Source organism: Ursus americanus, chromosome 33, assembly GCF_024610735.1.
Source record: "Ursus americanus isolate L20-20 chromosome 33, mUrsAme1.1.p, whole genome shotgun sequence".
NCBI classification, from domain to species: domain Eukaryota; kingdom Metazoa; phylum Chordata; class Mammalia; order Carnivora; family Ursidae; genus Ursus; species Ursus americanus.
Window position 1 is genome coordinate 31,885,644 of NC_142159.1, and position 144,179 is coordinate 32,029,822.

At 43.6% G+C, this 144,179-nt stretch overlaps 2 long non-coding RNA genes across 3 annotated transcripts; both read left to right on the top strand.

Moving 5' to 3' along the window:
• Positions 1-675: 675 nt before the first annotated feature.
• LOC123796383 (uncharacterized) lies at positions 676-58,177 on the top strand. Its single transcript, XR_015722735.1, has 6 exons — positions 676-871; positions 3,018-3,487; positions 51,545-51,607; positions 57,008-57,060; positions 57,471-57,495; positions 58,104-58,177. It is a non-coding gene; the product is annotated as an uncharacterized LOC123796383 (long non-coding RNA).
• A 13,729-nt stretch (positions 58,178-71,906) lies between these two features.
• On the top strand, positions 71,907-79,896 carry LOC148107272 (uncharacterized). Of its 2 annotated transcripts, none has more exons than XR_015722739.1 (4): positions 71,907-71,982; positions 72,573-72,597; positions 77,707-77,795; positions 79,620-79,896. It is a non-coding gene; the product is annotated as an uncharacterized LOC148107272 (long non-coding RNA). The 2 variants fall into 2 exon arrangements; XR_015722740.1 differs by lacking the exon at positions 72,573-72,597 and adding an exon at positions 73,891-73,915.
• Positions 79,897-144,179: the final 64,283 nt, after the last annotated feature.

Below are 144,179 nucleotides of genomic sequence, written 5' to 3' on the forward strand. Positions count from 1 at the left end.
GTGGACATTCAAGATTTGCCTCATTTGTAAATACTATCTGGACTATGTGTTTAGAGTGAATAAGAGATTGATGTTTACAGACTTCTGTTAGATGCCTCTCCAACTAGATTATACTGCTTATCATCACCCTTAAGATGTTTTTAAGTCAACTTTTAGAGAAAAACTGATCCATTTGTTCAACACATATATATTTTTTAAATTTTTATTGAAATTCCAGTTAACATACGGTGTAATATTAGTTTCAGGTGTACAATTTAGTGAGACAACACTTATATACAACACCTGGTGCTTATCCCCAGTGCATGTCTTAATCCCCATCACCTGGGTAACCCATTCCTGCACCCTCAACACATATTTTTGAGCACTATGAAATAAACCTTAATCTCAGTGCAAGAGATACCACAGAGAACAAGATACACAAAGTTCACACTCTCATAGGGTTTATGTTCTCATGTAATACCCACGTCTGCATCACGTCTTCCTGAAAGTCGGTATTTATTTTTATTGACTGATATTATAAATATCTTTAACAAAATATATCAAGTGAATTATAATGAAAGAAAATTAACTTTTGTCACCTCATTGGTATATGATATTGATCAATGAATAAGTGAATTAATTATTTTCATCAAATATGACTGTTATTAACATAGTTCTGCTTTCATTTTCGGTTTGGAGTACGAGTCAAAATTTACATCCATGCTGGATTTTACTAAAACTATAACCTCATTTGTGGCAATTAGTTTCATGTAACATCCAGTTTCTACTAAAGGACATTCTGGAAGGTATTCTGACAAGGAGTGGAGCATTACTTGTTTTCATCTGACCGCTAATAATCAAATTCCAGCCAGTCTGCAAACTTTGGTCAAAAGTAAGTGTCACTTAATTGTCTAATAAATTATTTTCTGTGGTGTTTCTTCCCCTCATAGTTGTTTTTTTTTTTTTTCCCCACTATGAACTTTTCCCGCTTTTCAGTTTTTCCTTATCTTAGTAGTCAAGTTAGTGTTATAGGAAGGGTGTATTTCTTTTTTTTTTTTTTTTTAAAGATTTTATTTATTCATTTGACAGAGAAAGAGACAGCCAGTGAAAGAGGTAACACAAGCAGGAGGAGTGGGAGAGGAAGAAGCAGGCTCCCAGTGGAAGAGCCTGATGTGGGGCTCAATCCCAGAACACCGGGATCACGCCCCGAGCCGAAGGCCAACGCTTAACGACTGAGCCACCCAGGCGCCCCGGAAGGGTGTATTTCTTAACTGCAACCCAAAAGACTAAAAATAAGACTGATAGTGGAATTCTTAATAGAATGTTTTTTAAAAAATGGCAATTATCACTTTAAACAAAATAATTTAAAATATATAATTCTATGCCCACTGAAAATATCCTTCAAAGTAAAGGTGAAATAAAGACATGTCCACAAAATTATAGTGAAGAGAATTCACTAGTAGTAGATAGATACTAAAAGGAAGTCTTCAAGAAGAAGGAAAATACTCATAGAAATAAATACAGAAAAGAGTAAAAGTGCTAAAAAAACTAAAGAATGGAAAAACATGTTATTTCAGCAGTATCCAAAAGAAGTCTTATGTAGTTATGCCAATGTCAAATAGGGAATATTTTAAGGCAAGAAGTATCACTAGAAATAAAGAGCAAAAAAATAAATAGAAGAAAAACATTTCATAATGAAAAAGGTCAATCTACCAAGAAGATTTAATAATTCTAAAATTGTGTGCATCCAACAATATAAGTTCCAAATATATACAGAACAAAGTGGCAAAAGTAAAAGGTGGAGTGCAAAAATCCACAATGAAGAAGATTTTAACACACATTTCTCATAACTAAGTCCAAGCAGGAAAAAAATTCAATAAGCACATAGAAGATCTGTAGAAGTTATTAAGATATTTACCTAATTGATATATATGAAGTGCTGCAGAACAAAATAGATGAATGCACAGATTCTCTTGACATTCACATGAACATTTATCAAAGTGTATTGTAAAAAATTTTATATAGGCTGGAGTAAAAAGAAAATCTCAACAAATGTTAAAGTACTAGATAATTCAGAAAGTCCTTTGACCCCAATGTAGTGAAACTGGAATTCAGTCATAAAAGATGACTAGAATATGTCCTTATATTTGAAAATAAAGCTATATATTACTAAATAATCCACAGATCAAGCGTTATACAGTAAAGCTATATATTACTAAATAATCCACAGACAATATTTTGAACTGAATTACAATTTTTTAAAAATCTAGTATTGCCTGCAGAGGCAGGCAAAATTGTTTAGACAGAAGGTATTACATTAAATGTATATATACAAAAAACGAAAGGCTAAAAATGATTATTCTAAAGGAGTTAAATAATATCAAATTAATTCTAAGAAAATGGAAGAAAAACATAAAGAGCAGAAATAAAAATTTAAAAATCTATGGAACACTAAATAGTCAATAAAAGTATTAAACAGGCAAAAGTTGATTTCTCTATAAATTATAGACTAATAGATTTGATACACTCCTAATAAGATCTACTAAGAGGGGCATCTGTGTGGCTCAGTCAGTTAAGCGTCCTACTCTTAATCTGGGCTCAGGTCATGACTTGAAGCTTGTGAGATCCAGCTCCATGACAGGTCTGTGCTCAGCGTGGAGTCCGCTTGAGATTCTCTGTCTCCCTCTTCCTATGCCCCTCCCCCACCCTTACAGCTATAATCTGTGTGACTATATAGATAAAGGAAGAAATGTTTTCTCTAAACAAAACTTCGTTCAAGCTAAAAGACATCACAGACAAGCTACAAAAAAAAACAAAAAACAAAACAAAAAAAACCCAAAAACCAAAAAAACCGAAAATAGTTCAAATTATGTTCTGTTTCAAGAAAACAAAGTAAGAGATTCATCTAGGATTCAGCAGTTAGAGATTAGGAATATAATAATAAAACTATTTATGGAAATCTGTATCAAAAACTGATTTTCAACCTTTCCAGTTTCATGGCGGTCTCATAAATAGCTACCGTATTTTCATCCTTGCAGATGCGAGAATGCTCAATGCCTATCAAAAAGGAATGATGAGGCAGAACAGATGAATGAAGTAGGGAAGTCTTTTGGAAAAACAAATCAATACGAAAGACTTTCTTTAATAATAGAGTGTAAATCCAACCAGGAAGGCAGTTGTGCCAGAGCCGCCTTGGAATTCCCCCAGGAAAGACAAGGCAAGAAGGAGTCAACACTTTAGGCTCAGCCGGTTCGAATTACTCTGGTGCGTCTGGGGCCGCAGAGGTTGTCTCTAGTTCCCTGAAACCCATTCAGGGCAGAGAAAGCACTGGGCTCCGCATCTTCAGCTCTGCACTCGCACCTGCATCAGGGAGCAGCTGTGGCTCCGCCTCCTTCCGGTCGGAGCGTGAATAGTCGGTTGCCCACGCTGCATCACATGGCGCGCCCGCCTCGTTCGTCCCACTTCCTGTCCTGCTGTGGATGTTTCGTAGCACGTCACAGAGACAAGGGTGAGTGCAGTGTAATAAGGGATTTGGGGAGAGGGGGACCACGTTCGTGTGCTTTTGTGAACGTATATTGCTATAATGACGCTATTTTATTACTGGGTACTGCTGTGTCTCTTCCGGTGCCTCCTGTAGGCATTAAGCTTTGTCAGAGGGGCTTAGGTATAGGAAAGGGCATCGTGTCCGCGGGTTTCGGTACGCTCCATGGTTTCCGGCACCGCTGCGGTCCTGGCACGTGTGCTCCCCAGCAAGGGCACACGACCCTACGGACGTGGGAGGGAGAGCTGGGTAAGACGTAGTTGGGGCACGGACAGTGCGCTGCTTGGTGTGTATGCAAAAACGTGCTTGTGGGAAGGTTGTCGTTATCTTCAGGAATCCTCTAGCTCCGGGAAGGGCAGTCTCTTCCCGGGTCTGAAGGCTCCCAAGAGAGGTCAGAACGTCATAATATACAGAAAATAACCAAGCACAATTAATACACATACCGACTGTTGACAAGGGTGTGGAGGAACTGGAATTCTCATACACTTGGGAAGACAGTTTGGTAGTTCCTTTACAATGTAAACATTTACCTGCTTTGTGACCCAGTGATTCCACAGTTAGGGGTCTCTCTGCCCAAGGGAAGTGAAAGTGTAACTCCATACAGATATTTGTACACTCGTATGAGGTATATAGCTGGTGTATTTCGGATAGCCAGGATTTTGTAAACCATCTAAATGTATGTCAGCAGGTGAGTGAATGAACTGATGGTGGTAAAGTCATGTAATGGAATACTGTTTAACACAAAGGAGCAACAAGTGAATGTGCACGTGAATGAACAACACCATGAATGAGTCTCAGAATAATTACACTGAAAGAATCCAGTGCATGCCAAATGTCTATAATATATTTCATATCATTCTAGAATTCTTATAAATTTATGTAAAATATATGTAAAATTGTAGAAAATGCAATCTAGGATGACAGAAAAATGTTCAGTGGTTTCACGGGGATGGGGTGAGTGTTAGGGAGATGTCAATGGCAAGGGGATCATGTAACTGTTTGAGGTGATGCATTTGTTTGCTATTTTTGGTGTCAGTTTTCTGACTGCAAATTTTATTAGTTTCCTAGGGTTACTATAATAAATTACCACAAGCTGGTTGGCTTAAAGTAACAGAATTTTATGACGTCAGTTCTGGAGACTAGGAGTCCAAACTCAATGTGTTCCAGGGTCATGCTTCCTCTGAGGTGTCTACGGGAGGATCCTTCCTTGCTTCTTCCAGTCTGTAATAGTCCTGGGTGTTTCCGGCTTTGGGGCAACATCCCTGCAGTCTCTGCCTCCATCTTCATATGGCCATCTTCCCTGCATCTGTGTCTTTTTCCGAAGTTCCCACTTCTTAAAGGAAGGGAAAAATGAAGGGGGGGGGGACATCAGAGGGGAGACGAGCCATGAGAGACTATGAATTCCGGGAAACAATCTGAGGTTTTCAGAGGGGAGGGGGGTGGGGGGATAGGTTAGCCCGGTGATGGGTATTAAGGAGGGCAGGTATTGCATGGAGCACCGGGCGTGATACACAATGAATCATGGAACAGTACATCAAAAACTAATGGTGTACTGTATGGTGACTAACATAAAAAAAAACCCAAAAAACACTAGTCATATTGGAATTCCAATACGACCTCATATTAACTAATTACATCTGCAGTTACCCTATTTCCAAATAAGGTCACATCCTGAAGAAACAAATATTTCAACGTATCTTTTTAGAATTTGACCAATATATGTTTATTTACATACTCAGAACTTATCAAATTGTATTCTTCAACATGTGTGGTTAATTGTATGTCAGTTAAACCTCAATAATCTGTTCAAAGTTGCTGAAAAGAGAGTCCTATAAGCAATACACTACAGTAGGCCAAATTCTAGATCTGAATTTTTACAAAAGAAAAAAAAAACAGCATAATAAGAATAGGCTGTGTATCATATGAAGGAAATTGAAAAAAACATTCAAGACACCAGAGTCATCCCATTAGAAGTTCCCTCAGGAGAGAAGAGAATGCTGTCAGAAAGATGAAGCATCATGATTTTATCCACAGGGTGTCCATTACATGGGTGAAGTGTGGCAGGCTTACTGCTTAGAAGACATTCAGTTGAAAAGGGTCATAGGCAACACCAAGTTTTGAAAGTACAAAATAATAGCTATGTTTTCAAAGTTTAAAGGGTCCTTTAAATTTACAGAAATGTGTTTCAAATACCCACCCACAGGAAGGAAATAGGACCATTGGCATATTTAAGTATCTTTACAAATTAACATATTTGAATGTTAATTAAAATTCAAATAAATAGATTTAATAAGAAAATGTATATTTTATTTTTTTTAATTTTTTAATTTTTTTTGTCTCTGTATTCTTTTTTTTTTTTATAATGATTTTTTATTATATTATGTTAGTCACCATACAGTACATCCCCGGTTTTCGATGCAAGGCTCGATGATTCATTAGTTGTGTATAACACCCAGTGCACCATGCAATATGTGCCCTCCTTACTACCCATCACCGACCTATCCCATAGAAAATGTATATTTTAAAATAAAAGAGATTTAAGCACGGTGGCCATTGAAATAATTTTCATATAAATTTCTGAATACATTTTAGAAATTGGCAGAGTGAAATTTAAAATAGCTTTTATTTGATTCGAAAATTGTATTTTAACTTTTAGTAGGGTACATTCGAAGACTAAAATATATTATTGAATATGACTTAATTAGACAGTACCTGCAGTGATTTAGTACAATTTTTTTCTTATACTGGACATAGAAAAATAAGAGAAATCAAATATAACTTTTCTGGTATACAAACCTATTCAAAACTGCATCTAGATTCATTTTCTAGAAATACTTGAAATAGGGGAAAAATTTCTTCTGAAAATTGCTGAATTTTTTACATCATTATTAGCATTTCTGCCCATTAATAATTACCAAACCCTTTTTTCTCCCTTCAGGACCTCCTCTGTTCTAATTTTATGATGTTACTCCTAAAATCTTTGTGTATCTACTAACCTAGTTCTTGGGCTGGTAGTGAATTTATTTTCTAATTACAGGTGGCCTGGTTTAGGTCAGACAGTGATGGGTCTCCACCTGTATGTTGAGTCAGGAATGAAGTCTTATCATCCTGGTGTGCTAGCATGGAGTCCAGTGAGCTATCCAAAGATATGCTTTTTTTCCTAAATGAATTGAAGCCAAGGGGATGAGTGTCTAGCTCTCATTTGGTTGGAGGTCTAGTGTGGAACCATGCTGAGCTGATCACTGAATGAGTCTTTGTGGAACATCCTTCCATGTGCCACTTTCACTGGACAAAAATCCCCTGGGGGTTACATGAGAATAAAGTATTTTACCTTTATTAGTTTTATGAGACTAAATTTTAGATTCAGCATTATTTTCTTTTCCTAGTTCTTCTAAACTTTAGTGATCATGAAAGTCAATTTGTTCCACTTCTCATTCATTTACCAATGGAAAACAATCCTTGGGGGCCCTTTTAAGATTACATTAAATGTAATTATCTGGTTTCAAGTGAGTAAGACCCTAATTACTTTTGAAAGAAGGTGCCTGAATGATATACCTTCAACCTACATCCAATTTGTTCTACTCAGACAACCATCAAGGAAAACATTCAGTGACAGAAATACAATGTGTAGTCTAATTTGGTATGGAATGAATATTTTCTGCAAGGCTAATTACAACCTCCTGGAAAAAAAGACTAATCTCTTGTCACTGACACAGTAGGTCAATAACTATATTTACATTCCCCATTGGCACCTGCTATGTTCTCCGGTAATCAACTCACCAGTAGATAGGACACACTTACCATGCATAATGTGGTTTTAAATGTACTATTACATTTTATTTTTTTATTAAAACATTTTTAATTTAAATTCAATTAATTAACATGTAATGTATTATTTGTTTCAGGGATACAGTCTGTGATTCATCAGTCTTACATAATACCCAGTGCTCATTACAACACATACCCTCCCCAGTGTCCATCACCCATGTACTATTACCTTTTATTTATATCTATTTTTCAAAGCAAGCACATAAGTTAAACTATTTATTTTCACTCATTAGTTAAATTTAGGTACAGAGAACTCATGAATTCATCTAAACAAAACATAAATTACAACTAGCGCTAAGACTAAGCAAATTTTATTGCAGCAAATACTGCTATAAAATCTGCAGTTTAGTGTGAAACTGTGATTAATGCCCATGTTTGCCAGGTGATACCTAGGGAAGTTGTTTGGTGGGGTTGTTTGTTTTTATTGACATTGGATTTCTAGTCCTTGTCTATAAGAAATTGAAAGATTTTTATATTTCTTTTATTTTTGCTTGTTTATATTCTTTTTACTTTTTCTGGTTTAGTCTCACAGACTGATTTGGTCTTACAGCCAGCAATCATGTGTGAGTGTACGTCTGCATGATAGCAAAGGAGTGACTTTTCCTTCCTTTGAGTATTAACCTTAATGTGTCTTATTTTAGTTTTCGTTTTCCCTTGGGCAATGTTCTGAGTGCATACTTTGACGTCAACAAATTCTCTTGCAAAACTACATGTGGCTCCTTTCAAATTGAGTCTTCCCCTCCCCAGCCTCCCAAAGATAATTTCAAAAATTTGATCAGAAGTCATAACCTGGCAGCCTGTAAGCCAAATTCATTCAGTAGATGTGTTTCTATTGCAATGACTGTTGTGAGTTATATTGTTTTGTTTTTACCTCTGTAGTATTTTTTAATTGAATAACTTTTAAAAATCGGGAAATTTCATGTAACCTGGCTTTTGAAAATTGTGGGATTTGCCAACATGGAGTTCACTTTCTACAGGGAAGAAATCTTCTGGAGTCGAGTCCTTTTAGCCTTGGCAAGTACACATCAGTTTACCATAGATTTCAACAATCATGATTTTTCTTATCTTGGCTCATTTCATTCATGTATTACTTGCTTGGTCCAAGTAGCCATTTAAGAGTGTAATATGTGATTAATATGCATTCAAAGAGCATATATATTGGAGGACCATGCTTGTGCTTATGGCTACAGTTTGGCTTAGTTTCCACTAAATGACGTAGCTGCTTGACGGACAAAAGCAGTGCTCTGAGAAAGCGTCCTTTATATGGTCATAGTTTACTAAAATTCAAAGTGTTTTACCTATATAAAAATAGCTGTTTATTAAATATAAAGGCAGATATGGATAAAACATATATACATTTCCATTACAAGACAAAATGACGTTAAAGCAAGATGTGAGGGGCGCCTCACCCCGCAGTTGGTTAAGCATCTGGCTCCGGGCACATTCTCTGAGTCCTGGGATCGAGCCCCCACATCAGGCTGCATGCTCGGTGGGGAGTCTGCTTCTCCCCCTCTCCCATTGCCCCTCCTGCTCGCTCGCTCTCTGTCTCAAATAGTCTTTTAAAAAATAAAAGAAAGCAAGATTTGAAAATAAAAAGATATAAGTCTAGTTTTAACTTGCCCACTATGAGTGAAGTTTGTTTTTTCTTACTGGTTTATGAAGACAGATTTACTTTCAAGTACACCTTGGCTATATACAGCCCCGGGGCAAGTCTTGTCTCTCTCCCCTATGCAGTAGTTCTTCTGCTGTTAGCCAAGTGCCAGAACCCACCCACGGAGAGCACAGCAGTACTGGTTTTACCTCTGAATCTCAGAACTGAGACCAAGTCCTCACTGAATCTGTAGGGACTGAGCTGTGTCTCATTCTTCTCCTGTCGTCTGACTCAAAAGCTGCCCTTCAGGGTGGTAGCTGAGCCCACTAAGGTTGGCATGGCATACCAAGTCTGCCATCTTCTTGCTGTCTCTCTCTCCAGCTTCTCTTTGTGCCTTATCCCAGTGCTCCGCTCTCTTTACCCTGAATGCTCACATGAAATCTAAACCCTTCGAACCCTACATCTTCCATTGTTACGTTTCTAAGTAGCAAAGCATCAAAACACAGCTGTTTCTGGAGAAGTTTTTAATGATACTCTCTTGTATGCTTTAAACAGGATTAAACAGTGTTAAACAATTTTTTAAAATTCGGTATAATTTTTTTTTAAAGCATTTCCTACTTCATCTTTCCCATAGCGCTAAGGGATGTAGGGACACAGCTGCAATCTTCACTTGCTCCAGCTCTACCTTTGTTGTTATTGTTGGGTTTCCCCAGATGCCGCCTCCTGTCTACAGTGGCTCTCCCTACTACTTTTCATAATGAGTTGGGTTTTAGTATTCTCTGTAGGTGTCACCGATGGCCTAAGTGGCCTTGAGAAGAACTCCATGAAAGGAGAGGATGTCTGAAGTGGAGGAGAAAGGGACGCCATTGAAGTTAATCACACGTGATGGCGATTCAACCTTCCTGTAATTAGTGTTAGTTGCTAGAATGAAGCTGAGAGTAGAGAGGAAGACAAATAGTGATCCTTTCGTAAAATCACAATATAGGTAAAAATACAACTTTATTACTATCAGTACAAGGTGTATGTAGAAACATCACATAATCCCTGATACTTCGTGTAGCTGATGAAGTGAAATATGCCTGATTTCAAATCACCACTTCAGCACATGTTTTCAATATGTGTTTTCATCTAGAACTTTTATTTCTTGAAATGAGATGTCAGGGAGTGGCCAAGCAGGATGATTAGCTCAGATCATTTAAGGAGTAGACCTTGGGCAACCTTGTTAACATTTTGAAGATAATTTTTTTTAAATATAGCTTTATAATAATGTGGATTGAAATAATAGAAGCACTTCATTTTAAAAATCGAACATATCTGTACTTTAATGATTTTTCTTCAGTATTGCAAATTAAATTTTTATTTGTAGAATTTAGTAAAAGCAGAGTGGGGCATAGTACTTAAGCCTACAGTCTTATTCAAATTAAAATACCCGGATCTTTTAATTGATAATATCCCTTAGAAAGGGTGTGATCTAATTAGTAACATTGCTGTGCCTGGTTTTCTGATTTGAGAGATGGAAATGATAATAGTCATATATTAATACTAACTTAATGGAAAAAGAGGCTTTGCAGATGGGAAATACTCCTATCCATTTGACTGATGCCCTGATTTAGTTAATTCTAGGTCCTTCTTGCAATTAACAAATATTTACCAGCACGTAGGTGTTCTGGTGCTTGCTGTGGAACGTGTACTGGGTAGACCTCCCATCTCTCCTCATGTGACTGCCTGGTAGGTGGCAGGGTAGAGGAGCCCCTTATGACTGGGCTGCAAAGAGGAGTTCGTGGGGAATTTGGCGTTGACAAAGCAGTTACTAAGAATTTCTTATCTTCCAATCCCACGTCAGTTCCCACAGTTTATTGTCTCCGGTCAATATTATTTGCTGTGGATTAGGTACACGTGGCTTTTATTATTTTGCTAGTAATGTGGACATTTTCCTTCTTTACACATTGGCAAATGTACATCATGTTCTGTTTCCTGATGGCCTCAAATGTCTCCACTAATTCCTTAATGTAAAAGTCAGCAGTGGGAACAAGGCTGACCACACTACTATGTCAGGAGGAATCCTAAAATTCCTAAGAAAGAAGACATAAAGGTATTGTAGCTTATTCAAGAAGAGCGTGGGGATTGGAATTGTATTCCAGTTTGAACACAGAAGCTTCCATTGGGTGACTAGCTGGGCTTCTTTAAACAAATCAGTCAAACTTATCTATGACTGATTTTTCTTGTTCTTAGAATAAAGCAAATCTGGACAGATTGAGAGTGATGTTGGATAGGCGAGGAAAGTTAATATATGAAAAGCACCTAGCAAAACACCTGGCATACAGCACTCATCCAAGGAATGATAACAAACTTTATCATCATCAAAATCATCTTGGGGATAAAGATCAACATTACAATGACTTGCAATTTTATGCCTTTTAAGGCCTGGCTTTTCAGAGATCCTGTTACCCTGTTTCAGGTCTTTTATTTACAATATTAAAACAAGCGGTGTTTTGGGTTTTCTCTGTACGAACCAGCTTTAAAAAGTGGTAAAGAGATTGGTAGATCATAGGATGTGAAAGGGTGAGCCATCATTCTAAATGGTGTATCCACATTTCATCAAAAGAAATTGAGATGTAATGTTTTTCCTGCTTTAATCAATATAAATACCAAAGTCAATATTTGCATTCTTGAAATAGAAGCAGACAAAGGACCCTAACACTTCCCTGGTAAGGTGGCCATTAAGTTCCAGTTAGCCTGAAATAGGCCCAGATTATGTTTGTTTTCCCGGTATCCTTATTATCGGTGTCCCTTTTACTCTTAAAAGTTCAGTTTGGAAAATAGTATATAACTTACATGGTTGCAACATAAAATGGTAGACTTGTTAGGCTGTGGCAAATTTATGTAGCAAACTGAGAAAAGCACCTGACTGTCCAAATGTGATTTTTGAAATTCTGCTACCTACCTGTCTGACATGAGGACCTCCATAGTTCTCCTGGATCTAGTTGTAAACCTTTGTTATTCTGAGAACCTCCAACATAGGAGGAAGAACTGTAAACCTAAAAGGTGATGTTGTGATTGAGATCTAGTGGTTTTAGTGATTGACTAGGATTTAATGCTTTGATGGCGATCAGATTCCCATATGAAATAGTTTTTTTGTAAACCACAGTAAAGTGCTCCATGGATATCCCACTTAAAGAAAACATATGAACTTGACTCAAAAAGAAATCAAGGTTATTTTATGAACTAATAATTGCTAAAATACTTCCCATTCTGATAGCCCTACTGCTGCATTTAATTGCCAAAGTACATGTTCTTGGGAATGCATGGACAGATTTTGATTTTTTTTAATAAAAGATAATTATCCCAAAGTTACACAGAAAAGCATCTCTTTTATTTTAGACAGAGTCACAGTTTAAAAAAAAACGAGTAGTTACATTCACATTCAATGTGTATTAACTTTTTAGAGACTCTTAATATGTTTGTATTTTCTTTCTATTCCTTCTAGGCAAACTCTTACCTTCACTACCTATCCACCTGTTTTCTAGCTAGTATTTTTATTTACTACTTACAGCTCACTTACTTGATCCCAAAGAAAGATCAGATTTAATTGGGAAATTGAGCAGAAGAAATGCACTGGCTTAGAAGCAAGCAGTGGATACTAGCCAACTTTAGGTAGTTAGGTGGCCTTTCGCTTACAAAAGTTGTGGCCAAGAGGCAGGTAAACTACTCCGTAGTCATCGTCTAAGGAAGTACTGCCTAATAGGGTTCTTCTGTACTTGCAATTAACCGTCTTGCTGTGGATCGAAAGTAGAGTCCCTTTATGTCAAAGCTACACTCTGCTATGGAATGTTAAAGTGAAGTTCCATCACACTTACAGTATTAAATCCTGCACAGGATATGTCTGGGAGTGGTAGGTGCCAATCACCCACCCAGTCTACCCCACACTCCCACCCACAGGGCTGCTCTCCTGCTTTTCCCACCTAGGTTGAAAGACCTACCAGATCATACTCATGCATAAACAATGCCATATGCAATTAGTCCTCAAAACTTCCTATTTTTCTGAAATATTTGATTTTATTCTTTCTGTTGTTTAAAATCTTATCTCTGTATGTAATAATAAAAATAGAAGTAAAAGACAAGATTTTCCTGCATCTCCATTTATATGTCACTAACACTGGAAATTTGTTTCATTCAAAGCAATTCATTGTATAAAAAGGTATTTATTTGAAGTCTCTTATTTAGGGTCTTCCATATTGCTCCATGTGGGATAAATGTTCGAATTTTCCATTTTACTTTCCACATTATTATAGGGACATCAATGAAATTGAAATCTTGGTTAAAAGTACATCATTTAAGTAAATTATAGGGACAAATGAACTTTTGGGTAGAATTACACATTTTAAGTAAGTGAATACAATTTACAATTGGTACGGGCGGACTGTTTAGATAACTATATGGGAATTTTAAAATCTGATTATCTTGTTCGTGTATAAACCCAACTCCTCTCTTTTATGTTGAGAATTTTTGGTATGCTTTGACTTGCTCTGGAGATTCACATGAAGTCCTTGGACTTGAAATAATTACTTCACTTACACTAACTCACGTATACTAACTGCAAGACTACGTTGTAGTCTCTCCTGAAAGAGTTCTCTAAACCTGACAAAATGTTATTTCTCTGATTTAACTACACAGAGTTGCCTTACCGAGAAATGTGAGTATAGTTTTCTTTTTTAAAAAGGGAAAATCTTTTCTCACAAAACAGCAAAGCCATGAATCTATAGAATATCCCTTCAAAATATTACTGTTGGATATTTCTTGTATACTTTTTGGACTAAATGTATATATCAATATAAAAAGAGCATATAGGTTTAGTGTAGATACTCCCCATTTAAGTCACTCAAAAAAATAGTTTCATGTCATGAAGAACATACGTAAGGTGTTTTCAACATACATGATTAATTATGAGGCCCTGAGTCCACAGATAGTATTATCACCAGAAAACTGTAAAATCTCAGTAAAGATACAAAACCACAAATGCTTTTACGCCATCTACTTCATGAGAAGTAGCTTCTAGTTTCAGCTAGAATAAACATAGGAAAAATATTTTGACAAATACAATTCTAATTCTGGTCAAAGGGATGTAAACTACATCTCCTACATCTTAATTACAGTTGGATCCTTTAGGGTAACTACTAGATGACTTGGAGGCTGTCAGTTTCTACTGAAAATGAGAACAAAGTATCCTTGTTTGTGTCAAAGATGTGGTTTATCATTTAGAACCAGAAATAGCTTTAGAAACAATTAGGCCTGTTTTCCAATGCCTGTGCATTTGAATATTAACCATGCAAAAAGCAAAATGTTGACTATCTCAAACTCCAAAATTTAAATAGGAGATATTTTTTTCCAATAGGATAATTCATTCATCTGCATGATACCTTTTATATAAAACATACCACTAGTTAACTTATCAAGGCAAAGCTCAACTCAAATGCTATGGTGTTGGATTGGAGAAAGCTTTTTTAAAATGACAAAAAGCACAAAAATATATAAATAGCTGTGTTTAATTACATTAAAGTAAAACTGCATATAAAATTCTACAAACAAAAGATAAAACTGGAAAAAATTATAAATCCTTTAACAGTTAAGGAATTCATATTCTTAATATGTCCAGGATCCATGTGAATCAGTTGGGAAAAGACCAATGTCCAATGAAGGATTGGGAAGATGACATGCATGTGGGGAAAAAACTCATCCTCACTTATACAAATTGAAACTCAGCTATGTAACATACCTATCCTATTCCTATAGTTAAAAAAAAAAAAATTACTGACACAATGTGTCAATGGGGTGTCAGGAAAGAATGCATTCTCATGTGTTGCTGGTGGAAATATACACAATAAAATACAACAGGCAGTTTGGCAATATTTCTCAAAATTGAAATGTATAATTCATTTTGCTTAATAATTCCCCTTCTAGGAATTTATCCAATGACATACATGCTATGTAAATGACGTCTGTGCAAGATTTATTTGGAAATAAATGTCCCTGTAATAACTCTGCCCCAGTCCGAGGAGCCCACTGAGGCTCCGCGAAGTTGGGTGGCATTCCCCAGACTCCCAGGCAGGAGGTGGGCAAATCCCACTGGGCTGTGGAGGGGCAGGGTGCTCACCTTGTCACCAGCTGGTCCAGCACCTCCTGGGTGGTAGCATAAGCTCTGTATGTGGCCAGGAACATGGAGACGTAGCTGAGGTCTCCGTCTAGGAAGGCGGGCAGCAGGTGTTCTACTCGCTTCTTCAGCAGCTCTGCCCGTTGGGGCTGCACCACGCAGGTCCCATTGCTCTTCACGGTTGAGGCCTTTCTAGCCTGAGGTGGGACAGGGGAGACATGCGGTCTTCACTGCGGTCACCAGGAGGGTCGGGGGTTGGAGCCCAGAGCAAACCCCCAGGCTCTCGGTGACGTAGGCAAAGAGGTGGGACAGGAGGGCCCACAGTAGACAAAAGGAGCAAGGTGCCTGGCTGGTTCCGTGGGTTCAGGGTCCGCCTCTTGGTTTCGGCTGAGCTCCTGATGCGCGCGTCCTGAGATCGAGTCCGTCGTCAGGCTTCGCACTTAGGGCAGGGTCTGCTTGAGGATCCTGTCTCTCCCTCTGTGTCTCCAACCCCCGTCTCTGTCTCTGTCTCTATCTCTGTCTCTGTCTGTCTCTCAAAAACATAACTCGTGCAATCTCTTTAGGGAAAAAGGAGAATGGCAACAATACGGGGATGTGAGGTGGGGGGTGTGTGAATGGACGTCGGTATCTCAGGTCAGATCGTTAGCGGAGTATTGACAGCCACTCCCTGCACTAACGGCATCGTCCCTGTGATTTCTGACGATGTATGTCAGGCTTGAGAACACAGAGACTGTTTCATGGGTGGGGGTGCTCGGGATTTTAGGGCACGTAGGATGTTCCGTGCAGCGCTGTGAGTTGGCAACAGAAGGGAATCACATGAACGTCCTGCCTCTGTGAAGGGCTCAGTGGCTGCGGTAACGGATGGGCCTTCTGGAATGTTGTGCAGCACAAGGAGGCGCCTGCTCCGGACCCTGGAGGGGCCCCAGGGATGGGTTCCTTCACAACCAAAGGGCAGAGCAATAGGCATAGTACCATGAGCCCCAGGCCCCTTTGGGGAAAAGTCTCCCAGCTCAGCAGGATCTCGAGCAAGGGATGAGAGGTGGTTTAAGGTCGCTTTTCTGATATTCGTACAGATATGTGGATAGGGACTGTGCATGGGGCCAAGGCCGTTGGCAGGGCCCTGACGGCAGGTTTGGGGAGGAGATGGGGATCCAGGTTCACATGGGAGCAGGAGTCCAGGAGGGAGCCCCGAGGAGCCCAGAGGCTGGTTTCTGGGATCTGGGTCCCTTTGTGCCGCATCGGTGCCCTGGGTGCTGGGTCCCTCTGGCACCTCCACTCACCCTGAGCCAGCGCTGGACTTTGTTGGCAGTAGGGGACTCCTTCCTGTCCTTCAAGGAGGTGGGGCAGGGGATCCCATCGTTCAGCTCCTGCCCTGTCTCCTGTGTGGAGCTCTGTAAAGACAGTGCCCGGCAGCCAGGCGGGAGGCCTCGGAGGTCTGTCTGGCTGCCTTTGCTGGTCCTCAGACCCAGGGGACTCCCTTGCAGACCCACCACACCCCAGGATGCACGCAGCTCCACCATGGAGAGAAAAGTGACACAGCTCGAGGGCCTTGGATTCACTCTGGCCCTGGTGAGAGGCACCTCAGGAATCCTCTTTCCACCCTGCCCACCGTGGCATCGGTGTGACCATGAAGGCATCCCCAGGGTATCCACTGCCCTGCAACCTCCTCCAGCCCAGGGCGGGACCTCCCCCACATACCCCTCTTTCCCTGAAACTGGGGGGATGGGGCTGCCCAGGGATGGCTCGGAGAGGTGGCCTGGCCTGGCCTGGCCTAGGCCGCTCAGTATTACCTTCCGGCACCTCCTGGCAAAGGCCCTGCGGCGTCGGGGGCGCGGGTTGAGCCAGTGTCTGCAGCAGGTGAAAAGTCCCTCAGCCCGGGGTTTCTGGAAGCCAGAGCCCCGGAAAATGGGCACGCAGCAAGAGAACATCTTTCGCTATCGAATGTCTCCGGCCAAGTGAGCCTGATACGGGACCGCACTAGAATGTGGGTGCCTGGTGACCAGGGTTCCAAGTTCTGTGGGGGTCAGTTATCAGGGAAGTGACTTCACTTCCTGGGATCCCCTCCCCGAGTCCACACCTGGACTAGCACCTACACAAACAGTGCTCTGGGCTGCCGACTGCTCATCCCCTTTCTGCGTGCCATGCCACATGCGTACCCGGTGACACCAACACAACCCTCTCCACAGGCCCTAGGGAAGGTCTGGGTGCAGCCAGGGCCCCAGCTTAGAAACACCCCGGGCTCTGACACAAGTCTCCATCTTCCCTGTTTGGGACCCCGGAGAAGCCGTTGTGCCCGTCAGGGATGGTCTGTGTCTTGCCTGTGCGATAGGGATTTTTCCAGCGGACTTCTTGCGGAAGTCCACAGGCATAGGTGGGATACCATCTAAGAAATTGGGGGAGTGGTGTCCCACGTAGGGAATACCTGCCACCACATTTTCTTCCTTTCTCACCTTCTCTGAGTCTGTAGCTCCTCCGATGCCACCCACAGTCCCTATTGTGTTGTGTGTGTATCTGTGCACATGTGTGGGCCCCAATACTCGTATTGTGCAGGCCCAGAAGATGAGAGTCCCACCTAGGGGTGGATGGGAAATAGCTTTCCCAGGTCTTAGGCTTTCTAATTTCCAAGGCAAACCCTGCAGAAGGCATTGGAGCCTTGGCTTAGAGGGGCTGAGCCCACCCTTACCCCTAGACGCTGCCAGTAGTGTGTCACGAGCCATCCCTCCTTTCCTCTGGGTGTCCTGCGGGCAGGGGTGCCGTCAGTGGGTTGCCCTGGCCTGGGCTCCTCCTCAGACGGGTACGTGCTGGGATGCCTCCTGCCTGGGATGTCGATGCTTCTTCTCATCACCCCCATACCATGTCCAGGTCTACAGCCAGTTCCAAAGCACAACCTCTTCCCGAGCTCCCAGTGAGTAGCTAGGTTCAGCCACGGCCCCACCGTTAAGGACACTCGGAGAGCTGGGTTCAGGCCTGGTTCTGCCTTCTTACCAGTCTGTGATTCTGGGCAAGGCACGGACCCTGCTGGGGTCTTCCCCTTGTTGCAGAGGCTGTCTCTTACGTAACTGATTTTCTTTTATTTGAAAGATTTTCTGTGTTGGTTTGAGAGACAGAGTGTGGGGGGTGGGGAGGATAGAGGGAGAGGGGAGACAGAATCTCAAGCCGACTCTGTGCTGAGTGTGATGCGCAATGCTGGTCTTGATCCCAAGACCCTGAGTTCGTGACCTGAGTCCAGATCACGAGTCGGAGGCGTAAGCAACTGAGCCACCCAGGCGCCCTGGCAAAAGAACACTTTCGATATATTTCCAGGCAATGCAGGGAAGTGACTAGTGCAAGGGGGAAGACAAACATGAGGGACTCTGCATTTCCCTAACTTACTGCCTAAAGAGATTTCATTTCTAGTCTACGGGTCAGGAATGTAGAACACAGGCGAAGCTCAGCCATTTCCATGAGTTGGAGACAGCAAGGTGGAAGTTTGGAGAAGTCAATATGGCTGTGGTTTACAGTACAGAATACTGAGGAGAGCTGCACAGAGAAAGAGGACCTCAGAAAGCCATCTAGGATCACTTTTGAGTTGTCATAGAATTCCGCAGTAGGGCACATGTGTGAGGAACGTAGGTGGTGTGGGGAAAATAATAGCGCAGGGGAAGCAGAGAGGAAAATGTCACTAGCCTTCACACACAATCAGGAAAAGTCTGTGCTACCGGCAGCAGGCAGAGTGGAAAACCTCGTAATTCGTGGGACATTGCAAAGAGAGCTCAGAATACCAACAGAACAGTAGCAAAATACATTGAAGACTACTGTGATACCACCTAACAAACCTTTGGAAAGCTAGTCTGGAAGGATAAAATAGTTTTCCAGGAACCTCCCCATCAGAACAATCCTCAAGGATATGTGTAGAAATATAAGCCATAGTTAATATCTAACAATTAAAATTCACGATAGCTGCCTTCCAACAAAAGATTACCAGGATGCAAAGAAGGAGAAAAGTTCACCTCGTACTGAGGAGAAAGATTAAACAATAGAAACCTACCCAGAAATGAAAAAGACGATGGAAGTATTGCACATGTACATTCAAACCACTGTTAGAAAGAGGTTTTATATACGTAAGAATGTACACAAAGGATGAAGTGAAACAGAGATATAGAAAATATGAAAACAAGGAAAACCCAACTTCTGGAGCTGAACAGTAGCACGTCTAAGATGAAAAATGTAGTAGATGGCCTTTCTTTCACGTTAGACACTAAATAGCAAAAAGAGAGAGAGAGAGAGACAGAGAGAGAGAGAACGTGAATGTATGATCATTGCAGTTGTCCAGAATAGAGCAGAGAAAAGGAAGGGTGCAAACCACGCCCTGCACACAAACACTAGAGTATGTGTGAGCTTTGTAGCAATTTCACGTGGCCTGGTAGATAAGAAATTGGCTGAGGTACAGAAAAAAACTGTTTGAAGAAGTAATGTCTGATTATTATCTGAATTGTATGAACCCTCTCCACCCAGAGATTCAAGAATGCAGGAATCCAGCCAACAAAACCCCCAAACATAAAGATCATGAAAAAAACCCTCCTTATCAACCTACATCCCAATAAAATTGCTTCAGACCAATGATAAAGAAAAAATCTAAAAAGCAGATGGAGATGAGTCCATTGCGTTACCTGTCACGTCCCTAATTCTGTAGATGGTCTCTGTTTCTTTCTGGTCTGTGGTACTCTTGGAGTGTCTCTTCACTTACAGGATCCCCCTTCCTATTTCTTGCAGGGTGGTTTTGCGGCCAAATCCTTTGAGTTCCTTTCTGTCCTGGAAGCTCTTTATCTCTGCTCCTATTCGGAATGCCTCCTTGCTGGGTAAAGTATTCTTGGCTGCATGTTTTTCTCATTTAGTACCCTGACTCGATCACGCCAGCCCTTTCTGGTGTGCCAGGTCTCTGTGGATAGGTATGTGGCTAGAAGACCCTCTTGTCTCAAGCTGCTTTCAGGATTTTCTCTTTGTGTCTGAAATTGCAAACGTCACTGTATATGTTAGGGTGTTCCTCTATTCCTGTGGATTTGGGGAAGAGTCCTCTCTACCTCTTGGACTTGAATGCCCGTTTCCCTCCCAGATTGGGGAAGTTCTCAGCTACGATCTACACAGACAGATCTTCTGTCCCTCTGTGTCTTCTCCCTCGGGGCCAGAAGTAATTCCAATATTGTTTCCTTTTGTGGCATCACTGATTTTTCGATTCCCCCACCCATGGTCCATTCGTTGGCTTTCTCTCTTTTCCTCGGCTTCCTTCCTTTCCGTCAGCTTGTCTTTGGTGTCACTGACTCTGTCTTCTGCCTCATTGACCCTGGCCGTTAGAGTGTCCACATGCAATGTAGACTGCATCTCAGTTAGAGCCTTTGGAATTTGGGCCTGATTCGATTTCATTTCTGCACTCTGAGAGTCTCTCGTGTCATTTAGACTTTTTTCAAGCCCAGCTAGCAACTCTGTAATTGTCATCCTGAGTTCCAGCTCTGACATCTTACTTAAAACCGTATGCATTAGATCAGTGGCAGAGAGGGTTACCTCTGGCTCTTTCTTTTGCCGTGAATCCCTCCCTCTAGTCACTTTTCCCAGAGAAGAATGGATGGGGGAGAGAGAGATTAGGATCTCACAGGGTGGACAAAGCAGGGTGAGCCACTTGGTCCCGAGTGTCTGTTGGTCTGTGTGTTGGAAGTCACTAAATCCCAAAATGGTAAAGAAAGCCAAACTCATATATACACAGAAATCAAATTGAATATAGCGACAGGAATCCAAGAATGAAGAATATGTGTATCAAATGTCAATGTAAAAAATGAAAGTTAAGAAAAGATTGAAAAATGAAGAGTTGCTAAAAGAAAAAGAAAAAGTAGTTGGAAAGGGAAAAAAAGACAAAAAAAAAAAAAAACCGAAATGGAAAATGTTGAATGGAGAGAGAAATGAATGATGAGAAAAAGCCTCGAGCTCTAGGTGCTATTTTCCCCTAGCGCTGGAGTTTGGCCGTCCTCTTTGGTCTGTAAACTTGCTGTTCACTTGTTGTTTCACCTCGTTTTCGGGGGGCAGGGGCCTAGTGCCCTGTTTCGCAGGTGTTTTTGCCTGGACGGGGATGCACTGCCCCTTGCCAGGGGGCCCGGTGGGGCTCAGGGTCAGCGGGTTGCTCTGTGTGCCTTGCGTTCCCAGAGGGCTTTCCTCGCCTCTTGAGAGGGTGAGAATAAAAACGGCCGCCCGCATCTGTAGGCGCGGAGGTGTGATGCTGTTGTGCGCCAAGTTGTGTAGACGTCTGCGGTGCTCCCCACACCAAAGCTCCTGGGGGAAGGCGGAGGGTCACAGCATTCCTGTCCTTTGCAGGGCTCCCAGACGGAGAGCTTCTGATCAAGTGGACTCCCCGTCAAGTGACTTCGTGCGAGGAGAGGGATCTCTCCCTTCTCCTCACTTGGGTCTCGAGCAGGAAGCGTAGGCACTGCTCTCACAACAACTGAACCGGAGGGTTATCGGGAATTGGGGCTGGCAGGGGCAGGGGGTCACTGCTGGAGGAGCCTGAGGGGTGTGGAGGGGCTATGCCCAATGCCAAAGCCGCCGGTTGAGGCTCTGTCCATCCTGCAGCTTCCATGAGCACCCAGTGTGCTTTGGAAATGAGGAGGTCGTGGAATATAGGTGAGGTTCAGTGGGGTGGAACCCGGAGCCGACGACCAGGAGAGAATTCTTGAGACGTCTTTGGTGCAAAACTGGTGGTTTATGACAGGACCCGTGGCAGATAGAGCTGCTGCCCCGGCTTGTGAGGGGTGGCTGATGATAAGACTATGGGGTTGGGGGAAGGGAAGGGAAAAGGGAGGTTGAGATAATACTTGCATATGTTAAAGAAGACTCCCAAGGTACAGAGGCCTTGCCATTGTCTAGGGAAGGTGGTTTTGCCCTCTAGCAAGGCATGAACATTAAGACGGTTGGGAACTTCCTGGAGGCTGCAGATTAGAAGGACATTTCATTGTATCTACTTTCCCTTCAGGAAGCTAAGTAATTGATAGAAAGGCTTGGTTCTTGGAAAGTGCTAAGACATTGGGAGACTGAGGGAGACTTAAGTCTTGCAGGATTGTGGTGTCTATAGGTGAACTATTTCTTTGCCCTTTAGGGCAGCCGGGAGTGCCTGAGGAATGTCACGTCCACCCCATGGTGGGGGGTGGGTGTGGGGTGTCAGTTCCGGCTTTGTCCTCCTCAGCTAGCCTTCTCTTGCCTCCTCAGTAAAGGTCCCTCCTGTTCACAGAGGTTCAAGCAGTTCTCGCTGTTGCCACCTAGTGGACATATGGATGAACACATTCAGGTCATGTCTGTGACTCCCTGAGCTGAGCGGCCCTGAGAGGTTGGTTCCTTCCTGCGAGGAGAGGGCCCAAAAAGGATGGACCCGGAGCAAGCAGACAAGTGTGGCCCGGCCGACGCCCCTCTGCTGGCCTGGAAGCAGGACCCGGTTGCTCTACTTAGAAGCTGAGTTCTAGAGCAAGAGGGGCTGGAGTGGCTGGGGTGTGTCCCGGGACGGGGTCTGGATGAGGGGTGTTCCAGGACGGGGGGTGGGGGTGGGGGTGGGGTGGGGGGACAGGGCTGCTTGTGGAGAGAGGATCCATGAGGGCGGTATGGACAGGCTCTTCCGTGCTCCACGGGTCCCGCCCAGGTAGCCTGGTGGCCTCAGTGCTGGCTTGTCTTCCTCGTGATTTCAGGGTTCATCTCTAGTCTCCGGGGACCCTCCTTTCCCGAGCAAGGCTCCACGGAAAGAAAGAGAGTATAGCTAGAGGACCCTGCAGCCAATACTCCCAACAATGGGACTAGCGTGTGTTCCAGAAATTGTGCTTTTAGGAAACAGCCCTAAAGCAGAAGAGATTTACGGCACATTGTACTCTTCACTTTAAGGAGGAGACTCAAAGAATTGGAGAGGTCTCAGTTGTTGGGCAGGTGGTGCTGCTGAGTAAATGATGTGTAGCCCCTGAAAATGCAGAAGGGGACAGGAGAGGAGTAGCAGTGCCTGTCCACTGTGGGGACCTCAGGCCGAACAAGAGCCCAGCTGTGGAACCCTCCCTGCCCCACCCTGTCCCCCACACAGGCAAACCCCCTCCCCCGCTCTCACTCACCCATACACTCCGAGGGAAAGGACTGGAAGAGGGACGCCATGTGTTATGGGCTATCATGGTAGAAGGTAGAAGGAATGTGTCTTCCTTTCTTCATATTTACATCACTCTTTTGCTACCAAAACGTAATCTGGCTGAAACCTTAGAGAACTTTTAAATTACCTGATATGTTTGTAATAAAGAGGAAGATTTAATATGCAGTCTTAATATTTTTATAACATGCACATTAGAATCATTGAAACCTGGCCTATCCAGGAAAAGGAAAGATTTTGAAGGTGTCTCCTGGACCCAGAGGTTTCTGGCTCCTGGGTCACACTTACAAAAGGGAAGCCTATCCCAGATCATGAAAACATTTCATTTTGGGGCTTCACATGCGCAGTATTGTATCAGCAATATTCCTTTGTAGTGAAAAGGGTTTTTTTTTTTTTTGTTTCTGTTTTTGTTTTTCTGTGTTTGTTTGTTTTTTAAGAGAAAAAAAGCTGAAAAAAAAAATGAGTCACTCATAGGTTACGTAGCTAGATACAAAAAGGCCACACTGCCTGATCCCACACACATGAAAACCCAGAAGAAGTAACTCACAGAGGCGGAGATGAGAGGGGAGCCGTGGCTACAGGGACTGGGCTGAGGGAATGAGCAGTATCTGACGAGTGGCACGGGAGTGTCTGGGAGGGAAATATTGTAGAAGGACAGGTTGTGAAACACTGTGTACCTAATGACACCTGGAGGTACAATTTAAAAGGATCAGAGTAAAATTCCATGAAAACTCAATTTATCCTTTATTTATAGACCAGAATGTATTAAGCTATGAAATAGGTGCATGAACAATGCAAAAATTAGAAACACTGGAATGACAGGGGAGGGGAAGCCGTCCTTTGGGGATTCAGCGAGCAGGAACTGCTGCTCCGGGGCCAGGGCCGAGGCCCTATGCTCCACTGAGAGAGTTGGTAGGCGGCGCCCTTCGGCAAGCCCGATAACTGATGCTGTAGCCTGCTTGGACTCCGGGGCTGCCAAAGGTGCAGGTGGCTCTTGTAGCTGCTGACAGGGAGTCAGAGCTCTGTGTATATCCTCCGCTGGCTCTGAGAAGGCAAGTGACATCAGGGGCCCTTCAGGGACCTCCATAGTTAGTGCCGCAGCGTGCGCGGGCGCCGGGGCTGCCAAAGGTGCAGGTGGGTCTTCAAGCTCCTGACAGAGAGTCAGAGCGCTGAGTATATCCTGCCGTGGCTCTGAAATGGGAGGTGTCATCACGGGCTCTTCAGGGACCTCCATGGCTGGTGCCGGAGCCTGCTCAGGCTCCCGCGCTGTCAAAGGTGCAGGTGACTCTTCTTGCACCTGAGAGAGGGTCAGCGCCCTGAGTATATCCTCTGTTGGCTCTGATATGGGACGTGGCCTAAGGGGCTCCTCAGGGACCTCTGTAGCTGGTGCTGCTGGCTGCTCGGGTTCCGGTGCTGCCAAGGGCGGAGGTGGCTCTTGGAGCTCCTGACAGGGAGTCAGAGCTGTGAGTATGTCCTGCGCCGGCTCCGACAGGGCAGGTGGCATCAGGGGCCCTTCAGGGACCTCCAGAGCTAGTGCTGCAGCGTGCGCGGGCGCCGGGGCTGCAAAAGGTGCAGGTGACTCTTCTAGCTCCCGACAGAGTCCGAGTTGTGAGTATAGCCTCCGCTGGCTCTGACATGTCACGTGGCCTAAGGGGCTCTTGAGGGACCTCCATAGCTAGGACTGCAGCCTGCTCGGGCTCCAGGGCTGCCAAGGGCGCAGGTGGCTCTTGGAGCTTCTGACAGGGAGTCAGAGCTGTGAGTATGTCCTGCGCCGGCTCCGACAGGGCAGGTGGCATCAGGGGCCCTTCAGGGATCTCCATTGCTGGAGCTGGAGCCTGCTTGGGCTCTGGGGCTGCCATAGACGCCGGTGGCTCTTGCAGCTCATGACCGTTCGTCAGAGCTGTGAGTGTATCCTCCGCTTCCTCTGACATGGCAAGTGGCATCAGGGGCCCTTCAGGGACCTCCAGAGCTAGTGCTGCAACGTGCGCGGGTGCTGCAGCTGCGAAATGTGCAGGTGGGTCTTCAAGCTCCTGACAGAGACTCAGAGCTGCGAGTATATCCCACTGTGGCTCTGAAATGGAAGTTGTCATCACGGGCTCTTCAGGGACCTCCATGGCTGGTGCCGGAGCCTGTTTAGGCTCCCACGCTGTCAAAGGTGCAGGTGACCTTTCTAACACCTTACAGAGAGTCAGAGCTGTGAGTGTATACCCCGGTTGCTCTGACATGTCACGTGGCCTAAGGGGCTCTTCATGGACTTCTGTAGATAGGACTGGAGCCTGCTCAGGCTCTGGGGTTGCCAAAGGCGAAAAAGGCTCTTGGAGCTTCTGACATGGAGTCAGAGCTGTGAGTATATCCTCTGTTGGCTGTGACATGGGACGCGGCCTAAGGGGCTCTTCAGGGACCTCCGTAGCTGGTGCTGCAGGCTGCTCGGGCTCCGGCGCTGCCAAGGGCGGAGGTGGCTCTTGGAGCTCCTGACAGGGAGTCAGAGCAGTGAGTATGTCCTGCGCCGGCTCCAACAGAGCAGGTGGCATCAGGGGCCCTTCAGGGACTTCCATAGCTAGTGCTGGAGCCTGCTCGGGCTCCGGGCTTTCCAAAGGTGCAGGTGACTCTTCTAGCTCCCGACAGAGAGTCAGAGCTGGGAGTATATCCTGCCGTGGCTCTGACGTGGGAGGTGTCATCTCGGGCTCTTCAGGGACCTCCGTGGCTGGTGCTGGGGCCTGCTGAGGCTCCTGGCTTTCCAAGGGTGCAGGTGACTCTTGCACGTCCTCACGGTGGATCAGAGCTCTGACCACCAGCTGTGTTGGGCCCGATACGGCTGGTGATGTCCCTGACTTTTGAGTTGTTGAGCTCCAGCACCAGTGATGGGTATTTCCAGCTCAGGCTCTGAAGCTGCATCAGGCACCACAGTGGGAGCTGGGACTAGCTTTCGGGGTGCTTTCAGATCTCGTCCTGGGGCATGCTGCTGTTGTTCCAAGAAGAGAAAGTATGGTCATCATGATTGTCTTTCCATGTCCCTTCCAAATGAAGACAAGTTTGCCCACCAGTCAATATTATCTGAGACTAAGAACCCGTCCCTGGGTGGTCTCCCCAACTGTAGCCCATGGGGACAGTGATGTGAGACCACTCCTTGCTCCCAGCCAAACTGTAGTCTGTGGAGGCTTGGTCTGTGTGGCCCACTCTCTCCCCTCCACAGTCCTCCATCAGTCACCCCCAGTCCTCCTCATCCCCAGCCTCCGGCTCAGTGGGCTCGAGGTGTCGCAGCCGAGAGAGGAGGAGCCAGGCACGTTCTCCAGGTCTGAGCCTGGCACATGGAGCCCTGCGTATGTCAGTAGTGTCTTTAGGCAGGGAAATTCTGGGGCCTGGAAGAAATCTTCAGGGTAGTGGCCCAGCCAGGTGCCCAGGATGGAGGAGATGGCCCTGGGGACAGACAGGTGGGCAGAGGAGTCAGAGGACAGGGCACCTCCCACACGGATGCCCCAGGGAACCCCTGTGGGAACCTGGGCCCCTGGGTCCCCGGCTCCTGGCTGTCAGAGCCCATTCCTACTCCATGTCCACCTTTGGGCTGGCCCAAAGCCTCTGTGAGTGGGAGTCCTTGACCCCTGGTGTGACCATTTCTGTCCTCCAAGTGGAAGCTGGACGCCCTGCTCAGTCTCCCTGCCCACTTGCTTCGTGACTTCCACTGCATGTGGGCAGTGAGGGGTGGCGTGTCTGGCGTGGTCATTGCCCTCAGTGCACACTAGTGCTCTGTGACTATCCAACCAAGGAGGGAACAAAGGGACTCTGTCCCATCCCTGGCCTTCCGAGGACCCTCCCGATACCGCCCACTTCCCCTCCCGTGCCTACGTGCTGCCTCGTTCAGTAGGTGCCAGGAGAGGGTGTCCTTCTGTGGACACTAATCTCCCACTGGGTGGGGGACGTCCAGTCCCCGAGCCCTCCCTGGGTCTCCTGAGTACCTGCTGAGCACCCAGTGTCGACGTTCCACCAGATGTGTGGAAGCCATGCCCTTTGTTCTGGGTCCCAGGATTGGGGTAGAGACAGGGCTGGGAGGCGGCAGGGATGGGGAATGACTCTGTTAGGGGCTGAGGCTGCCCTCCAGCCCGCTCTGCTCTCCCACAGTGCCCATACCCCATCCAGGGCTCTCCAGGACCCCTTTCCTCTTCTGCAGAAGAAGGCCTCAGACCTGGGCCCTCTCACAGGAATGGCAGATGTGTGGGATGAGGGTCCAGCAGCCCCCAGATCACAGTCTCCTCGCTGTCCTTTCGAAGAAGGAAGGGCCCTCTGCATTAGCCAAAGCTCACTCACGTGCCCCACTGCAGAGCCCAAGGATTGTGCCTGCCAGGTTACTGTGGCCTAACCCGAAGAAAACCTAGTTCCCCTGCGGAGGGGCTACTCCCCAGGGGTCCGGCGCCGCAGCACCAGGGATTGGGGTCCCCCGAGCCCAGCGCCAGTCTCAGCCTACAGCCACGCATCCACACTGGCCCATCGGGGTGCTCCTGAGCATTCAGGGCGTGAGAATGGGCAGGGCCCACGAGCCCCCAGCGACTTTCGATGGCACCCCACGTCATTGACCATTGGGCCCATGCTCCCCCTCCCCCGCACCCTCACCTCATCCTGCCTCTCTGCTCTCCGCACAGTGGGCGGATCCTGCATGCCGGGCTGCTGGGGCCTATCCCTAACCCTAGGTTGGCCACTGAGGGGCCCCTTCCTAGGCACCTGGCAACTCAGCACCACGATTTGGGGACACGTGAGCACCAGCGCAGGACTCAGCCTGATGCCACACACCCACCCGGGTCCCTGGGGGCGCCGCCGAGCATTCAGGGCAGGAGAACGGGCGGGGCCCCAGAGCCCCCGGCAACCTTCGACGGCCCCCCCGCCTCAACCATTTGGCCCATGCTCCCCCTCCCCTGCTTCCTCACCTCGACCCACAGCTCTGCTCCCTGCACAGCCAGCGGATTGGGCCTGCCGGGCTCCTATAGCTTTACCCTAACCCTAGGTCGGGGGCCAAGGGGCTCCTCTTCTGGGGCCTGGCCTCCCAGTGCAGGGGATTGGGGCCCCCAAGCCCCAGCGCTGGACTCAGCCTGCCGCCACGCAGCCACCAGGGCCCGTCGGGGCACCCACGAGCATTCAGGATGGGAGAACCGGCAGGTCCCCCCAAGCCCCTGGCGACCTTTGATGGCCCCCCGTGCCACTACGCTTGGTCCCCCGCTCGCCCTCCCCCACGGGCTCACCTCGGCCCGCCGCTCTGCTGGCCGCACAGTCGAAGGACAGGGCCCACCAGGCTCCTGGGGCCAACGCTAACTCTACGTCAGCTGCCAAGGGGTCCCTCCCCAGGGGCCTGGCACCATAGTGCTGGGAATTGGGGACACCCGAGCCCCAGCGCCGGACTCAGTCTACTGCCACGCAGCCACCCGTGCCCCTCGGGGCACCGCTGAGCATTGAGGGCGGGAGAACTAGCATGGCCCTCTGAGCCCCCTGTGACTTTTGTTTTCTTTGTCATTTTTTTATTTTAATGTTTTTTATTATATTAGTCACCATACAGTACATCCCTGATTTCTGATGTAAAGTTAAATGATTCATTACTTGCATATAACACCCAGTGCACCATGCAATACATGTCCTCGTTACTACCCATGACCATTCTATCGCATTCCCCCAACCCCTCCCCTCTGAAGCCCTCAGTTTGTTTCCCAGAGTCCATAGTCTCTCATGCTTCATTCCCCCTTCTGATTACCTCCCGTTTCTTTATCCCTTTCTTCCCCTACCAATCTTCCTAGTTCTTATCTTCCATAGATGAGAGAAATCATATGATAATTGTCTTTCTCTGCTTGACTTTTTTCACTTAGCATTATCTCCTCCAGTGCCGTCCATGTTGCAGCAAATGTTGAGAACTCGTTCTTTCTGATAGCTGAGTAATATTCCATTGTATATATGGACCACAACTTCTTAATCCAGTCATCTGTTGAAGGGCATCTCGGTTCCTTCCATGATTTAGGTATTGTGGACAATGCTGCTATGAACATTGGGGTGCATATGGCCCTTCTCTTCGCTATGTCTGTATCATTGGGTAAATACCCAGTAGTGCAATGGCTGGGTCATAGGGTAGCTCCATTTTTAACTTTTTAAGGGACCTCCACACTGTTTTCCAGAGTGGCTGTACCAACTTGCATTCCCACCAACAATGTAGGAGAGATCCCCTTTCTCCACGTCCTCTCCAGCAATTGTTATTTCTTGCCTTGTCCATTTTTGCCATTCTAACTGGCATAAGGTGGTATCTTAGTGTGGTTTTGATTTGAATTTCCCTGAAGGCTAATGATTTTGAACATTTTTTCATGTGTCTGTTAGCCATTTGTATGTCATCATTGGAAAAGTGTCTGTTCATATCTTCTGCCCATTTTATGATTTGTTTATTTGTTTCTCACGTATTGAGTTTGAGAAGTTCTTTGTAGATCTTGGATACCAGTGTTTTATCTGTAGCATCATTTGCAAATATATTCTCCCATTCCGTGGGCTGCCTCTTAGTTTTTCTAACTGTTTCCTTGGCTGTGCAGAAGGTTTTGCTCTTGATGAAGTCCCACAAGTTCATTTTATCTTTTGTTTCTCTTGCCTTTGGAGATGTGTCATGAAAAATGTTGCTTTGGCCTATGTCGTAGAGGTTTCTGCCTATGTTCTCCTCTAGGATTTTGATGGATTCCTGTCTCACATCGAGGTCTTTCATCTATTTGGAGTTTATCTTTGTGCATGGTGTGAGAGAGTGGTCACGTTTCATTCTTTTGCATGTAGCTGTCCAATTTTCCCAGCACCATTTATTGAAGAGACTGTTTTTTCTCCACCGGATGTTTTTTTCCTGCTTTATCAAAGATTAGTTGCCCAAAGAGCTGAGGGTCCATTTCTGGGTTCTCTCTTCTATTCCATTGGTCTATGTGTCTGATTTTGTGCCAGTATCATGCTGTCTTTGTGATCACAACTTTGTAGTAGAGCTCGAAATCTGGCATTGTGATGCCCCCAGCTTTGTTTTTCCTTTTCAACAGTTCCTTGGCGATTCGGGGCCTTTTCTGCTTCCATACAAATTTAAGGACTATTTGTTCCAGTTCTTCAAAAAATGTCATTGGTATTTTGATCGGGATAACATTGAAATTGTAGATTGCTCTGGGTAGCATGGACATTTTAACTATGCTAATTCTTCCGATCCATGAGCATGGAATACTTTTCCATCTTTTTGTGTCTTCTTCAATGTCTTTCAAGAGTGATTTATAGATTCTAGAATATAGATCCTTTACGTCTCTGGTTAAGTAAATTCCAAGTTAACGTATGGTTTTTGGTGCTATTGTAAATGGGATGGATTCCCTAATTTCTCTTTCTCCGGTCTCATTATTTGTGTATAGAAATGAAACTGATTTCTGAGCATTGATTTTGTATCCCGCCACATTACTGAATTGCTCTATAACTTCTAATAGTTTGGGAGTGGATTCTTTTGGGTTTTCCATATAGAGTATCATGTCATCTGCGAAGAGAGACATTTTGACTTCTTCTTTGCCGATTTGAATACCTTTGATCCCTTTTTGTGGTCTGATTGCTGTTGCAAGGACTTCTAGTACTATGTTGAATAATAGTGGCGAGAGTGGGCATCCTTGTCGTGTTCCTGATCTTAAGGGAAAGGCTTCCAGCTCTTCCCCATTGAGAATGATATTTGCTGTAGGCTTTTCATAGATGGTTTTTATGAGATTGAGGAATGTACCCTCTTTCCCTGCACTCTGAAGGGTTTTAATCAGGAAAGGATGCTGTGTTTTGTCAAATGCTTTTTCTGCATCTATTGAGAGAATCATATGATTTTTGAATTTTTCCTTCTGGATAAAATCTATGACACTGATTGATTTGTGAATGTTGGACCACCCTTTCATCCTAGGGATGAATCCCACTTGGTCATGATGGATAATCCTTTTAATGTACTGTTGGATTCTATTAGCCAGGATCTTGTTGAGGATTTTGGCGTCCATATTCATTAGGGAAATCGGTCTGTAATTCTCCTTTTTGATGGGGTTTTTGCCTGGTTTGGGGATCAAGGTAATATTGGCCTCATAAAATGAGTTTGGTAGCTTTCCTTCTGTTTCTATTTTTTGAAATAGCTTTAGGAGAATAGGTATTATTTCTTCTTTGAATGTTTGGTAGAATTCCCCAGGAAAACTATCTGGGCCTGGAGTTTTGTTATTTGGAAGGTTGTTTATCACTGACTCAATCTCTTCATAATTAATTGGCCTGTTTAAAAAATCAATTTCTTCCTGTTTCAGTCTTGGTAGTTTATAGGTTTCCAGGAAGGCCTCCATCTCATCCAGATTGCTTAATTTATTGGCATAAAGCTGTTGATAAAAGTTTCTAATAATCCTTCAATTTCATTGGTGTTGGTTGTGACCTCTCCTTTTTCATTCATAATTTTATGAATTTGGGTCCTTTATTCATTTGGATAAGTCTTACCAGTGGTATGTCAATTTTATTAATTCTCTCAAAGAACCAGCTTCTAGTTCTGTTGATCTGCTCTACTGTACTCCTGGTTTCTAATTCATTGATTTCTGCTCTAATCTTGGTCAACTGCTTCCTCAGGCATGGATTAAGCCTGTCCCTCTGTTGCTCTTCCAGCTTCTTGAGGAGAGAATATAAAAACTGCATTTTCGATTTTTCTATTCTTTTGAGTGAGGCTTGGATGGCTATGTATTTCCCCCTTAGGACTGCCTTTGCAGTATCCCATAGGTTTTGGACCATTGTGTTTTCATTCTCATTGGTCTTCATAAATTGTTTAAATTGATTTTTGATTTCCTGGTTTATCGAATCATTCCTGAGCAGGATGGTTCTTAGTCTCCAAGTGTTTGAGTTTCTTCCAAATTTTTCCTTGTGGTTGAGTTCCAATTTCAGAGCGTTGTGGTCTGAGAATATGCAGGGAATAATTTCAGTCTTTTGGTATCAGTTGAGACCTGTTTTGTGACCAAGAACATGGTCTATTCTTGAGAATGTTCCATGGGCATTAGAATAGAATGAGTATTCTTTGGTTCTGGGGTGTAGTGTTCTATATATATCTATGAGGTCCAACTCATCGGTTATGGCATTCAAAACTCTTGTTTCTTTGCTGATTTCTTGCTTAGGTGATCTATCTATTGCTGATAATGGAGTGTTGAGTCTCCTACTATTAGCATATTTTTATCTCTATGCCTCTTTATTGTGGTTAAGAGTTGGCTTGTGTATCTTGCTGCCCCCCTATTGGGGGCATATATATTTATAATTGTCATATCCACTTGTTGGATACATTCTTTAAGAATAATATAGTGCCCTTCTGTGTCTCTAACTATAGTCTTTAGTTTAAAATCCATTCTGTCTGATATGAGAATTGCTACCCCAGCTTTCTTTTGAGGTCCATTGGTGTGAAAGATGGTATTCCATCCCTTTACTTTCAGTCTGAATTTTTCTTTAGGTTCAAAATGAGCCTCTTGTAGACAGCAAATGGATGGTTCATGTCTTTTTATCCAATCTGCAACCCTGTGGTGTTTTATGGGAGCATTTAGGCCATTTACATTGAGACTGATTATTGAGAGATATGATTTTAATGATGCCATGTTGCCAGTAAAGTCTTTGTTTCTATAGATTGTGACTTTCTGTTCTGTATCACTCTTGGGGCCTTTTTACTTTTATAGAATCCCCTTTAATATATCCTGTAGGACTGGTTTCGTGGTTATGAAATTAGTCAATGACTGGCAATTCTGGAAGGTCTTTATCTCTCCATCAATTCTGAATGACAGCCTTGCTGGATAAAGGATCCTTCGATGCATGTTTTTCTCTGAAAGAGCTTTAAAAATGCCCCCCCCCGCAACCCTTTCTCTCATTCCAGGTCTGTGTAGACAGGTCTGACATAATTCTGATACCTTTGCCTTGGTACGTGAGAAATTTCTTTGCCCTGGCCACTTTCAATACTATATCCTTGGATCTAAGATTTGCGAAATGCACTATGATGTGACGTGGTGTAGATTTTTCATGGTTGAGCTTGGGAGGGGTCCTCTCTGCCTCTTGGAAATGAATGTTTGTTTCCCTTGCTATATTAGGGAAGTTTTCAGCTACAATTTGTTCAAATATCTCTTCTAAACCTCTGTTTTTCTCCACCCCTTTGGGCATGCCAATGATTCTGACATTGGAACATTTCATTGAGTCAGTAATCTCCCGTAACCTACATTCCCTGAGCGTGGACATTTTGAGTCCAGATTCTATTCTAGCTTTCTCTTCTACTAACCCATCCTCCAATTCGCTGATACGTTCTTCTGCCTCATTCACTCTGGCTTTCAGAGCCTCTAGTTTTGACTGCATTTGACTCATAGAATTTTTAATTTCTGCCAGATTCGCTCTCATTTCCGCCCTTAGAAATTCTATATTCTCATTAACATTTTCGTTAATACTTTTTTCAAGTCTACACATCACCTTGACCACTGTTACTCTGAACTCCATTTCTGATAATTTGGTTATATCCATATCCATTAATTCTGCGGCAGAGGCCACAGACTCATTGTCCTTTTTTTGCTGGGGGGGATTTCTCTTTCTTGTCATTCTTATAAGGAGAGGTTGCGGGGTTGTCCAGAGCCCAAATTATTGACCGGGACCCAGGCCGTGCGTCCTTGTTTTATAGGGATCTTAGGGATGTGGACTTCTTGATTTTTCAGCCTGCCTTCTGGGGGAGGGGCCTGCCACACCGATACTCAGACAACCCTGTTTGGGTAGCGTCTCCCTGTCGCCTGCGAGGGGGGAGGGGGATGGGCACACTGTGAGCCGGTATTTCCAGGCTTTTGTTCTCTGGCGGCTTTCTCTGACCTCTGACGGTTTGCTGTGTATTTTCTGAGAGTCAGAGCAGCAGTGGCTGAGTCTCAGCCTCTGTCTCAGAACAGAGGGGATCACGGGCCGTTCTCCACTGATGTTCTGGCCACTTTAACTCTGATTTTGTTGGTGCTGCTCAACCCTGCAGCGTCCTGGGATGTGTACCCCACACCCGGTGTCCCAGCCCTCACTTCCAGGGCCCGCACGTCCCTGTCCTTTGTGTTTCTAACATCGCCAGCCGCCCCTGCGCTCTTCCGGAGCTCCCGGTCTCAGTCTGGTTCCAGTGAGCGCACCAGAGCTCTGGTTTTTAGTCTGGTCGTGCCATTTTGCTGGCTTTAAAATGGGCAGCAGTCATGCGACTCCATCAGTGAAAGCAACCAAGGGCACATGTGGGTGCATTTCTTCAGCCAAGATCAACTGAGACCCCGCTGTGGGCCACGCTCCATATTAGATGCTGGGAACAAGTTGGCTGTATCCTCGAGGTTCCCAGTGCATACGACACATGACAAGCTGCCCATAGAATGGCTCTGTCTTATTCATCCCTGTATCCCTCATGCCTCACACAGTGCCCAGCATATAGTAGGAGCTCAATAAATAGCAATTTCCTTGGAGAGTGGGACAGTGTGGCAGTCAAGTCTCTGGCATTTGGAATCTGGGAACTTGGGTTTGAATTACAGCCTGTCCAGTTATGTGCTGTGCAGCTCTGGGCAGATCACTTCATCTCTCTGAGACCCAGTTTCCTTGTGGGTAGGATGGGAGCTTAGATCACAGGGCCTGTGGGGGGTTAAGGAGCTTATTTGTGAAAAGAGCCTGGCCCGTGCTCAGCGCTCAGATTACACCTACCTGGAGTTAATGTGGTCACCATAATGTCAGCGAGCTCTGGCAAACAATCCAGTCTCCATTCACTTTCTGGAAAGTGAGAAGGCCTGACAGACCGCCTCTGTGTCATCCACACTAGGAACCACAAAATCAAAACTGGTGGTTGACCTTCCTTCCCTTCATCTCTCCTTCTTCCCTCCCTCTCCCCTGCCGTGCTCTCCCATTTCAACTCTTCTCTCTGCTTGCTGCCCCCTCCTCCCGAAGGGAGCTACATTCAGGTAGGAATCTAGGGAGGAGGTTTCCAGGAGCAGTCTGGCTTACCGGCTACTTTGCAGACTGAGGTGGGAGACTAGGGTTGTGAAATCAGAGAGAAGTAAATATGTGTGATGTTTGTCTTGTTTTCTTCATATATCGATGACAAAAGAGTAGGAGATATTATGTGGATGGGTTTCAGGTGTGCTCTGCTATTTAAGATGATCTTTCCCTGAGACCTGCTCTTTCCTGCTCTGAGTCTGCCAAGCAGCAAACCTGGTTCATGTTTGAATCTCGTGTGTTGGGAACTGAGCAGGGGAGTTACCGGGTTGGGTGTGGTATGACCCCTGCCAGAGGCGGTCTGGTGGCATACAGTCTGTCCTGCACACTTGAGCTGGAGACAGAGTGCTTCCCTGTGAGCCAGGTGCGGGAGGCCCCGGGGACCATCTCCCTCTGCACCTTTCGGTCTCGGACCAGCCCCTGCAGGGGCCACCCTCAGGTCTGCCCTGGGGGAAAGGGTGCTGCCAGGGAGGGCGGCACAGAGAATGTTCCCTGTGGAGCTCCCACACTGCTCCCAGGTCCTGCTGCAGAAGTGAGGTGGGTGGCAAGCCCTGGAGCACATCTCTCTCCTCCTCTCCTCACCCACATCCCCGGTCCTGGGATTAGAATAAAACCTGCACTTGGCTCCATGGGAGAGAGGCCCGGATGCAGTGGCCCGGAGACCCTCCCTGGCTGGCAGGAATTCTAGAGGTCTGTGTGAAGGCTGCTGGGTAGGCTGCACACAATGGTCTCACGGTCCCACTGAGCTCCTGGGACTGGCCAGGCCCAGGACAGAGGCTCTGAGCACCAGAGCCAGAGTCCCTGCTCCTGTCAAACCTGCTGCTCCAGCTACACAGCGATGGGCCTGCTTCCCACCTTGTGGTCATGGCCCACCCTGGGTCCTCCCCTCAGGCCTGCACGGGGCCTCCCCAGTCCTTCCAGGGCTTGGCTCTGGGGGCAAACGCTGGCAGGCACGAGTGTTGGTGGGGCCGCACCTGCTGTAGAGCCCCTGTCACTCCCCTGACAGAGGAGAGGAATTTGAACAAGTTAGTTTCCTTTCTTGCCTCTGTGGAGATGTGTGGAGGGCCTGGGTCACCTCGCGGCAGCGTTTCTCAGGCTCTGGAGATGACTCGTGTACATGAGAACCAAACGAAGCACTCAGATGGGAAGGAAATTCCATGCAGTGCGAATTCAGAATATGTTAAGCAGTTAGGATTAAAATTGCATACATTTCACTTTCCACTTTTGTAAAAAATAAAACAAATACAACTTGTATTATAGTTGAAAAAGCAGTGTCTTCTGTCCCCTCTTCTTGTGGGAATATATAAAGGCATAAGAGTAATGATGCTAACATGAGGTGTACTGATTGGCTTTTACCTGAAAGTCACAGGCAGGGTTTGATGATGAGTGAGGAAGAAGAAGGAATGTGAGCAAGGAAAAGAGGGCAGTTTCAGGTCTCTGTCCATTGTGCAGGTGCCGGTGTCAGGATGGGTCGTACTGCAGGTGAGGTGGGGGCAGGGTCCCCACTCTCAGCCTCTGTCATCAGACTCCCTCTCCTCACAGACCCAGAGGGCGGGACTTGGCCTTTCTCACCTGGAGTTAAGTACGTTAACTTCCCCAGTGGGAGCTTTGCATAGAGAGGAGCTTCCCTGCCTTCCCCTGGGACCGTGGTGAAGCTTCCTTGCCCACAGGATAGTTTCTGGACTGGAAAGTTGGGTTGGACTCTGTGTTTCAGCAGCTCACTTAGCAGGGCCCAATTCCTTCTTCTTGTCCCTGGACGTGCGTCCCAGAACCCAGGACTCCAGATCCCTGATCTTGGACACCAGCTCCCCCAACTGACCCTGTGTCTTGACCTCATTCTTCTGAGTGACCACAGAGCAGAAGGGACACGACAAACCTTTCCCATGGTGCTCCTTCGGCCATGAATTGATGCACTAGCGACCGCGGATATAAGCACAGTTTAGGTACGTAGCTTTTTCTGGATAACCTAGGCAGATGAGACATTTGCTTCATTCTTTAAAATGTTTGGCCAGACCCACTCTCGGGAATAATAAGTATACTGGAGTTTCTTAATGACCCAAATGACCATGAGGGCTTGAGGTTTTATCCTCTTTGCTTGCATAAACCTGTCATGTACCTAGTATTTCTCATCCCTCTACAAGAATATGGCCTATGGCATAATACAAATATGAATATGAATATAAATATAAATAAATGACTCTTGGCCCGGAACTTCTGATATCTGAGATGCTATTTAGGGTAAATGGTGCAATTGGTCATTCAGCTTTGACCTGAGCTGGTGAAATGAACCAGATCTGGGGTGTCCGATATCGTAGCCACCAACTACCCGTGGCCTTCAAGCACCTGGAATTCAGCTCACCTGAATTGAGATGTGCTCTGAGTGTAAAATGCACACTGGATGCCGAAACCAGAATAAGAAAGAGAACTTAAATTATTTTATTGAGATTTTTAAACACTGTCTCATTGACGTAAATGCATGTTGGTGTGATACCATTTTTCCAATTACAATTCTTTTGACTTTTCTCCTTTTACTGTGTGTAATGTGGCTACTAGAAAAGTTATGATTGATGCAGGTGGGTCACATTAGACATCTGCCAGACGCTGCCAGGCTCGGCTGAGAGAGCCTCCAGCTCGGGGAGCTGGTCCCACCTGGCCGCCACTCAGACCCAGAGCAGCAGCTGAGGGGTGGAAACAGTCAATGGGGAGCTCAGTTCAGCATCTTGTGGGACAGTCCAAGCTATGATCTGGTTAAGGAAAAGGAAGACTTGGTCATCTCTCCAGCGTGGGTATTGAAAATCTAGTCCTGCCCACAGCTCCGGGAGCAGAGAGCCCAAGTGCCCCCAGTGTCTCTAGGTGCACATGCTGTGTTGGGGTTGAGTTGGGCTCAGAAACACTTGCTATATTAGTAAAATACTTCATTCCCCAGACTTTGCTCTCTCATATTTGCCTTTTGTGGAACCCTGAGAAGTTAGAAACAAAATTGCACAAGATTGGGTGTGTCCTCTGTGAGATTCTTCTCAGGTTTCCCACTCCCTCAAAAGGTGACTTGGTTCTGGAACAAGAATGATCCACAAGGGGCACTTTCTGTGAAAGTGTTCTCTTCCCACCTACCATACCAGCATTCACCTCTTGAATCTGATTCATTTTAATTTAATTCTAGGAGAAAAACGATTTGCTGATGACAGAAAGCTTGTGCCACAAATGATTTTATTCAGCATTGACCAAAATTTCAAAGGGAGCTACACGTTCAGAAAATTTGAATTTGAGTATTTACAAATCTCAAGAATTGCCTGTGGCCAATAAGTATAATTTTTTTCTTGTCTTCGGGACAAAATCAGTCATGTATTTAACTTCATCAACATTACTCCATATATATTACTCCATATATATACTTGTAAAAATTCATGCTTCATCATTAATCCACACCATGGAAGGTAAAATTCCAATTTCAACTCGACTCATATTTTCTTAAGATTAAAGCCTTCAGCTTTACTAATTAATAGTCACCTGTCACTAATATCGGTACAAATTCTCTTTCACTTTAGCTCAGCTATTTAGAACATGCAGGTCCAGAGTGATGGATACACAACCTATTTGCTAAGGAATCATGGGGAACCAAGCAAGGGGGATGGCATTTGGCTCTGCTTCATTCGCATCCTCTGAGATGGATTCTTCACGTTGATTTTATTGCCACACAGTGACTAAAAAAAGAAATCTCTTATTGCTACCATGTTTTATTGCACAGTGAAATATAAAAATACAGGTGTATCAAAACCATGAAGCCAAATCTATGTGAGATTCATAATATGGGAAGGTCATAACAACAGTTCATAAATTATACATATTTTAAATATCCTTTTTGGCGAACCCTCAGAGAAATTTGAGGGGTTTTTGTTGTTGTGCCTCACTTATTTTGTGTTTTTCTCTTCAAATAGAGAAAGCCCTGGTGGATTTTCGGGCTTGAGTGACACCTGAAATTTTGGTGAGTCCAGTGGTCACAAACACAGCTGGCCGCTAGGTGGTGCTGCGTCTGAAACTATGCCAGCTCTTCCCTCTTCCCTGTCCCCACCCAGGCTTACCCCCTCCTCCATTCTACTATCTGAAATGCCCAGCAGAGGGCAAGTACCCATTTGATTCCACAACTGCTCAGTTTAGTAAACATTTCTGTCTCTTGATAATGAGGGGTATCTTCACCACCTGCTCCTCACAAGACTACTAAAAATTAGAGCAGTTTAAACTCATAGGTAAATGTTCAGCCTCCCTTCTTTCTGGAAACCATTATCCTTTTTATAGGGAGGAGAGCGGCAGAGGAAGAGGGAGAGAGAGAATCTTTTTTTATTTTGTTTTATTTTAAAGATTTTATTTATTTATTTGACAGAGAAAGAGACAGCCAGAGAGAGAGGGAACACAAGCAGGGGGAGTGGGAGAGGAAGAAGCAGGCTCCCAGGGGAGGATCCTGATAGGGGGCTCGATCCCAGACCTCTGGGATCACACCCTGAGCCGAAGGCAGACACTTAATGACTGCACCACCCTGAGATCATGACCCGAGTCAAAATCGAGAGTCAGACATTGAAGTGACTAAGCTATCCAGGCACCGCATTAAACCTTAATGACATGGCAAAACTCGGCTAAATCCAGTCTCCCCTCAATTATTTCTACCTGTAGGAACCTTTCCTTTTGTCCCAAGACAAGTCATTTCTTTATGTTGCTCTCCCAGAACAACTTATAAATGCTGCTGCTTCTTCTTTCTCCCTTCTCTCTTTTTAAAAAGATTTTATTTATTTATTTTAGAGTGAGAGCACTCACAAGCAGAGAGAGGAGCAGAGAGAGAGAGGAACATACTCCTTCCTGAGTGTGGAACTGACACAGGGCTGGAATCCAGGACCCTGAGATCATGACCTGAGCTGAAACCAAGAATCCAATGCCCATCTGACTGAAGCACCCAGGTACCCAACTTACAAACATTTCTAATAGAATCGGTTACTATTCTTTTCTTTTTGGATGGGTGTGGTCTTAATTCTTTTTGAATGAGACAAATTTAATAGCTGGGTCTGTGGTCTTGATTTTGGATATCAACTACAAGGAATATCCAGCAAAAAGTAGACAACAAATAGTTATTACTGGATTGATGTAGAATTTAATTTTATAACTTGAAATCAATCTGATTTCCCTTATATTATCTCTTGATTTTCATGCTCCCTACACTTTCCTGCTTATCTAGGAGTACTGTAAAACAATATAACATAATTGAAGGGAGAAAACTTAATTGGACATTATGCAAAGAATAAACCAAAGGCCATTTACCTAAGTTGTGGTACGATGTCAAGAAGGGAAATATGGGGGCCCCTGGGTGACACAGCGGTTAAGCGTCTGCCTTCGGCTCAGAGTGTTTTGGGATCAAGCCCCACATCAGGCTCCTGCGCTATGAGCGTGCTTTCTCCTCTCCCACTCCCCCTGCTTGTGTTCCCTCTCTCCCTGGCTGTCTTTATCTCTGTCAAATAAATAAATAAAATCTTTTAAAAAAAGGGAAATATGAAGATGTTATGAAAATTATTTGTAATTTCCCATCTCAGAAGTAAAGTCTACAATTCTCATTATTCTTGGACATTTTCAAATGTATCCAAATTTGTGGTGAACAAAAGAAAGCAAATATGAAACTTATGAGTTGCAATATTTAGAAATGGTGGTTGGATTTGACTGTGAGGCACACAGCCTTCTAACAGGCTATACATGCTGTGGGGTCACACTTTGGTCAGCCACCACAGATTCAAAAGTCATACACTTTATTAGCATTAACAAGGGGTGAAAAATGGTGTGAAATGGCTGATCAGTAATAATTGTTCTGTGAATATGAATTTTAGTTTGGATAAAAGACACGATATGATTTACTGCAACTTTAGATGTCTCGTTTCTATTATGCTCTCTTGCAAAATTTTCAAAAAGGAAAGGCTGTTGTCCAATTTCAGGTGGTCTGGGGCCCGTTCCAGTTTGTCTAACAATGTTTGAAAATACATATTTGCAATCATGGAGAAAAACAGTTGGGGAGAAATGACTGGGTCCAGAGAGTGAGCTTTGAGAGAACACTTCCCAAAACACTTTTGCTACTTTGAAAAAATTGAAATATAAGAATAGGTGTATTCCTTTTTACCTCAGTGGGGTCTGTGACTAATTCCATAGAGATAGATATAGACCATTTAATATTGGGTTAAAAGAGATCAGGAGGAATCCCCATTTTTCATTATTTTTTTAAAATGATTTATTTGTATATTTTAGAGAGAGAGAGACAGCGTGAGTTGGAGGAGCAGAGGGAGAGGGAGAATCTCAAGCAGATTCCATGTTGAATGCAGAGCCCAATGCGGGGCTCCCTTAGGAACCCCCATTTTTCTTAAAGAGGGTTAGCAGACATGGCTTAAGACAGGGCTTCTCAACCTTGGCTCTGTTGACATTTGGGGCAAGGGAACTCTTGTGGGAGCTGCAGGGAGCCTGGTAGCATGTGGAGCAGCATCCCTGGCCTCTACCCACCAAATGCCAGTAGCACCCGCCCCACAGTTGGGAACCTCGAATGTACCCAGACATTGCCGAGTGTTCCCTGGGGGCCAAAGCACTCCCTGCTTGGGGACCACTGGAAGCCAATAGAATGTGTCCAGAGAACTGGGAAGATACACCCTCTGGGTATAATATTCTATTATGTACCCCTTAATGGAGTAAAAATAATCTCAGACCGAAGAGACATTGACGGAATGTAAATACAGGGAGAGCGAGAACGCCAATGGAAGCCTCATCACCGTGTAAATGCCTGGAGAACAGGAGTCAAGGCGAGTAGAGAGGAGCCCTACATTAATTTATTTTCATTCATTAAAATGATTGATAATCATTCATTCCATTCATGGGTTTCTCACATTCTACAGAGGGTGGCTAAGGTGAGAGCAAGATGGAGAGTTTAGACGAGGTTGATTAAACCGTTACTGAGCCACTACCACCCATGCCTGGCAACATGTATGTAATTTTGTCCCACATTGACTCTGGGTTTGAGAATCCCTGGCACAGATGTGAGTCTCAGTACTCAGTCTGAAGAAGTGGATTATTTCAGGATGTTCATAAATCAAAGTGCAGTATAGCCTGAGGGAGCCTGAACAGCACTGGCCGATAGGATTCCATGATGTAAACGATCTCTGTCTGCCCTGTCCAATATGGTAGCACCAGCTCGGAGTGGCTCTTGAGCCCTTGAAATGTGGCCACCTTTCTTGTGTCACATGTGGAAATGTGAACATTTGGGGGATAGTGAATTAAAAATACATTGTTTAGTGTGCCTGGGTGGCTCAGTTGGTTAAAATGCCATCTCTTGATCTCAGCTCAGGTCTTGATGGTTGTGTGTTCAATCTCTGCCTTGGGCTCCACACTGGGCAGGAGCCTCCTTAAAAAACAAAACCAAACCCAAAACATCATTTACATTTACTTCACCATTTTCATTTCTCTTGTTTCCAGTGTGCTTATTAGAAAACATGAAACCATGTCTGTGCCTTGCATTAGGTTTTTATCAGAGAGCCCTGATCTAGAAGGTGGAGAATTCTGCCCTGTCAGGACACCTTGAACTCAACCCTGCTCTGGGTTAGTATCTGGGCCAGGCAGGACCTGCAGGCAGAGCTGCGGATCCGCCTAAGTTCGGATCCTTCTCCCGTCTCAGCTCAAAGCCCAGTGAGGATTCTAGACTTGGTTTCCAATCGGCATTTCAGATCTCTCTTGGTTTGGACCATGTGCCCTTGATTTTGTGTGTTCATTCGTTAGCACTAGAAAGGACATTTACTTAGGACCCATTAGGTATTTCCACTTTAAGGATGAAAGGATTTCAGGAAACAATAGCATTTAAATCACAGATGATCCTGCCATTCAACTGTCCAGGTGATCTCCCTCTGGGAAGCCACCATGAAGTAGTTTGAAGAGGCAAGCCAATGTCCTGTCTGCCTAGCCTTTCTGGAGAAGTGCTTTGTGGAAAATTTATAAATAAATAAATAAATAAATAAATTAATTAATTAATTAATTTCTGGTTCCTGGCACAGGACTCCTAAAATCCTTGCAGTTTCCTGAGGGATAGGAGAGACTTTTGTTAGTCATAAAATCTCCAACAGACCTCTCCAGAGTTTAGGCTAAATAGCTGACATAGGGTGGGGCCCAGAAATGGCATCACAGTGGGGCTGGTCACCAGAAGGACCAAACTGGGAGTCAAGGATTGGAAATTTCAGCCCCAGCCACTGGCCATCTGTGAGGGGAGGGGGCTGAAGATTGGGTTATAAAAAGTCTTGAACAAGACGTTGGTGAACACGTTAATATTCTGGAAAAGTGATTTTCCCCCAGAGAAGGCGTGGAAGCTCTCCGCCACTCCCCACCCCCTTTAGGCCTTCCTTGCTCCACGCATCTCTTCCATTGGGCGTTTCCTGAGTTGTATTCTTTATAATAAACTGGTCGATGTAAGTAAAGTGCTTTCCTGACTTCTGAGTCGATCTTTTTTTCCCCTTCATTCATATAACTTTTATTACAGTGTATTTATAATTGTTTTTTCCTTTTTTAAAATTTAAATTCAATTAGACAGCATATAGTACATCGTTAGTTTCAGATCTAGTGTTCAATAATATATCATTTGCGTATACCCCCAGTGCTCATCGCATCACGCGCCCCCCTTAATGCCCATCACCCAATTACCTCATCCCCCCCACCTCACCTCCAGCAACCCTCAGTTTGTTTCATATACTTAAATGTCTCTCATGGTTTTTCTCCCTCTCCGATGACCTCCAGTTCAGTTTTCCCTCCATTCCCCTATGATCCTCTGCACTGTTTCTTAGAGTCTACCTATGAGTGAAACCATATACTTGTCTTTCTCTGACTGCTGTGTTTCACTCAGTATAATACACTCCAGTTCTGTCCAGGTCGATGTAAGTGGTAAGAATTCATCCTTTCGAATGGCTGAGTCATATTCCTTTGTATACATGGAGCCCATCTTCTTTATCCATCCACTTGTGGATGTAAGTCATTCTAGTGAAATTATCAACCCTAAGGAGGGGGTCTGAGGGAGTACCTGACCTTGTGGTTGGGCAGAAGTGTGGGTAGCTTGAACACCCCATTTGTGACTGGCCTCTGCAGTGGGGACAGACTTGTGGGACTGAGCCCTGAAATCTGTGGAGTATGAATTGAATTGTTGGAGAACATGGCGAGTTGGTTGTGGTTGGTGTCAGGAAATAGAGCACACGGGTGTACTTGAAACGTGAACACATCTCCTCCCTCCACTGCACCAATTGACTGCATAAAGCCCCCCCATGGGGGTCCTCTGTGCTCTGTGGTCTCTTGGAAGAATGGAGTCAGGTTCGACTGGCAGTAGGGGAAGTTGGTTTCCAAGATCAAAGATGTGGAGCCTAGCTGAGAGCTATTCCCTAGGTGAAGCCGTGGATGCCGAAACGACCCCACTGCCCCCTTCCTCACTAACGACTCAGAGATTGTGATATCACAGTTGGTTCCCCACGAAAGGTGGGAATTACCTGACTTTGGGCATTTTATGGGCCTGTGCCCCTCAGTCCCAAGTGCAGAGTAGAGTGACCTGGTAGGTCTCTGATAAAGACTGACGGTTGAGTCCTGCTCTGGACACAAGTGAGCCACCCGACAGAGTCCATTATCAGGACAGCTCGGTTTCTTGTGAGACATCTATTCTTTGGAGGAGCGATCGCCTCATACACTCTTCCTTTCCCGTTGCTTCCCCACCTCCTTTGGGCTCTTGACTGGTGCCCTTGTGGAAGGTCTCCCTGCCATGCCAGACCTCAGGTGGAATCTATTTCCTATGGAAAGCACCTGCCTTGACTCTTGATTTCCCTCGCAAGACATGTAGCACAGTCTCGTCCCTTTTCTTGGCTTTGTGGGGGAAAAATGATACTACTAATGTGTGTCTTAACCTTTTGATATGGAAAAGGATGTGGCTACCCCAGAGTCCAAAAAAAAAAGCAAAAGCTTCAAAAATCATACTGCCCCCTATGTCTGGTCTTGCTTATTTCCCTCCTTACAACATTTTTACTGATTCACTGCTTAATGATTGTGAGACAAGGTCTCACTTATAGGCATCATTAATTGAGTCGCGAGTTCGATGTTCAGGACAGATTTCTGTGGGAAGGTTTATTGACTGTGGAAAGAGCAGAGAGAAGCCACTGAAATGCAAAAGGAATATGTGGGCCTCTTCTATGTCCAGGCTCTGCATTCTGACCAGTGGCTGAATTTGTTTTTTTCTCTCCAATGGGTATGACCTCAGATGTAGATACACCCAATGACAACCTCATGATTTCTGCTACCCTGAGGAGTGTCCAAAGTGGGTATTCGGTTCAGATAGAATCTGAAAGAGGTGCTGAGAGGTTCAGCTACACAACTGGCATCATGGACTCCCCTTGGTTGCCCTCTGGCCACCCTACTGGGAAGTAGATCTCGGGAACATGCAAAGAATAGATGTGGGCATTTGCAAAGAATCTGTTCACTAACTCAGGAAGTTCCAACTGCCTGCAAAACTTGGATTCTGGATTGTGGATTTGAGAACTAGAAAGCCCTCGTTTATTTATTGGCACTGGGCCTAGGGCTGCTCTTTTCATGGACCCCAAGTTCTACCTAGTGGGGATCATCCTGGGTGTGGATATGTGAAACCTTTCATTTTCTAACGTCAGCATTGTGTCCTGGATGAATTCCTAACCTTGTGACCAGGTTTACCAAAGTAGTACTTTACCAAAGTAAAGGGGTTGTTTTATGCCATTATCTTCTGGGGCTTGATCTCACGAATCTGAGATCATGACCTGAGCCAAAATTCAGAGTCCAAGGATTCACCAGGTTCCCCGACTACATGCAGTTTTTTGTTTGTTTGTTTGTTTACCGTGTATTATAGTTCCTTGGTTAAGTCCATGGCACTTGGTTTTGTTCTAAAAGGTTTCCTTCTTTATGTATATTTGGAACTGGTTCCTTCCATTTCCATTGCTACTTTTCATGAACAGATCAAAATCCTGTGTCTATTGAGTGCCCATCCATCAGCCAGAACACACACTGAACCCTGCATTTTGGGGAGTATTTAAAGTACTTCATTTAGAAAAGTACTAGTTGTATGTATTGCCCTCAACCCGTTCACTATTACAGAAATGCAGTGGTGAAAGTACAGTGATATTTCCCCCCTCATTATTCAGGAAAGAGTCTGCTTTACATACACATACTGACCAAGAAATTCACAAAGGTTGAGAGGTAACTAAGTACGTCCTCTCAGCTATACACAGAGAAAAAGCAGATAGTATGCATAGACGGTGAGAGAATGACATAATTTCATTAGTATATACTTAGAGAAATATGATTTGAAGAATGGAATTTCTGTGAACACTGCTCTTCATTTCACCTGGGACCCATTTTAAACTATATTCTAGACATGTCTGGTGACTGGAGGATAGAATGGGTGGGGATGGTGTTTTAAATCAAGAGTGGGACCTCTATTTATTCTCAATCTGTTTTTCTTTTCCCTCTTCACCCTGAAGTTTGGCTAGTGACTCTTTTGGGGGGGTGGCAGGTCATCCCCCCTCATGTCTTTTATTTTCAAAAAAAAAAAAGAGTGAGAAAGTGTAAGACTGGGGTTCAACTTTCGAAACAAAGCATTTACTCTCCCATGCCCCCCTTGTCTGTGAAGACAGGCCCCTGTCGACACCAGAAGTTGGCTGCTGTGCAGCTGCATTGACTCTGAAAGGTCTATGATGACACTGTCGCCATGGTGACTTGAGCCACACCTCTGCTGTCCTTTCCAGCTGGGACTCTTTGAGCTGACCCATTCCTAGGGATTGGTGTTTGCTCTGCTGCTCCAACTCAGAATGGGAAATTGCTGTGGTTCCTGCTGTGGTTTCTGCTGTGGTTCCTGCTGTGATGGTATGTTCCTAATGATCTTCTGAATGCTGTTTGCTAGGACTCAGTTCACTCTTTCTCAAACTATTTTTCTCATCATTGAAAATTTCCTCTCTCCCAATTTTATCTACACATGTTTTATAGTTTTGTTTTATCCCTTGATTTCTACTGTTGGTGGTTCTACTGAGCTAGCAGCTTTGGTTTTTGTCCTCCATGGAGAACAATGGACTACTTCCATGATATCCTGCACCCCTCACTTGTCACCCCTAGGTTCTCAAGGGGGGGAAATACGGCAGTATCTATGTTCGTTTAAGTTTTTTTAAGCATCCTAAATTCTATATTCACATTATGCATTTCTGAAATTTAGAGTGAACCCAGAAAGGTTGATATGGATGACATTTATCATTATTTTCTCAGTGTCTTACAATGTCTGCCCTGTACCGTTCATCCCCAAAGGGATATGGATTTCAGGATTTTGGGGACATGTGGGTTCGTTCCTATCAATAGTTGCCCCAAAGAGATCCTCAGAATATGAGAGTCTACGTTTCAATTTATGACCCCCAGACACACATTTCCATTTCTAAGAACTTTGGGTGTTATCCAAAATGACATTTTCTAGAGATTTCAATGGTATGCTACCACCCGTCCCATTCAGTGCCCCAGACGTAAGTATGGTGACAATAGCATGACCTTTTTTCCTCGGTGCCATAATGAATAGCCGGCCTTTAATGTATGGTGAAAGATGGGTAACTGGTTAATGGATCGAGTTAATGAGTGATCGATAAGCAAGTACACAGATTATTAGTGATGCACAAAGAAAAATAGGTGATGTAGACACAAGAGCAGAGACACACGCATTATATATATAAGTATATATGTGTATATAGATGATTGCATACGTTTGCACATAGGATTGTAGCTTGAAAACAGAACGTGTCTACATTAAAGTGGTTTTGATGTAATGTGTTTCTTAGTTCTCCTGAACTTTCATCCAGATCTCTTCCCAAAAGCTAAGCTATGTTTTTTTTTTTGTTCTATGAGTTGACAAGGGTCTCAGGAACTCCTAGTTTGTTTGGAGGCACTTGTATTTGTGTGAGGAATAAATAATGCAAGATGACATTGTTTCACATGTTTGAAAACACAAGACTTTGTAACAGTGACCCTCCCTTCCTTTACACTGGGATTCATCTCATTTGATCTGCTGACCTTAAGACAGGCAACTGGAACATTCTAGAGAACAGTCATGGATATTTGTGGACAAGGGCCCCAGAGAGTGGATTCAGGGAGACAGCAGTAGATTTGCTCGTTTGCTTTTTGTTGTTGTTGTTGTTGTTTGCCTCTGATTCTGTCCAGAGGAAATCATGTTGGGGTAAAATGCTTGTATTTAGGCAAAGCAGCTGTGTGTCACAGAGCAATGGTCTGGGAACTCAGACTCCCAGATCTGAATCCAGCTCTGGAACTTGTGAAATTGTGAGATCTCAGACAAGATCTAGACCCTCTAATTCACCTTTCTGACCACGTGACAGGTGTTCATTCATTCAATGCTCATCACACACTTATGCGATGATTTGTTTCCTCTCCCTGTTCCTCAGGTGGAGGAACGGAGGCACAGAGATGAATGTGACCAGGTTCATGAACTCCTCTAAGTAAAGGAGCCAGGAGGTGAACCCAGGCCTGCAGTCCAGTGCTCGTGCTCTAACTACTGAACCGAACTGCACTTATGACTCAGTCATGGGATCAGTAGTTACTGTGCAAAGAAGCTTTAGCATCTGCATGGATGTCAGGAATTCCCTGAGCCAAGGGGAATCCCAAACACTGTTTGTCATTATGAGGTCACCTCAGTGGTCACATAGCCCAGGGAAGCTCTTGAGCCATAGATGTCCAGATCTTGCCATAGTCATTCATCTGAAAAGGACGTAGAAAGCCTGGTCCGTTTGAAGCCATGATTGTGTTCAGTTCAAAGATTCTGAGGGTTTGGAGGCACCATTTAGGACAAGCCAGTTAAACTCTGTTTGAACACTGGGCTACTCCTCAGCACCTGGCCTCAATCTGGTCAGAATGGAGGAGACCCTTTCATGGTGTTTGATGGCATTGTCAGTATGAGTAAGCCCTAGTCATGCCGACATCCTGTGACCTTAGGGACACTGCTGGGACAAGGAAAAATAAGACTCAAAGAACCAGTTCATGATTAACCTTCTGTCCAGAGCTGTTCAGTGCCTGGCCAATCAGTGTCATGGCATGGTCACTCTTCAGGGCATGGCACAAATAGAATAAGAATAGGGAGCATGCTGAGCGGTGCCTGGCTGGCTCCGCCAGTGGAGCATTTGACTCTTGATCTCAGGGTCGTGAGTTCAGTCCCCATGTTGGGCATGGAGCCTATTTTAAAAACAGAGAGAAAGGAATCAGGGACATAGTGTTGTAGATTTGATAACATTCTCCCCATGAGCCCTAAAAAAATGCTTGAATGCCATGAACTACACACTTTAGGGACAGTGACCAACAAGAACTCAAACACTCGTAACAGCCTGCTGTCCATCATCCTTGTTTGGACACGCTTGTCCAGCTAGGCCAGGGAGTGTCCATGCTCCAGTGGGGGCCTTTGCTCCTTCCGGAGCTCTCCCATTGTTGGCTAGTAAGTGCAAGCATGGAGAGAGGCCATGCTTCATGACTATATACACATAGCCTTGCAAAGCAAGACTAGAAGTCAAACAGCATCAAATGAATAATGGTGCTTGGTTTTCAATGATAGAACTTCATTATTGACAAATCGTCAACAATTGATGAGCTTCCTCACAAAGGATGTGAGATGAAATGCAACAGAAAGTCGTGCTTAGATCTGAATCTCTCTCAATAAAAGGTTGCTTATTATCACGTGCAAAATAGTATACAGCAGATGATAGATTTAAATGCAAAAGCAGGTCTGGGTGATCCTTACGGAGAGTCGTGATGGGGGAGCTTCTCCAGGGTGTGGGTATGGAAGGGTCCCTCTCTATGTGTCCTTTGTATATTCCCTGAGTTTTTAAAAAAAGATTTTATTTGAGAGAGAATGAGAGAGCAGAAGCGGTGAGTAAGGGGGATGTGGGTGGGGGAGGAGAAGAGGGACAAGCAGGCACCAATCTGAGTGCAGAAACAGAGGCCCGGCTCGATCCCAGGACCCTGAGATCATGACCTGAGCCAGGTCAGACGCGTGACCCACTGAGCCACACAGGCGTCCCTGAGGGGTCCCTCTCAAAGGAGGTGGGGCTTGGTCCCCTGCCACTGCAGGGTTTAGAGAAGGATGAGGAGTCTATAAAGATTGGATCTGGGGGAGGAAGGAAGGAACAGGGAAGGTGCCCATTTAGAGCCAGTACAGTCCCGGTTCACTCTTAGCCAGGCCTTAACCCAGGCAGTTTGGAGACTTACTTAGATCAATACCAGTGAGATACTAGAGGTCATAGGCTTAATTTATTAAACCAGCAAAGCACTAGCCCAGATGGCCATTTTTCCAGTTAATTCACAGGAACTGCTCAGCCAGGGTTGGTCAGTTGAAGGGAAGCTAATTCTTGGTAGAGCTGTCATGTGACAATTAGTTTGGAAAGTCCTGGGTTCTGAATCAGCTTGGGAGCCCCGCAGCCCACTGGTCCCTGAGGGTGCTCAACTGGTCCCGGGGAAGGCTCCACGTCAGACAGCTAGTAGGGTGAATGCTATGGGAGGATGGCCACAGTTGGGCTTCCCCTGGCCCTTCAGAGGGGCTTGTCAAGGGGCATCTGCACTGTGTTCTGGGTCAGGGGTTGAAACCTAGATGTGCGAAGGTGAGCTAGGATTTGGACTTTGGTGTTGGCTCAGGCACCTCCCCCAGGGCATCCACTGTCTTCCACAGACAACTCGGGGCTGGAGGATATGAGAAAGAGATGAGGGAGCCCTGGTTCAGGGCTGCAGGGCTTGATCTCAGGTGTCTGGGCAGGTGTCAGGTGTTCTGGGACCTCTCTCCCCAAGGAACCAACTCCATTCCTGTCCCGGCTCCCCCACTCAACATTAAGTTGTCTCTATAGCTTGGCTTTGGTAAATAGTGCTGCCGAACATGGGCAGATATTTCTCTGAAATCTAGACTTGAATTCAAATGGATTTCTTATCCAAGAGTGGGATTGCTGGGTGTAATGGTAGTTCTTTTGTGAATTTTTTTGATGAAGTCCCATATTGTGTTTTCATAGTGACTGCATCAGTTTACATTCTCTGTGGGGTATTTGAAGGCTATATGAACCCTAAGACCTTCCGAAAGCCCTCTCTGACTCAGGTGGCTTTGCTAGGCAAATGATGAACCATGGGATCAAAAGTTTGAACTCTGATGAACTTATCACTCCTTTTCCTATGGCCTTCTGATAGCAAGATGTCAACAGCTCTTACTGTTGTCATGCATTTCCCATGGTCTCTGAGAAAACAAAAAAACAAAAGTGAAGAAAACATCCATATTTTCTCTAGGTCTCCGGAAGCTGGCCAGGAGAATAAAGCCGAAGGTTCACCCCACTTCTGACTCTGTCGAAGGTACCGTGGAAATTCATTCATTAAGTTGATTCAAGAATAATTATTCTAGGGGCACCTGGGTGGTGTCCAACTCTTGATTTTGGCCCAGGTCATGATGTCAGGGTCATGAGATTGAGCCCCGTGTTGGGCTCCATGCTGGGTATGGAGCCTGCTTCAGATTCTCTCTCCCTTTCCCTATGCCCCTCCTCTGCTCACACTCTCTATTTGTCTCTAAAAGAAAAAAGAAGAAGAAGAATCATTACACTAGTTTTCAGTGTCCCATACTTAAGACAAAAATGCCAAGCCATATTATTTTTGTTTCACGTGTGACAATTTTAATTTAGCTGGTCACTCATCAGTTTATAACCACAGTAGTCAAATGGCATTTGCAACTCAAGTCTGTTCACATTTCATGGTAGGTATAGTGAAGCTAAGGAATGGACATTAGTCTGTTATCAAATATTAGGAAAAATAGATCTTTTATTATTTTTAATGAATAGACGTTATTACTTCAAATAGGTTTAGATTAAGATAATAATTGAGCAGATAATATAAAAAGTTTCCCTATCATCCTTATCCCTTGGCGCACAATTTCCACAATCCTTAAAAGCTTCATCAGTGTGGAACACATGTCACAAATCACAAACCAGCGTAGCGATATTAATACTCATTGAAGGCCAGCATCGCTAGGAAGGTCTGCTCTGTGTTGTGCAGGAGTATGGGTTTTGACAAATGTGTAAAGTCGTGTATCCACCATGTACAGAGTAACTTCACTGCCTTGAAAATCCTGTGTTTAACCTATTCATGCCTTTGCCCTTTCTCTAGAAATCTTAACAACCGTTGACCTTTTGTCATCTCTATAGCTTTCCTTTCTCCAGAATGTCATCTAGTTGGAACCGTAAAGCATGTTGCTTTTCCAGACTGACTTCTTTCACTTTTATCTATACAGTTCACATTCGTCGATGTCTTTTTGTGACTTGATTGCTCAATTATTTTTTTAATCTTCTTTTTATTATTGTTTGAGAGAGAGAGAGTGAAAGTGTGTGGGGAGGGGCGGAGGAAGAGGGAGAGAGAATCTTCAGCAGCCTCCATGCTCAGCAGGGAACCCGTCTGACGTGGGGCTGGATATCATGCCCCTGAGATCATGACCTGAGCCCAAATCAAGAGCTGGATGCTTAACTGAGTGAGCCAGCTATGTGCTCTAGTAGCTCAGCTATGTTTATTACCAAATCGTATTGCATCGTAAGGGTGTATTGCCGGTTGTTTCTCCATTCACCTAGTGTAGGACAGCTTAGTCGCCTCTAGATTTGGTGTTCGTAAATCAAGCCGATAGAAGCACTCCTGGGCCGGTTTTCATGCGGACACATTTTTCAACTCAACCGGGTAAATACCTAGGAGTGAGATGGCTAGATGACACAGCAAGACTGTGTTTTGCTTTGTAAGATTTGATAGGATTCACCAGTCAAACCATCTGGGGCCGGCTCTTCCTTTCTGGGAAATGTATTAACTATTGGTTAAATGTTTTTGATACCTGCCTGTTCAGATCATCTATTTCCTTTCAGTGGGTTTTGGTAGTTTTGTGACTTTGAAGGAATTGGCCTCTTTCCTTTCAGGAATCCTAGAATTTTTCCATGTATTCCTTTAGAATCCTTTCAACATGACGTCTCCTCTTTCATCTGTTGTTAATGTGTGTCTTCCCTCTTTCTTCATGGTTAGTCAGGCTAGAGCTTTATCCATTTTACTGATATTTACAAAGAACCAGCTTTTGTCTTGGTTTGGTTGATTTTGTCTGAGAGTTTTTTGTGTTCCATTTCATTGGTATCTGCAATTATAGGATTTTTTTTCTCTTACTTGCTTTATGACATGACTCTTTTTTGCCTTGTTTTCTAAGGAGGAAGCCTATTCACTTTGAATCTTTCTTACTTTCCAACACGATGACATTCAGTAGTATAAATTCTCCCAAGCACTGCCTTTGCATACATTTTTGTCAATGTATATTTTCATTTAGTTCAAAATCTTTTCAAGCTTCTCGTGAAACTTCCTCTTTGACCATTTTTAAAAAATTTCCAGCTGTTTGGGGATTTCCCAAGATTTCTTGCTGTGGTTGAGCTCTAGTTTAATTTCATAGAGGTCTGAGAGCAGCTGTTGTATTGCTTCTACTCTTTGAGATGTGTTGGGGTGTGTTTTATGGCCCAGCATGTGGTCTCTTGCTGAATGTTCCAGGTGAGCTGGAGAAACAGTATATTCTGCTAGAGAGTCTGTGCTCCAGGAAACCTGGATTCCCTGTGTTCCCTTTCCTGTCTTCTCAGGGCCATGGTTTGTCCTGTGTCCTCCCCTCTCCATGGATCCGAGAGTGGTTGATTTTTCAGTGTCTTCAGGCTTTTTCTTGTTCGTAGGGTGGACAGTGATTGCCATGATCCTTGCATGTGGAGCCCTCTACTTTTGTCTTCATGTGCCTTCAACTCCCTTCTCCTGAAATGTGTCTTGACTTCAAGATATTTGGGCACACGCTGCTTCCATTCATATAACCAGGTCTCCAAAAACAGCCGAGAAGCCTGTGTCTAGATGTCAGCTTACGTAGCAAAACACACGTTTTCTTTGACGTTCCACCTTTTACATTGGCTGTTATCCTAAGTTAGAGGTTTACAGAAATATCAGCCATATGCTTTCACTCAACGTGTTACCCTCCCAGAGGTATGGACTAGTGAAAATAGAGAATATATGTGTTTTTACATATATCCATTGAGTATCCAGCCTTTCACACACAATGACAGACCAAGAAACCCATTGACAGAGATGGATAGATACGCATGTACATAGGGAGTTAGTAACATAGAAAAAAGAAAAGGTAATGTTTTGAGATGAAGAGACATATGAATTTCTGTATGTAGACAATTGCATCCTTGTGCACATAGAGCTCCAGCTTTAGAAAAGCACGAGCCTCTATTCATGTGGTTGTGAGGTAATGCACAGGTCAGGTCCCCTGAGTCTGCATCCAGCGTGCTGTGCAAAGGCGAAGCTCTGGTCTCTCGCATGGCTGGGCAACAGGTCTTAGCTTGAGGTGCTCTCATGTAGGAGGAGGAAATCTCACAAGATGATAGAGTTTCACACGTTGTAGAACACGAGTATGTTAGGTACATAAGCTCTCTCCCACCAGTCAACTGGTGTTCGTCGTGTTGGACCAGATAGCTGTCAGGTCAGGCAACTAATTCATTCTGGAAGCATCATGCACATTATTTTGGGAAATGGCCACTTAGTGTGTCCTCAGGCAGTCAGAAAAAGCATTTCTGAGACCTTTATGTGACTCCTTAAACACCGGGTCTGGCTTAACATAAAGGAGTCCTTTTTAGACAAAACAGGTGTGCGTCATGGGGAAAGCACTGGCCTGGGAGCTTGGACAGCAGAGTTTGACTGCAGCTCTGAGTTCTGTGGAGTTATGGCATCTCAGATGAGACATTTCACCTCCAAGGAACCTTCCTGAGCATTTCCATGGCATGCTTTACTTACACTAACCATTCAACCCTCACCACCAATGCAGTACTTTGCTTGCTAAGGGCAGTATTCAGATGGAGAAACTGAGGCACAGAGCTGAATGCGCCCAAGCACACAAGCTCTTAAGTGGAAATGCCAAAATGTGCACCCAGATGGCTGGGCCCATGCTGCTACTCTGAGATACTGAACTGCACTTCCCACACTGACAAGCATAGCTCTGAGCCATGGGTTCAACAGAAACCATGCAGGATCTTTCCAAGGCCTGTGTATATATCTGAGCTGCATGAGTCTACAGAGATCCCAAGTACTGTCTACCATTATGAGGTGGCCTCAGTGGTCACATGGAGGGCAGACTTGGGCATAGCCCTTAGTGTGAAAAGCACACAGAAGGTCCAAACTGTCTGTCCAGCTCACAGATTTTGAGACTGGGAGGCACAACATTGAAAAACGTGGTAAATCTCTCTCAGTGTTGGGTCACTTCTCAGCGGCTGGCCCCAAACGGGAATCAAGAGATAGTTTAGTGCTCTTTGATTGCATGATCCCCCTGAGCCCCAGAAAGCCTCCAGTGCTGGCAATGACACACCCAAGCAACAAGGACAAATAAGAACTCCAAGTAACATATGGTTACTAACCCAGGGTCCGCTCTTTTTCCTGCACCTCTCTTACAGAGCTGAGGTAGACGACATTGGGAGGAACCCAGGCCTCCCACTGTAAAGGACCATCCCATTAGTGGATGACTACTGCTAGCACGGAGAGCCACCCGACTCAGTGAACACCTACATGAGACACACACTGGATGGGGAAATACCATAAGATTAATGATGTTATTTTTATTTATTTCATATTTTTAAATTTTTGGACTATCTTCTGTCTTTAGGGTGTCTTTATTTTTCATCATTATTATTTTTTAATGGAAGTAGTTGAGCTGACACACCATATTCCGTTCGTTTCAGGTGTACCTTTGCCTTCAATGGCAAAGCCAGGACTCTGTTTCTCCCTTCTTTGCTGCTTCTCTTCTCTGCATCTCCTTCCATGAAGAAGGGGGCTCACCAATAGCCAACTGCAGGCTTTTCTTTTTTAATGTAAATTCAAATTAGGTAACATATACTGTATTAGTAGTTTCAGGGGTAGAACTTAGTGGTTCATCTGTTGCGGTAACAGCCAGTTGTCATTCCATCAAGTGCCCTCCTTAAGGCCCATCACCCAATTACCCCATCCCCCCACTTCAGCAGCCTCAGTGTGTTCTCTAGATATATGGGAATATTACTCAACTGTTGAAGGACTCAAATCTTGTCACTGGCAAGTGCATGCTGTTAAACCAACCACATCCCTCACCAACCCCCCACTTCAGCAGCCCTCAGTTTGTAATATAGATACACTGTAAATTACTCAACCACCAGAAGGAATCAAATCTTGCCATTGGCAACTGCATGCTGTTTAACCAACCACATCCATCTCCACTGTTCTGTCGTTCAAGTCAAGCAGAGCTCTCTGAGTCATTCATGAGATAGAGCACCGTGGCAGGAAGGTACTCTGTGTCCTGTAGTCTGTCTCCTGTTCAGATGGCCAGTTGGAGGAGCTTCGTCCTGGCAGAACAATTAGAGAGACTTTGCTACGGGCAGAGGGAGGGGTGGGGCTCCCTCACGACACCACAGTGTGCAACCAGGCGACCTCTTTGTAGACTAACTGACTCACATCGACCAGGTTGCCTTAAGCTAGAAAGTCAAAGGTCTGTTTCTCCTTCGTTTTCTCATCCTCTTGTTTGCTTTTCCTCACCCACCAAGGAGAATGGCCCAGCAGCAGCTCAGCCCATGCTTCTTAGCCAGTCACTCCCATAGAGTCTTGTCCCGTGTCCATATCAACAGTGATCATAGAGTAATTCCCGAGTAGGACCAACAATGGACTGACACTTACTCTGTGTCCTTTCAGAGTCAACCAAGGAGGACCTTGGCAAGAAACCACCATGGCCCAACACATCAAGGGTAAGCTTGGCTGTCTTTGCCTGAGAAAGAAATGTTTCTTACTTGAGTTTCGTCTTTTTGAAGTGAGTTCAGCTATGACAACATGACAGTGTAGTTTTTAGACGTGAGGTACCATTTTCTTGGGGTGTTGGGAGGGGAGGTTGTAAACTGTGTGGTAGGGGACCTTTTACTCAGAAGCGGTATTTCCTCCCTGAATTAAGAGTTTTGTAATTGTGCTTCAGGGAATTTGAAAGATCCATCCCCCAGGAAAAGCTCATGCCTTTTCCACGGGTGCACACTGTGCTTCCTTTCCGGGCCTTTGTCTTTCCTGCTGTTTCTCATTTGGTTTTCAATAGTCACCAAGAGAACCGTTGATGACACATTATGCATATGACCTGACTCTCAGGGTGTGTTCTTTTCTGTAAATTCAGGTGGCCCCAGAACCATGTGGAGGTGGTACGTATTCTGGAATCAGCCCCTTGCTGAGGAAAAACTCTAGATGGTAAGGCAGGTTGGGGGGATGTCCTCACTGTCCTCAGTCTGGAGAGCCGTCTGATTCCAGGTTCCTGGTAGGACTGAGGCTTGGGAGTGTGGGGAAAAGCAGACTCCAGGTGAGAAACAATGTGCATGTGTCTCCAGTCCTAGGAAACCAAGGCATTCCCCCTGGGTGGTGTGGGTGTGTGTGCATGAGGCCTGGAGGTTAGGTGTCTTGTGTAGTGTGATTGTGAGTGTGTGTGTGTGTGAGAGAGAGAGCAAGAGAGAGACAAAGACAGAGACAGAGAGAAGACAGAAACAGAGAGAGACACAGAGAGAGAGAGAGAAAGGTGTTTCTCCAGGAGATATGTCAGACAGATACTGCATGATGTCACCCTTCTCCAAAGCCATGTCATCACACTGCGCACTTTAGAGCCTTACTGCAGTGGGTGGCCCAGCACGGGCACTTCAGTCCATGCTTGGAAACCAGCTGGCTCCATACACCCCAGCCTCGTGTCCATATCAAGCAACATTCCATGAATATTCTTGGGCAACAAGAGGAATGTGCTGACGGGTACTCTGTGTCCTAGATGCCTTGGAGGAAGACATCGATCCCATCAAAGGGGATAGCGCCGGAGGCACACCTCTCGCCTTGGTGAGCTAGAAGTTCTTTGTCCGAGGAACAGATGTTGCTTTCTTGGTTTCTTTCCAATCAAATTCAGATGAAAATCAGACAATGTATATTTGAGATTATACATATAGATCTCATATAATTTTCCTTTTTGGGAGAGCATTGAGTGGTTGTCTCTGCCAACCGTTAGCTGATTTGAGAGGACATTTACCATTGGCGACACCAAACATGGTTCTAAATGCTGTGGTAGGATCCTGTCCCTCAGTAACACTTTCTCCTGCTTGGATGAAGCATTTTGTAGTCACCGTCCTGAATGGACTGGACAGACATGTCCCCCAGGTAAAACAACTTCCTAAGGCATCCCCAGTTCACTTACTTTGGGGTCGTTGGACTCAACCACTGTGTTCCATCTGGGTTCCTAAAGTCATTGAGGGAAATAAAGCTCATGCAGACAGACAGTGTGTAGCATGACCTGAGCCTCACGGTGTCCTCTTTTCTGTACCTGCAGGTGACACCTTCAACCATCACCAGCGAGAGCGGTACGTATTCTGGAATCAGCCTCTTCCTGAGATAAAACTCTAGATGTTAATGCAGGTGGGGCATCTTTGCAATCCTCAGTCTGGCGAGCCGCCCTGATTGGGTTGTGGGGGTGTGGGGCACCAGAGATTTCCCAGGTGAAAAAATGTGTCCATGTGTCTACAGTCCTAGGAAGCCATTGTATTCCCTGTGTGTGGAGTGGGTGTGTGTTCATGAGGCTTGGGGTTGGGGTTTCTTTTGTGGCTCTATGTGGTGTGATTGTGAGTGTGTGATTTTGTGTGGGAGACAGGGAGAGACAGACACAGACAGAGAGATGCAGAGAGGGAGAGGGAGAGATGGAAAGAGTGAGAGAGAGATTGCATATGTCAACAGGAGGTGTATCCCACTGCCACTGCACAATTCCCATTGTCCACATTCTCAAAAAAAAAAGAAAGAAAGAAAGAAAGAAAGAAAGAAAGAAAGAAAGAAAGCAAAGAAAAGAGAAGAAAAGACAAGATGAGATAAAGAAATCTCATCACAGGGCACACATTTTAGCCCTATTAGCGCAGGAGGCCCAGTGGTGGCGTTCAGACCATGCCTGGGAACCAAATGCCTCCATATGCTCTAACCCCATTCATAGTGAGCAATACTCCTCGAGGCATTCTTTTTTTTTTTTTTTTAAGATTTTATTTATTTGAGAGAGAGTGAGTGAGAGCACAAACAGGTGAGAGGGGCAGAGGGAGAGAGAAAAGCAGACCCTTGCTGAGCAGAAGCCCCATCCGGGACTCGATCCCAGGACCCTGCGGTCCTGACTTGAGCTGAAGGCAGATGGTTCACCGACTGAGCCACCCAGGCGCCCCTCCCCGCATCATTATTGAGCAGCACCACCAATACGCTGACAGGTGCTCTGTGTCCTTCTAGATGTGACTGATGATGGCGCTGTCTGGTCCTGGCTGTATCAGAGGATCCCAGAGGAGGAGGGCCTGCCTCCTGACAAGGTGAGCTCGCCTGTCTATCCCTGAGGAACAAATGTTGCTTTCTGGGTTTCTTTCCAATCAAATTCAGATGAAATTCAGACAGTATACTCTGTGTTGGCGAATTGAACATAATACTAAAACAAAAATCATTTTCCTAATGTCAACTGTTTGTATATGGAAATGAAATTATTTTTATATACAGATTTTATGTAAAAAGCTATATGTACTTTTGAGATTCTACATATGGAACTTCCCTGGTGGGGAGAGCGTTGAGTGGTTGTCTCTGCCAACCGTTAGCTGATTCGAGAGGACATTTAGCATTGGCGACACCAAACGTGGTTCTAAACGCTGTGGTAGGATCCTGTCCCTCAGTAACACTTTCTCCTGCTTGGATGAAGCATTTTATAGTCACCGTCCTGAATGGACTGGACAGACATGTCCCCCAGGTAAAACAACTTCCTAAGGCATCCCCAGTTCACTTACTTTGGGGTCGTTGGACTCAACCACTGTGTTCCATCTGGGTTCCTAAAGTCATTGAGGGAAATAAAGCTCATGCAGACAGACAGTGTGTAGCATGACCTGAGCCTCACGGTGTCCTCTTTTCTGTACCTGCAGGGGACAGGAGCATCTGGTGAATGCGGTACGTATTCTGGAATCAGCCTCTTCCTGAGACAAAACACTAGATGTTAATGCAGGTGGGGCATCCTTGCAATCCTCAGTCCGGCGAGCCGCCCTGATTGGGTTGTGGGGGTGTGGTGGACAGGAGATTTCCCAGGTGAAAAAGTGTGTCCATGTGTCTACAGTCCTAGGAAGCCATTGTATTCCCTGTGTGTGGTGTGGGTGTGTGTGCGTGAGGCTTGGGCTTGGGGTGTCTTTTGTGGCTCTATGTGGTGTGATTGTGAGTGTGTGTGTGTGTGTGAGAGAGAGAGGAACAAAGACAGAAAGACAGAGAGACATAGACAGAGAAAGACAGAGAGAGATGACCGAGAAAGAGAGACAGAGAGGGGGAGAAAGAGAGAGAAAGGTGTTTCTCCAGGAGATATGTCAGACAGATACTGCATGATGTCACCCTTCTCCAAAGCCATGTCATCACACTGCGCACTTTAGAGCCTTACTGCAGTGGGTGGCCCAGCAGGGGCACTTCAGTCCATGCTTGGAAACCAGCTGGCTCCATACACCCCAGCCTCGTGTCCATATCAAGCAACATTCCATGAATATTCTTGGGCAACAAGAGGAATGTGCTGACGGGTACTCTGTGTCCTAGATGCCTTGGAGGAAGCCCTGGATCCTATCAAAGGAGACAGCGCCGGAGGCACACCTCTCGCCTTGGTGAGCTAGAAGTTCTTTGTCCGAGGAACAGATGTTGCTTTCTTGGTTTCTTTCCAATCAAATTCAGATGAAATTCAGACAGTATATTCTGTGTTGGCGAATTGAACATAATACTAAAACAAAAATCATTTTCCTAATGTCAACTGCTTGTATATGGAAATGAAATTATTTTTATATACAGATTTTATGTAAAAAGCTATATGTACTTTTGAGATTCTACATATGGAACTTCCCTGGTGGGGAGAGCGTTGAGTGGTTGTCCCTGCCAACCGTTAGCTGATTCGCGAGGACATTTAGCATTGGCGACACCAAACGTGGTTCTAAATGCTGTGGTAGGATCCTGTCCCTCAGTAACACTTTCTCCTGCTTGGATGAAGCATTTTGTAGTCACCGTCCTGAATGGACTGGACAGACATGTCTCCCAGGTAAAACAACTTCCTAAGGCATCCCCAGTTCACTTACTTTGCGGTCGTTGGACTCAACCACTGTGTTCCATCTGGGTTCCTAAAGTCATTGAGGGAAATAAAGCTCATGCAGACAGACAGTGTGTAGCATGACCTGAGCCTCACGGTGTCCTCTTTTCTGTACCTGCAGGGGACAGGAGCATCTGGTGAATGCGGTACGTATTCTGGAATCAGCCTCTTCCTGAGACAAAACTCTAGATGTTAATGCAGGTGGGGCATCCTTGCAATCCTCAGTCTGGCGAGCCGCCCTGATTGGGTTGTGGGGGTGTGGTGGACAGGAGATTTCCCAGGTGAAAAAATGTGTCCATGTGTCTACAGTCCTAGGAAGCCATTGTATTCCCTGTGTGTGGTGTGGGTGTGTGTGCGTGAGGCTTGGGCTTGGGGTGTCTTTTGTGGCTCTATGTGGTGTGATTGTGAGTGTGTGTGTGTGTGAGAGAGAGAGAGAGAGGAACAAAGACAGATAGAAAGACAGAGAGACATAGACAGAGAGACAAAGACAAAGAGAGAGATGACCGAGAAAGAGAGACAGAGAGGGGGAGAAAGAGAGAGAAAGGTGTTTCTCCAGGAGATATGTCAGACAGATACTGCATGATGTCCCCCTTCTCCAAAGCCATGTCATCACACTGCGCACTTTAGAGCCTTACTGCAGTGGGTGGCCCAGCAGGGGCACTTCAGTCCATGCTTGGAAACCAGCTGGCTCCATACACCCCAGCCTCGTGCCCATATCAAGCAACATTCCATGAATATTCTTGAGCAACAAGAGGAATGTGCTGACGGGTACTCTGTGTCCTAGATGCCTTGGAGGAAGCCCTGGATCCTATCAAAGGAGACAGCGCCGGAGGCACACCTCTCGCCTTGGTGAGCTAGAAGTTCTTTGTCTGAGGAACGGATGTTGCTTTCTTGGTTTCTTTCCAATCAAATTCAGATGAAATTCAGACAGTATACTCTGTTGGCGAATTGAACATAATACTAAAACAAAAATCATTTTCCTAATGTCAACTGCTTGTATATGGAAATGAAATTATTTTTATATACAGATTTTATGTAAAAAGCTATATGTACTTTTGAGATTCTACATATGGAACTTCCCTGGTGGGGAGAGCGTTGAGTGGTTGTCTCTGCCAACCGTTAGCTGATTCGAGAGGACATTTAGCATTGGCGACACCAAACGTGGTTCTAAACGCTGTGGTAGGATCCTGTCCCTCAGTAACACTTTCTCCTGCTTGGATGAAGCATTTTATAGTCACCGTCCTGAATGGACTGGACAGACATGTCCCCCAGGTAAAACAACTTCCTAAGGCATCCCCAGTTCACTTACTTTGGGGTCGTTGGACTCAACCACTGTGTTCCATCTGGGTTCCTAAAGTCATTGAGGGAAATAAAGCTCATGCAGACAGACAGTGTGTAGCATGACCTGAGCCTCACGGTGTCCTCTTTTCTGTACCTGCAGGGGACAGGAGCATCTGGTGAATGCGGTACGTATTCTGGAATCAGCCTCTTCCTGAGACAAAACACTAGATGTTAATGCAGGTGGGGCATCCTTGCAATCCTCAGTCCGGCGAGCCGCCCTGATTGGGTTGTGGGGGTGTGGTGGACAGGAGATTTCCCAGGTGAAAAAGTGTGTCCATGTGTCTACAGTCCTAGGAAGCCATTGTATTCCCTGTGTGTGGTGTGGGTGTGTGTGCGTGAGGCTTGGGCTTGGGGTGTCTTTTGTGGCTCTATGTGGTGTGATTGTGAGTGTGTGTGTGTGTGTGAGAGAGAGAGGAACAAAGACAGAAAGACAGAGAGACATAGACAGAGAAAGACAGAGAGAGATGACCGAGAAAGAGAGACAGAGAGGGGGAGAAAGAGAGAGAAAGGTGTTTCTCCAGGAGATATGTCAGACAGATACTGCATGATGTCACCGTTCTCCAAAGCCATGTCATCACACTGCACACTTTAGAGCCTTACTGCAGTGGGTGGCCCAGCAGGGGCACTTCAGTCCATGCTTGGAAACCAGCTGGCTCCATACACCCCAGCCTCGTGTCCATATCAAGCAACATTCCATGAATATTCTTGGGCAACAAGAGGAATGTGCTGACGGGTACTCTGTGTCCTAGATGCCTTGGAGGAAGCCCTGGATCCTATCAAAGGAGACAGCGCCGGAGGCACACCTCTCGCCTTGGTGAGCTAGAAGTTCTTTGTCCGAGGAACAGATGTTGCTTTCTTGGTTTCTTTCCAATCAAATTCAGATGAAATTCAGACAGTATATTCTGTGTTGGCGAATTGAACATAATACTAAAACAAAAATCATTTTCCTAATGTCAACTGCTTGTATATGGAAATGAAATTATTTTTATATACAGATTTTATGTAAAAAGCTATATGTACTTTTGAGATTCTACATATGGAACTTCCCTGGTGGGGAGAGCGTTGAGTGGTTGTCCCTGCCAACCGTTAGCTGATTCGCGAGGACATTTAGCATTGGCGACACCAAACGTGGTTCTAAATGCTGTGGTAGGATCCTGTCCCTCAGTAACACTTTCTCCTGCTTGGATGAAGCATTTTGTAGTCACCGTCCTGAATGGACTGGACAGACATGTCCCCCAGGTAAAACAACTTCCTAAGGCATCCCCAGTTCACTTACTTTGCGGTCGTTGGACTCAACCACTGTGTTCCATCTGGGTTCCTAAAGTCATTGAGGGAAATAAAGCTCATGCAGACAGACAGTGTGTAGCATGACCTGAGCCTCACGGTGTCCTCTTTTCTGTACCTGCAGGTGACACCTTCAACCATCACCAGCGAGAGCGGTACGTATTCTGGAATCAGCCTCTTCCTGAGATAAAACTCTAGATGTTAATGCAGGTGGGGCATCCTTGCAATCCTCAGTCTGGCGAGCCGCCCTGATTGGGTTGTGGGGGTGTGGGACACCAGAGATTTCCCAGGTGAAAAAATGTGTCCATGTGTCTACAGTCCTAGGAAGCCATTGTATTCCCTGTGTGTGGTGTGGGTGTGTGTGCGTGAGGCTTGGGGTTGGGGTTTCTTTTGTGGCTCTATGTGGTGTGATTGTGAGTGTGTGATTTTGTGTGGGAGACAGAGAGAGACAGACACAGACAGAGAGATGCAGAGAGGGAGAGGGAGAGATGGAAAGAGTGAGAGAGAGATTGCATATGTCAACAGGAGGTGTATCCCACTGCCACTGCACAATTCCCATTGTCCACATTCTCAAAAAAAAAAAAGAAAAAAAGAAAGAAAGAAAAGAGAAGAAAAGACAAGATGAGATAAAGAAATCTCATCACAGGGCACACATTTTAGCCCTATTAGCGCAGGAGGCCCAGTGGTGGCGTTCAGACCATGCCTGGGAACCAAATGCCTCCATATGCTCTAACCCCATTCATAGTGAGCAATACTCTTGGAGGCATTCTTTTTTTTTTTTTAAGATGTTATTTATTTGAGAGAGAGTGAGTGAGAGCACAAACAGGTGAGAGGGGCAGAGGGAGAGAGAAAAGCAGACCCTTGCTGAGCAGAAGCCCCATCCGGGACTCGATCCCAGGACCCTGCGGTCCTGAATTGAGCTGAAGGCAGATCGTTCACCGACTGAGCCACCCAGGCGCCCCTCCCCGCATCATTCTTGAGCAGCACCACCAATACGCTGACAGGTGCTCTGTGTCCTTCTAGATGTGACTGATGATGGCGCTGTCTGGTCCTGGCTGTATCAGAGGATCCCAGAGGAGGAGGGCCTGCCTCCTGACAAGGTGAGCTCGCCTGTCTATCCCTGAGGAACAAATGTTGCTTTCTGGGTTTCTTTCCAATCAAATTCAGATGAAATTCAGACAGTATACTCTGTGTTGGCGAATTGAACATAATACTAAAACAAAAATCATTTTCCTAATGTCAACTGTTTGTATATGGAAATGAAATTATTTTTATATACAGATTTTATGTAAAAAGCTATATATACTTTTGAGATTCTACATATGGAATTTCCCTGGTGGGGAGAGTGTTGAGTGGTTGTCTCTGCCAACCGTTAGCTGATTTGAGAGGACACTTAGCATTGGCGACACCAAACGTGGTTCTAAACGCTGTGGTAGGATCCTGTCCCTCAGTAACGCTTTCTCCTGCTTGGATGAAGCATTTTGTAGTCACCGTCCTGAATGGACTGGACAGACATGTCCCCCAGGTAAAACAACTTCCTAAGGCATCCCCAGTTCACTTACTTTGGGGTCGTTGGACTCAACCACTGTGTTCCATCTGGGTTCCTAAAGTCATTGAGGGAAATAAAGCTCACACAGACAGTGTGTAGCATGACCTGGGCCTCACGGTGTCCTCTTTTCTGTACCTGCAGGGGACAGGAGCATCTGGTGAATGCGGTACGTATTCTGGAATCAGCCTCTTCCTGAGACAAAACTCTAGATGTTAATGCAGGTGGGGCATCCTTGCAATCCTCAGTCTGGCGAGCCGCCCTGATTGGGTTGTGGGGGTGTGGTGGACAGGAGATTTCCCAGGTGAAAAAGTGTGTCCATGTGTCTACAGTCCTAGGAAGCCATTGTATTCCCTGTGTGTGGTGTGGGTGTGTGTGCGTGAGGCTTGGGCTTGGGGTGTCTTTTGTGGCTCTATGTGGTGTGATTGTGAGTGTGTGTGTGTGAGAGAGAGAGAGAGAGGAACAAAGACAGATAGAAAGACAGAGAGACATAGACAGAGAGACAAAGACAAAGAGAGAGATGACCGAGAAAGAGAGACAGAGAGGGGGAGAAAGAGAGAGAAAGGTGTTTCTCCAGGAGATATGTCAGACAGATACTGCATGATGTCACCCTTCTCCAAAGCCATGTCATCACACTGCGCACTTTAGAGCCTTACTGCAGTGGGTGGCCCAGCAGGGGCACTTCAGTCCATGCTTGGAATCCAGCTGGCTCCATACACCCCAGCCTCATGCCCATATCAAGCAACATTCCATGAATATTCTTGAGCAACAAGAGGAATGTGCTGACGGGTACTCTGTGTCCTAGATGCCTTGGAGGAAGCCCTGGATCCCATCAAAGGAGACAGCGCCGGAGGCACACCTCTCACCATGGTGAGCTAGAAGTTCTTTGTCGGAGGAACGGATGTTGCTTTCTTGGTTTCTTTCCAATCAAATTCAGATGAAATTCAGACAGTATATTCTGTGTTGGCGAATTGAACATAATACTAAAACAAAAATCATTTTCCTAATGTCAACTGCTTGTATATGGAAATGAAATTATTTTTATATACAGATTTTATGTAAAAAGCTATATGTACTTTTGAGATTCTACATATGGAACTTCCCTGGTGGGGAGAGCGTTGAGTGGTTGTCTCTGCCAACCGTTAGCTGATTCGAGAGGACATTTAGCATTGGCGACACCAAACGTGGTTCTAAACGCTGTGGTAGGATCCTGTCCCTCAGTAACACTTTCTCCTGCTTGGATGAAGCATTTTATAGTCACCGTCCTGAATGGACTGGACAGACATGTCCCCCAGGTAAAACAACTTCCTAAGGCATCCCCAGTTCACTTACTTTGGGGTCGTTGGACTCAACCACTGTGTTCCATCTGGGTTCCTAAAGTCATTGAGGGAAATAAAGCTCATGCAGACAGACAGTGTGTAGCATGACCTGAGCCTCACGGTGTCCTCTTTTCTGTACCTGCAGGGGACAGGAGCATCTGGTGAATGCGGTACGTATTCTGGAATCAGCCTCTTCCTGAGACAAAACACTAGATGTTAATGCAGGTGGGGCATCCTTGCAATCCTCAGTCCGGCGAGCCGCCCTGATTGGGTTGTGGGGGTGTGGTGGACAGGAGATTTCCCAGGTGAAAAAGTGTGTCCATGTGTCTACAGTCCTAGGAAGCCATTGTATTCCCTGTGTGTGGTGTGGGTGTGTGTGCGTGAGGCTTGGGCTTGGGGTGTCTTTTGTGGCTCTATGTGGTGTGATTGTGAGTGTGTGTGTGTGTGTGAGAGAGAGAGGAACAAAGACAGAAAGACAGAGAGACATAGACAAAGACAGAGAGAGATGACCGAGAAAGAGAGACAGAGAGGGGGAGAAAGAGAGAGAAAGGTGTTTCTCCAGGAGATATGTCAGACAGATACTGCATGATGTCACCGTTCTCCAAAGCCATGTCATCACACTGCACACTTTAGAGCCTTACTGCAGTGGGTGGCCCAGCAGGGGCACTTCAGTCCATGCTTGGAAACCAGCTGGCTCCATACACCCCAGCCTCGTGTCCATATCAAGCAACATTCCATGAATATTCTTGGGCAACAAGAGGAATGTGCTGACGGGTACTCTGTGTCCTAGATGCCTTGGAGGAAGCCCTGGATCCCATCAAAGGAGACAGCGCCGGAGGCACACCTCTCGCCTTGGTGAGCTAGAAGTTCTTTGTCCGAGGAACAGATGTTGCTTTCTTGGTTTCTTTCCAATCAAATTCAGATGAAATTCAGACAGTATATTCTGTGTTGGCGAATTGAACATAATACTAAAACAAAAATCATTTTCCTAATGTCAACTGCTTGTATATGGAAATGAAATTATTTTTATATACAGATTTTATGTAAAAAGCTATATGTACTTTTGAGATTCTACATATGGAACTTCCCTGGTGGGGAGAGCGTTGAGTGGTTGTCCCTGCCAACCGTTAGCTGATTCGCGAGGACATTTAGCATTGGCGACACCAAACGTGGTTCTAAATGCTGTGGTAGGATCCTGTCCCTCAGTAACACTTTCTCCTGCTTGGATGAAGCATTTTGTAGTCACCGTCCTGAATGGACTGGACAGACATGTCCCCCAGGTAAAACAACTTCCTAAGGCATCCCCAGTTCACTTACTTTGGGGTCGTTGGACTCAACCACTGTGTTCCATCTGGGTTCCTAAAGTCATTGAGGGAAATAAAGCTCATGCAGACAGACAGTGTGTAGCATGACCTGAGCCTCACGGTGTCCTCTTTTCTGTACCTGCAGGTGACACCTTCAACCATCACCAGCGAGAGCGGTACGTATTCTGGAATCAGCCTCTTCCTGAGATAAAACTCTAGATGTTAATGCAGGTGGGGCATCCTTGCAATCCTCAGTCTGGCGAGCCGCCCTGATTGGGTTGTGGGGGTGTGGTGGACAGGAGATTTCCCAGGTGAAAAAGTGTGTCCATGTGTCTACAGTCCTAGGAAGCCATTGTATTCCCTGTGTGTGGTGTGGGTGTGTGTGCGTGAGGCTTGGGCTTGGGGTGTCTTTTGTGGCTCTATGTGGTGTGATTGTGAGTGTGTGTGTGTGAGAGAGAGAGAGAGAGGAACAAAGACAGATAGAAAGACAGAGAGACATAGACAGAGAGACAAAGACAAAGAGAGAGATGACCGAGAAAGAGAGACAGAGAGGGGGAGAAAGAGAGAGAAAGGTGTTTCTCCAGGAGATATGTCAGACAGATACTGCATGATGTCACCCTTCTCCAAAGCCATGTCATCACACTGCGCACTTTAGAGCCTTACTGCAGTGGGTGGCCCAGCAGGGGCACTTCAGTCCATGCTTGGAAACCAGCTGGCTCCATACACCCCAGCCTCATGCCCATATCAAGCAACATTCCATGAATATTCTTGAGCAACAAGAGGAATGTGCTGACGGGTACTCTGTGTCCTAGATGCCTTGGAGGAAGCCCTGGATCCCATCAAAGGAGACAGCGCCGGAGGCACACCTCTCACCATGGTGAGCTAGAAGTTCTTTGTCCGAGGAACGGATGTTGCTTTCTTGGTTTCTTTCCAATCAAATTCAGATGAAATTCAGACAGTATATTCTGTGTTGGCGAATTGAACATAATACTAAAACAAAAATCATTTTCCTAATGTCAACTGCTTGTATATGGAAATGAAATTATTTTTATATACAGATTTTATGTAAAAAGCTATATGTACTTTTGAGATTCTACATATGGAACTTCCCTGGTGGGGAGAGCGTTGAGTGGTTGTCTCTGCCAACCGTTAGCTGATTCGAGAGGACATTTAGCATTGGCGACACCAAACGTGGTTCTAAACGCTGTGGTAGGATCCTGTCCCTCAGTAACACTTTCTCCTGCTTGGATGAAGCATTTTATAGTCACCGTCCTGAATGGACTGGACAGACATGTCCCCCAGGTAAAACAACTTCCTAAGGCATCCCCAGTTCACTTACTTTGGGGTCGTTGGACTCAACCACTGTGTTCCATCTGGGTTCCTAAAGTCATTGAGGGAAATAAAGCTCATGCAGACAGACAGTGTGTAGCATGACCTGAGCCTCACGGTGTCCTCTTTTCTGTACCTGCAGGGGACAGGAGCATCTGGTGAATGCGGTACGTATTCTGGAATCAGCCTCTTCCTGAGACAAAACACTAGATGTTAATGCAGGTGGGGCATCCTTGCAATCCTCAGTCCGGCGAGCCGCCCTGATTGGGTTGTGGGGGTGTGGTGGACAGGAGATTTCCCAGGTGAAAAAGTGTGTCCATGTGTCTACAGTCCTAGGAAGCCATTGTATTCCCTGTGTGTGGTGTGGGTGTGTGTGCGTGAGGCTTGGGCTTGGGGTGTCTTTTGTGGCTCTATGTGGTGTGATTGTGAGTGTGTGTGTGTGTGTGAGAGAGAGAGGAACAAAGACAGAAAGACAGAGAGACATAGACAAAGACAGAGAGAGATGACCGAGAAAGAGAGACAGAGAGGGGGAGAAAGAGAGAGAAAGGTGTTTCTCCAGGAGATATGTCAGACAGATACTGCATGATGTCACCGTTCTCCAAAGCCATGTCATCACACTGCGCACTTTAGAGCCTTACTGCAGTGGGTGGCCCAGCAGGGGCACTTCAGTCCATGCTTGGAAACCAGCTGGCTCCATACACCCCAGCCTCGTGTCCATATCAAGCAACATTCCATGAATATTCTTGGGCAACAAGAGGAATGTGCTGACGGGTACTCTGTGTCCTAGATGCCTTGGAGGAAGCCCTGGATCCCATCAAAGGAGACAGCGCCGGAGGCACACCTCTCGCCTTGGTGAGCTAGAAGTTCTTTGTCCGAGGAACAGATGTTGCTTTCTTGGTTTCTTTCCAATCAAATTCAGATGAAATTCAGACAGTATATTCTGTGTTGGCGAATTGAACATAATACTAAAACAAAAATCATTTTCCTAATGTCAACTGCTTGTATATGGAAATGAAATTATTTTTATATACAGATTTTATGTAAAAAGCTATATGTACTTTTGAGATTCTACATATGGAACTTCCCTGGTGGGGAGAGCGTTGAGTGGTTGTCCCTGCCAACCGTTAGCTGATTCGCGAGGACATTTAGCATTGGCGACACCAAACGTGGTTCTAAATGCTGTGGTAGGATCCTGTCCCTCAGTAACACTTTCTCCTGCTTGGATGAAGCATTTTGTAGTCACCGTCCTGAATGGACTGGACAGACATGTCCCCCAGGTAAAACAACTTCCTAAGGCATCCCCAGTTCACTTACTTTGGGGTCGTTGGACTCAACCACTGTGTTCCATCTGGGTTCCTAAAGTCATTGAGGGAAATAAAGCTCATGCAGACAGACAGTGTGTAGCATGACCTGAGCCTCACGGTGTCCTCTTTTCTGTACCTGCAGGTGACACCTTCAACCATCACCAGCGAGAGCGGTACGTATTCTGGAATCAGCCTCTTCCTGAGATAAAACTCTAGATGTTAATGCAGGTGGGGCATCCTTGCAATCCTCAGTCTGGCGAGCCGCCCTGATTGGGTTGTGGGGGTGTGGGACACCAGAGATTTCCCAGGTGAAAAAATGTGTCCATGTGTCTACAGTCCTAGGAAGCCATTGTATTCCCTGTGTGTGGTGTGGGTGTGTGTGCGTGAGGCTTGGGGTTGGGGTTTCTTTTGTGGCTCTATGTGGTGTGATTGTGAGTGTGTGATTTTGTGTGGGAGACAGAGAGAGACAGACACAGACAGAGAGATGCAGAGAGGGAGAGGGAGAGATGGAAAGAGTGAGAGAGAGATTGCATATGTCAACAGGAGGTGTATCCCACTGCCACTGCACAATTCCCATTGTCCACATTCTCAAAAAAAAAAAAAAAGAAAAAAAGAAAGAAAGAAAAGAAAAGACAAGATGAGATAAAGAAATCTCATCACAGGGCACACATTTTAGCTCTATTAGCGCAGGAGGCCCAGTGGTGGCGTTCAGACCATGCCTGGGAACCAAATGCCTCCATATGCTCTAACCCCATTCATAGTGAGCAATACTCTTGGAGGCATTCTTTTTTTTTTTTTAAGATGTTATTTATTTGAGAGAGAGTGAGTGAGAGCACAAACAGGTGAGAGGGGCAGAGGGAGAGAGAAAAGCAGACCCTTGCTGAGCAGAAGCCCCATCCGGGACTCGATCCCAGGACCCTGCGGTCCTGAATTGAGCTGAAGGCAGATCGTTCACCGACTGAGCCACCCAGGCGCCCCTCCCCGCATCATTATTGAGCAGCACCACCAATACGCTGACAGGTGCTCTGTGTCCTTCTAGATGTGACTGATGATGGCGCTGTCTGGTCCTGGCTGTATCAGAGGATCCCAGAGGAGGAGGGCCTGCCTCCTGACAAGGTGAGCTCGCCTGTCTATCCCCGAGGAACAAATGTTGCTTTCTGGGTTTCTTTCCAATCAAATTCAGATGAAATTCAGACAGTATACTCTGTGTTGGCGAATTGAACATAATACTAAAACAAAAATCATTTTCCTAATGTCAACTGTTTGTATATGGAAATGAAATTATTTTTATATACAGATTTTATGTAAAAAGCTATATATACTTTTGAGATTCTACATATGGAATTTCCCTGGTGGGGAGAGTGTTGAGTGGTTGTCTCTGCCAACCGTTAGCTGATTTGAGAGGACACTTAGCATTGGCGACACCAAACGTGGTTCTAAACGCTGTGGTAGGATCCTGTCCCTCAGTAACGCTTTCTCCTGCTTGGATGAAGCATTTTGTAGTCACCGTCCTGAATGGACTGGACAGACATGTCCCCCAGGAAAAACAACTTCCTAAGGCATCCCCAGTTCACTTACTTTGGGGTCGTTGGACTCAACCACTGTGTTCCATCTGGGTTCCTAAAGTCATTGAGGGAAATAAAGCTCACACAGACAGTGTGTAGCATGACCTGGGCCTCACGGTGTCCTCTTTTCTGTACCTGCAGGGGACAGGAGCATCTGGTGAATGCGGTACGTATTCTGGAATCAGCCTCTTCCTGAGACAAAACTCTAGATGTTAATGCAGGTGGGGCATCCTTGCAATCCTCAGTCTGGCGAGCCGCCCTGATTGGGTTGTGGGGGTGTGGTGGACAGGAGATTTCCCAGGTGAAAAAGTGTGTCCATGTGTCTACAGTCCTAGGAAGCCATTGTATTCCCTGTGTGTGGTGTGGGTGTGTGTGCGTGAGGCTTGGGCTTGGGGTGTCTTTTGTGGCTCTATGTGGTGTGATTGTGAGTGTGTGTGTGTGAGAGAGAGAGAGAGAGAGGAACAAAGACAGATAGAAAGACAGAGAGACATAGACAGACAAAGACAAAGAGAGAGATGACCGAGAAAGAGAGACAGAGAGGGGGAGAAAGAGAGAGAAAGGTGTTTCTCCAGGAGATATGTCAGACAGATACTGCATGATGTCACCCTTCTCCAAAGCCATGTCATCACACTGCGCACTTTAGAGCCTTACTGCAGTGGGTGGCCCAGCAGGGGCACTTCAGTCCATGCTTGGAAACCAGCTGGCTCCATACACCCCAGCCTCGTGCCCATATCAAGCAACATTCCATGAATATTCTTGAGCAACAAGAGGAATGTGCTGACGGGTACTCTGTGTCCTAGATGCCTTGGAGGAAGCCCTGGATCCCATCAAAGGAGACAGCGCCGGAGGCACACCTCTCACCATGGTGAGCTAGAAGTTCTTTGTCCGAGGAACGGATGTTGCTTTCTTGGTTTCTTTCCAATCAAATTCAGATGAAATTCAGACAGTATACTCTGTGTTGGCGAATTGAACATAATACTAAAACAAAAATCATTTTCCTAATGTCAACTGCTTGTATATGGAAATGAAATTATTTTTATATACAGATTTTATGTAAAAAGCTATATGTACTTTTGAGATTCTACATATGGAACTTCCCTGGTGGGGAGAGCGTTGAGTGGTTGTCTCTGCCAACCGTTAGCTGATTCGAGAGGACATTTAGCATTGGCGACACCAAACGTGGTTCTAAACGCTGTGGTAGGATCCTGTCCCTCAGTAACACTTTCTCCTGCTTGGATGAAGCATTTTATAGTCACCGTCCTGAATGGACTGGACAGACATGTCCCCCAGGTAAAACAACTTCCTAAGGCATCCCCAGTTCACTTACTTTGGGGTCGTTGGACTCAACCACTGTGTTCCATCTGGGTTCCTAAAGTCATTGAGGGAAATAAAGCTCATGCAGACAGACAGTGTGTAGCATGACCTGAGCCTCACGGTGTCCTCTTTTCTGTACCTGCAGGGGACAGGAGCATCTGGTGAATGCGGTACGTATTCTGGAATCAGCCTCTTCCTGAGACAAAACACTAGATGTTAATGCAGGTGGGGCATCCTTGCAATCCTCAGTCCGGCGAGCCGCCCTGATTGGGTTGTGGGGGTGTGGTGGACAGGAGATTTCCCAGGTGAAAAAGTGTGTCCATGTGTCTACAGTCCTAGGAAGCCATTGTATTCCCTGTGTGTGGTGTGGGTGTGTGTGCGTGAGGCTTGGGCTTGGGGTGTCTTTTGTGGCTCTATGTGGTGTGATTGTGAGTGTGTGTGTGTGTGAGAGAGAGAGAGGAACAAAGACAGAAAGACAGAGGGACATAGACAGAGAAAGACAAAGAGAGAGATGACCGAGAAAGAGAGACAGAGAGGGGGAGAAAGAGAGAGAAAGGTGTTTCTCCAGGAGATATGTCAGACAGATACTGCATGATGTCACCGTTCTCCAAAGCCATGTCATCACACTGCGCACTTTAGAGCCTTACTGCAGTGGGTGGCCCAGCAGGGGCACTTCAGTCCATGCTTGGAAACCAGCTGGCTCCATACACCCCAGCCTCGTGTCCATATCAAGCAACATTCCATGAATATTCTTGGGCAACAAGAGGAATGTGCTGACGGGTACTCTGTGTCCTAGATGCCTTGGAGGAAGCCCTGGATCCCATCAAAGGAGACAGCGCCGGAGGCACACCTCTCGCCTTGGTGAGCTAGAAGTTCTTTGTCCGAGGAACAGATGTTGCTTTCTTGGTTTCTTTCCAATCAAATTCAGATGAAATTCAGACAGTATATTCTGTGTTGGCGAATTGAACATAATACTAAAACAAAAATCATTTTCCTAATGTCAACTGCTTGTATATGGAAATGAAATTATTTTTATATACAGATTTTATGTAAAAAGCTATATGTACTTTTGAGATTCTACATATGGAACTTCCCTGGTGGGGAGAGCGTTGAGTGGTTGTCCCTGCCAACCGTTAGCTGATTCGCAAGGACATTTAGCATTGGCGACACCAAACGTGGTTCTAAATGCTGTGGTAGGATCCTGTCCCTCAGTAACACTTTCTCCTGCTTGGATGAAGCATTTTGTAGTCACCGTCCTGAATGGACTGGACAGACATGTCCCCCAGGTAAAACAACTTCCTAAGACATCCCCAGGTCACTTACTTTGGGGTCGTTGGACTCAACCACTGTGTTCCATCTGGGTTCCTAAAGTCATTGAGGGAAATAAAGCTCATGCAGACAGACAGTGTGTAGCATGACCTGAGCCTCACGGTGTCCTCTTTTCTGTACCTGCAGGTGACACCTTCAACCATCACCAGCGAGAGCGGTACGTATTCTGGAATCAGCCTCTTCCTGAGATAAAACTCTAGATGTTAATGCAGGTGGGGCATCCTTGCAATCCTCAGTCTGGCCAGCCGCCCTGATTGGGTTGTGGGGGTGTGGGGCACCAGAGATTTCCCAGGTGAAAAAATGTGTCCATGTGTCTACAGTCCTAGGAAGCCATTGTATTCCCTGTGTGTGGTGTGGGTGTGTGTGCGTGAGGCTTGGGGTTGGGGTTTCTTTTGTGGCTCTATGTGGTGTGATTGTGAGTGTGTGATTTTGTGTGGGAGACAGAGAGAGACAGACACAGACAGAGAGATGCAGAGAGGGAGAGGGAGAGATGGAAAGAGTGAGAGAGAGATTGCGTATGTCTCCAGGAGGTGTATCCCACTGCCACTGCACAATTCCCATTGTCCACATTCTCAAAAAAAAAAAAAAAAAAGAAAAAAAGAAAGAAAGAAAGAAAAGAGAAGAAAAGACAAGATGAGATAAAGAAATCTCATCACAGGGCACACATTTTAGCCCTATTAGCGCAGGAGGCCCAGTGGTGGCGTTCAGACCATGCCTGGGAACCAAATGCCTCCATATGCTCTAACCCCATTCATAGTGAGCAATACTCTTGGAGGCATTCTTTTTTTTTTTTTTAAGATGTTATTTATTTGAGAGAGAGTGAGTGAGAGCACAAACAGGTGAGAGGGGCAGAGGGAGAGAGAAAAGCAGACCCTTGCTGAGCAGAAGCCCCATCCGGGACTCGATCCCAGGACCCTGCGGTCCTGAATTGAGCTGAAGGCAGATCGTTCACCGACTGAGCCACCGAGGCGCCCCTCCCCGCATCATTCTTGAGCAGCACCACCAATACGCTGACAGGTGATTCCCTGTGTGTGGTGTGGGTGTGTGTGCGTGAGGCTTGGGCTTGGGGTGTCTTTTGTGGCTCTATGTGATAAGATTGTATTTTTGTGTGGGAGACAGGGAGAGTCAGACAGAGAAACAGAGATGCAGAGATGCAGAGAGGGAGAGATGGAAAGAGCGAGAGAGAGATTGCATATTGCTCCAGGAGGTGTATCCCACTGCCACTGCACAATGTCCATTGTCCACATTCTCAAAAAAAAAAAAAAAAAGAAAAGAAAGAAAGAAAGAAAAGAAAAGAAATTAAAAGAAAAGAAACGAAATGAAAAGACGAGATAAAGGAATCTCGTCACAGCGCACACATATAGCCCTATGACCGCGGGAGGCCAAGCAGTGGCCCTCAGCTCATGCCTGGGAACCAAATGCCTCCATATGCTCTAACCCCATTCATAGCGAGCAATATTCCCCGAGGCATTCTGCTGCAGAGGTGAGGTGAGAGGCACATCCTGGAGCACATTTCTCTCTTCTCCTCACCACATCCCTTATACGGGGAGCAGAGCAAGACCTTCACTTGGCTCCGTGGGAGAGAGGCTCATATGCAGCTGCCCGGAGACCCTCCCTGGCTGACGGGAATTCTAGAGGCCTGTGTGAAGGCTGCTGGGCTGGCAGCACACACTGGCTCTCACGGTCCCTCTGAGCTGGTCTCCTGGGACTGACTGGGCCCAGGACAGAGGCTCTGGGAAGCGGGGCCAGGGTCTTTGCTCCTGTCAGAGTCCACTGACAGCGATGGGCCTGGTCCCCACATCGTGGTCATGGCCCACCGTCGGACCTTCCATCCATCTGCTCGGGGCCTCCCCTAATCCTTCCAGGTCTCAGGGTCTTTGGTGAACACTGCAGGTACTGGTGTTTATGTGGCCACACCAGCTGGAGAATGCCCGTCCCCCCACTGACAGACTAGGGGAATTCGGACAAGTACCATTACCTCTACTGTCACACTCATCTCCTCTCTGGGCTAGGACACTTACGGGCTGTCATCAATTGGAAGTGTGTGTCAAGTGCCCAAGATGAGCCCAGGCACGGGGCAGTCTACTTGATTGCCCAGCTGATGGTCACTCTCATGGCCCAGCATCACCCCAGGCCCGTGGCAGCCGCCTCCATGTTAGCTGCATTGGCTCATTGATCAACTGATTGACTAGGGAGCGTGTCAGTAAACCCATGATTGTTCCTCCACTGTTCCCATTGCAGAGAACAGTCTGGTTGTTGGAGATGACAGGAGAAGGGAAATAAGGAATTAATGATTCAGGGAGAGAGGAGGGAGGGTAGCAGGAGGGAGCAGAGGAAGGTAGGAAATCATGGGGACAGAAAGTCATGGGCACCACCGTGGCTGCCTCTTGAAAGAATGGGCTGACAGGCACTGCTTCCTGGTCCCAGTTATGAAATCTGAGGGTTGGGAAGGGCCCAGAGACCCTGGACGCCTTTCTCATCAGTGAGGTAAAGGGATCACGGCCCCATGGGTGGTGAGGTGGGGGGACTGCGGAGCTGAGGGCAGCATTGAGTTTTGGGGTCAGGGACATAATCCCGGGGGCAGTGGCCTGAATCCTCACTTCACCCTGATTGTCCCCTTTCCTTTCCCAAGACCAGGCCATGACGATGGCCACTGTCGTCCGTAAGGAAGACGACTTCGCAGGATGCGAAGACTCGGACCCATAGATCCACCATCCGCATGTAATTTATTTTCTCTTTCATTTTTATACTCTTTTTTTTTTGGTAAAGATTTATTTATTTTATTTTGGGAGAGACTGAGATGGCACGAGTGGGGGAGGGACAGAGGAAGAGAGAGGGAGACCCCAAAGCAGAATCCCCACTGAGGGCAGAGCCTGACATGGGACTTGACCCCAGGACCCAGAGACCATGACCTGAGCCGAAATCAGGAGTCACATGCTTACCCGCCTTTGCCACCCAGGCACCCGTCTCCTCTCTCTTACTGAGAAGGTCCTTTTTGTAGCTTTGGCCAAGTTCCTCTTTCCTGCTTGTTATGATCCTCCTCCTGCAGGACCTGGGCTCCTCCCGGCACTTGGTGTTCTTGGATCTTCAAATCTATCATCTCTCTCTTCAGCCCTGTCATTTTTGGGGCCCAAGGCATGAGATGCACAAATGTTCTATTTCTACCAACTGTCACCAGCTCTCTTGGGAATCCTCTAAATCTAACCCCTCTCCTCTTCCAGAAAAAAATGTCTGATGCTCATGTGTACATTCATCACAATCCGAATTCTTGTTCCCCACGACTTCACCAACGATGACTTGGCTTTTCAGGGCCAACTCTAGACAACCTGATTGGAGCAAAATCATTCATTTGAGAAGCATCATCGGAAAGGAGGAAGCCCAATGGGCAGCACATTTTGGATGCTATGTTGAGGCCTCCAAAAGAAATTCTGAATCCAAAGTTGTTTCACTAAGAGACCAGAAGGGTATATCCTTTTTTTTCTCTCCTGGACAGAACAGTGGCATACCTGGACAGTCATGGCCCAGGAGTTCACTGAAGGCCCCTCTCCTTTTCCCATGTGCTCGATCAAGACTGAAAAAGGAAATCTAAGTTTCCCTTGTAATTCAGTTCTTATACAACGTGTGAATGATCTCCAACTTTGTCCAGAGAACAAAAAAGCCTCTAAAAAGGGTTCTCTTTACTTGGCCAAAAAGAAATATAGAGTTTCACAAGAAATTACAATTTTGCTGGAACATAGTTCATTATTTAAGACATAAACTGTTTCAAGTGGGCAAAACATTTTCATCCTTCCATTAAAAGTAGCAAAACTTTCAGAAACCTGTGAGCTCCCTGGGTGCAAATACACACTAGCGATGATGGCTCTCCAGTCTATACCCTTGGGAACACACGGGCTCTCCCATTAAATGAGTAGCTGGAAGTTCCTTATCTCTAGGAATTTCACTACCCAGACTAGATTGCACTACCCTACTACGTGCAGACATGGCAGCATATTGCAAAGAGCCCTTGTAATAGTGCCCAAGGTTTTCACCAACAGCTTCAGGCCTCCATTCCTGAAATCTTCCTGGAAGCCTCTTCATGATCTTCAACCTCAGGCAGAGACATCAGAGAAAAACTGCCCTTACACATCCCCTGAAGGGACCCCTTCAGGTACTGTTTAAAAACAAAGCAGTGTAACTCCTGGGAGTTCACCCTTGGCTTCACATGTCTCCACTAAAATAAATATAATAATTTAAAAAATCAGAATTTCACACAATTAGAGGGCTACTCAAACTGAGGTTTCTCAGAGATCCTCTGAAAATAGCCAGTCTTCAGAAGCAGGCAGCTGCCCCAAGATTTTCAGAACAGGCAAATTGTGATGGCTAGTGGGCAGTTTCCACACAAGATATTGTGTCAAGACTCCCATTTTATTCTTTTTCTGTTTTGTATCTGCTCAGTTAAAATAATTCTTCTCATTTTCCATAAACCCTTGTTGCCATTCACCCAGAATGACCCCTTTACTCCCGTTTTCTTATTCTAATCATTCTACTAATTATTACCCTTGATAGGTCAGAACATCCCTGACGTCACTCCTGGGTTTCTGACTGCTGGATGTGCCATCCGTCCGTGGACCCCCCATGGTACGTCCCTCTGGGAACTTCCGATTTCATCAAATGAAATGAATCACCAAGGTTGGACATTCCAACTCCTGTGTCAGCTCCAAACCGAGGCCACTTGTGATGATTCAGGCACACGACTTGGAGGAATTGCTACGTCTGCCCCAAATGAGAACAGTGTTCCCTTTGGTGGGAAGTGCATAAATAGAAAAAGCCTGTAAGAAATCTATCTCTAGGGCGCCTGGGTAGCGCAGTCGTTAAAGCGTCTGCCTTCGGCTCAGGGCGTGATCCCGGCGTACCGGGATCGAGTCCCACATCGGGCTCCTCCGCTGTGAGCCTGCTTCTTCCTCTCCCACTCCCCCTGCTGTGTTCCCTCTCTCTCTGGCTGTCTCTCTGTCACATAAATAAAATCTTAAAAAAAAAAAAAAAAAAAATCTATCTCTAATGTTGGCAAAAGCGACTGGTAATTCTTGGCATGCCACTTAATGTCTCTACGTTTCAGTGCCTCCCACTAGAATATGGCTTACAGCCCCTGCTCTGCCCCCACCCACCTCAATAGGGCTGACCTGAGGATTACAGGAGATGGTAACAGGTATTGTCCACGAGCAGTAAAGCATCCTCCCCATGTAAAGCTAAGAGTGAGCGTCCATCCTCTCTTGCTGTGGAGCCATCCACGTCCCCTCTCTGGATTCCACCACCACCAAGTGTCTACCTTATTCTTGCAGTCGCTCAGTGATTGAACACTTAGGGTGATTATGAAACACCAGTCATTTATTTTATTTTTCTTAAGGCTTTCCTTGTGTTTATTTACTTTTAGCCTCATAACATAATTCTAATAAGTAGGCCACAGTCACATTTCAACATCTCAGAACAGGCAAATGAGACACAGAGGGGTGTCCGTAACTTTCTCAGGTGCTCGCGGCTCCTGCCTGAAGTCAAGAGTATCACCTGACCCCAAGCAGTGATTCTGAAAACTCCGCCTCTGGCCAAACAACAGGGGGCACCCTACCAATGACCCAGTTGAAGGTACTGTGGGAATGGACTCATTAGGTTCATTCAAGAAGAATGATGCTACTTTATTCAGTGACCCGTATGTAAGAGAAAACCATCAAAATGTGAAGCCACCTTCTTCTCTTCTGTATGCAAAGGCAAATGATCAAGTCAGTCAGTATCGCTGTAACTCCAGCAGTCAACGTGCATTTCTAACTCAAGAATGGGCTCACCTTTACCAGTAAACAACATCTTTAGCTAACGTACAGACCTTTAGCTGATGTTCGAACCAATATTGGCTGACACAGATCGCTCCCTGAAAGAGTGTTCTCAGATTTTAAAAAGTTAATAGGCATTATTGACAACAGGAGGTTTAGACAAATCTAAGAGTTGAACAGATAACATAGAAAGTTCCCATAACCCACGCCCCCCGACCCCAATTCCTCCACTAATAACATTTTATATGGATGTGGTGCATTTGTTATAATTAGCAAAACAATATTGATACACTTTTATTAACTGGAGGTCTAGAAAGGAATTCAATTTTGAAATATGCCCCAACATGGACGGACCTTGAAAACATATTATGCTCTGTGCGATAAAGCACGGAGAGAAAGACCAATATTGCATGATTCCACTTCAGGGCCCTGAAACCCTGCCACTCCAAGGACTTTGCGGGGAGGCCAAGACAGATGCCTTCCAGGTCTCCAGGGAGTCCAGGGTCTCATCAAGGCATGTGGCCTGTGAACAAGCAGGTGGTGAGCAGAACAGAGAGTGGAGGGCACTCCTCACAGTTTGAGGGGCTGAGGAATTTTTCCTAGGTCGGCTCTGGGATGGCAGGTCCACCAGGAGTTGGCTGGATGGACCCAAACAGGCTCCTGCCTGTTGCTGATGAACAGAAGGGAGGAGAGTGCAGAGCAGAGAGGCCCAGGGGAGGCAAGCTGCTGCGGGTCCGACTGTGGAGCCATGGTCCTCAGGAGGGGCAGTGTGTCCCCCAGGGGACATTTGGGAGGGACTGACTGCGATAGGTGGCTGCAGAAAGGGAACCGGGAGGCCTGGAGGCTGACTGAGCACAGTCCATGGGGACGGTAACCGTTGTCACCACTCTGCCCTTGCTGTCACAGACCCAAGAAGCCCCTCTGCTGATCCAGAGCTTTCTGGGTTCGTGGGGCACACATCTATTGAGTAAACACAAATTCTTTCTGGACCCCATGATTTCCTGACTTTGAGGCCCACGTCATCTGTCAATGAGCAGGTAGGCTGTCTTCTGTGTTTGTGGATGCCACCGCACCCCACCAGCTCTGGTTTTAATCAGGGCAGGAGCACAGCTGGGTCCCGGGCTGGGTCTGACAGTTGGCATTGCCTCTTCAGACATGCGTGGAGGCGGTCTGGCACAGCCTGGTTGGGAGGCTTGGTCATTCATAACATCTCATCAACTGCAATCCCTTGAAAACCAAGGAACTTCAGGAGCCATTCAGAGCTGCGGAAGCCCCCCAGAACTGAGAACATGCACCCCACTGCTTCCTTGGCAGGGGGTTATTATTTGCAGGGGAACCCCCAGGATGGGGGCCACGCTGGGGTTTCCTGGGGGTGGGCGCAGAGGAGGGGCCGACAGCAGGAGTCAATGCTGAGCTGCACCAGCTCCCATTCCCAAAGCTGGGATCTGTGGACAGACAGGGAGGATGACTGAGAGGAAAGACATGTAACCGTGGGAGAAGGGCACACTTGAAGGAACATTCTAGGAGGAGGCACTGCCCTGGGCCCTGGGAAGATAAGGGGGGGTGGCAGGAGGGGTGAGGAGGAAGAGAAAAAACAGGGAGCACTGGGCCTGCCCCTCAGGAGCACTGGTTGGTTCCTGCCATGTTCTCTTAGCTCCAACAGCCCTGGGGAAGATGAAACTGTCCACATCTTGGTGGCGGGAAGGATGAAGGGGAACGAGGGTCATGGGGGCCCAGCACTCAGAGTCTCCATCCATCAACATGGCTGTGCCCTCCCTCTCAGATGCTGGCAGAGGAGGAAGAATGTCAGGGAAACAAAGCAGAGCGGTGGTGGCTGGGTGGCGGGAATGCGGGGGTCCAAGGGGGGTGATGTGACCAATGGGTGGTCCTCCTGCCCTGTCCACAGGGTACCAGATCCCCTACCGCCTGGCCAGCAAAAGCCCCAGCACGTTCACATCGGTGGAAGTGGGGACCACGGTGAGGCAGTTCACAGCAGCCAAGCTGGCCCTGGAGTCGGCATACATCTTCAGGCTTTTGGCCAAGACGAAACACCACTATGGGCTGCTGCTGGTGGCCACTGTCATCACCACTGAGAAGAGACGTACGACCCTGGGGCCCAAGTCCACTGTTGTGGTGCTGTGGGGAGGAGAGCTGGGCCTAAATGAGAGCCATGAACTTGCTGGGTCCATGGCTTCCTGGGTCAGGCCCTGCACTGTCGCATGTCTGCACAGCCCATTTACCAGAAAGACAGGAATGTCCAAGGTTTAAAGCTGGAGACGCGGCTCAGCGAGGTTGTGTAACTGGCCCAGGGTGGCTCTGAGTCATCCTGTTGGAGTGCAGCTCCCTGAAGCCAGGCACTTGATGGCTGATGTTCAAAACCAGGTGCCCAGCTCAGCAGGGGCTCAATAAACAAGTTTTCTACCCAGCAGTCATAGGGAGATCTGTCTCCACGGACACTGCTTCCGTTCCAAGCACTGGTGAGATGTTTATTGTACATTGTCTTGGTTTATCCTCAAAAAGGCCTGGGGAACAAAGCGCTGTGAGCCCCAGTTCTACAGAAGTGGGGCCCAGACGGATTCAGTCATTTGCCGGGGACACAGCTGTGAGGCCGTGACGTGGACACCCTCCACAGACACTCAGTCTCCTCCACCTACAGAAATCTGCTGTGGGTTCCCATCTCAGCGAGTGCCTGACATGCCCTCCAGCCTCACTCTGGAATCTGCCTCAGTAGACTCCCTCCCCAGGGCCGCCCCAACTCCAGGTTGGGAGATCAGGGCCAGACCCAGAGGTCTCAGGGAAGAGGATGACAGGAAGGTGCTTGCGCACAGAGTAAATGGGTGGGCTCTGGGAGTCCCCAAGCATCAGGCTCTGGAGCTGTGTGACCTTAGGCAAGGCCCTTCCCCTCTCTGTTCCCTGCACTCACCTGGTGGCCTCTTGGGAAGCCTGAGGGCCAGAATGGCCCGCAGAACTCCGGGGACAGAGCTGGTGCCATGGCTGCACTCAGAATGTGAGCCAGTGTCCCCGTGGCCTGCGGGATCACTCTAGGAGAAGATCTAGACAGTCTTAGGGAGGCATGAATTGAGCCCAGAGTGCTTGGAAAACCATCCCAAGGGCCGATCCGAAACCTACAAAAGGTAGAAGGCAAAGGAGCCTAGCGTGCACTGAGCCCGTGCCACGCTCTGGCCACCTTCCAGGCACTGCGGCTCACTGCTCTCTCAAATTCCCTCACAAGCAGGCTGAGCAACTGGGGAAGCTGATGCCCCACAAGGTGGAAGGGCCCACTGAGCTCTGGCACCTGCTCAGAGGCCGCCCTGGCTGGAACACCCAGCTGCTCAGGACAGGGCTGCTTGGCCCAGGCACACGGCTGACCCTTGCTATGGCCAACGGGGGGATGCTGGTGTCCCCCATCTGTGGCTTCGGAGCTTCCAGGGCTCCACACCTTCCAGGGGAAGGCCGTAGCCTGCTGTGAGTCCCCCGACCTCAACCGCCGAGCCTCAGTCCCCCAAGGATGAAGACAAATGCACAGCCCCTCCTCTGACAAGGTTACCTCTACTGCTAACTGGAGGAAGGAAGCCTTGAAGTCACTGGAGACGCCAAAGCTTGAGGTGGGTGGAGAGACAGTCATGCATAGTTGGCCCCTGGCTTTTGGCGCATAGCGCTGTCTGACCTGCAGCTGCCAGCACAGGGGTGGGGTTAGCGAGACCGGGGACAGGCACCAGGAGAACCCCTCCTGCAGCTTTGGCCCAGATCCTCAGGCTCCCCCTTGTCCGGGGCATGCTCAGGGCCCTGAGTGCCTCTCCCAAAGGCTCTTGCCAGAGTTGATGCAGCCCCCTAGGGGAATTCAGCACTTTCTTCATGATAAACAATTAATCAATTATTCCTTCCTCTGTGGGGTTTCTCTGCTGCAATTGATGGGACAGGGAGATGCATGCTGGGAACGATCCACGCTCGGGAGCGAGGTCCCCGCTCCCTGCGCTCTGCACTCCCAGTCGCCAGCACTGTGGGGACAGAGTGGCGGTGACACGTCCCGGAGGAGCCAAGTGGGACACCGTCTGTGTTTCAGGCTCGGGTTGGCTTCCAGGAAGAAGGAGTCAGCATGACGCACTGAGCCTGAGATCACAGGGAGAGTCCACAGGGGCCTGGATGTGCTCAGCAGAGCCCAGGTGTCAACTTCGAGATGTTGTAGGGATGTGTGTTTGCCACGGAGCACATGTGGGCTCATCCTCCTGTCTGTCCGACTGTCTCCGACAGGAGAGAGCAGCGCTTTGGGAGCAAGCCAGGGTCTTCCATGAGGTCCAGGCTGGGGCAGGTCCAGAATTGGCCGTGAGGGAGCCGCAGGTGCCTGCGGAACTGGGAATGACCTCCCTGTTCTCTGCCCTCATGGGCAGCCCGCGTCCTTATGCTTGAGCTGACATGGTGCCTTCCTGGAGAAGCAGCCGGTCACGTGTCCCTGGTCTGTTCTTTTTTGGTTGCAGAGCGTCCAGTGCCCCCCCTTCCCCCCCGCCGTCCGAGAACTCCTGGTGTCACAGTCAGAAGTGACTGTGCACAGCCTCCAGCTCCAGTGGGTCCCGGGCAGCGATGGCGCCCCCCCCATCCACTACTTCACTGTGCAGGTGTGACAGCTGCCCCCGGGGAGAGTAGCAGACCTACTCCTCATCCATCCACCACAAGGCCAAAGCCTGTGCTGTTGAAAGGTATCCAGAGCCAGGCACGCCCTCCCCAGGGAACAGAGCAGGGAATATGTGTGGGCCAGAGATGCACCCGGACAGCTGAGCTCTCTTCTCCTAGTGCACTCTCCCTGTACCAGGGACCAGGACTCCCACCTCCTGGAGCTGCTCTGGCCTCTGCCCTGGGCCTGTCCTCTGGGCATGCCCTGTGCATGTCATGTGCATACCCCAGGTCCCAGAGATTTATGAGGCACAGATGATGGGGCCAGGGAGCCTGGAAGTATGGGCTCTAGTGCCCTATCCCCTGAGAGGCAGATGTGGAGGAGGGGGAGGTAGGGGGAAGGGGTGTCACAGGCTGAGAGAGTTGCACCTTCTCTTTGTGCTCTCTGTCCTAGTCAGCAAGGCAGACTTGTTCTGTCATCCATTAGTGATGGCTGAGAAGGGAAATGGCAGAGGCATCCCCACTGTACCTTGAGAACCCAGCATTTATCCAGCTGCTGAGGGAACCACCAAGCAAAGGTGGAGGGGAGTGGTGCCAACCACCACAGCTAAGTTCTTGGCACCTACAGCCTCATTGGGGCCCCTCCTCATGTTCCCACCCCCTTCTACAGTGAGGGACCAGAGCACCCCTTCTGCAGTGAGGGACCAGGACACCCTCCCCTCTGCAGTAAAGGACCAGGGCACCCCCCTCTCTATGGTGGGAGAGCAGGGCACCCCCTCTACAGTGGGGGACCAAGGTAGCCCCCTCTGCAGTGGGGGATGAGGGCACCCCCCCCCCCCGCGCTATGGTTGGAGACCAGGGCATTCTCCTTTATGATGGCTCATAGGGGACCAGGGCTATTGAACCATCTAGGTGAGGATTCTCAGAAGGGACCTCAGGCTTTGTGTCTCCACAAGCAGGCCTGGGCTGTGCAGGCTCACGCCACCCTGTAGAAGCCCCCTGGGTCTTTCTGGTGGGCAGGCCTGTCTGGGGAGCTGGCCTCGCATCTTTCCTGTCCTCCTCCTCTGGTCCTGACTGTGGTCACATTCCCTGAAGGTCACGTCAGGCTGTGAGGGGGCCACGAAGGAGCGTGTCCCACCTGCTGAGGGTTCCAGGACCCTGGCCAGCACCTCTCATTGGGATGATGGAGGAGGTCTATACCCCATTCCCAGGCTGGCCAATGTTCCTCTCACCTTTCAGATAGAACACCATGTACTGATCCCCCCCCCCTATTCTGAGCACTGTGCTGTAAAATCTCACATTTCTCATCGAGCCCACATGTTAGCCCAGCGAGGGAGAATCATCGTCCCCATTCTACAGAGGAGAGCTGAGGATCGCAAAGGTCATATTCGCCTGAAGCCCCAGCACCTCCCACGGGTGCACCTCCTTTGCAAGGCTCCCCAGCTCAGCTTCTGCATGCTGCTGAACCTCAGCCAAGGGAAAGGAGCAGCCGGGGTGGGGGAGCTCCTGCACCGGCCTTGATCCTCAGGCACCCTCTCCCCCAGCGCAGTTCAAGCTGTGGGGGAGGCGTGGGGGCTGGCATGTGGCTCTGTCTCTGCCTCTGACATGGGGCAACAGCAAAGTTTAGAGAGAAAAGGAGCTCCCTCTCCTGGGTTCAAGGTGTAAGCATGTGACTGGGGTGCCACGTGATGCACACGTGGGTGTGGTCAGCACTGGGCATCACAGGGAGTCACCTCTTTGGGTAGCCATGTGAAAGACAGGAGAAAAAGGAACTCCAATGGCCTTTCTGTCCCGGAGCTTCCTGAGATCAAACAGACAATGGTGAGCAGCGGACGTCACATTGGAAAGGAGGGGCCATGTTTCCCGGCAGACAGTTTGATTTGGTGTGGGAGACGCTGTGGTCCATCCCCTCCAGGGCCTCTTCCACTCGTCAGCAGACACACGCCGTGGGCCGAGTTTCTAGGAAAGCAGTGCTTTGCACGTGGCCGTGGTGTGGCCTCCCTCCTGTTCAACAGCCTCAGAGCAACTTTAACCTCCTCTTTCTCAGCGTTCTTGTTACATTTGACGTTTGCCGATTGCTTGAAATCTGCCAATGACCAGAAAACATAAAAGTTTAAATCAAAGTTCAAAGCAAAAAGTTTCGCCATCTACATCAAGTGGCCGTCCCCACATTTAGAGGGTGTGGGTCTGGAGCAGGAGGGAGGTTCTGGGTTGAGGGACATATCGGGGCTGCATCCCGCAGACATGCAGTACCATAGAGGAGGAGAAGGCCCGTGGGCCCAGAGCCACACAGGCATTCTGGGTGTTACTAGGATGAGACAGCAGCAGTGTGAGCTCAGCTGACAGCTGTGTATCCACTGATAACAGGTCCTGCTGTTCCTCTGCGTGTCCCCAGGGCGATGCGATGGACCCAACCAGGAGGGCCGGAAGGGGATTACTGTGTGAAACTAGAGGGATTCAGTTCAAGTCAGGATGCTGGCCCCATCTCCACGGGGTTCTTTCTTTTCTTCTTCCATGCCATTTTAAAAAATAAAGCCACGTGAAAGGTCAGGTTAATTTAAATGGCCAGGGATATCCTGCATGGGTTCAATATTCTTTGATCTTTGTGGTGCTAATCACGAGTTCTGAATAGATGAGGCATAAAGGCAGCGGTAGGTAGCCTCTAAAACGATCAGGACTCAGGCTTTATTTTCATAACCAAACCGGGCAAATGAATGTAGGGAGCTCCTTCTGTGTATGAGACTCTGCCTCCAGCTCCGTGGCAGGGACAGGGACAGGAAGCCGCCTCTGTGCCACCCCCACCCGAGTACTTTGGCTGTGGAGCTGAATAGGCAGGTCAAGCACAAGCTTGGTTTCTAACTGTGCTTGCTTCCTGCGAGCTTGGACAGTGAGCATCCTGAGCCACTGACCTGTTCCCTCCCCAGACAGCTGGAGTTTAGGAAAAGGTGTTACCTCAAACATTTACCTAAATCCAGCCAGTTTCGAGGGTGGATGGCAGAAAGCTGGTGGGTAGAGGGTGCTGAGTGGGAGAGGACAAGGGAGTCTGTGTGTGGCGGATGCATCTGGGGACAACGAGGTCACTGTGGGCAGGGGTAGAGGAGGACTTTGGGGAGACAAGAAAGAGGAGGTCACATGTAGGACACGCCTATTCCATGAGGGGGTCATGTCCTGTGACTGCCATGGCAGCCCTGGGAGGGCCGGGTACCGGTACCGACATTCTCACAGATGAATAAAGGGAGGCTCAGAGAAGTTTGAGGACTTCCCCAGGCTTAGATGCCAGGACCAGACTCTGGATTCTGGTTGGGCCGACCCTGATGTGGGCGTGGCGTGTGAACAGGGAACAGAACTGGGGGAAATGAGAGGGGTTGAGGAAGAGGGTCCAGGATGGTTTGTGCCTTTCTTCACAGGTCACCAGCCCTGAAGTCCTGCTCTGCCTCAGGGGGGAGCATGGCAAGAGCCCGGGGGCGGGTGGAGGCCAGTTCAGGACTGGGAGGTAGACCAGGGGTCTCAAGGACTGGCTATAAAGGAATGAGGAGGAAGGGCTGGGTGAACTTGCAGGAGTCGGGGACCAGGAGAGGGGACACTGGGACTGTGGTCACCTCCCATGGAGCTCCCTTCACTGCTGCTGGGTCCCTCTTGGTCTGTTTTTAGGGCACCTAGTGGGCTTCCTACCCCAAGGAGAGGGTGCTCCTGCAGCTCAGCCCCTGGGTGTGCCCTGTGGCCCCCGAGACAGCTAACAGTCCTGTAAATGACACGAGCCCGGGAAACAGGCCTAAAGCTGGGAACTCTGCTTCCTGCTCTCCGTGAACCCTCCGCTTGACCTCAGACCCTGGCGGAAGCTTCCAGCTGTCTGAAGTGTGTGAACTGCACCCCTGCTGTGTGTGCTAGGGTGGGAATGGAGGAGGCGGCCCTGCCTCAGATTCCAAAACAAAGTGTTAGAGAACAGTAGGTGCTAAACATGGAGGGATCAATGACACGTCTGACACATGTCCTCAAGGTAACATGCTAGGTGAACACGAGCACTAAATACAAGGACGAGGGTCGTTTCTGGCATGCTGACATGTGCCAGACACCATGTTGATGGTGACGAGCGTCCTCTCATTCACCCCTCCCAAGTCCTACCCCATTCCTTCCTCCCTCCCTCCCTCCCTCCCTCCCCTTCCTTCCTCTCCTCCTCCCTTCCTCACCAAGCACCTCCTAGGTGCGGGGCCTTGTTCTTGGTGCTCAGGGCACAGCAGTAAAGGAGACCACCTTGGTCCCTGTCCCTGTGGGGGAAGGCAGACAGTCGTCCAGGAGGGGAATGGTTACTTACAAATCATGGTGGGGTTGCTGAGGGGATGGATGGGCCTAGAGGACAGTGTGCAGGGCACGGGCTCTTCCTGGAGCCACTTGAGCTGCTGCCAGAGGGTCCTGATGATAAGGAGAGCAGCCAGGATGCAGTGAGTGCGCCCTGGGTACTAGAGTCTCTTTCCTGTGCTGCTTCTGAACGGAAGCTGCATGACCGCCTCATGATCTCAGTGCTTCTGTCAGCCCAGGTGAGATGCTTCTGGCTCACTGACCTGCCCAAGGCTATGTGGGGGTTAGCATGTAGGCTGTTGGGCTTCAGAGTGCACGTTCCTGACAACTACCCTGGGCCACCGTCTAATCTAAGAAAGAGAAGCTAATGCAAATATGGGGCCTCAGGTGGTTGAGGCAGGAACCCAAGGAGAAAACCATGTAGTTGTCACCAGAATTAGATAAAATAGTTCCTAGGAAGCCAGAAACAGATAGGAAACAATTTGTTTTAACTTTATAAAGGATAGCTCTCCCAGAAACCAGGAACAAAGAGCATTCTTAAGGATGGAACTTTGGAAACACCCCCAGGACAGCCAGGGCCAAAGCAAGGTCGCCTGGCATGCCTTCTCCAGCTGTGGAATGGGGGCACAGAGAGGTCAGGAGACAGACCTGCGGTCGCGGACCAGCCGTAGTAGGGCAAGCTGGCACGAGAGCATCCTTTGAGGTGCCGGCCGACAGAGAACCACTGTACTCCCATCTTAGGCAGGAGGGCATATGAAACAGTTAGAGGGCGATTCTTCTTCTTTTTTTTTTTAAAAAGATTTTATTTATTTATGTGACAGAGAGACAGCCAGCGTTAGAGGGAAGACAGCAGGGGGAGTGGGAGGGAAGAAGCAGGCTCACAGTGGAGGAGCCCGATGTGGGACTCGATCCCGGTACGCCGGGATCACACCCTGAGCTGAAGGCAGACGCTTTAACGACTGCGCTACCCAGGCGCCCCAAAGAGGACGATTCTTCTGATCCAGTGTCCAAAGATAGTTATCAGTCTTTGAAAACACAGGAACCTTCCTGTAGGCAAAGGATTACCCAGACCCCATTTGCAAATCAGATGGAAATGGGGCTGCTGTTGTCTGACTCGGGGGGCATGGGAACCCTCTGGTCTCCTAGAGGATCCCTCAGAGCCTCCGGGGGTTCCACGGTGCTCGGTTTGAAACCCACGAGTTTACAGGTTGGCCTGGGAGGGAGGACAGAGGCCCAGCATAGAGGCGGTGAGGGTTTGCCCACTGGTAGCTGAGGAAGCAGGCAGAGTCCAGAGCCACTCCTGCTCTCCTGGTCTGGGAGATGGACACAGGGGCAGAGCCTTGCCTGAAACAGAGCTGTTGCCAGCGGGGCAGGGGTGGGGGGGGTCTCCTCATCTGATCCTTCAGAAGTAATGGCAAGGAAAGCCACAGGAGCAGGCCAGCCAGTGACCCAAGAAAGACTGGAACATCCTCTGCTTAGACGTCTGTCTGGAGTGTGTGTGGTACAGAGCTCAGCACAGGAGACCATCAACACGGACCTGCTCAACGGAGGGAAGGAAGGAGGCCTGAGCGGTGGCAACGAGCCACGCACCCAGAGTATTCGTGCCCCTTAAATCCCCATCAGCAGGCAGGCGGGGACATTTTCCCCCATGGACAACTGGCTTTACCTGTGTCTCAGGTATGGCGGAGAGGTTGCCCCAACACAAGATCCTCTTCCAGCCCCGGCCAAGCCTCTGGCCAGTCCTCTGGTAGGGGGCAAGGGCCTTAATGGCACTGGGCCTCGATTTTCTCGTCCTTGCAATGGGAATCACAGCACGTCCAGCAGACAGAACTGCTGTGCAGTGAACCCGGGCACTGCCTGTCCAGGGCGTGGCGCTCTTGCCGGCTAAACAAGTGTAGAAACGAGGGGCAGGCGGAGATGATCTTTGGAGCCAGGTGGGCCTGGCCAGGGGAGACCCCCACGAAGGGGCACTTCTGGGCGAGCAAGGAAGTGGTTAGGCGGGCCCTCTTTTCTGGCTCTGAATCCTGGGAGGGCTGCAGTAATCAGCTCCTCTTGAGAAATTCTCGCATCCCTCAGAGAGCGGTGATTTGCTTTGCAGGAGAAGCTCTAATGACAGGAGGGGCCCCGAGTAGAACCGCCAGCCTGGGCCCGCCTGGACGTTCCCCACTCCCCTCCACCCAGAAAGCCCTCTGTTCCTGGGGGCAGGCTGTGAGGACAGCGCCGGCTGCCTGAGGGCCCCTCCCTGGGCAGGACAGATTCCGTGGTCACTGAGTGCCTCTTCCTCCTGGCTGCCCGCCCCCTGTGGCCAGAGCTGCGAGCAGGACAAAGGCGAGGGGTTCAGGCCCTCGTGGCTCTTCTGTGTTTCAGGCTGAGGCCCTTTACTTCCTACAAGCTGAGCCTGAAAGCCACCAATGACATCGGGGACAGTGACTTCAGTGCGGAGATGGACGAGGTGACCATGCTGCAGGACGGTGAGCCAGCTGGGACCCAGGCAGGCATGCAGACACAGGCATCTTCCATAGCTGCCGCCTTTGGACCCGCAGACATGGGCCCCCACAGAGAGGCCCCGCTTCATCCCGAGCCAGGAAGGGGTCACCCCGGGGAGAGAGGGCAGTGGCTGCTGAGCAGTGGGGTTCCGTGAGCAGCAGACAGCTCGGAGCACTCCGAAGCCTCTCGCTGTGAATCTACTTCAAGGGCTCACAAGTGGAACAGAGGTTCCTTTGATTGGTTTCCAAACCCCTACGATTCATTAGCATCCTAGGACTTGAATGATTTATAAGGTCAAAGGGTAACCGGGTGGTTTTTTTTTTTTATAAGAATAGTTTTTTATTATATTACGTTAGTCACCATACAGTACATCCCTAGTTTTCGATGTAAAGTTCCATGATTCATTAGTTGCGTGTAACACCCAGTGCACCATGCAATACATGCCCTCCTTACTACCCATGACCAGCCTACCCCATTCCCCCACCCCCCTCCCCTCTGAAGCCCTCAGTTTGTACTGGGTTTTGAGAGGTTTCCCCGTTTTTCTCATTCACGAACCACTCCTCAGTTTTGCCGTTTGACAGAAGCACAGGGAAGTGATTGAGTTGAGATCCCCTGAAAGCTCCAGGTGGTTCTTACCCATTGTCTCCCACCTCAGGAGCAGACCCCAAGATCCCTTGTGCTTTTGGGTGCCGATCCTGCCAGGCCCGGTGGCAGGCCAACTTTTAGGAGAGGAGGGTCGCTCTTGCTTCAAGATGCTGGGGCTCAGATCCCGGGCTGCAAACCTGAGCCTTCAGCTCACCCAGCAGCGCTGGGTACTCATTCCACACGTTTCCGTCTTCCTCTTTTATAACCTGGGAGCATGGGTCCTAACGTGAGTCCTTGGGTGTGCTGGGGACCAGCAGAGAGGTTCGGGGGACCCTTCCAGCTTCTCCGCCGCACGCGGAGATTCCCCTTCTGCACACACAAGGTGCCTGTCGCCAGGACAAGCCCCTAGAGAAACTGTGGTTGTCTCTGTGGCTCATACTTTAATCTTACATTTAACACAACTGGGGTTCTGTTTGGGAGTAGCACTGATTTTTAGCACATGGAAGCAAACACAGCAAGCTGATTTTGTTGGCGAGTCTGAGGAAATTGCAAGCCAGTGAGCAGGACACTGCAGACTCCCTTTGCCCTTACAAGGCTCAGGCTCCAGCAGACCTGGCTTGTTTTGGAAAAAACAAAAACAAAAACATTCAAGGGCCTCTCCAGGTTCCTAAAGGCCTGTCCTAATCCTTTGATATTTAATCCTTTCTTTTGATGCACCTACCTGTTACCTTCCTCCTTTGAGATTTGCAGTTTCTCTTCACAGTTGACTGCCTTGTGTTTGCATGGTACCGCCCCCAGAACCACGGAGCCACTGAGCTGCACAGACTCCGGGGCTTGGGGGGCCCTGGGCTGGGGTGGGGCGGCGGGGGGGCTTTCCATGTGTGGGTGGTTTGCTGATAAACATTTTCTTGTTATGGTGGTTGGGATACTGAGAGGCCATCAATCCAGTGTGATCTGGAAAGCTGGGTAAGGGTCTACCATGGACTTCAGACAGACCAACAGGAGGCCAGAGAACATGCAGTAGAGGGCTCCCCAGAAGGCAGGATGGGGGGCTGCAGGTGTGCTGATACCGCCATGTCCCCGGTGCTGGGTGCCCTGGCAGGTGCAGAGGAGACTCACAGAGCAGGTGACCAAGAGGCCAAGTCTCAGACAGTCAGTGGGTATGGGGTGAGGAGAACAGCCTCAGTCATTCCACTCAGTGACTCTTGCCAAACATTGGATGTACCGTCTCAGGATCTGACAGTGGGCAGCCATGCAAGGGCCAACTCAGTATGCCTTTTGGGTTCAGTGGGAGCAGGGGTAGGGAAGGGGTGTCTGAGGAGGCCCGCGGGACAAGACGGATGGTGCAGGACTGAGTTTCCAGCGTGTAGGGCACGGCCACGGCAGAGCCAAACTGACCTTGGCCCTCCAGAGAGCAGAGCTGAGCCCCACCATTGCCCAGAACATGCAGCTGTCCCTGCACCCCCAGAAGTCAGCCTCCCTCCCTCAGAGTCTGAAACCAAGACCACTCTGGCCGGGGTTGACCCTCTATCCTGTTCAGAGCCTCTTTGAATTAAGTCCCTCCAGTAAACGATGCCTCTCCTCCAGGGATGGGTGCGTGCCCCTGAGAAGATGTGGGAGAGCAGGAAGGCTCCCCAGGCAGGGTTCCCAGGGAAGACAGCCAAGCGCCTTTGTGTGTGTCCATGTGGGTCTGCTGGGGGGTGGGGGCGATAAAGGCGTGATGTTTTCTTGTCATCTGCATCAGAATCTGGTCCCTTCTATCCTGGCAGAAACAGGCTCCACAGGCAGAGAAGGGCATCCACAGGGAAGGGAGGCCAAGGCCAGAATGTTGGTTTGCCGGCTTGCTTCCCCAGCAACCCCCCGAGCCAGTCTCTGGTCCTGTGTCTTCACCAGAACCAGGAGGGAACTGGCATTCCTGAGGAGTGGTAATGCATCCTCCCGCGTAAAGGATGAGAAGTACACCTCTACCCTCCCTGCTCTGTGGCCGTCGAAGCCCCCTCTCTAGAGGCAGCAGCTGCTTGAACACTTACAGAACACTTATTTTTTTATAATATTTTTTTTATTATGTTGGATGGATAATCCTTTTAATGTACTTTTGGATCCTATTAGCCAGGATCTTGTTGAGGATTTTGGCATCCATATTCATTAGGGAAATCGGTCTGTAATTCTCCTTTTTGATGGGGTCTTTGCCTGGTTTGGGGATCAAGGTAATATTGGCCTCATAGAATGAGTTTGGTAGCTTACCTTCTGTTTCTATTTTTTTGTAATAGCTTTAGGAGAATAGGTATTATTTCTTCTTTGAATGTTTGGTAGAATTCCCCAGGAAAACCATCCGGGCCTGGAGTTTTGTTATTTGGAAGGTTGTTTATCACTGACTCAATCTCTTCATAATTAATTGGCCTGTTTAAGAAATCAATTTTTTCCTGTTTCAGTCTTGGTAGTTTATAGGTTTCCAGGAAGGCCTCCATCTCTTCCAGATTGCTTAATTTATTGGCATATAGCTGTTGGTAAAAGTTTCTAATAATCCTTCCAATTTCCTTGGTGTTGGTTGTGACCTCTCCTTTTTCATTGATAATTTTATTAATTTGGGTCCTTTCTCTATTCTTCTGGAGAAGTTTGCCAGTGGTTTGTCAGTTTTATTGATTCTTTCAAAGAACCAGCTTCTAGTTCTGGTGATCTGCTCTACTGTACTCCTGGTTTCCTGCCTCTCATGGGGCCCAGCACCATTTGAAATCTAAGGATTGGAGTGTGTTTTCTAGACAGTGGCAGTATTGTGGTCATACTGAGTACAACTCATAACAGACACCAGTGTTTCTCAATTGGTCACAACATTTAATCCGGCTGTTCTGAAACTTGCAGTGGCTCATACAGTCTGTCACTCAAGTGCAGTTCCCTTTGTGTGGCTGTAGACTCTCCTAAGTGGATTTTGAGGCCATTTTTAAGCAGCAGCAGCAACAACAATAACAACAACAACAAAACCCCAAAAAACAAAACAAAACCACACAAAATCTTAGCAATAGATCACATCACGCACATTGGCCTCAGCAGAGGGTGGACCCAGTGTTGTAAGAGGCACCTTCCTAAGAGGAGCGTGACTGCCACCTGGATGGGGGGAGCAGCAGCGGGGCCTCTCAGGACGTATTTGGGGTTTGTTTCTTCTCTCACGCGGGCTCCATCACGTGCAGAAGACCAGGTCCTGTGTAGGGTGCCGATCACCCAGAGGTGGACAAGACAGACGCCAGGCCTTAAAGAGCTCCTGTGTCCTGGGCTGAGCCCTAGGACACATCAATGGGAAGACAGTGGAGGAGGAGCTGGGAGGAGACCCTGAGCGGGTTTGTTCACCTCCCTGAGCCTTGGATTTCTCACCTATACACGGCACTCACACCTCCAGAGCCACAGGGGACTGAATGGCAACGTGACCGTGAGGCGCATATAAAGTGCCCTGCATGGTGTGCTCTCAGGGGACAGGTAAATGCAGGTGCTGCTGTGGCCCTGATGCTGCTGGTAATGGGCTGCTTTTCTCCACCTCTTTTTCCCCACAGGGCCATCCAGGAGATCCTGCTCACCAGCTCAGAAGGCCTGTGCCCTGGAGCCTCAAGTGAGAGGAGCCGTTTTGATAGTGACTCACAGCTGGCCATGGAGCTGTCTGCCAAAGAGCTGGAGGAGTGGGAGCTCCGGCTCCAGGGGAGGAGGAGGAGCTCCAGTAAGTCTTACAGCTGTCTCTCACGGAGAAATAGACCTTTCTGCTCACGGGCTGCACAAAGCAGGGCTTCTGGGCTGCACGCGGGTTCTGCATCACTCGTGCCCTGGGGCTGAAACAAATCAACAAATCATAAAATGGGCAGAAGATATGAACAGACACTTTTCCAATGAAGACATATAAATGGCTAACAGACACATGAAAAAATGTTCAAAATCATTAGCCATCAGGGAAATTCAAATCAAGACCACACTAAGATACCACCTTATTCCAGTTAGAATGGCAAAAACTGACAAGGCAAGAAACAACAACTGCTGCAGAGGATGCGGAGAAAGGGGATCCCCCTACATTGTTGGTGGGAATGCAAGTTGGTACAGCCACTCTGGAAAACAGTGTGAGGTCCCTTAAAAAGTTAAAAATGGAGCTACCCTATGACCCAGCCATTGCACTACTGGGTATTTACCCCAAAGATACAGACGTAGTAAAGAGAAGGGCCATATGCACCCCAATGTTCATAGCAGCATTGTCCACAATAGCTAAATCGTGGAAGGAACCGAGATGCCCTTCAACAGATGACTGGATTCAGAAGTTGTGGTCCATATATACAATGGACTACTACTAAGCTATCAGAAGGAACGAGTTCTCAACATTTGCTGCAACATGGACGGCACTGGAGGATATAATGCTAAATGAAATAAGACAAGCAGAGAAAGACAATTATCGTACGATTTCTCTCATCTATGGAAGATAAGAACTAGGAAGATCAGTAGGGGTAGAAAGGGATAAAAGGAAAAGCTGGAAGCCTTTCTCTTAAGATCAGGAACTCGACAAGGATGGCCACTCTCGCCACTATTATTCAACATAGTACTAGAAGTCCTTGCAACAGCAATCAGACAACAAAAAGGGATCAAAGGTATTCAAATCGGCAAAGAAGAAGTCAAAATGTCTCTCTTCTCAGATGACATGATACTCTATATGGAAAACCCAAAAGAAGCCACTCCCAAACTATTAGAAGTTATAGAGCAATTCAGTAACATGGCGGGATACAAAATCAATGCTCAGAAATCAGTTGCATTTCTATACACGAATAATGAGACTGAAGAAAGAGAAATTAGGGAATCCATCCCATTTACAATATCACCAAAAACCATACATTACCTTGGAATTAACTTAACCAGAGACGTAAAGAACCTATATTCTAGAAACTATAAATCACTCTTGAAAGACATTGAGGAAGACATAAAAAGATGGAAAGATATTCCATGCTCATTGATTGGAAGAATTAACATAGTTAAAATGTCCATGCTACCCAGAGCAATCTACAATTTCAATGCTATCCTGATCAAAATACCGAGGACATTTTTCAAAGAACTGGAACAAATAGTCCTTAAATTTGTATGGAACCAGAAAAGGCCCCGAATCTCCAAGGAACTGTTGAAAAGGAAAAACAAAGCTGGGGACATCACAATGCCGGATTTTGAGCTGTACTACAAAGCTGTGATCACAAAGACAGCATGGTACTGGCACAAAAACAGACACATAGACCAGTGGAACAGAATAGAGAGCCCAGAAATGGACCCTCCGCTCTTTGGGCAACTAATATTTGATAATGCAGGAAAAAACATCCGGTGGGAAAAAAGACAGTCTCTTCAATAAATGGTGCTGGGAAAATTGGACAGCTACGTGCAAAAGAATGAAACTTGACCACTATCGCACACCATACACAAAAACAAACTCCAAATGGATGAAGGACCTCGATGTGAGACAGGAATCCATCAAAATCCTAGAGGAGAACATAGGCAGCAACCTCTACGACATCGGCCAAAGCAACCTTTTTCATGACACATCCCCAAAGGCAAGAGAAACAAAAGATAAAATGAATTTATGGGACTTCATCAAGATTAAAAGTTTCTGCACGGCCAAGGAAACAGTTAGAAAAACTAAGAGGCAACCCACGGAATGGGAGAATATATTTGCAAATGACACTACAGATAAAGGACTGGTATCCAAGATCTACAAAGAACTTCTCAAACTCAATACATGAGAAACAAATAAACAAATCAAAAAATGGGCAGAAGATATGAACAGACACTTTTCCAATGAAGACATACAAATGGCTAACAGACACATGAAAAAATGTTCAAAATCATTAGCCATCAAGGAAATTCAAATCAAAACCACACTGAGATACCACCTTACGCCAGTTAGAATGACAAAAATAGACAAGGCAAGAGACAACAATTGTTGGAGAGGATGTGGAGAAAGGGGATCCCTCCTACATTGTTGGTGGGAATGCAAGTTGGTACAGCCACTCTGGAAAACAGTGTGGAGGTCCCTTAAAAAGTTAAAAATTGAGCTACCCTATGACCCAGCCATTGCACTACTGGGTGTTTACTCCAATGATACAGACGTAGTGAAGAGGAGGGCCATATGCACCCCAATGTTCATAGCAGCAATGTCCACAATAGCTAAATCGGGGAAGGAGCCGAGATGCCCTTCAACAGATGACTGGATTAAGAAGTTGTGGTCCATATATACAATGGAATATTACTCAGCTCTCAGAAAGAACGAGTTCTCAACATTTGCTACAACATGGACGGCACTGGAGGAGATAATGCTAAGTGAAATAAGTCAAGCAGAGAAAGACAACTATCATATGATTTCTCTCATCTATGGAACATAAGAACTAGGATGATCGGTAGGGGAAGAAAGGGATAAAGAAAGGGGGGTAATCAGAAGGGGGAATGAAACATGAGAGACTATGGACTATGAGAAATAAACTGAGGGCCTCAGAGGGGAGGGGGTGGGGGAATGGGATAGACCGGTGATGGGTAGTAAGGAGGGCACGTATTGCATGGTGCACTGGGTGTTATACACAACCAATGAATCATCGAGCCTTACATCGGAAACCGGGGATGTACTGTATGGTGACTAACATAATATAATAAAAAATCATTAAAAAAAAAAGTTAGTATCATTCATTATTTACCACCCAACAACTACACGGTTCACCTTCTTTGAAAAGTACTGTAATTATTCAATAATATGCTGTATTGATTAAAATATTTGGATACCTTATTGGCCTTCTAAGCTGAATTTGCATTTATTGGCAGTAAGTAGACAGATGCCATAAAATAATTCCAAACAAGAAGTCACTAAAAGGATATCTGTAATTCCCACTCCACCTTGCCACAGAGTCACTCCAGAGCTCACACTACTTAGATCTTTAAGCACATCTGAATGTGCACGCTGAAAGCAGACAGCATGCTTTGTCAACCTTTACTGAAGCCTGTAGAGCACAGTGGGATCCAAGCTATATCTTAGGCTCCACAGTTCCTTCCTGAATGCCACTTTAGTCTACTACCAGTATGCCATATTGTGAACATCAGACCCATCACAGAAAGTGGTCCATGTTCCAACATCATGTGGCTCTGGTCAGTGCACTGGCACTCTGCTCAGTTACACCCTAAGTCCTTTATTATCTAGAACTTCAGTTGGTTTGAATTATCTCTTCTCAAAGTTATCACTGACATCTTGTTAAATAAAACTGACATCAGGGGATATTCCTTCTGAATTATAGAAATGAAAGTGTGAATAATAATGGATTCAATTTTCCATTACTTTCAAAATTTTGCATCTAAATTGATGTTTACCTCCTGGTAATTCCATTTAAAAAAGCAGATCTTTTCTAGAGATACATATAGAGCTATCTTGAGAATTAAGAGACATAAATCCACACAACAATGCTGTATTTAAAGATTCACATTGTAAAAGCCCTATTAGATTCCAAGTTAAGATTATAGTGTCCTCTTCATACTAGTACTTCATAATTCTTGAAGTAAACACCCTAACTTTATAACATCTCAGCACAAGACAAAGGTGTTAAAATTAATCCCAGTGATCATCTCAATCATCTACTCCTTCCCTCCTATGCTCAAGCCATTTCTAAAAGAGGGCTATATTCAAATTGTCATGGGATCTCATCACTTCTCATATATATCTAGTTCCTAGAATCTCATCATCTCCACGCCAAATGGGATTTCTTACTTTAAATGATACAATTTCAACTAGTTCTCTTCAACTCTAAGTTCTCTTGGAGAGACATAAGATTTAATGAGCAGATGATCTCTATTTCACATGTTTAAAGTTGATATTAGTCTTTCCTCTGTCTTCTCCTCTCTTTTTAGATATTGTAAATGTCCAGATTGGGTGAATGGGCCAGCAGATCTTTCTCATATCTGTACTTTGCCTTTTACAGCATGTCCTTGCCGGCTGTCGTCTTTTCAAATTTTGTGTTCCTCTGAATGGGCTATTGCACTGATGGCTTTTGGCAGCTGCCGAGTGCTAAACCTGCATATAAAATCAATCTGTAGGGCCAGAGCCACAAAACAAGGCCTACTTGAAATGATTTTTTTTCAGCTTTCTAGTTACTGTCATATTAGAGTTTTAGTGCAATGGGCAAGGACAATAATTCGTTTTACTTTATGAGAAATCTTTATCTTCAAGGGCCAATGCTTGGTTGAATTCTTTTTAGATCATCCTCTTGAATTTATGCAGCATTTATAGTAATTCAAGATCCTTCTCTTACTAAATATTGTGGAAGACAGTCCAAGCCAGAGTTTTCTGCACCAAATTTTGCATTAAAGTATGGAAAGTTACTAAGATATTATGGCGCATTCATTATTTTCCATATACGGGAAGAATTACCAGAAGCCATTTTATACTATCTTCCTTTTGTATATTTTTCTACTTTATCTCAAGAATAAAGGCCCTATATCAATGCAGTTAAGACTTCGGATTTTGGTGTTAACCCAGCCTAAATCACTTCCCAGCTCTCTTTGAATGGAAAGTATGAATGTCCTTGGGCCATTATTTATGTAGTATCTAAACCTCATTATATTCATATGTAAAACATAATGATAGTTCATACTTTAGAGGAATAAGATGGATATTTAAAAAATAAATTAATAATTCATATAAGGCAGCTGGCACAATACGTGACACAAAGGGAGATCTCAAATTACGTCATTAAATTTATGATTAATTGTAAGCGCCACTTTTGTTGTCTACTAGTATGAGGAAATTGTGCCTCAGTAACTCACCCCATCTCAATCACCTACTGCACGGAACAACAGAAATTAAAAATGTATGATATTTCCAGAATAAAGCAACTTATTGTTTGAGAACACGATAAGAATATATTTTTTTAAATACATTTCTTCATAAAGCTTTCTGTTACCCTTATATTCACTGTTTAACAAGTCAATCCAAACTTAGTGGCGTAAAACCACCCCATTTACTTATACTTATAAAATCATTAGGTTGGATATCTAGAAAGGTACAATAAAATTGACTCTTTTTGCTTCATGATGTCTGGGGATTGGACTAGAAAGACTCAAATGATGGGGGCTGTAACATCTATGTGGAGGTGTCACTTCCAATATGTCTTCTTCATCTATAAGTGTGGCTCAATTGGGACTACTGACCAGAGTATTAAAACATGGCCTCTCCATGTGGTTTCGACTCCTCATAGCATGGTGGCTGGGTTTTGATAGAGACTCTCCTGAAATCGAATCTCCATGGAGCTAGTGTTTCAAGAGAACAGTGTAGAAGCTACATGATCTTTTCTGACATAGCCTCAGAAGTCACGTACCTGTCACTTTAGCTATACTCTCTTGCATCAAAGTAGTCACAAACCCGTCCATGCTCAAAGCGAGAAGATATCAACTCCACCTTTCTTTGCAAGAAGAGTTAAAGAATTTTGAAGCCCTTTTTAAAATACCACATCTTTTCTCCATAAACTACTGTCACTTTGATTACTCCTTTTCTTGCTTCCCTCCCCCTTAGTTATTCAGCATTTCTCAGTACTCATTGTACATTGCTTTGTGGTTATTCCTGAGTAGATTAAACTTGTAACTGTTATCTATCAAGAATACTGTAGATTTAGGGGCACCTGGGTGGCACAGTCGTTAAGCGTCTGCCTTCGGCTCAGGGCATGATCCTGGCGTTCTGGGATCGAGCCCCACATCAGGCTCCTCCCCTGGGAGCCTGCTTCTTCCTCTCCCATTCCCCCTGCTTGTGTTCCCTCTCTCCCTGGCTGTCTCTCTCTGTCAAATAAATAATAAAAAATAAATAAATAAATAAAAATAAAAAATAATAACAAAAGAATACTGTAGATTTAAGATACAGGAATCATATCTTCCCTTCATTTGTGTCTTCAAATAATTTTCAGCACAGGACTCTTTTTGCACTTCGCTGATTCAATCATTAAGCTTGAATATTTAGCAATATCTTAAAACAAAAGCACATAGGTATTAGCAACAATGGCTAACAACTTTACAAATGACTGCCAATTCAGAGATTAGGAAATGCATGGTGGATACTAGAGTACATTTCAAGGCAGTCTGCCTAAACCAAAACTTACCCTAAAAAAGATTAAAAATGGAGAAATAATTATTTTTATTTAACAAGCCAGAAGACCCTAATTCATAAAGGAACTAAAGTATTTATTGGCTTTGGAATGAAAAAAATATCAATTTGTATCAGATGCCTAAAATGAATGCAGATTCCAAACAATGGAGGGCTGGAATCTATCATTCATCTTGAGAGGGAATATTTCCCCTGTATTTGATTTGAGACATGGTTGATTTGAGATATTAAAGCATCACTGAATTGTTTTTGTATTTTCAGAACACTTAATCTGTCATGCTAAATTTGCAGATGGCATGATTTTATTTTTTTACGTTTTTAAAAAGATTTTATTTATTTTTATTTGAGAGAGAGAGAATGAGTGAGCAGGGGAAGAGGCAGAGAAAGAATCTCAAGCAGATTCGGGGCTGAGCGGAGAGCCTGACACGCGGCTCCATCTCACAACCCTGAGATCATGAGCTGAGCTGAAATCAAGAGTTGGACGCCTAACTGACTGAGCCACCCAGGCACCCTTAGAGAAGGCATGATTTTATTAAAGCAGTTAATTTTTTTATTCTTTCATTCAAAAATTATTTCTTAAACACTATTTCTTACCATCATAGATGGTATGAATAAAAGAACCATAGGGCACAATTCTTGCCCACACAAAGATTACCTTTCAGCTGCAAAGATAAATAAGTAAGCCTATAATTAATGTTGAATATGATGTGTTCTGAGAGAGGATATTCAAGGTTCTATTGGGACACACCTAAGACATTAAGATATCAACAAGTCAATTGTAGTAGAGGTTGTGATGTATTGTCCAGGTTTCCTGACAGAACTGAAGGAATTATTCCTTCAGCTATGGGGACTACTGTTGTCAGAACTCAGTTGTCAAGGTTTTTTAGGAATTACTTCCATGGAAGAGTCATCTTGCCTGAGCCCATTGCCCCTTTCTAAGGCAGCCCACACTCCATGAGTAGCCCAATTCAGATGAGCCATACTGTCACTTGAAGTTATCTGAGATCTTTTTTGGGAGATTTCTCTCTATAATCAATTGTGCTTCTTTCCCTTTCCTTCCATAGGTATTGTTCCCAAGAGCATGCCTTAACAGATCTTTGTGTGCTCAATCTCCAAATCCCTTCTCAGGAAACCCAACAGACAACAGTCATTAAATGGAAAAGAGGACCTTGGTAATCTAGCAAGAGGTATTACAGCAGCCACTTTCAAACCATCCTATACCTCACTGCCACGTTAATATTCATGAGCCATGGAAAGGATCTTCTCAAAAAAAAAAGTAATTCCCCTTACTTAATGAATAAACTGCAAATACTCAGTGTAGCATTTAAAATTCTTCATTTTCTGATTCTGACCTTGCATCTTCACTTCCTGTTCTTCTATTTAATAGTAAACTAAACAAACTGAACTACTCCAACTACTCCATCATTCCTATGTCTGTGCCTTTGCTCAGAAAGTTCCTTTGCCCTGACATGCCCACATGGCCAAATTCTACCTGTACTTTAAGGCTCAACTTAGAGAACCTCCATCCATCAAATTTTACTGATCTTTTCCCCACCACCAGGCTAAAGGGAAATGCTTTTTTTTCCTGAATAAGAATTGCATTATATATGCTTTTCTTTTGTGACTTTCTATTTACCAGTTCATATTATGATTATTTAAAAACATGACATTTCCTTTTCTAGACCCTAAATGATGCACAGTAAATATCACAAAGATATAAAGAGGAAAGGGAAGGTCAGAGGGGAGAAAAGGTGAGGTGGGGGAGAGCGTGTGTGTGGAGATTAAGGGAAGAAGATAAAGGAGGGAGAATGGGGATAGAGAAAGAAGGTCTAGAGGATGAACGGCCAAAAAGAAGGGTAGCACGTTGTCTTTCAAAGGGGCAGTTTGAAAAAAAATGTAAGATAATCTACTTATTAAAAAAATATATCAGAAACAGTGTATGGCAGCTCCACTGGAGTTAAATAATAAAGATCATCATCACTTTGTACTTTGGCCAAGACAGTAATGAAATGGAAAGCTTTAGAAGTGAACTTTGAAATATGTTCCTATTAATTAATATACTTTTGTCCTTGAAGCTGAGACTGTACTCATATAAACCATTTTACTTCCTCTTGAGCTATTTCAAGCACTATTACAGAGTTCTGTGTTGCTCATTAAGGAATTTAGAATAAGGAGCAAAGGACTTAAAGAAAGATTACTTTATGGATGCTCTAGAGAATTAGCCATAGCCAGCTGAAGATGTGCAGCAGATTCAGACAAAATGCATCTTCCCTACAAATGTTCCATACACTGGCCACCCAGCACTTTAATCTCAGGCATGTTTAAATTATTTCAGGCTCAGCACTCAGAAAGGCAAATGAAAAATTTAATTTCAAATACTTCCACAGTTTTAATTTAGAGACAATGTATTAGGAATCAGCACAATGTCAGTTAGGATGCCAGTGGATCTTTGAATTCTCTAGTCCTATCTGCAGGCAAAGCAGAACTCCAACAGTTACCCCACAATGGTACAGAATCCCTGGCCTGAGGCTGCCCTCACTGTGCCTCCATCAGATTTTTTTAGACCCAGAGACAGAAACCCTCCATGTTGGCAGCAGTGAACTCTGGCCTGGGATAGCTCTGTTGTAAGCACCTCAGGCAGAGCCATTGACAATTCCTTTCTACTGTTCACAAAGTTAAAAAAGAAAACATCCAGCAAGCAGCCACAAAGATCATGATCACACCATGGATTATTCCTTTCATCTTAACTGTTCTTTTGCCTACTCTTCATTTCATTTGGTTTTAGCCTCATTTCTTTCAGAATTTAAGTCTGATCATCCCCAGTAATTGATGATGCTGAAAGAAGACATCTCACCAAAACCCTGAGCATCTGTGTTTTCTACATTTGCTGACTCTCTGGTGTCTGCCATTAGCCAGGCTATTGGTCAAACGTTCCAAAATGGTTGGACTATTTCCATCAAGTAGCCTCAGCAAATTTCTGTTTGGAGGCAGCCTGCTTCGTCATGATTCCTTCACCATTCCTACCTGTACCCTAGTGATGTGCAAAAAGTGCCACACAGCTCAGAGTTGTGGAACAGCTGATGCTTCTTACTCTGACACTGCACTCATAAAGTTCGTATCTTGATGATGTCCAATAAAGCTCATGTCATTTCTGCTGGCCTAGTGATAGAGTGGGATGGAAATAACATGGGATTGGCAGCCAGAAAACCTAAATTTGAGTCTCAGCTCTATCATTTGCTTACCATATCATCTTTTAAAAAGCGACATCTCTCCCTCAAATTCCTAACCTATAAAATGGGAGGACAAAATATGAAAATCATTCATCCCTCATCTCTGTTGGGAAAAATAAATAAGATAGTCAACATGAAATGGCTCTTCAAATATTTTTTTAAATCTGTCAAATTTTTGCACCAAGTAACTAAACCTAACTAACTAAATTAGTACCTCAAACTTATAAGCTGTGTTTCTGAACCAGCATAACCTAACCTCAATAAATTACCAGGGTCAATTATGAAGGAAAAATTATACTCTCTTTTCTATTTCAGGATATCACTATTTTTTTTCTTTTTCCTGTGGGAGACTTGCCAAGCCCAAATAGATGGTGTTTGTTAAAAAAGAAAAGGTAATTGAATAAAGGCAGCTTCATGTCGTTTATAACCCATTTTAAAAGCACGAAGCATAAACCGTTTTACTCTCACCCAGTGGCATCAGATCACTGCTTCCCCAAAAAGGTCAACTCAGAAAGACTTGTAGTTTCACAGCCTCTTCTCAAAAATACTCTGCAGTCAATAAGGCACCTTCGAATAGAGAAAAAGTTAAGCAAGGAAAGAGTCCCAATTCTATCCTAATGCTTAAAATGGAGTAGTTGACTTGACATCAAAGTTTAAATATATTTCAAATATGAAGTCCAAATTTTAAAGAAATCCTGTGCTACAAAACTTTCCAAATCTCATGACTTCTCAATACTTTCTAACAAGCAATGACGCTTCATCCAGTTCTCTTTGGCATATTGTGCCCCATCAAGTGAGAAAAGGAATGCTATTTGGCTTCGATGTCTGTGGTTCTCAGTCAATGGCTGCACTGTCCCTGAGCTCAGTGTTTTGTTCTGAAATGTAACTTCCAAAATCTAGCTAGGAAAATATTGCTCCAGGGTGGCCAGAAAGCTGGGCAAGCCATGTAGACGAGTGTGTAAGGTGGAGATCATTGAAGCCCAATGACTTACGAGGCACCAAATTATCTGCAAACAAGTCTTCTAACTTTTCTTCCACAGAGCAATGTGACACACAAACTGCAAGGTGCCCTCCAAAGAGGAGACCACAACAGAGAAAAACACTTAGGATATAACCACTTTGGGTGCCTGGGTGGCTCAGTCAGTTAAGCATCTGCCTTTGGCTCAGGTCATGATCTCGGGGTCCTGGGATAGAGCCCTGCATTGGGCTCCCTGATCAGTAGGGAGCCTACTTCTCCCTCTACCTCTGCTGCTTCCCCGGCTTGTGCTCTCTCCCTCTCCCTCTCTCTTAAGTAAATAAATAAAATCTTAAAAAAGGATACAACCACTTTGTTGCTCATTGCTTTTAATGTATGAGATACCTCTTCAGATCTTTTTGAGAAAGATACATTTTATAGATCTAGTTGATTTCAACATGTGCAAATTTGAACTGTTACCTTTCTTAAAACTAATTTTTCAGCAAGAAAAGACTAAAACTGATTTGTATAAACACGTTTGACTTGTGACAGGCATAAGATTAGGCTCTGAAATCTCTCTCTCTCGTGTGCACATGTGTGTATGTGCATGTGTGTCTGTGTGTATATATATGCAAACACGTACATCACATATGTATAGATTTTATGTGTGTTCTCATATATACATTTTTATATATACACACGTACAGTGTATGTATGAAATACATGTATAGTTATATATCCCAGAAAGTTCCTTGAAAGCAGTAACATCTCACCATTATTGACTCAATGTCATCATCACATAACTAGGATATGCAATAGCCACATCAATGTCCTCATGAACAGAGATGGATTTAAGGTAGAAGGGATGAAAGAAAAGAAAAGCCATACTGTAAAATATATATTAATGGCAGAACTTCATTTAATGACTTGTAATTTGTATGCTGCTTTGATGTCCTAGGGCCTTAATCTTTCTAAAAAAAAGAGTCAATCTGAATAAACCCTTTATAATTTGTTAAAGTGCAGGATGAGTAATGTTAGCATGAGTTGGGGAAAACAAAATGCTAGAAAGATATGTTGAACTGTCAGTAATTCATCAGGGCCAGCCTATTTTAGCACCTAATAATTTTTTTCTGTGCTCCTTCTTTAGAAGAGAACAAATCAGAACGCCAATGCAGTAAATTCTCATAGGGGAAACCATAATTCTATTGATGTGCTTCAAGATGGCTTTTTGTTTTCAATTCTGCAAAAGCAGATCGATAAAACTAATGCAGGTTCTCTCCCCAGATTTTTCTTCTACATTCATAGTTAGGAGACTTGATAACACTAGTTTAACTGATTCAGCACTAGTAGGCATAATGGAGCAAGTGCAGAGAAAGAATTTGGAAAGGCTTTTAACAACTCCTGTCTTTCTTTTTATTTGCTACACTCCTAAGAGCTGATGGACGAAGAAAATATAACATGCATGCTAACCAGTCTGAAGAGGCTTAAGGGGAATGCTGAAGCAATCCTAGCTTTCAGATGCTAACAATGTCTCCTAATGTTCATTTAACTTAGACTTGCTCTCCTTCAAAACAATTCTTATCTCTACTTTGAAACAGGAATGTACTCAGCTCTTCGTATCCACTTTATTGAAATTGAAAACTCATTCTTGCATGTTCTTTCCACGCACTCTCCATAATGACCAGACCCCGCCGCCTCTCTGACAATACAGCAGTTAAGACCCTCTTGGATGTCGGCTCTGCAGCCATCACTTATTAGCTCTAGGTCCTTGAGCAAATAACCTCTCGCCTGTGCCTGAAACTTTGTATCTTCCCTATGTCCCTAGGTATAGTGGAAAATACAGCTTCATACTAAAGCATGAAATGTTTTATTAGGTGTGTTGGCAGAAGGAAAGTGTTGGAGGAAATCAGGCTTATTTGCAGCCTCAAGATTATAATTAGAGGAAGTACAAATGGTTTCATCAACATGCTTAAACATAAAAGTACCATTAGTGTAGGATTTCTAGATATATAACAAAGATCTCTTCACCTTTCCATGAGATAAACACGATTCAAAAGCTGCTATGATATAAAAACTACATCTACATTGTTATATTATTTTCTGTGGAACTGATGATTTTGAGAGCCGTGTAAAAGGGAGAAATGAAATTCCTTTAACTTCTGTTAATTTAAAAAATATTTCTTCATAACTTAGAATATTTTCCTCAGCAATTCATATCCTAAGGCTTATATTTAATATATTCAGCCAAAGCTTCCACTTAAGACTTGATAAAAGCTCCCAGATGAGTGGTTCATTGTGCAGCTGTGAAGTCGATAATATTAGAAGAGGAAATTGATAGTGGAAACAAATTATTAATAACAAAAATAACTTTTTAAAAAAATTAATAGGCTGGTTTTTAGAGAAATTTTAGGATTACAGAAAAACTGATCAGTAAGTACAGAGAGTTCCCATATGCCCTCTCCTCCTACACACATACACAATTTCCCAGCTAACTGACATGTTGCACTGGTGTGATAAATGTGTTATAACCGATGAGACAATCCTGATGCATTATTATTAAAGTCCATAGTTTACATTAGGATTCACTCTTTGTATATATTCTATGAGTTTTGACAGATGATATGTATCTACCATCCTAGTATTATACAGAGTAGTTATACTGCCCTAAAAATCCCCTGTGCTCCACCTTTTCATGTCTCCCTCTTCCCAAATTTCTAGCAACCATTGATATTTCTGCTGTCTCCACAGCTTTGCTTTTTCTGGAATATTATATGGTTAGGATGATATGCTACGTAACCTTTTCAAAAAAAAACACAACAAACATCTTACCTTCTTTCACTTAGCAATATGTATTTAAGATCCTTCCATATCTTTCTATGGCTAGATAATTTATTTCTATTCATTGCTGAAGAATATTTCATTGTGTGAGTGGGTCATATTTTGTGTATTCACTTCCTGAATTACTGAATGCTTCCAAATGTTGGATATTATGAATAAAGCTGCTACAAGCACTTGCAAGTTTTTGTGTGGACGTTAACTTGTCAACTCATTTGGGTAAATACCAAGGAGCTGTACTATTTCAAATTTTCACTAATAATGAGTGAGAGTTCCTGTTACTCCACACGCTTGTTAGCATTTGGGCTGTCAGATATTGGATTTAGCCATTCTAATAGGTATGTGGTGGCATCTCATTGTTTTAATTTTCAATCCCCTGATGAGAAGCTATGATGAGTATCTTTTCATATGCTTTCTCATCTGTGTATCTTTGTTGATGAGGTATCTGTTCAGATATTTTGCTATTTTTTTAATTGGGTTGTTTACTTCCGTTGGGTTTTAATTCTTCTATGTATATTCTAGACACCATTCCTTTTATGTGCCTTACCATCATTTTTCTATACTAGACTTTATTTTTTAGGACAGGTTTAGATTTAAATCATTTCCTTTTTAAACATCTTATGTTAGTAATAAACATAACTTTTAATAATTAATCTCCAGAAAATATGAAAGTTGAAACAAGGTCCAAACACTATCGGTTTCCTGAGGATGATAAGGAACCCAGACTATCCCTCATTTAGTGACCTTGGATGCTGTTTTTTGGAGGCACTGAGACATTTTGCATTCATTGCCCATCTAACATCAATAGCAATAATCACATCTTAACTTTAGTTCTTAACACTGTCAACTGAATTTAGTATGTCTTTCTTAGAAAGAATTTATGATTGAGTCAAGAGTGAGCAAAATAAGCTGGTCACATTCTTTCAACCCTGTAATTTCTATTCTTTTCAGCCTCCATGTTTTAAGTAGAATAGGACATCCTTATGATCTGTTACCTTTATTTATCAAATAAGCAAAGAAAGATCCCAAGAACTATAACCAGGTCTTCACATTTCTTTCTAGCCTCGTTCATCTATATAGTTCACACAAAGATTCACTCTCCTCAAATTGACCAGAAACAATGAGGTCTATCTTTCCATACTGTTTATATTTCTTTGTTCATTTCTTGCTTTTAGCCCACAGGTTTTTCTCTCACAGCTCTAAACAATGTCAGAATTACCCAAAAGACCATCACTCTTTCTTGAAAATGCACAAAGTTATGCTATGTGTTTACAATTGCTTCTTATATGAAATAAAATGCTATGTTTTACCTCATGTTAAATCTCAACCTGAGTACCACATCTATTTCCAAAACCAATATACAAGCAGGGTAATTTTTGTTGTCAGTAACACAGATATTAAAATTGCAATGTCAAATCTAAGATCAGAACTGCAATTAACAAGTTCTGCCCATCTTATATATATTTTTCTTAATAAGATCAGCCTTCAAACCCTGACGCAGTTTCTTTTCTATCTTGTTTTTTCTTCAATAGATGGTATCAAACTTTCTCATTACTGAGCAAAATCTTGTTGAGACTTTGAATTTTCACATTGGTTTCACATTTGTCACAAAAGGCATTTTTTGGTAAGTAAGGTATTTTGGCTTAAATTTCTTATATACGATAATATCTCAGCAAGATGTGAATGCATTTTAAATCATCCTTGGCGGTATAGAACGACTGTGTCTGTAACAACATTCAAGGCATTTATTCAGAATGTTTTATCTTATGTCCCAGGTTAGGAACTCAACATTGTCCTTTCAATTTCTATTTGTAACTCAACCTGGGAATTTTCTATCTATATTAACTTCCTTGGCATTTACTTCTTGATTTGTCCATGATGTATAGTTATGTGTTCTCCCAAGAACAATTCTAACTCTTTTTGATATTGTGTATAATATTTGTATTATTTTCATTCCACCATGTGTGTGACTTATATGGGATGAAGGTGTTTTAAATATATTCAAGGGTTAAATAACCAAGCAACAAATATGGTTCCTGTTCCAATATCTTATAAAATTCCAAACCCTAAAATCTGCATAATACAATGTTTACATAGCCCATTGCCTTTCAAACATAATAAACTGAATGACTTCTTAAAGCTTTATTAAAGCATAATACATATACAGAAAATACACATATGAGAGTGAATTTCAACGGATTTTTCACAAGCAAAAAACACCTGTATAACCATCACACCAGAAGCACTCCTCATGTTCCCTTCTAGGTCCTGTGAAGCAGACACCACCTATGGTTTTGACAAGTTGTGTTCTATAAGTGCAAATAGTAAACCCAAAATATGATGTCGATCCAAAAATCTATTTAAAAACCTAGAAAACTTTTGGCATGTTTTTTCATAGCACAAGGCCTCACCCAATTACATGTGCAACCTTCTGACAGAGACTGTTACGACAGAAGGACACAGGCTATTAAGGGAGAAGGACAATAATGCTTAGGAGTTGACAACTTCAGCTTGAGTCTAGACTCTGCAATTCAGTATGCCTTGAGACAAATCAATTAAATGGCTGAACCTCAGGCTCTGTATCACTATAATAAGTACAGTGCATTAGCTCAGATTTTTCTCAGGTTCAGATGCAAAAGCACATTGAAAATTCCTTATGTATTTTAAAGTACACTACAAACAGACCATTCTTTTGCCTATAAAATATAGGTTTTCCACCAGACTTGGTCTGAAATGAAATTGCTATAATATTGACATCATCAGTAACAAATTTCTTAACTATGCCTCAACCATAATATTCCACAATTGTTTAAGAAACAAAAGTCCTACTGTTTTTTAATCACTCCATTACTGCTTATTTCCTACATAAGATGTATTTTCAGTCATATATCACACATTTTTTCAATATAAACAAAACACTGAGAGATGAAAATATTATTACTTTAATTTGCTGTAGTCACTGTCCCCTCACTACCTTAAGATTTTTTTATTAATAAATTTAAATAAGTGACACGTATACTTCTGAAGGTCTTTTCGTCCACACTTAATTTAGCATGAATAATCCTTGCAGGTAAAGAATTAAATTCGCTTCATCACCTATAAAATTTTATTCTTTTGCATTCAGTGCATAGGCTTTCATGGATGAAAAATGTGCTAAAATTACTATCCATGCTATCTTGCTAAACATAGAAAATGAAAAAGATTCTGCTTTGTGGAAAAAGAAATAAAATAACGATGCTATTTTCTATGTTTAAGATGAAAGTATGAATATTCTATTAAATGATAAACATAATAGAGAAGATAAAAATTAAAAATAATATTGGCTGGTTAATTTAAGACTCTAAAAATGCAATCGCACGGCATCAATCATCAGGCACTTACTGCATACTCAGAGACACTCTGCTATGCAGAAAATGTATATGGAAGACATTGTTCCTGGCAATTTAAATTTGTGATTCCATTGTAAGCTCAGCATTGAAGGTCCTGAATCTGAGTCCTGAATTCCCCTCTGCCTCTAGATCCACAGCTCCTTTTTACATCTCTGCCTGCCTTTCCTAGTCCAAATGTATGGATTTTTGCCCTCATTACTGGTTGGGATTCAAGCTTTTCTTCAGGGGCTAAAACCTTGCAATTTTTTAAAAAAGATTTATTTGTTTTAGAGAGAGAGCACAGCAGGAAGGGCATAGGGAGAGGGAGAGAAAAACTTACGCAGACTCCATGCTGAATGTGGAGCCTGCCCCAGGGCTCAATCTCATACCCTGAGATCACAACCCTGAGTTCAGGACCTGAGCCAAAACCAAACATCAGTTACTTAACTGACTGTACCACCCAGGCGCCCCTAAAACCTTATTTTTAGTTTTTAGAGACCTAGACATTTGCCTGGCACTTGCCAGCTTTTAACTCTTAAGGTTTCAAACATCTCTTCCAGACTTTTTGGGTAATTATCATCCCCATTTGCTCTCTTTCTGCTTTCAGAGCACTGACATCATCTAGAAATTCCCATTCTTAGGATCCAGTCATCAAATCTGATTTCCTTGGACGTTAGCACTATGTTCAATCAAATTTATACCCCTTTGACATCATGATTTGGATACCTAGATTTTCTCTAAAATTGGGTATAAAGTGTGCAAAGTGTGAATTAAACTAGAATATCCCTACAGACTTAGGGATTCCATAGGCCAAAACTCCAAAAAGAAGACTGGAATTTAAAGCAACAGAAAATGTGAACAGTGATGAAGCAGATATTTCTAAGTTATGTCTCATGGTCTTCATGATTTGGGCCCACTGGAAAACCTTTGAAAACCACGTTATTCAAAGTGGAGGCATCACCAAGCCTTGAGCACTATGCAAATTAAATGCTGGCAATTTTAAAGGGTTTTGTTAGGCAGACAAATTTGTTAAAGAAGGATAGGAAAAATTAAGGATTTTTTTCAGGTGTTTACACATGGCTATCAAGAGAATAGTTTGGGAGCCAAAAGAGCTATACATAAAATAATAGCAAGTAATATAAATCGATGTACAATTTGCTTAATTCATTAGGCTTTAAATAAACAGAACTGGAAGATTTCAGTCAAGGACTGATACTTGATCCTAAAAAAGAATTAGGAAGAGAACAGAGATGACTTCATGAAACAATGCATTCATCTGAACAGACGTATTATGGCAAGAATTAGGGCTGAGTTCTTAAGGAAAATCAGTTTATTTCACTACTGTGCTGAGGAGTAGTAGGAAATTTGACTAACCCAGGGAAAGTAAGGCCAAATTAAGGACTACCTTGAAGGCCAAGAATAGATGTTGTAAAGTATGAAAACATTAATAGATTTGGAGCAAGGGAAAGACGTATGTCTTCACATAGTTTATCTACTTTATTTACTTTTCTTCTCTATTAAACTAATATTGATTAAGGTAGTCTAGGTCAGTCAAGTTCATATTAAATTGTAATTAACTATAGCATAGAGTTCTTTGGGGGTAGTGTAGGAGAAATTTTGGAAGGGATTGTCAAACAGATGGAGAATAAGTTCTCCACACCTGAATCACTGCTTTGATCTGGGTATATATTGTGATTCTGAGTCACATTTGTCTAAAACACAGTTTCAGCAGGCTCAAATACTGCAAAGCACAGTTATAAGTAGTAAAATCACAAAATCTAGATATAAAAGGGATTTTTAAGGCTAAAAAAAATTTCAGGTTGATGGCCACCTGCCTCAAAAATGCTTGGAATAAATTTGGAACTCAATAAATCTTTCTGAATTGTTAAATTAGAAATAGATCTGAAACCCCCCTAACCAAAGATGATTTCCCTTACATTACTTGGAAATAGAAGAGAAACTATCCTCTAAATCTCTTATCTTTGGAAATTCTTATTATTTAACTCTGACCCTGCATTTCCACTTTTGATATCATGTTGTAGTATCATTGGTTGGGATAAAAAAATATATTTTACAAACTTCATTGTCTAATCCCAGAAAAATGAGGATAAGCCCCCCATTATATTGAAATTAAACAATTAATTGTATTAATCATAATCTCAGAGTTCATCTTTTCAACAACAGATATATTTATGTTGTACTAAAGTTTTATGGTTATTCTTCTTTGTTCAAAGCTGATTTATTGACCAACTCTATTACCTTACCCAATTGCATTTTAGAAGATACATCATCAACATTTGCAAGCCTCATTAGTAGAACTGTCTTAATCCATCATAAAGGGGAATTATTTCTCCCAATTTATTCTAAACTCAATGGCATCACTTTTAAAAAGCACATTGTCTATCATAGGCTTTGGCTATTGTCAAACTAACTCTTTCACATCTACATCTCTACTTAGTGTGTTTTGTAAGACTTTTTAGAACTTTGTAAAGAAAGTTACTTAAATCATCCAGCCACCACGATTTACTGGGTACAGTCTTATGTGCAAGGCAGCAGATCAAATGCTGGAGGAGAAACATAAAAGAAGGTACCTTCGGAAAGAGTTGTGCCTTTGGAGAGAGTATTTTAGGACATGAGGTAAAGATATTCCAATGAGGAAAAGGCTTTGGAGCCCTTACAATGCAGCCTATAAATGAAGGCAAATCAAATTCAGAATTAAAATAGTGTAGGGTATAGAAGGGACATAGTGCATATGACAGCTCATATACTACTGCACTCTTATCTGGCCTAATCCCACCAGCATTAAGATCTTCTATTAACATAAGAGTTGTCTGTCTCTTATTAGATACCGTGTGTGTTGCAATGTTTACCCTGCTGTCAGCCCTCTGGGCTGCCTGATGATACTCCTATATTCTCTGACAATCTTGACTTTAGCCTGGAAGATTAATTTCCTGAATTGTCCTTCTCAATCTACCAAACTTTCATTCCCTTGTCACTGTGTTGTTGCAAGTCCCAAATTGTTTATGGGTATCACAAACAGATCCAATACACTCACTAACTCCTACCTTAGTCAAGAGAAAAATCTTACAACTCAGTTGGGTATCACATTGGGCTGAAATTCTCTACCATCATGGACTGAAAATGCGGAACATGACCTCTCACACATTTGGTTCAAAATTCACCGACCTTTAGTGTCAATGGTAGGTTAGATCAAGAAAGTCGTTAAAATATTCCTGTTTTTATGGGGTACCTGGGTGGCTCAGTCAGTTAAGCATCTGCCTTTGGTTCAGGTCATGATCCCAGGGTTCTGGAATCAAACCCCACATAGCATCAGGCTTCCTGCTCAGCGGGGAGTCTGCTTCTCCCTCTGCCCCCTCCCCCTTTGTGCTCTCCCTCTCTCTCTCTCTCTCTCTCAAATAAATGGATACAATCTTTAAAAATATATAAATAAATATATCTGTTTTTGCTCATCTAAGAAATGTCTTTTACATAAATATATCACATTACCATGATTTTTTAATATTTATTCCATTTACCATCAATTTATTAATCAGAGGGACTGAAGCCTAAAAAAAAAAGTAATACAGGTAAAAGTCATTTCAAAGGTGACACAAGGCAGTTCCTACAGGAATCCGTGGGGGTAGTTGCACATTCAGGGCAACTTCCAACATATAGTTAAGACAGGGCAATTCAGTAAGAGCATGAAGGTCCCAGGCCAAAGGCCAGCCATGAACACTGAGACATCAAAGAAAAAAGGAAAGGAGAAATGAAAGTTATCACCATGATGTAGAAGTTGGACATTAGGAGAGCATGCCCCCAAGATAAAACTTGCCTTTCTTATCAATTTTGCCCTTGGGTGATAGAAGACAATTTTAGTTACTTTTGGATTGGAATACAGGTGGGGAAAAAAAAAAGTAAAGCAAAAAAGAAAAACCAATATTCTTATTCTTTTCTAGTCTAGGAAATACTGATTACCTAGAAGAATCTGCTATTAAGCTGTTCTTGGGGACACCTGGGTGGCTCAGTCGGTTAAGCATCAGGTCAGACTCTTGATTTCAGTTCAGGTCGTGATCTCAGGGTGGTGAGATTGAGCCCCATGTTGTGCTTTGCATCAACGGAGAGTGCTTGAGATTTTCTCTCCCTCTCCCTCTCCTTCTCCTCTCACTCTCGTGAACTCTATCTCTCTAAAATAAATAAATCTAAAAAAAAATCTGTTCATTGACTAATTAAACCCTCACAAACCTTTGTGGTCATTTGCTCTTGGAGTATCAACTTCCTCCTGTAAGTTGATGTGACTCTGAGCTAAATGTCCATGACTGTCTTTGATTCTGAACCTCTTTCTGAGTGCCCAAACACTGGCCTTTTAAAGGTATCATACCACAAGCTGACCTCCTTATCTTCACAATATTAGCTTATCTTACCATCCTAAGCTAATTCAGTGAATGGTACCTACAATCCTAAAATTCTAATTGGCAGATAACTGTATCTGATTAGCCTTTAATGATCATTTTTTTTAAAGTTTTGAGGTATTACTCTCCATTTATAACTTGCAGAAAGAGGTACTAATTTTCTATTTATATGATTAATATTAGATTTTAAAAGTAAGTTCATGCAATTAAAAAATGGGTTGGCTTAAAGAAAGTATCAAAGCAAACAGCCCATGGACTATGCACATAAGTTATAGCTATAGAATTGATACACAAATGACTGATTTAAAAACTCTATCACAAGCTTTAGAAAACCCTTTATATAGCGGTCTCTGCTATCTTTTCATCTTCAGTATTTACCTGTCTCTACCTCTGCTTGAGTATTATGCAAGTCATTATTATAATTCATTCCTTGCACACTGATATACCCTTGCCTTTCCCAATGTCAGTTACTCTACTTGGAATTAACCCCTCTAATCATGGGTGGATGGATCATCTCCATCCCCATTTATCTATCTGCCTCACAAATGTCTCCTCCTGTTTTAAAATTTACCAAAATACACCTCATTACAATGGTGTTTTACTCTTATATTTTTTTAATTTTTTAAAAGATTTTAAAAATTTATTTATTTGAGGGACAGAGAGAGCAAAAACAGTCAAGCAGCGGGAAGGGGCAGAGACAGAGGGAGAAGGAAAAAGGAGACTGCCTGCTGAGCAGGGAGCCCGATGCAGGACTCAATCCCAGGACTCTGGGATCATGACCTGAGCGGAAGGCAGATGCTTAAATGACTGAGCCACCGAGGTGCCCAATTCTTTAATTTTTGTAAATATTTTTATTTATTTGAAAGAGAGAGAAAGAGAGTGAGTGCATGTGGGGGGAGGGGCAGAGGGAGAGGGAGAGAGTCTCAAGCAGATTCTGTGCTGAGCAGGGAGCCTACTCAGGGCTGAATCTCGTGACCCTGAGATCATGACCTAAGCCAAAACCAAGAGTTGGACGCTTAACCAATGGCCAAACTACAATGATGTTTTAGATTTCCAAACTTACCCTCCCAAGTTCTAACGTTCAAAGACATGTTTCAATCTTTTTCTGTATCTCTAGGCAATTGCCATAAAGCCTGAATTAGATTAGAAACCTAAAACAGGTTTTTTGAGTGACTGATTATTTCTTTGATATTAGAAATTAATATTTAATATGTCAGAGCTATAAATAAACCTTGTCTTTCAGCTCTGGATAGCAATTCTACCAAAGATTTCTGTTGGCCATGTTTGCTTCTCAAACCCTAAACAGAAGCTTATACAAATCCCAAGCACCAACAGTCTCCAGATGTTGCTTCCACAAGCCAACAGCTCATCTTTATGGCCTAATCTCAACTCTGCTTTTCATTACATATTGTTGCCTTTTAAAGAATCTTTTTAATTTAAAAGTCAAGCATATTAAGCCTTCTGTCCTGCATCACAGGATATAAGGGACATTATCCCAAGGCCTGCATCTAAATAGGTAGGTGAGCAAATGCCCCTTCGCCTCAGTGTACCGTATCAATGATTTCTAAGGATAATTTAATCTAACACTCCACAAGAGGTTGGACTATTTTCTAGAAGAGAAGGGTAAGTTTCAGAGCATAGCATTGCATCAATTATTTATAATTAACCTTTGGCATTAAAAAATAGACCATTTTAGCCTGAATATGACTTTGAGTAGCCTCCTAATATCTGTAATCTTTCCTCAAAAATCCTTTATAATGTATATTAATATGTTATAATGTCAAATAGATATGCCAAAAAGAAAAGACAGACCCTTAACAGAGGCTCAATCAGACTACATTGGGCTTTTATTTATTTGTTTGTTTTTGCTGTTCCAGGAATCACTGAGCTCATTCTATTCAACCCATTCAAGGTATGGGGGTGAGAAATGATGACTTCCCCAGGATAGAATCAGAATGCCAATGTCCTACCCCTATTTATTCCTTCATAAGTTGTGGATATACAAATCACTGGGTTTCAAAAGACAGAGCCCTCCCAGGTTTCAAGAAAGAGTAACAGATTATTCTAATAATTGAAGTACAATTTGGTCTGATTTGTCATCTATGGAGATTTCCAAAGAAAGCAAAGAGTTCTTCCAGAGTAATACAGAAGAGCTAGAAGTTCTGAAAGTAGTGGAGTGGGAGAGCAGGATCTCAAGTTAGAAGAGTGGATTGAGAAAAGGTTTCTCTATTCAGAAGTTCTAAATAAGTAATCCAAAAGGACCCTGCAATTGTTGCCATTTAAATTTCAGCAATATTGAGTCAGAGTTTGGGATAGCTGATCAGCCTGTCTTCATAGCACCTGTGTCAAAAAGCCTCACTAAGAGAACACTGCACGGCTGGAACCCAAAGTCTCAGGCAATCTACTATTATGTAGACTAACCCATCGCCCCCCCAAAAGAAAGATTTTTGTATATTAATCTCCAGAACCTGTGTGTAAATTATGTTATATGGAAAACGGAAGTTAAGGTTGCTTAAACAATTAAGATTAGTCATCAGCTACCCTTAATATAGGGAGATTATCCTGAATTATTCAGGCAGATCCAAAGTTATCACAGGAGTCCTTAAAAGCAGATAAGAAAATCAGAAAAAAGAACCTGAGAGACAATGGCGTTAGAAGGACCTACGTAATAATGCTGTTTTTTGAAGATAGAAAAAAGGGAACATGAGCCACAGAGAACAGATGACCTCTAGAAGCTGGAGAAGGCATAGAAAAAGATTCTTCCCTAGAGGCCCCAGAAAGGAATGCAACTCACCAACACCCTGACCTCAGCCTAATGAGATCTGTGTTAATCTTCTAATGTACAGAACAGTGAAACAACAAACTTGTCTTGTTTAAGCCACTAAATTTGTAGTAAATTATTACAGTGGTAAGAGAAAACTAATACAATACAAATGCTGGGAATGTTTCCTTTGCCACCATGACTGCTTCATGGGGAACATTTTTTTCCCATCTCCACACAGGATGATTCTAAGAGCAAAGGAAGCCCCTGGTCACTTAGCAGAATAGTATACAGAAGATGTCCTACTTACAGTTGGGGCTGAAACCAAGTTCATGAACTACACAATCATAGGACAGTGATTGTAACAAAAGTACACATTTGATTTTATGATGGAAATTTGCTCTTTCGTCTTCACTACCAACACACAAATCATCTATATTTGTACCTATCCTTCTCTGCATTGTAATCTGCATCAACTATCTAGAGATGATGATTTGAAACCCAGTCCTTTCTGCCTCCATAGGCACTTGACTGAATTGATTACTTTTCGTCTCCATTGTGGATTCAATTCCTCCCTCTGGAATGAATATTTCCTGCTGTGTTTTTAAACATTGTCAAGTCTCTTTCATCAGCATACAATCAACAACAACAACAACAACAACAACAAAACCTTCCTTCTGCTCTCTATCCTCTCTCTATCTAGAACATTTTTGGGAAAAAGAAATGCTGTCTATGATAGAAGTATTGCTACTTCATGGGTCCTTTTGTCATCTCCCTTTCTTTTTTTTCACTTAAGTGACATCTAGAGTACTATCTCTAAGGTGACCAATGACCTCTATGCCACTAAATCCAGTGGACATTCATAGAACTATTGACCTTTCCCAATGTCTTCAAACACTTCTTTATCAAACCATTTGCAAAAAACCATTCTCTATCTAGGAATGCTATCTTTCTCTCCATTTCACCTGATCATTAGTGTACACATCTCAGACTGGCACTTACACAAGGAAGCACTGCCCATCTCTTATACACCTACGACAATTGTGTTTTTAAATGTGGGTTTGTCATTATTCGATTAACATCTATCTTTCCTATGGGAATGTAAGATCCTCAATGTCAAGGCCTGGGCTGATTTTGCTTACAATTATAGTCATAATTCCAAAAACATTGCTAAGAGCAATCCCAACAACACTGATAGGCACTCAAAAGAGTATTTGGTCAATGAATGATTACTTTCAAAAGACAAAAATACATACCCAGAAAAAAGTGAGAAATCAATAACATGTACTGAGTAGCAATATGTGGTAAGAATATGTTTTTTTTTTTTTAAGATTTTATTTATTTGACACAGAGAGAGACAGCCAGCGAGAGAGGGAACACAAGCAGGGGGAGGGGGAGAGGAAGAAGCAGGCTCCCAGCAGAGCAGGGAGCCCAGGGTGGGGCTCAATCCCAGGACTAGGAATCACGCCCTGAGCCGAAGGCAGACGCTTAACGACTGAGCCACCCAGGCGCCCCTGGTAAGAACATGTTAACCAATTTGATGGTTCACCTTACTTCATCTTTTAAATGACCCAAGGAAAATGGTAATTCCATTATATAGGTGAAAAAAACTGAGATTTGGAGAGAATAAATCCTCCAAGGGCTCATAAGTAAAATCAAGACTTGGAATTTAGATATGCTTAGCCCAAAATCCATTAATGTAATCTCATACTCATCCTGTCTTTATTTAAAATTTTGATATTTTGTTCAGCATGAATTTTTGCATTAATTTCAATTTCTTAAAAACATTACATTAAACTCTCATTTCTCGTGGTAATGTGTGTTTGTTGCCCCCTTAAATTTTACACCTGATTCAAGTGCTTCCCTGCCTTGCTTACCCCATTCCCGTCTGACCCTTCACAAATTATAGGGTTTGATCAAAATGTTTATCCCAAAAGTAAATTATATATGGAATTAAGCAATAGAAACCAGCCTCTCTGGGAGAAGACAGAAGCCAGTATTCTTAACCTGGATCAAATGATGAGAATGGGTTTAATAACAGATTCCATCCCTCAGCAGGCTAATGACTAGTGATCTGCAGAGGAAGTGAAAGGTGATTCTCTACCATGCCAAGGACGGAAGAGAAAGAAAGCCTTCCAGGATTTTCTATGCAGACATAAAAATATATTTATGTTTGGCACAAACATCACTTCTACCACATTCTGTTGGTCAAAGAAGTCACAAAGCCAGCCCAAACTCAAGAGGCGGGCAAACAGACTCCACTTCTTGACAAGAGGAATTGCAAACATACCAGGGGTGTTACTCAGACAGGAGAATAGGTCCTGCTATTTTTTGCTAATAATATACTATAAGAAGCAATGCTAATACCGTAACACCATTATTAGCATTGGGTGAATTAGTTATTCATTTGTAGATATTTGGCAACTTAGTTGGGAAATAATAGTATAATGCTGTTTTATTTTGCTGGTTGATGCTTAGTAATGAACTTCATTTTGATAACTGTAGAAATCACATTCTACAACATTCTAATCATCTTCAGGGGAGAAGGGATGATTCTCAAATAAGAGACACTCCAGTTTTTATTTGTTTTTGATTTTGTTTTTCCTGATAGAAGGAAAATTCATAACCATCTCTAGTCCCCTGTCTGCCCATTTAACAGATTTAGGTCAATTCATTCTTGGAGACATGTAATCATTGGTTCGGGCATATCGTCTGTGTTGGGAAAGCCCCTCACAGGGCAGAAATGAGGAGATACTAAGTAGACAGAATCTGCTGAAGCCCTCTCTATCAAAACTACATTCTCTGAGCAACAGTTAATGTTTCCAAGGGTACATAAAAATATTTTAGAACCACCTGGGTATGGATTAAACGCATGAGCTTCTGGTTTTGGCTTCCTGGACACATTCTTCCCATCCACATCCAAACTGAAGGAACACATCAGGGAAACAAGTTCTCTTGGTTTACTGCCTCAAACAAGGTTTTGTTATTAATGAAAATTGTTCTTAAGAACTTGGCTTTTTTTCCCCCCACGTATTGTTTATGTGCCTGTTTAAATTCAAACTTGAGCCAGCAGCTAGGGAAATAAGAATATTTGAAGTGTATGGCAAAAGTCTCATATGCTGAAGCCTGATTTATCCAGAAGCGTAAATGCTGAATTATACACCTCCCACTTACTCTAAATTGAACTGCCCACATCTTTGTGGGGCTGCCCACAAGGTGTCTAATGAGTTATATGCCAGGGCTTATTTAACAAGAAAAGAAACCAAATAGAGCATAACTGAAACCTGGGTACATTTTGTTTTTGTTTTGTTTCAGAGAGCTGTCAGATATTCCAGTCCAATCTTAAAGTTGTTGCTTCCCTTTATTGCAAGTCGACTTCAGAATTTTAGTTACCTCTTGCTACAAAAGGTTTCAGTTTGCAGGGTGGCAGGAAGAATGAAGATCGATGGTTGCTGGGTCTGGTTGGTCATACCAATTTGTACTGCAATCTAGGGGCTGCAATCTCTGAGACTTGAGTTTAAATGTGTGCCTTGCAGCTTTGGAAGAAGGATGTGGTCTGCATACAGCTGTAGTTCACCACTGCCAGTTTATTCACAGGATAAGGCATCCGTCCTGCTTGTGCACATGGGCATTTCATGGGATACAGAAAGGAAAAGAAAAGGAGACAGATGAGATGAGAGAAGGAAGAAAGGAAAGGGAAGGAGGGAGGAAGAAAGAGGGAAAGAGAAAGGGAGGAAGTGGGGAGAGAGGGGCATAGGCAGTTGACTTGCTTGTTTTCTTTAAATAGTAGAGTTACATCTAAATCCTTCCAACAAGGATTGGTTCATAGAAAAGAGCATCAGTTGAATATAAAAAAATATTATTTAATAAATACATGCTTAATAAAAAATGAATAAGAACCAATCTCTAATGCACACTGAATAATAAACATGTATCTAACACTCCTACTGGCATATATTTGTAATTGACACAAATTAATTCACCCCATATTGTATTTGAAAGGTTTCATATGATTCAGAATTTAAATTTTTATTTCTCAAATAATCTCACTAAATTTCTAATGAAGGCCAAGCACAGTTCTTATTTTATTAATTTTAAAAATGAGCAACACAGTGGGTTAGGAAGTTCTATTTTTATAATACAATTTTATAATCCAACTTTCAATGATTTAGACTCATGTTTAAACTTTGAGACCACTCCTACCATGCTACTTTACACAAGTGATTGTTTTTAACTGCTCATTTCTTTGTACCATGAAACCCTGAGGAAAGGCAGTAAGAAATAACACCTTTCCTTTGCATTGAAAGAAAAATACCTACAGTTCATTTTTACAAATAAAGCTTGATTCTTTGGTATTATGTGCATATTCAGACTGGGGGTGCCTATTAAGGGGAGACTAGAGTTTGCAGGACAGAATTTTCCCTGTTCAATGTTTCTTTGTTTATTTCTTCAAGACAAATACCTTGCAAAGAAAAATATTTTCTTTTAGGTCGGGGATAGATTTAGGTTCAGTTAGTGAAATGCTAAAATAATAAACTAATATGATCTAGAAATAAATAGATATCTCATGTTTATTTTGTTTAAACAGTGGAGCAGATTTTATGCACTATCCAGGCTATCTTTCAGATGGGAAAAATTTAGTTTTTGCATACATAAGGTTAGACTTAATGCATTTATTTAATAATGAGGAATGTTTTGGGTTAAAGTAGTAATTAGGAGAGTCATTCTTTTCTCTAAACAGCCTAAGACAATCCCTTTGGCTCTATCTTTCAGGTTAGATTATCCTGTGATGGTGAAGAAGAAAGGTCATAGGAGAACTTCAAATACTGAGTAGTCACATTTACCAAATAACCAATGTTTGCCCACTGCACTCAGTTCTGAAGTAGAGAAATCTCTCTCTGTCTCTCTCTCTCTATACATATATACATACATATATATATATATATATATATATATATGTATATATATGTATATATATAAAGTACTTCATATCTATATAAAAGTACTTTCAGATACACTCACAGTGATCTTTCCCATTCCAGAGATGAGGATAGCAAGGCACATAGAGAAAGAGCATTTATCTTCGGTAAACAGTTGTATGCTATGATCAATTACCAGTGATTTACGCTTAAGTAAACATTATACTCAACTTGCACAACCAATATTTTGCCCATTCAGTCATTATTCCGTATTCTCAGTCCCCAGAGAATCAGTTTTATCATTTGGTGTGATGATTCTTTTTTTTTTCTTTTTTAAAGAGTTATTTATTTGAGAGAGAGTGTGCATGCCAAGCGGTGGAAGGGACAGAGGGAGAGGGAGAATCTTCAAACAGACTCTCCCATGAGCACAGAGCCTAATGTGGAAGTCTATGCCAGGACCCTGAGATCGTGACCTGAGCTGAAACCAAGAGTCAGCTGCTTAACTGACTGAGCCACCCAGGTGCCCCTGGTGTGATGATTCTAAGGGCTAGTTTAAGACCTTTAGAGATCCTAAATAACTTAAAAAGAGTGCACTCCACACACATTCAAACCATGAACAGTACTAACCCATAAAATAAGTATTAGGAATTGCAATGTTTCTGATTTTTCCATAGAGACTTTTATTTTTTAAAATCATATATAAAATCATTTTCAAAAAAGATGTGGTGTTCTTCTTTTCTGAGCCCTAAGCACAACCTTGACCTATGTCTTGGGTGTTCCTGAGTGACAAAGTTTCAATTATCAACACTGCAGTAGCAGCAGACTTTAACATTTAATTTCTGTTTCCTTTCTCCCCATCTTCTTATTTTAATTAGGAATCATTTTAATAGAAACATTTGAATTACCTAATATAGTCTTTAAACAACATCCAAAAAAAAAAAAAAAGTCCCCCTTAAATGGATTGTCAGCTTTGCTGAGTATTCAGAGTAGCTGAGTATATGGTGCTACTCTGAATCAGCTCTTTAGTTTTCATTCAAGCATTATATTGAATAAGTTAAATATCTCTGTTCCTCATTTAAAATGGTAATGAGAAACTGAAAATAAAAGGCAGTGAAATGAGAACTATCAGGGACATGTACGTCAAATTTAATAAAAGGATTCCTTATCCTTGGTTGAGCTTTGGCTTTATTCTTTTGACCAAAAAAGAACATTGGAATCTTGGTATAAAAGAGAAGACTGTAAAATGACGTGTAATGACTTTAGAGATGAACATATTGGTTCATGTATTACTTGGCATTGAAATTTAGAATCTCTTAGAAAACCAAATTTTCAAAACCTATTAAAAACACATAATTAATAATTTTACCTGAAACAATTTCTTCTTTTGCCATTAGTAGTAGTAGTATTATATGAAGATATGCTTTAATCAATACACTTTGAGCAAGAATTTACCTGATGGTTTTCTTTTTTTTACAACTTTACATATTTTACTATGTGGTAGGTGATGTTTATTTCTATATTTGAACATTATTTGCCAATATAAAATGGCTTATCTAAGATTCCACTTGAAAAAGTGAAAGGCATTACTTCCAAATTCCCCCAGAAGACATATTCAATCCATGATGTATTAAGATATATTGTATTTAAAATGATCACTAGCATTATATAACATCTACATATTTTAGAGCCAAATTGAAACAAACACAATGGTGTAATAAAGTACAGTACCAAGGAGGTTTAATTATAGTTTGAGATGTCAGTTTCTATCTGACCGATGAAACCATTTCAACTGACGAAAACCATTAAGGGCTTCAAGTTGGGGGCACAGGGAGGCGGATTATATGGCCACAAGAGGGAAGTAGATGGTATAAAACTAATCAACTGAACTGATGCATATGGAAAGATTACAGTAGTGAAGGTTTTCACTGTAAAACCAGCCTTTTATAAGTTTTGGTCTCCCAAGTAGGAAGCATGAAAACACACAAGGTGCTTTTACTGTAACAATGCCTTATTTTCTACCTTTCAATTAGGACAACAGGAAGTTTAGCAAAAGTAACCAGATATTAACAAGAATGAGTAAATGAAAGTATTTGTTTCAACCACAGAAAAGAGGGTTTCAGGTCTCACAATGTAGCTTGAGAAATTCAGTTCTCAAGTAGCTAACATAATTTCCCAGTCTTAACCTAGGCCTTTCATATCATTTCATATGATTTTCTTTACAATTTTGCCTTTGTGTTTCTAGCCAAAATCCTTAAAGCAATGGAAAGAAAATTGGACCGAGAGTCAGGATACCTGGTTCTAGAGCAAGTTATTTCACCGTATAGACCAACTAGTCAAACTCTGTCATTTGACATAAAATACATACATATTTATTTGTGTTGCTTCCTATTACATAAAATACGAGGTTGGTTCATGGGGTCTTTTTCAGCTCTAATTTTAAAAATAATTACAATCCATAAATTCCACATTATCAGTGAGATCATATGATACTTGTCTTTCTCTGATTGACTTTCAGAAACAAGGCAGAGGATCCTAGGGGAAGAGAGGAAAAAATGAAACAAGATGAAACCAGAGAGGGAGACAAACCTTAAGAGACTCTTAATCTCAGGAAGCAGACTGAGGTTGCTGGAGGGGAGGGGGCTGGGGGGAATGGGATGGTTGGGTGATGGACATTGGGGAGGTTATGTGTTGTGGTGAGCGCTGTGAGTTGTGTAAGACTGGTGAATCACAGATCTGTACCCCTGAAACAAATAATACATTATATGTTAATAATAAAAAAATAAACAATCCAGCACATTGGAATACATCTTAGGTTCTTTTCTCCTCATTCCTTTTGTTATGTGCTATGCCCTGGGAGAGAGAGACAGGCTTTCATCCTCTGAGTGGCTGACCTGTCATCTGATATATCTCCACCACACAGTTGGCCCTCTTGAATAATGGCTCCAGAGGAATTATTGCTGTGTCCCAATTTCTAGCCTGTCTAGATGAACCAGCTCTTTGAGAGATGCTCTCCCTACAGTGGAAATAAAGCTTTTCAGTGTGATTTTGTGTCTGTGTGTGTGTGCATCTGCACATGTGTGCACATGCATGTGATTCTTATTAGATCAGAGCAATGGCTTATTTCTGGTAACAATGCTGCCTTACTCCAGATTACCATGACTCCACATTTCCAAGTCATTGTCCACTGGTTCTTCACCGTAGTCTCCCACACTCAGACAATCCATCCGGCCACTTCTACCCTAAGTGTCTTAGCCCAGGATACTATAACAAATTACTGTAGACTGGGTGGCTTTAACAATGCACATTTATTTCTTACAGTTATGGAGACTGGGAAGTCCAATATCAAGGTGCCTGCAAGTTCCATGTCAAGTGAAACCCCTCTTCTTGGTTTGCAGACAGAAGTCATCCAGCTACATCCTCACATCTCTCTCACATGTCTTCTCATAAGGTCACTAACCTCATTCATCAGTGTTCCCACCTTTGTGACCTAATTATCCCCAAAGGCTCCACTTTCAATACCATCACATTAGAGATTAGGGTTCCAACATACGAATTTTAGTGGAAGACAAACATTCAATTGATAACACTCAGCAAAGTGTGCTTGTGTGTGTGTATTATAGATACACATATGTCTGTATCTATCTATCACCATCTCCTCTTTCTTACTACTATTGTTATCATTCTAGCGTAGACTCTTATTAGTGTTCTGGGCTGTTAAATCAACTGATAATTTATTTCCCATCATCAGGCTCTCTCTATCCTAATCCATCCTCCAGATAGCTGTCAGAGGAATCTTCCTCAGCATGACTCTGATCATATCACTTGCCTCCTCAAAAACCTTAAGTGATGACCATTTTTTACCAAATCAAATGTGAACACATGGAGAAGTGATCAGGCCTTTCTGAAATATGACCCCTGGACAGAACACTCTGAAGAGGCAAAATGGAATTAAAAAAAAAAAAAAAAACTAAGCTAGGCACTGGAGAGCAAACAACTTTGTTCTTCATTTTTCTCATTTATAAAATTAGGTTAGATTACATAATCTTGCAGTCACCTTCTGAAATCAGTATTTTGTTATAGCTTGCAGCTTTAACCTCTACCTCTCTACTAGACACCTACTACCACCAAAAAGAACAAAACCAATGGGCATTTCAGATTATGAGCTCTACTTCTTCCAGCATGTTTGGATTCATAATGCCATAACTCAGAAACTGTCCTTCCAGCCAAGGTGTCCATCAAAACCCTGCCTGTCATTAGCATTCTGCTCAAACTACCACCCAAAAGTTTTTTCTCTTGCCTCTAAATCTCTTACAAAAGGCACTGCATTCTCCATGTTTATGTCTTAGCTCCTATCTTAGGTTTGAGCTTCTATAGTACATACCATAGGTTAGACAACATTTATTTCTTACAGTTCTAAAGGCTGAAAAATCCAAGATCAAAGTCCTGACAGATGTGGTGTCTGTTGAGAGCCTACGTCCTGGCTTATAGATGGCCACTTTCTCATTGTATCCTCACATGGTGAAAGAGAAAGAGAAACAGAGCGAACTCTCATGTATCCCATGCTGTAATGTGTCTATTCATATAAGGGCACTAATCCCATTATGAGGGCTCCATCCTCATGACCTAAGTGCATCCCAGCATTCCGATCTCCTAATACCATCATACTGGGGACTAGGAGTTCAAAAAATGAATTTGTGGGGGTATAAAAACTTTCAGTTTATAGCAGCTCCCCTATTTAAATTAAGTGTCAAATGGGCAGAAACCATGTTTCTTTCATTCTTTTACCTCCCTTGGACCTTGTTCATTATAGTAAATCGAATGATTTACTACATCATAGGATATGAAAGTTAAATAATATAAGAGATTTAAATTTCTTTTTTTTTTAAGATTTTATTTATTTATTCGACAGAGATAGAGACAGCCAGCGAGAGAGGGAACACAAGCAGGGGGAGTGGGAGAGGAAGAAGCAGGCTCTTCGCAGAGGAGCCTGATGTGGGGCTCGATCTGATCCCATAACGATGGGATCACGCGCTGAGCCGAAGGCAGACGCCCAACTGCTGTGCCACCCAGGCGCCCCAAGAGATTTAAATTTCTGATAAATACTTCAAATGAAATTACTATGGCTTGATGAAATTCCAGAAGAAAATTTACCTACCCCTGATGTGACGTTTCACCAAGACCCAGAGTTCTAAGGGTCACTGGACGTTTACAGTCACATAGAGGAAAGAAAATTTCTATGTGACTTGAACTATTTCATCAAAAGAACTCCTCTACGTCAAATAAAAACTCTAAAGAAATGTATTTAATACAGTCATCAATGAGACCTTGAACAGTAGATATTTTTTTCTTTTAGGATTTTATTTTATTTATTTGTCAGAGAGAGAGGGGGAGAGAGCACAAGCAGGGGGAGGAGCAGGCAGAGGGAGAAGCAGGCTACCCGCAGAGCAAGGAGCCCAGTGCAAGTCTCAAATCCAGGACCCGAGATCATGGCCTGAGCTGAAGGCAGACATTTGACTGAGCCAACCAAGGCATCCTGAACAGTAGATATTTCAAAGAGTGAAATTTATTTCATAGAATGTTGAGAAGAGGGGCGCCTGGGTGGCACAGCGGTTAAGCGTCTGCCTTCGGCTCAGGGCGTGATCCCAGCGTTATGGGATCGAGCCCCACATCGAGCTCCTCTGCTATGAGCCTGCTTCTTCCTCTCCCACTCCCCCTGCTTGTGTTCCCTCTCTCGCTGGCTGTCTCTATCTCTGTCAAATAAATAAATAAAAAATCTTTAAAAAAAAAAAAGAATATTGAGAAGAATTTCTCTTTACAATAATTCCATTTTAAAACTTTAAAAATGTCATTTATTAAACACACATATTTAATTAGAAAATAATAAATTAATTAGGCTATAGAGTCTTCAAAAAATTTAGGCGGAGAATAGATGTTTTGACTTCAGTATCCGAGAAGAAATTAACATAAAAAGAAGTGTTTTAGGGGTACCTGGGTGGCTCAGTCAGTTAAGCATCTGACTCTTGGTTTCCTCTCAGGTCATGATCTCAGGGTCATGAGACTGAGCCCTATGTTGGGACCTGCGTTCAGCACAGAATCTGCTTGAGGTTCCTCCTCTCCCTCTCTCTCTGCACCTCCCTCCTCTCTCTCTTTCTCTTTCTCTCTAAAATAAAACAAATAAATAAAATCTTTTTTTTTTAAAAGGAAGTGACTTAGATATGTCATATAATAAACATATGCCACTTTTCTTCTTCTGAAAGTAGAAATAATTAATGATCATAACTCTTGGAAATAATATCTTAATCCATAATTTGTGAAAGTTAACCAAAACAAGTCTTGGAAATACATTTTTGCCTACTTGCCTCCCCAAAAAGAGTAAAAAGTTTAACATTAAATTTAACAACAACCAATCAAAAAAAGAACAAGGTAGGCTTTGCAAAATTGTATCAAAATAGCATCTAATTTAAACAATAACATTTTGGATAAAAAATACATAGACACACAGCACAAGACCATTTTCTTCAGAATATTCTAATTCATTTTTTTGCCTTTGGGATTTCTCCTACCTTCAAACCTTGTGCTAACACAGCATCCTTCTTCATTAGCCATGGCTTTCTAGGGGCCACAGGAAAAAGCAAAGAAAGAGATAGAGACTACTCTGACTTACCATGTCTTCCCAAAATTGCTCAGGTTCATTCCAGCATCACAGGAGAATATATAATCTAAGTTTAAAGGAGTACATTTGATAGTTTTACATGAAAAGATTTAAAACTCTTTATCCAACAAGTTTAACCTCTCTCCTCATAAACATATTTTCAAATATATAAAATTATTTAAATGAAATTATAATAAGCAAAAAGAGGTAGCAAAGGCACTCTGGACAATTTAATGGTGTACTAGACCTCTTGGCTATTTGTCCAGGTTATGCTATTCATATATTCAGGGTCATATATTCATCTTCTGACTACATATATTTTCAGAACTCTAGATGAACCTGATGTGACCCTGTGCCATGCTCTGTGGATACACTGATATATAAAACACAACTTCTAAGTGCCTACCCTGTCTTATGTTTCATGAAAATTCTGTCATTATATCCTTGCCACCTTAACCCAGTACCCTTGTGACCAAAAGCCTGTATGTGCAGGACAGCAATAATGTGTTTCCTATGAAAAATAGGCCAGTACCAATAGGCTGAGATATGGATTTTGAATTACATTAAATTTTCTCATATGAGGGTCAAGTCACTTGCATAAATTAGAAAATTGTTATTATGTGTGAAGTGGTATAATATCATTTGAAAGTAGATTATTATAAGTGAAAGATTTATATTGCAAAATGTGGAGCAACTCCCAAAAGATATGGATAATAAACCAATCAGTGATTTAGAATGAGAAAATCAAAATTTCCTCAATTAATGCAAAATATGGCAGCAAAAAAAGGGGAAAAGAACAGATGGGAAAAATTGATTTAAACAAATAGTATAGTATAGATATGAACCTAATGAAATCGATACTTAGATTAAATGTAAATGATCTAAGTACCTCAATTAAAGGGGAGAGATTGACACACTGGATAAAAAGGCAAGACCTATTTGTTCTCTCTGAGAAACGCATTTTTAATACAAAGAAATAGATAGGTTAAAAGTAAATTCTGGAAAAACAGACAGACCTCGCAAGGAATAATAGGAAAGTTGGAGTTCTGTAAATATCAGACAAGGCAGACTTCAAAACAAGGGATATTATGAATGATAACAAAAGATAACTCATAACGACTGAAGGGTCAACTCACTAATAGAACCTAAAAGCTCTAAGTGTATATATATCCAGTAACAAATCTTCAAAATACTTGAAGCAAAATATGACAGAACTGAGAGGAGAAATAAACTTCCACATTGCAGCTGAAGACTTTAATACTCTTGGCAGAAAATAAGGAAACTTACAGGAAACTTAAACAACACTGCCTACTAACTTCATCTAATTGACATTATAGAATACTCCAGCTACATCATCAGAGTGCACATTAGTTCCAAGAACATAAGAAACATTGATAAAGAAAGACCATAAAGCAAGACTAAATAAATTGAAAGAGACTGAAATCATAAGAGCGTATCTTCTGACCAAACTGAATTAAAATAGAAATCAATAACAGAAAAATATATAGAAACCCCTAGTATCTGAAAAGTTTAAAACACAAGTTTAAATAACTCTTGATTCAAAGAAGAAACTGCAAAAGAAATTAGAAATTATTTTGCACAGAATGAAAGTGAAAATACAGTATGTCAAAAAAGCAGTGTAGGTGGGAAAAATGTAATTTTAATTTTAAATGCTTAGATTAGAAAAAAGGGGTCTCAGATCAATGATCTAAGTTTTTGCATGAACAAACTAAAAAGGAAGAGCAAACAGAATACAATAGCAAAAGGTAGAAAATGTTAAAGACATAAGATAAAACAAATGTAACAGAAAACGGAATGGAGAAAATCAATAAAACCTTGCAAAAGACCCATAAAATTGGTAAATCACTTGCTAGATTTATCAAAACCAACAAAAACAACAAAACAAAAACGGAAAGAAGACAAAAATAGCAATGTTGGGAATAAAATATAGAACACTGCACATCTTACAGATACTAAAAGAATAAGAAAAGAATTACATGGAAACTGTCAATAAATTTGAAAACTCAGATGAGACAGACTAATTAACTAAAAGACATAATACAAAACTGATTCAGAAAGAAACTGAAACTCTGAGTATTCCTATATATGCTAAAGAAATTGAATTTTAGTTAAGAACTTTTCCATAAAGAAAAAACAGGTTCTGGCTGTTCATACTAAACAATTCTATCAAACATTTAAGGAAGAATGAATGCTAGTCTTTCACAAACTTTAACGAATAATTGAGAAGAAAGGAAAAGTTGTCAGTGAAGTTTATGAAGAAAGCATTACCCAGATACCAAAATCAGGCAGACTCTACAAGAAAATAATATCTTCATGGACACAGATGCAAAAAGCCTTCACGAAATATTAGCAAATGAAAACCAGCAATGTATAAAAAGGGTATTACATCATGAAGTTTATTTCAAGAATGCAAGTTTGGTTTAAGAGTAAGAATGTCATTCAAGAATTAATAAATGATGTTGCAAATAGCAGAACTTCCTTAAATTTTTTAAATAATTTTTAAAAATATTTACTTATTTATTTGAGCAAGAGAGAAAGCAAGCAGGGGGAGGGGCAGGAGAGGGAGAGAATCTCAAACAGACTCCCCACTGAGCACAGAGCCTGATGCAGGGCTTGATCCTATGACTCCTAGATCACAGCCTGAGCTAGAATCAAGAGTTGAATGTTTAATCCACTGTACCCCCCCGACGCAGCCCGAGAATTTCCTTATTTGTAAACATCAAATAATATTCCACTGTATTTGTATACCACATTTTCTGTATCTGTTTATCTGTTGATGAAACTTGGGTTGCTTCCATATTTTGGTATTGTGAACAGTGATTCAATGAATATGAGGGAGCTGGTATCTCTTTGAGATCCTGATTTCAATTATGTCCTATATATATCCACAGTGGAATTGCTAGATCATATGGTAGGTCTATTTTTAATTTTTTGAGGGACCTCCATACTGTTTTGCAGAGTTGCTATACCATTTTACATTCTTACCAACACGGTTCCAATTTCTCCACAACCTCTCTAATATTTCTTATGCTCAGTGAAATAAGCCAGTCACAGAAGGATAAATACTGAATGATTTCACTTATATGAAGTATTTAAAATAGCCAAACCGACGGAAGGAGAGAATATAGTACTAGTTGTCAGGGCCTAAGGAATGGGGGAGATGGGAAGGTGTTATTCAAAGGGTATAAAGTTTCACTTATGCCAGATGAATAAGTTCTAGAGATCTGCTGTACCGCATACTAGTGCCTAGAATTAACAATACAGTATTGTGCACTTCAAAATTTGTTTAAAATGGAACTGTCATATTGTGGTTTACTTACCCCTCTCCCCACAAAAAAATGGGATACAAGAAAACTCTGGGAGGTGTTGGATAGATCTGTTATCTCGATTATGGGGATGGTATTATAAGTGTTTGCATGTGTACAAACCCATCAAAATTGTACACGTTAAATATGCGCAGTTCTTTGTACATCAATTATACCTCAATAAAGCTGTTAAAAATAATAATAGAATCTATCCCAAAAATTGTTTAATGACGGAACGAGGTAATGTTTGTTCTATGCTTAGCATAGAATCTGGCATAAATAATCATTTAAAAATCACACAATAAAATAAAATAAATAAAATACTTTCAATAAAAAAGAACTAATAAATAACTTTAGCTAGTTATCAAAATATTAGGTGAATATGCAGAAATTATTTTTATTTCTATATCCTGGAAAAAAAATGGAAACCAAAATTAAAACAATAACATTTAGAACAGCATCCAAATTCAATGGCTAAATTAGCAATTTTTGTAAGATCTGCACACTGAAAATTATAAAGATTTCTAAGAAAAATCTAAGATCCAAATAAACGGAGAGATATACCATGCTGATGAATTACAATATTCAATATGGTTAAAATTTAATTCTCCCCAAACTGAGCTCTAGATTCTACTCCAGTACAATAAAAATTTGAACAGTTTTTTTTTGGTAGACATTAATAAGCTGCCTCTAACATTTATATGCAAATTCAAAGGATCAAGAATAATGAAAACTGAAGATAAAGAAAAAAAGTGAAAGAACTACACTACTTGATTTCAAGACTTATTTAAAGCTACAATAATTTAAATAATGTGGTACTGGCTTAAAGATAGAGATACAGATCAATGAAACAGAAGAAAGATTCCAGAAGTAAACCCACAAATATATACTTGATTTAGCAACTCACCCGATTTAGCAACTTATTTGATTTTTTACAAGTTGCTAGGGCAATTCAATGGTGAAAAGATAAGTGTTTTTCAAGAAACAGTGATAAAATAACAATATAATTATAAGGAAAAAAAAAAAACCAAAATCTCAAACCTTATCTTACACCACACACAAAAATTAACTTGAAATGGAGCTAGAATTAAACATAAAAGTTAAAACTATAAAATTTCTAGGAAATAAATTTTTGTGACCTTACAGAAGACAAATATTTTTTAGAGTCCATAAAAAGCAATAACATAAAAGAAACAATCAATTGAGCTTCACGATTTAAAAAAAATTCTCTTCAAAAGACATGATCAGGAAAATGAAAAGGCATGACACTAACTAGGAGCAAATATTTGCAATTAATATTTCTGAAAATGAGCTCGTAGCCAGATCCAGAATATTTAAAGAAGTCATATGTACCAAAAAGGGGAATGCAAAAGTATCAAAAATGAAGCAAAACTTCACAAAAGAAGACATACGCAAAGCCAATGTTATAGGAAAAATGTTCGTTATTAATCTCCCAGGAAATGAAAATTTAGTGAAATACGAAATGAAATGAAGTGAAATGAAATGAGATGAAAATGCAGTGAAATACCATTTAATAGTCATTAGAAGGGCGGGATAAAATTTAAAAGGTGGTCAATACTGAATGTCAGCTAGACTACGGAACAGCTGGGATTCGTACACATTGCCAGTGGGAATGCAAACTGGTAGAGTCACATTAGCACAGTTCGGAAGTTTCTAATAAAGTTCAGCATACTCTTACAGTATGAACCAGCAATCATAGGTACTTACTCAAAAGAAATAAAAACATAAGTTCAAATAAAGATTTGTACACAAATGTTTACAGCAAGTTTATTCATTACAGTCCCAAACTGGAAACAACCTAAAAGAACATCAGCAGGTAAATGGATAAACAAATCGTCGTACATCAAAATGAATATTCCTCAGCAGTAAAAAGGAATAAGTTACAAATGATGTGGATGAATATTTAAAACATTATGCTGAGAGCAAAAGTCAGACAGAAAAGAATACATGTGATACCATTTATTTAAAGCTGCAGGGAAGAAAATCTAATACATCGATTGAAAGCAGATCAATGTCATCAAAGGCTGGGGGACAGGGAAAGGTGATTAGGAAGGGGCACAAGGAAATCTGTTGGGGTCAGAAAATGTTGTATATCTCGATTATGGTATACAAACGTAGCAAAATTTTTCACTGCACTTAAACATCTATGCATCTTATGGTTTGTAAATTAAGCCTCAATAAAGTTATTAAAACTGCTCCCCCAAAAAATTGTGAGCAGGAATAACCTGGCAACTCTTTTTATTATATAATACAGGTCTTACTACTTCAGAGCCCACAAAGTTAGCACCACCCAAAACCAGGCAACAATGAACTCCGTCTGAAATAAGTGGACTATGGCTGAAAGCAAACCAGTTCGATTTATAAATCAACTGGTTATTGATAAAAATTCCCTAGAAATCCAAACTAATGATGCTTCAGAATTTCATTAACCAAATGTTGACAACATCTTGCATCCTTTTCTCTCACAAAGGAGACTGTTCTCCTTAACAGTAAGCCCTGAATCATAAAGTAAAAACCCAGGGAGTTTTAGAGGTCTGGTTCAACCTAGGGAGAAGGAGCAGACAGTCAGGTTCTTTGTATATTCAGTGATACTCTTGTTGGAGACAAGGGCCATTCTCCTGTCAGCACTGAATAAATGGCAAACCACAAAAACTCTAACCTTGATAACGGCTGGGTAAATTTGAGGAAGTTTAATTTCACTCAGAAATATAAAAGGATATGTTTCCAATCTGCAGTCTGTAAGAATACGAAAAAGAGCACAAATATGTTAACAGTACACTGGCCTCACCCCTTTGTGTTCTCAATCTATCCTTTTTTTTCAACAGCTTGGCAGAAAGAAGAAATGTATCACTTATTTTCTGAGCAGGAAACAGACACAGCAAGAAAGCAGCCCACGAAGCAGAGACTCTGTGAGAGCCTTGTACAGTTCATCAGCGCACACAGATCTGGCCTCTAATGAAGCCATTTACATGCAGATGCAGGCCTGGGTGTGTGGATACCAGTCTCAACTCTGGGAATTGTTGTTCCATCTAATCAAAAGAAATTTGCACATGAAAGCCACATCCGTGTTCATTAACCCCACAGCTCTCAATATTGCTTCTCTATTATTCCTAACAAAATTGCAAACCTTCATATGATTAGGTACCCCACTTCAGAGCTTTATCTTCCTCCCATCCCCAACCCAGGCCTGCATCTGAGTGTAAAACTGAATGTGGGCCTGTAAAGCTGAATAATTTGTAAATACGCTTACTAAAAACCAACACCAAGCACCTTTTTCACATTGATTGGCCTACGCAGACACACTTTTTCTCTCTTCCTCAACCAAGGAGAATGAATCTTCTATGCTTACAATCTTATCATCACGGAAAATATAAAAATACTCTTCAGGATGGGAATCCCAAGACAATAAGGTTAATTGCCAACTTCATTTTCATGTGCGAACAAGATAAAAGTCACAAATTTGTCTAGTGGCAAATACGAGTCACACATTACAACTGAAATACAAAGGCCATAACAGAGGTATTGGCAGCGAGTCCTAAAAGCAAAGCTCATAATGATCAGCTGATACAGGTCCATCACACACTTAATAAGAATTACCTCTCCTGTCAATCGGGTGGATGTTAACTGTGCAGAGCTTGTGCCAATGATCTGGCTACACTGCCTTCTCAAAAGGAGTGACGCATAATGCGTGTGCCCATTCTTATTACCAAAGATCATCCTGAGCCTGGACTTCCCAATATATGTAATGAATGTATAGTAATAAATGTACTGGAATTGTTTATTTTGCTAGTAACAGCAAATTGAGTTTCTCTTTCTACAGAATTAGAAGAGCAAGAATAACTTAGCTTTGTTAATGCAATTCAGCAGTGACCTGCCAGGAAGTCTGGGGCTGAGAGGCCAGGCAGATCTTCCTGCCCACTCAGTGTCTGGCCTTCTTGCTAAAGCTGCCAACAATAGTGTCAATTAGTGCCAATTATGATTTTTTTAAACATGTGGACACCTGCATAATGTGAATGAGATGGAGAGTCCTACCACATTTTCTATCAACCATCAAACAGCTGTCAGAGGTTGACAATTTTTAGTTGTTATTGTTCTGGGAAAATTCAGATTACTAGCCTAGAGGTAAATTTTTTTATGTCTCATTTGTATTAATGCTCTAAATCATCTAGATCCCTATTATTTCCTCTTCCATATTTACATATCTATTTTCAGACAAAAACACAGCTTATGGGGCCTCCATTAAACAAGCACACAAGCCAAAGTATGATTCTGTGTTTTCAGTTTACCGAATGACTTTAAATATTCTATCATTTGATTATCAGCATTGAAGATTTGATCGTAACTTTGAAGCCTAGCGAGTCCTACTATAGAAGGGCAGACTTGAGATTAAAATGTCAGCTAGAGTCCTGCATTCTTTAGAAAAAAGCTAAACTTTTAGTCCAAAATACATATTGCATTTCTAAATCATTTGAGCTTTCTATAACCTCCTATAACCAAACTTTTGCATTTATGTTCCATGGATACATCACAGAGGCCACTGCAGAGCTTAAAACAAGGTGGGAGTTCACCTCCCACTTTCCCCAATTGCCATACCGAGCAGTTCTACTTTTCTGTAACTAGAAAAATACATAAGACATTTTTAAAGAAAGTTTCTGCAGCTAAAAGAATTTGAAATCACTGGCATATGCAGAAGAAGGCAAGAAAGAAGAGAGGGAGAAACAAGAAGAAATCATCTATTGTCACTTATGAAAGTAAAAGGAAACAGAATACGACACTATCACATTTTCTAGTGGCAGAAGCGCTCCTGTGGAATCACTTTATTGCTCCAGTTGATGGGAGAACAGTAAAACAACTGTTGGATTTCATTTTCAATTGTTGCTTACTTAGTCTGTAAGAATGTTTAGCAAGTAAATTTGCAAAAACTTTAGAACAGCCCATCTGCTCATTTTAAAGGATGAAGGAAAGGAAGGTTACTAGAAAAAAGAAGAAAGAAGGAAGATGAAGCGTTGGGAGAAACTTCTCGTTTGATATTTGTAAAGTATAGCTTTAAATAAAAAAATTTGAATTCTGGAAAACTCACTGGCGTGGGAAAAATCCAAAGGAAGTGATTCAAAAAGTAAAAAAAATACATATTGCATTTCTAAATCATTTGGGCTTTCTATAACCTCCTATAACCAAACACTTTCTATAGAGTTTCAGAATTCATAAATGCACAGAAGACCCATTAATTAACTCATACTTATTCAACCATTATTAAGCAATGACTAGATCCTAAACACTACACATTTACTGATTCCAAACACATTTAGTACAAAGATGGACCAGAGAGCAGGTAACTAGGATGCAGAGTGGCAAATTATTTGATATTAGTAGGCACAGAGTTCTTCTATGGGGGTTTTCGGCCTAGGAGTCATAGATATCCTTTTCATAAAATAATGTTTAGGGAACAAAAGTCAGTAAGTAGAGAAAGTGGAGAATGTTGAGCCAGTTCAGGTGTATGACTGAAAAATAGTCCATATTTGTGATGTAACAGAAAAGAAAATACTGAATGTGAGGTTAATAATTAAGTCTTGAAATTAATTTTCCTCAAATTATTGTTAAACTATTTACTACAGCCAAATGATAGCTCTTCTTAAAGGAAAGAACTGGAATGCTAAATATCATCAAAGATCAAAAATCACATTTTACTTTTTTCAAGAAGAGCAGCAACTATTTGGTCTTATGTCAGCTGCAGTTACCTTCTGAAGAATATTTTACTAAGTAATTCTAAATAAAAACTGTGAAAGATGAGGAGAAGTTCCATAAACATACTGTAATTAGCATCTCTGTTGTTCTGAACTTGAAGAGCTCAAAACTGAAGTTGTAGGATAGGTGATCCTTGGGAATGGGGAGAGTTGCCAAACTTCTCACTGCAGTAGGTCTGTCATTATTTCCCACTATCAGGTCCACAGAAAATTAGTCTAAGAGGTGCTCCATGAAAAAAGAATTCTATGCTCAGTGAATTTTGGAAATTGTTTTGTTCCAAAACCCCTCTATGGACATTCACAGTATATATAAAAATCGTAAGTTACATGAAGTCTTTCTTTAAAGAAACCTTCTTAGTTTTGTGTAATTCAGTATTTTCCCAAATCACTTTACTCCAGGATACTATTTATTTAACTCTCACACTAGTAAAATCCTATGGAATTGAAGTTTTAGGAAAACGCTTTGTAAAATTCTCGATTCTATCTAAGGTAGTTGCCTGAAATAAAAATAGTAGAGAAAGCATCAGACACTTCATTCATGGACATCATTGTGCACATGGACTCGAGGTAGGAAGCAAATGACAATGTCCAAATATTCACAGCTTCATCACGTTATTCCAAATTTTTAAACAACAGTTTCTAATCCAACTTTAAGTCTGTAGTTACTAAGGACGCACACAAGCCTCCCCTCTGTCCATCCCCTTATTAACGTTCTATGTTGGTGATGTTCTTTTGCAACACATTTTTTTTCAAGACACTACCATATTTGACAACACTAACAAATGTCCCATTGAAACACTCCTTTCCTTTCATCGTTTTCCAGTGACATTGTAGATTACTCCATTCTCCAACTTCCTGCTCCTTGACCACTTTTCTTTATGCTATTTGCTGTTTTATCCTCCTCCATTTATAGATTTTATTCTCCAAGGTTCAAGTTGGGTTTCCCTTCATTCTGCTGTCTTTTTATTTCTAGCTGATCATCTCTAACAGCTTAAAATACTACTTGATGATCCTTAAATGCATATTTTGTACTTCCTCTTTTTCATATAAGCTCCATTCTCATATTCTGGGTACCTAGTATGGTCCTAAAATATAATAATTCAATACCAAAATCATCACTGATTTTATCATTGAAAGCAGTGATTTTCATTTCAATTTTCAGGCTTGACATTTTGACAATATTTTTCTTCACACCTTACATCCGAGCAGATATCAAATCCTGATCATATTTCTTTCACTCACCTATTCTTTCCATTCTAATCATCCTTTCAAGCATATACAGATATATATGCCTCCTGCCTCCCCATATCTTATCACTATAGTCTCACACATTGCTCTTCCCAAAATATAGACATCTTTAGGTCAGTATCTTGTCACAAATTACTTTATGATTATTTATTTTTTGGAAATATTTTGTACTACAAAGTTATAGAAACTCCATGTTATAAAGTTTGTAAGTCCAGAAAAGGACAAAAGAATCACCCAGAATATTCCTCACCCATTGATAACCAGAGCTAATATTTTTGTGTATTCTTCATTACTATATCAGTATCTGTTTTTAGCCTAATTTACTAAATAGATTACATTTTGGGGTCATAGATTTTCTTTCAGAACTTGGGGTTCAATGAGCATATCATGTTCCAAGAGGTATCATAATTCATTTAACTGTATCCTTATTGTTGGACACTTAGGCAAAGTTCAGTTTCTCGATGTACTGTAGAATATTCATTTTTAAGTCACCTCTGATTGTCTCCCCTCAGGATAGAGTCCCAAAATTGTCAAGGTTGAGTCGAAGAATACGAAAATTTTCAGAAATATTCAACCAATTTTCACTACCATCAGCAGGGTAGGGCTTCTTCCAAAACTTCTCATAATTCCTTAGTGCTCATTGTATAAATTCTAAAAACTCAGCTTGGCTTTCAAAATTCTGTCTAACCTTATTTCACACTACTATAAATATTCCATTGAGACCTTTATAGTTTCCTGACTGTCTCTTAAATACAACACACTCTTTTTTGATCTCATGCTTCTATTTATGTTACCTTTATTTCAAAATGTTTTTTAAATCTTCTTTTTCTGTCTATCTATACAAATCATGCCCATTCTCCTCAACACTTGTTTATATGGCACATCTTTAACTGGTTTTCCTTCATAAATCACTTTCCCCTTTCTCTGAACTCCTGTGTCATTATCAAATACTTTTGCTTTGATTTGAATTGTTCATTAGTTTGTATAAATTTTTATCTGAGTTTTAATTTGAGGTTACCACCCCTTCAAGTGTTTGAACATTTAAAAAGGTACTACACATCTGATAATGCTCAGTGAATGTGTGTTGAATGAATACTAAATAAGAGTTATTAAGATAGTAACCTATACATTAGTGAAACATCTAACTAATGTTATTTTCATTTCATTGGTTAATTATTCTTTGACAGCTGAAATTTTACCAAGATATTATAAGAGATCAACAAGTTAAACTTTATTTTCAGAATGTTTTCTCAATTATGTTTCTTAGCCTTTGTATGTTATGACAAGTTAAATCAATTAAATTTCAATCAGCTTCCATCCTAAACCAACCCCCAAAGTAAGTCTTAGAGTGTACATTCTAAAGTTACTTCCCCAAAACATGGTGCACCTCAGAAACTGAGAACATTATTAGAGAGAGAATAAAAATAATAATGTATTCTTGGAAATTAAGATGATTTGTTTCATTGCAATGTTTGGTAAAGAACCAGAATATTTTCCCTGAGATTTATAATTTCATGACCATAGTCAACCTTGGCAGTAATTTAACTAACTGTAAAAAAAGTCTTTTGAGAGTACCTACAAAATTAGAAAAAGGAATAGAATTTGATTCATAAATACATTTGGGAAATCATTAGGATATGAAAGTAAGATTTGTTTCTACAAACCTCTACCAAGTAAGTTTTGCACACTTTGATTATTTATGTACATTTTTGATTCCTTCCATATGTATAA